The sequence below is a fragment of the Gymnoscopelus braueri genome, assembly GCF_963280865.1.
Source record: "Gymnoscopelus braueri genome assembly, chromosome: 16".
Classification (NCBI taxonomy): Eukaryota; Metazoa; Chordata; class Actinopteri; order Myctophiformes; family Myctophidae; genus Gymnoscopelus; species Gymnoscopelus braueri.
The window spans coordinates 38,204,188-38,334,315 of record NC_137616.1 but is presented as its reverse complement, the minus strand read 5'-3'; the positions used below and the strand labels follow the sequence as shown (position 1 = coordinate 38,334,315).

At 43.0% G+C, this 130,128-nt stretch overlaps 4 protein-coding genes and 1 long non-coding RNA gene across 5 annotated transcripts; 2 read left to right on the top strand and 3 right to left on the bottom strand.

Moving 5' to 3' along the window:
- Positions 1 to 3,772: 3,772 nt before the first annotated feature.
- On the top strand, positions 3,773 to 5,751 carry LOC308102959 (left-right determination factor 2-like; the record flags this gene model as incomplete). The annotated part of the gene is made up of 4 exons (XM_080452811.1): positions 3,773 to 4,037; positions 4,223 to 4,463; positions 4,754 to 4,999; positions 5,415 to 5,751. The coding sequence occupies 4 exons, from the start codon at positions 3,773 to 3,775 to the stop codon at positions 5,749 to 5,751; spliced, it is 1,089 nt and encodes a 362-aa protein (XP_080308937.1).
- Positions 5,752 to 9,617: 3,866 nt separating this feature from the next.
- Positions 9,618 to 21,971, bottom strand: LOC308103734 (heterogeneous nuclear ribonucleoprotein U-like). The gene is made up of 14 exons (XM_080453873.1): positions 21,308 to 21,971; positions 19,801 to 19,915; positions 17,772 to 17,851; positions 16,904 to 17,043; positions 16,259 to 16,358; positions 15,274 to 15,386; positions 14,737 to 15,000; positions 14,501 to 14,620; positions 14,281 to 14,409; positions 13,749 to 13,917; positions 13,002 to 13,289; positions 12,525 to 12,829; positions 11,601 to 11,780; positions 9,618 to 10,649 (listed from the first exon to the last, which is right to left on the bottom strand). Exons 1-14 carry the CDS (start codon positions 21,840 to 21,842, stop codon positions 10,599 to 10,601), a joined length of 2,589 nt encoding a protein of 862 aa, XP_080309999.1. The 5' UTR covers positions 21,843 to 21,971; the 3' UTR covers positions 9,618 to 10,598.
- A 1,090-nt stretch (positions 21,972 to 23,061) lies between these two features.
- LOC308102958 (kinesin-like protein KIF26B) lies at positions 23,062 to 70,991 on the top strand (the record flags this gene model as incomplete). Its single annotated transcript, XM_080452810.1, has 15 exons — positions 23,062 to 23,121; positions 23,331 to 23,666; positions 27,417 to 27,941; positions 29,829 to 29,944; positions 30,463 to 30,709; positions 35,311 to 35,520; positions 36,766 to 36,859; positions 39,568 to 39,839; positions 41,396 to 41,603; positions 42,235 to 42,388; positions 42,660 to 42,816; positions 43,201 to 46,483; positions 56,524 to 56,699; positions 70,108 to 70,258; positions 70,780 to 70,991. The coding sequence occupies 15 exons, from the start codon at positions 23,062 to 23,064 to the stop codon at positions 70,989 to 70,991; spliced, it is 6,201 nt and encodes a 2,066-aa protein (XP_080308936.1).
- On the bottom strand, positions 49,779 to 51,572 carry LOC308103836 (guanine nucleotide-binding protein-like 1; the record flags this gene model as incomplete). Its single annotated transcript, XM_080454015.1, has 1 exon — positions 49,779 to 51,572. The coding sequence occupies one exon, from the start codon at positions 51,570 to 51,572 to the stop codon at positions 49,779 to 49,781; it is 1,794 nt and encodes a 597-aa protein (XP_080310141.1).
- A 41,966-nt stretch (positions 70,992 to 112,957) lies between the features above and the next one.
- Positions 112,958 to 115,663, bottom strand: LOC308103116. The gene is made up of 3 exons (XR_013934701.1): positions 115,439 to 115,663; positions 113,212 to 113,263; positions 112,958 to 113,091 (listed from the first exon to the last, which is right to left on the bottom strand). It is a non-coding gene; the product is annotated as an uncharacterized lncRNA (long non-coding RNA).
- Positions 115,664 to 130,128: the final 14,465 nt, after the last annotated feature.

Here is a 130,128-nt window from a genome sequence, read left to right as displayed (position 1 = left end):
AAGAACAGATATACAATTTGTGTAATATCACTTATATGCCGATATCTCATGTGGATGAGCAGTTGAAACACTTTTACTTTCGTAGTTACTGCACTTTGGCTTTGTAGGGCAGTAGTTCCTTCCAGACTGGTGTATTTTGAAGTCTGGAACTGCTGGTCTATTTGCATGGGCTATTTAGGTGCAAACTTTCTCCAAATATTTGAGGTTAAGATAAGGCAGCCTATTGTAGGATCTAGCATAATCAGGAAGTTAGTGACAATACACATGTAAATAATTAGAATTGGCCCCTACCACCAGCACAACTTAAATATTGACTTTGGAAGAGGCAACAGCTCCACCTTGCTTCCAGTGACTGACACTGGATAACATGGGCTGCAGTGTTATAATGAGTCATACCTTTGGACAACTAGGGCTACATCATATAAATGTAGTTAGTTGTTTGAATGTGTCTGCAAACATGTGCTAGTAAGGTGCTAGGACTATGTAGGCCTGATGCTCAATCGCTTCCACAGCCCATACATAAATAAAACATAAAAAACATGTGTGAGTGTCTATTCTGAAACAGAATCTGTTCATTATTCTTGTTCAGAAATGTGACTCTTGGGCACAGAAGAAAAAATACATAATCAGAAAATAGAAAAATATATAAAACATATGGTATATTAAAAAAGTTAATATAAGTATAAAAGTAGGCTACAAATGGGAGTATAGGATCAGGTGTGAACAGTATTGGATATCATATATATGCTGTAATGAAACAAGGCATTCATGGAAGCTTCAATATTGAGAATACAGATTCAAAGCTTAGCCAAGGATTCCAGCTTGGCCCTCCACAACAACCCTTTTTATGTTCAGCATGTTAAGCAAGGAGGATTTCATGTTTCACAAATGGAAGGGAATGACCTATAAATTGGACTGCTTTCGAATGCAAATGAATGCATGTTAATTAACACCTGTGTTGTTGATTGTAGGGGCTTGTTGGCCTTTCATTGAAAAGAAATGGCACCTGAGAGCATCAGATGTAGCTTTGAACTGGGAAACTTGTCTTTGATTGGCAAGATAGGGGAGGAACAAAGACTGAGAAATATCACACAAAGAGTATCTTAATTTGCTAAATTAGGTGTTGTAATGTGAGGTACAACATTCTCTGTGTATTTTAGGCTCCCAACAAGCATGAAGGCTGGACAGAAAGCACTTTAGACTGGCCTTTGACCGCACTGAACAATGGATTTGGACTGAATTTACATGGCTGATGATTCCTACATAATCTGCCCAATTATTGCCTTGATGTAGGTCATCAGTTTGATGTCTGATCAGTTTGATGGGCTTTCAAAGACCCATCGCTGCTCTGTGTAGTATTGCACATATGAATAAGTATGTAAAATATATAATATTGTATATTTGAAAATTATCTCGTGCCCTGGCATGCTATATCATGCCATGCTGCATGCATACATACTTACTTTAAATATTAAGCATTACTTATAATAAAAAAGTAAGGTTTCCTAATAAAAACTTGAATGCTTGAATTGTGTAGTGCAATACATTTGTCTGACAATAGGCGTAAACACAAACTTATATGATCTTGGAGTGCATAAATAAAAATATGTTATTACATACTGCACCATTTGTATATGTTATACATTTGCACCATGTATATATGTGTGATTAATTTGAGAAAATAGATACCAATAAAAGCAATACCACCTGTACATACACACAGTGCATGGATTGTCATAAATACATATAACATTATTTTATATCATGTTATTTTTATATACTGCACTAGTCGGTAAATAACCATCCAAATCATTTCACAATTTGTGAGAAAAGTAATGCCTCCTTTGCATGCGCACTGTGCATAGACTCATAAACTCATAACATTACTTGATATGCATACATCTATAATAATGTACAGGACCATTTTGGTGTGTAACCATCTATCTGAATAATTTCACAATTTTTTGAGAACAGATTAAATATAGATCACCTTTGCATAATTATGTACGTGGACTTTGTCATGCAACATGTCAGGTAGTTCTTAATAATTAATTTAAAATTCAGTTCTAGCTATGCTGCCTGTAAGAGCCAGTATAGCTAGCTGGAGTATGTGGCCCATAGACTCAGACCATAGCTGGTTACACTCCTGGCAGTCATCTGTCATTTGTTCTTCCTGTGTGCCCCTTCGGTCTGTCTGACATCTCTGAGCAAACACAACCCAATACACAACCACAGGACAGTACCTTCTGGGCAGCCAGTGAGAGCAAACCTCTTCTAATGTTTGTGTGACAAAAAAGGCAAGGCAAATCCTCGCAATGGAATCAGATAATCACCAACCCGTGAAGAGCCTTCCCCAATCCACATCCACGCCACCCCCCAGAGTCCCCCAGCCTGTGGATTAACTGTCTGTTTGGCTAATAATTCTAATCTGCTGCATGGAGAGGTCCAAGAATGGGTGATGGGGTTGGAATAAACATCTGATCCCCTACTCCACCCCACTGCATGCCTCCCCCTCCACCCCTGCACACTTGTTCAATGACAGGCCGTGACCGATCCACTTGGTAGTGTTCATACCACTCTATGGTGTTCCTAATCTCAGATCACCATAGCTGGCTATAATGGCTTCCTAGTCTGCCAGACAGGTCGAGGTCGTGCTTGTGAACAGAAATAAGTCTGCTGTGTGACAGGGTGCTGCCAGACTGCCCTGGTCTGACGATGTCCAGTGGAATGTACACATCAGAGTGTGGGGTGTGTATAGACAAGGGTGCTACTGAGGAGAGGGCACTATACGTTCACAGGGTCAAGAGATGTCTGTCTGGGATGCATGTGCAGAAGTGGAGTATACAAAATGAACTGGGAAAATCTGTGGGGGGTCATGTGGAGAAATTATAGCATATATAGTGTTCATTTAACTCTGAGAGTGTACAAATGAAACCAAATGGTCCCTTTAGGGTCCATTTGGTTACAATTGGGTCAATTAGATTTGTACAATGTTACAGTCACAAATAAATGATAAATGAACAGTGAGGAGTTTACTGTAGTGAATAAAAAAAAGCCATTCAGAGTTAAATCAACACTTTTTGCTGCACTGTTCAACTAAACAAAATAAAACAAATATTAATTTACTCAATGTAAAGTATGGCTACTTATAATTGAAATATATGGGGTTTCTTGAAAATCTTGTAGTCTGCAGACTCTGCACTGAAAACAGAATAGCAAGTTAGACATTTCATATTGTACCCAATATATAGCATACTGTATATATATATATATATATATATATATATATATATATATATCAAAGTCCTGAAAAAAATATTGATTTGTTGATTCCAACAAACAGCATCTTCCAATAATGAGACTAAGCTAAATACATATCATATTCAGACTAGAAACTGTTTGGAATTAACAACTTTATATAAATGTATTTGTATATATAATTTTATTATAATAGCCTATACTGGCACATGCTTTTCTTTTTTTAACTGTCTAAATTTACACCAACATAAAAGAGATGAGATCCCTCAAATGAGACTTGTTGCTGTTTGAAGTATGGCCATTAGATATCCTGTTTAGGACGGGGATGTATTGTCGCACCTTTGTTCTGATAACGGTCCCCTCCCCCTCGACAAAGTGCAAATGACTCCACGCGTATATAAGGGCCAGTGGGGTGTCACTGGGACACTGTCTCTCTCTCTGAGTAACAGACTGCATCAGTGCTACCAGCAGCCTCTTCATACGACTGGACCAAGTGACTTTACTTTTATTAACGATGGATTCTCTCCTCATCTGCGCTCTGTGCGCCACTATACTCACCCTCGCCACGGCTTTTACGCAGCAGGACATGCAGGACGCACTTCTTCAGAAGCTGGGCTTGGACGAAGTTCCAAGAATTCACAAAAGGGATTTGGAAAACCTGGTTATTCCTGCGCATATTCGAAACAAGTACTCATCCATGCTGAAGCTGCACCACAGCAGAAAACGCAGAGCCCTTCCGAGTCTGGCGGGTATTCTGAGAGGCATCCCCGGCAATGCAGGTAATGATCTTTTACAATATTTGAAATGTGATTGATTTAAATAATATTTGACATAGATAACCGCACCAGCACTTTATTATTCCCACGCGTTATGGTGACATGGCGCCAAAATAATGATATTCTAATGTATTTCCTGTATTTGAGAGTGACTTTGATACTCAATATCAATTATCATTTTTTTTAAGATATATCTGGGGAGTATGTCTACTCTGACACGAAGCGGCAACGCGTGGTGTTTGACATGGAGATGAGGATCCCGGAGAACAGCGAGGTGACCATGGCAGAGATGAAGCTGTTCAAGAAGGCTTCCTCTCAGCACCACAAGCGATCCAAAAGCCACCGTCCCATCAACAACGCCAGAGTCAGCATCTACTGGGTGGAGGTGTTCCCCAACGGCGCCAACAGAACCTCTCTGGTCGACTCTCGGTAAGACACCATTTTACAATTATTATTTATATATTCATATAATTTTATATTTTTGTATAGATTTTTTTTTTGAACAAAAAAGAAACACATGTACACACAGCTCAGGTCCTTAGATTTTGCAGATTTGCATATTCACGTATTTGGTCCATAGGGGGATATACATTTTAGTGTTGCCTATACTCTCAATCCAGTTTGGCTGGATGTATCTCCATGACGTGCTGCTGTCAAAACGCGTATTTTGTATTAGCTATAACTAACCCAATCACCCCTCCCTCCCCTCGCATTATTAGGTTGATCCCCATTCACGAGACTGGTTGGGTGAGCTTTGATGTGACCCAGGCCGTGACCTATTGGTCCAAGACCCAGCAGAAGACACCTATGCACCTGGAGGTGTGGATCGAGGGCGAGAGACCCGGCAGCTACGCGGCAGAGATGGCCAGGAGTGTCCGCTTTACCACCCATGACCAGACAGACAACACAAACACCTTGGCGAAGCCCGAGCTCATCCTCTACACACTCAACCTCGAAGAATATGGGTAAGGATCGCAAGCTTTGATCATATACAGGAGATTGTATTAGTGTGCCAATTATCCCCATACCCCCCCCCCCACACACACACACACACAATTTGCATTAATTATCTGGATAGTGTGGCGTGTGCCAACTTTAACCAGTGTTGCCATGTCCGCTTATTATCAGCGACTTTGGGCTTATTTTACTGTTGCTTGTAAATATTGGTGGTTGCGGTTTTTGGGCTTGTTTTATTTCAAGATTTTTTTTAATTGAAACATTTCAAATAGCCAATGTAGGCCTACAGCATATAGGTTTAAAGTGCTCATGTGGCCTACAGTCGCTTCTTTTGGGGGTGTTTTCCTAGACCTGTTTGCTTATGTCTCTCACAAAATCTGCCAACATTGACTTTAACAATTCCTCTCCCTTTGTTTCCTTCAGATCTCGTGGTGACTGCGAGGGCAATCAGAACAACAAAGATGGTGCCTGCTGCCGCGAGGAGTATTTCATCAACTTCCGCGCGCTCACCTGGACGCAATACTGGATCATCGAGCCGGCAGGGTACCAGGCCTTCAGGTGCACCGGAGGATGCAAGCAGCCCAGGAGAAACTACGGCTACGGGGAGAGGAGATGCACCGTCGCCGAAAGCGCCCCATTGCCCATTATGTACTTGGTCAAGAAGGGCGACTACACCGAGATCGAAGTGGCAGAGTTCCCCAATATGATCGTTGAGAAATGCGCGTGTACCATGGACAATGCTTCTGTATTCGGGCATTAGGGCCTATTAATGTGGCCTGTTTTCTTGTGTAACACAACACGTCTAGTACTTTTTATTTAATAAGCATTCTCTGACATTTATAGAAACTGGGAATTTCATCTCTGTCCCCTTAAAGAAACAAGCACTTTATATATTTTGTAAATAATGGATTTTTGATAACTGTTTTGCATTTGTATGAGTTGTATTGAGTCCCCATCAATTATTCAAATACTGTCTGATTTGATCGCAGATGTGTTGTATTTTGAAGCTGTACATAATATAGATGAGTGACATATTTTGTATTAGAAATAAAATAAAATGGTTTTCTTCATAGAACTTTTGACTTGCACTTTTTCTTTATTGGATATTTGCCCAAGTCATTCATGTCAGGTTGCCACCCTCAGTCATGTAAAATCCATATGATGCTGTGAAACAGCAATTTTTCTTTAGTTCTCTGGCTGTGACATTATCACTTAGGATAAAGTGATGTTCAGTTTATTTGTAATAACAACTTTTGTCACAGTGCATCAAACAAAACTAGCTTCTCAATAACACTATGTCATTACACACATAGAAAATAACTCTCAAAATATGATGATGGTGTGGTAAATCTAGGTTCAGGACATAATATGTAGGCTATATACTGAAAAACGTATTCTGTTTTTCTATTAATAGGGTCATATAAAATAGAAGTGCATCGGTTCATCCATCACATATTATAGAACTCCATAAGCCGATAAGTTTATCAACATCAATACTCTTCCTTAATAGCACCCATTTTCAACCTTAACTTCAATAGGGACTCCTCACTAATGCTATATACTGTATAAGATGACACAATTTATGTCTACTTGCTCTATGTCTCATTGATACGCAACAGACAGTTCAGAAACCTGCCTACCATTGGGGATTCCAAGCTAATGGAAACTAGAGCCTTTCTCTTCCTGTAAAGTTAGCATGCTGAAATGGAAGCCATTGTTCTTGCACTCATAAATACAAAAGGTTTGAAATCTTGTTAAAAATGATCAAACCTTCCTACTGATGATGTCACTCGTGGGCAGGTTTCTGAACTGTTCACAGGCCTATTCTGAGATGCAGAGCGAGTAGAAAATGGTACCATGAGCATTAGTGAGGACCAATTGTGAAGATACTATCTTCACAATTGGTCATCACTAATGCTCATGGTATCTATCTTCAAGATAGGTTGAAAAAAGGGGGACAAAGTCAACACACTTTTGACTACTGCACCTTTTGAGATGGTTTCAACCAGCTTGCACACAGCTTGTTTTTCTCCCAATCCTTATGATACAAACGTCTGAGTCTTTCGTGAGGAATGGTGATTTGCCTATCATACCTTGTCTATTTCGCCGCCCATCATTTAACTTGCTTTACATCACACACACCAACCCACACACTGCGTTCACAAAATTGTCATGACACAATGACATAGACTGCAATCTAAACCTTTTCATATCAAGGACCCCCAAATGTATAAGCTGTAGCCTGTGGACACCCCATTTGAAAGGATATGGGACCCCCATAACAGAAGATCTTAAGTTGATAGGTTAGATTAAGTACAGAATTCTCAACAGTCTATCTATAGAGAGAACCTCATTGGATTGCTGGTGAAATTAGTGAAATTAACCAGATTCAACCTGACGTCTCTATTTTGTGCATGTCATGCGAGAGAGATCACTGATGAAGTTACAAGTACAGTATAGCTGCATGCCATGATACCACCTGCTACCCCTTTATTTGCAATTTCGTATTTGCGTAGTTAATTCTATACGAAATTGTAATGATAAGTAAATAATTTGCCTAATGACTTATGACACTTGTTGCATTGAGTGGTCATGGTTAAGACTGTGATAGGCAGACTTGTAACCAGACTTTTGTGTGTATTGGTATATTTGTAGTGGGATAAAGCTACATGGCCACATGCAGAGTAACATTGTGAGAAATGGTCAATCCACATCAGTCCTAGAATAGGTCTTCCTCTGTTTACATCAGGCTTAGAAGATAGACCAGGACAAACATTGGTAATCAGGGCCACTATCAAAAGGCCTGTTTGCTATCATTGCAGGGGGGCTTGTCATTCCCTAATGTGCTACTGATGGATGTAAACAGGCTTCCAACAGCTTGATTCAAGCACTTGTCTGGAAGGAAAGTGGATTCCCACTAAAGATCTTCTGTTAACAGGAAGCATGTGAATAAAGGGCATTCAAGCAGTATCATAATGAATGTCAAAAACACTCCTTTAGTCTCCTTTTTATTCAAGCAGGGAGATTGTTTAACAGTAGTCAAAGATCTAAGAAATAACAACGCTATTGTATAGTTTTACTTATTTTAATAAGAGTTGAGACAAAATAAAAAAGCAAGGTTTTAACACAAATATCAAAACATATAGAAAAGACAAGTCTGAAAAGTTTCAAGAATTTTGGGCAGTTGGTTTTAATAAAACACCTGATATTTGTCCTGCAACATAAATCAATAAAAATATACTCGGTTTTCATGAGAGGATATACCACAATCTCTACTCTGCAAACCTGTAAAATGGATGTATCCAGTACATTAAAATGGGAGCAGAACCCCACCCCTGAAAATCTTAAAATATATCGACAGCTCATTGCGTACCAGTCGTTGGGCAAAACTAACACTTCATAAACACAACACAGCATTACCTGAAGTCAGTTAATGAACATTCATGCATGGCTGAAATTAGTGGTTAACTATATGCAGTATGTTCAATGAAATGTCAACATAGGCTGGTTAAGAAATCAAAAGGACTTATAATGCACCATTGTTTGCCTCACTGTCTCTCGTGGTCATACTTTCTGGTTGTACGTGACATAATCGACCCATTCTCTGCTACTGCAATAACCTCTACAAGGGAAATGTCATTAGACAATATGTGCTGTTAAATGAGCTGCCATTATTGCAGAGGCCATGGTGTCACCATTACATAGTTGGGAGTGCTTCGAAATACATAATCCATTTGTATTAAGTTTGAAAATGTGTATATTGCCTTCTTTCTTGCGTCAGTATGAGGTGATTGGAGCTGTAAGCGAAACCGATTTGTTTTACCAATACGTTCTTTAGGACTGAATGTCCACACGGTTATGTGAAAGTGATCAGAATGGATTTTATTGTTCATGTGATAAAACCAGACTACATTCTGGATAGGCCAAATAATCGGATTTGGGCTGCCAGTCTAAACATAGTCTCAGTGGTGATTGCTGTGACATCACAAAGCCCTTTGGTTTGCTGGTGCCAAATTAGGGCTGCCATGAACTCGTACAGTCACCCCCAGTCACAAACCACTCTTAAACTAATGAGCCAAATGTGTGCTAAACTAGCCCGATCTACAGTATATGAACATTTAAAAAAATCTTTGTAATAAAACACTCAAACATCTAAATCTAACATGATTAAATGGCATAATACAGTCTTGGACTCATCTTTTGCATTGCCATTACCTCATTCAAGTAACAAAGCTTCCAAGCCGGATTCTAACAGAAAAGCAACCACATTTTATCCACCAAACACCTGACAATCAAGTGTGGCCAGTGCCCCAATAGATACATAAATTAAATGCATAATTTAATAAAATAAAAATTATATAAATGCAGTACTAACATGGCTTTTGCTAAAAAACTTCAAAAGCTTAATACTTTCTCAAAGTGATATGTATTCAAATAGCTTGAAGTACCTGTATTGGTACATCAAAGACTGGACATGTGTAGCTGGTACTGACTAATAATGAGGTGCTAAATATGGGTAGAGGAGATGGGCTGATGTCCTTATTGTTTGAAGTAGCAAACCAGGCCATAGCCCATCAAAGGTCCTTTACGCACCTTTGAACTGAATCAAAAGTCATAAGCCATTAGGAGATGTAAAAAAGCCAACGAGTTGTTTATTGTAAATCTATGGAGTTTAGGTTACAGATTTGATGTTTGAACAAAAGACAAAAACCAGTACTTGCTTAAAATTGTTCTGCCTTTTCAATTTAACTGTTTGATGACTACATGTACAATCTAACAATACTTAGCTAACAGCAGTGCTGGTTAAGCAGCCAAAACATTTTGCTTGCGATCATTACCACTTTTAATTAAACCTCTTACAAATTAAACTAAGCAACAAAGCAAAAATATATTTACAAGGTAATGTAAAAAAAACAAATTGATAAAACATACAACCCTGAACACCTCTCCTTACACCTGCCACACTGGCAAAATGTTTTCAGTTCTCTTGATTTCCAAAACAATTTATAATAAATTTGTTTTAAAAGCATTCATTTTAAAAGTGATGGGGACCGTAAAATGCAAAAAATAATAAAAATAAGGGGGGGACCTTTTATGCAGATGAACCCATTTTGTATACACGCACACACACAAAACGACTGTATAAAGCTTCAAAAACACTGTATATCCATCTTATCTCCTCTCTGATGTGGAATGTTGTTCCATGTTGCTTTAGCTATCATTGTTGTTTAAGGTTTTTAATCTAACCACATAGGCCCCATTTTATACTTAGATGACGGAGTCACATGGCGAAAATAGCTGATCAACAAACTCGCAGTGCATTGCGACACATTGTGAGATTGCGGATCAGAAATTTTTTCAACAAATTGGATAATGTTTATGAGTGTTCAAGAAACATAATAAAAAAAAATAGGAAAAAAAGAAAAAACGCAGGCTGTGGAGAGGGATGTTCCGTGGCTAGCGGTGGGTCTCAGTGCGGGCCACCAGTCCAATTATACAGTAAAATCCAGTGTTCATTTAACTCTTAGAAGAATGTACAAATATATCTGTACACCTGCAGAGTTAAAATAATCCTCAGGATTTTACAGTGCACAATACATAAGTCTCTCAGTAGTATCCTGGCTGATACTGCTGGCTCCATGGTTTCTGGTTCCAGAACTGCAAGGGGAAACAAACGTCAAGGTTTAGATTAGGGCTGCAACTCTCGATATTCTGTCGATTACTTGTTCCAATTAATTGAGACGCACATTTTTTAAATATATATATTAACAAATTGATTAACCACTAAAAACGTTACTTTATACTTCTAAAAAGTCTACAAGCGCACAATGCGTCGCATTGCTAGTGTTGAGATATTTTGTGCCTATAATGACATACCCAAAATAGATTTTAATATATATTTTTTTTAATAATCAATTATGTATTATCAATTAGTTTGATAAACGGTTATATAATAGGATACTTAGTTGGTATAATCATGAAAAGCCAAGTTGTGTGTCTTAATGTGTCTTGCACCGAAGATGACAGTTACAGTGGACTGTTAATGTGGTATGCGTCTTAACTACTTGGCCATTGGGCCAAGTAGTATACAAAGATATAAACATATCTAGAGGATGTTTGAGCAATGATTTCCATCTCCCTATAAAATGTGGCTTTGGTGTATTTACAATTATGTGGTTAGACAAAATGGGATAGCGATCCGATTGCTCAAGACACTTTTAATGCAAAGTGTTAACAGGGCGGTGACAATATGGCAGAACAGCAGTTTGTATAATACATACATTAGCTCCTGGTGGAACCCATTTAGACCAGGAACCCCTATACGTAACAATACCTTTCAATCCAGGAACCCCTTTTGGGGTTGTTGTTGCCATGTACAGTAATGTAATGTATATAGCAATTATTATTATTTTTTTTCATTTTTGAAGTTTCAGAAAACTTAGGTCAGGATTTAGAAGGCGTTTTTAAGAATCGGCCTCAGGTCTAAATGGATTAAGATATTCCACTGGAATTCTGTTATTGTTAACTGGTGTTTGGTGCAACTATTGCATTTCTAATTAATTTATCAAGAGAATGAACATGAATTCTGTAACAAATCAATGTACTGACCCCTTGCTGCCAGCTCTGGTTGAAGGCTTGAGCCTTGTCCATGCCAAAGTTGCCGTTCCTGTTTCCGTAATTGCCGCCGCCACCACCACCACCGCCGCTATTCCTGTTGTTGCCATAGTTGCTGTTCTTGTTGCCGCCGAAGTTGCCGCGGCTACCACCAGCACCACCTCTCTGCTGGAACTACAAAAGACATGGAATAAAAATCAGAATAACTGATGTGGAACAGTCCTACACCTCCCAAACCCAAATTATAATAGTCTCAAATCTCAACTAGTTTTGCATTGGGATCATAATTTCATGTCAATAGTAAAGTAGCTACCTTGCCATGTTGTAACTCCAAAAAGGTGTGCAAGAAATAAAAAACAATTGTGCCATCGACTAGAAATTCATTATTCAAAATATTATCCTCATTGACTTACAGTGTACGTTTTTAGCCCGCAAATGAACGCAAACAAAAATGATTCTGACTATACAGATCATCACAAACCCAGTACCGTTTGTGTTTTTTAAATACAAATGTCAACTTCCTGATTTTGCCATTTATAAAGGAAGAAAACCCGGACTGGATCCGCAGATCTTCAAATGGTAAAATCAATAGTAAGTTGACATTTTTTATAAAATAAATTTTGAAATAGTACTGTGATGTTCTATTATATTGTCAGAATCAGCTTTGCATTCATTTACAGGCTAAAGAGGGTCAGTGGGGGCATATTTTTGAATTATCAATTTCTAGTCAATAGAGCAATTATTTTTGATTTCTTGCACACCTTGAGTTACATCATGGCAAGGTAACTACACAACCCAAACCTCTACCAAAGCCCGAAATTGTTTTTTCCCCTTCTAATACAGTCAGAAAACACCTCACAACCAAGTTGTGGGTCACTGACCCAAGAGGCAGTGAAAGGAGAAGGTATCCACACTCACCTGGTTGTAGTTGCCTCGGTTACCACCGCCGCCCCTGCTCATTTGGCCGCCACCGCCGCCGCCACCCCCCCTGCTCATGTTCCCCCTGCTCATTGGACCACCTCGGTTCATGGATCCGCCCCTGGCTCCACCCCTTGGGCCCATGTTACCCCTCATTGGTCCACCTCTCGGGGATCCTATCAGGCTGGGCATGAGGCTTCCGCCCCTGTTGAAGTTACCGCGACTGGGAGGGAAGCCTCCTCTGAAGGCTGGAGGAGGCAGAAAGCCACGGGGAGGACGGCTGAAGCCCCCACGAGGAACAGGAGCTGTGGACAGGAGGCAGACCAGAGGAAACACAGGTTACATTCAATGCCCATGTCAGAGCTGGAATAGAGGGCTAAGAAGGCATCCCCTTACAGCACCAAGTAACGGTAAAATAATAAAATGGAGGTATAAAGAGGAAATCAAATTGTGATTGAAAAAAGAAAAAGCCTCTACCTCCTCTGAAGTTGCCTCTGGGAGGGAAGCCCCCGCGAACGCCTCCTCTAGGTCCTGGCCCGCCGCCACGGCTGAACTGGTTCTTGTTGCCACGACCGCCGCCTCCACGCTGGCCGCCACCACCCCTCTTTGGGGGCATGCCCCCCTGGTTGGGCCTCTTCTCAGCAGGTAGGGCAGACTTGCTCTCCTCCTTGTAAGTCTCCAGCAGCTTGGCACCCTCCTCCTTCTGCAGCTCCACAAAGGTCACCTCACTGAAGCTGTCTCCCACATCGGGCAAAGAGAAGAAACCTGGAGGGAAGAATATAAAAAATAAATAAATCAGATGGAGAAAATATATTTATCTTTCTCTTCTTCTCCCAATTTAGTTTTGACAATTTCCAAGTCCCATTATACTGTAGCCGCTTGACTCTGCTGACCCCTACTGGTTGGTTCTTGAATTATGTGTGACACAACCAGTTTGCTACTTTTCACCTGACAGTGAGGAGTTTTCCTGGGAGGGTGTAATGCAAAGGAACAAGCCATTTCCCCTAGTTCAGCTCCCCATTGAATAGGCACCCTGACCAACCTGTAAGAGTCGCTAGTGCAGTGACAGATTCAAAATAGATGCACCGTGGAGGATTCAAAGCCCTATTCTCTGTGGTAGTGGACAGAAACATCACCCCTGTGGCACCAGAGCACCCCATATTATTCTTTTTTTTTAAAGATGACGTTAAATACATTTTAAATGAGAAATAATGACATTGTTACCTTTCATTTTAAGCAGAGCATGCTCAGGCACCTCTTTGCCATCACTTTCCGCCTTCTTCTGGGCCCTCTCCTTGTAATCTTCATCCGAGGGGCAGATCACCACAGCCTTACGCTGGAAGCCTGCAAACAGACACATCTTCCTTTTCTGGCCTGGGGCTGACAGGTTGGTCTGGGGAATGGAGAAATTACACAATCCATCAAGGCACTGAAAAGGTAGAATACACCACCATTTGGCGATCTATCCTTTGAGTTAGATAAATGTTTGATATGAATATCTTTTGGTTTAGCTCTCAATTTCCGTGTCACAATATAGTGAATGATAAGTAATGTGGTCTATCAATAATTGTAGTGTCTTCTAGCAGAATTGTGCATGTGTTGACATTAAACAGAATTAACCACTTGAACACTATATTGTTGTACAACAAATAACGCCATTAGATTGTGTTGTATGTATTTTAAACTAAATTAAAGAAAATCTCATTTCCGAAAACAGAAAAAAATCAACGTCATCAGATTCAGAACTGAGACTTACATGATCCAGGATGTAGTTTCTCTTCTTGCGAGCAGCGATCTCGATGAACTTGCCCAGGAAGAGTGGTGCACGCTGGGAGATGCCAGCTAGCTTTGTAGTGTCCTTTGACCGGCGTTTCAAGCTGTTAATCTGAACGAATTTAAAATGTTATTAGTCGTTGAGATTGAGAACGTGCCATAATAGACAAAAAAATAAATAGATAAACAATAAACAAGCATACCATCATTTTCTCCACAATGGTGTCGCTGCCCAGGATGTAGTATTTCCCAGGGTTTTGCTGGATGTGATTCTTCACCCATGTGGTCTTCCCTGAGCCTGGCAGGCCCACCATTACTATCATCTACAAGAAAGGACAGATATATACATAGTATTCAGTGTGGAGGTTTTTTTCCATCCCGAATATAAGGCACATCTCATTCCTACTACAAAACTAAAACATCTAGCATCCCCCGTTACCTCGCAATCAGCCTTGGTCTCAGGTCCCTTGGGTCCACGGATCCTCTCGTCAACAGGAATCTGCTGCATGAAGGTGTAGCCCTCGGGCTGGGGGAAGTATGGCGTCTCCATCTGGCCGAAGTTGAACTCCACGGCACAGTTGTGGCAGGTGATGTGGGGGTAGAGGGCCTGTTCAGCCAGGGAGTCCTTGGGGATCTCAAACGCCACAGCAGGCTCTGAGCCGTTCTTAGAGAAAGACATCGCTACATTGTCGCCCTCAAAGTCCTGTGGGATGGCAAGTGAACATGTCAGGTTGGTTAATGTATTAGTACTTTGACAGGAACATTTAAATTTCACCAGGCCTTTTGGGATGACAATGTTGACACAAAAACTGCTGTCAGTCAAAGACAATCTAATTCCATTACCCCTTTGAATGCGAGGTTGAGGGTTGAAGCCTTTTTAAGTTTATAGAATTTTATTTTGATGCATCCACACACACACACACACACACTTGTGACTAGTTCATGTCACTTTACACCTAATGAGGGAGACTCTTACAATGAGGCAGCAGATGACATCGTTCTCATCGTAGGTCTCTCCATAGTCCTCTGTCACACAGTTGGTTGTCTTCTTGCCCTGCCCAAAGTAGCCGTACGAGTGCTCCTCTTCGCCTATGGGGGTTAAGCATAAATTACATTTATTAAACATAGACCAGGTATATTGCGTTATTAGTCTGTATTTATATGGATTTTGTAAAGTTACACCAGGAGGGTATGGTGGTGTCTTAACAGTGATAGTGATGGGTGAGAACTCCATTAGTACAGTGTATTATTAATTGCTGCCATTTTACACGCATTTGTCATGTTGTCTACCAACCACCAGGTGGCCTTCCAGAGCCATTTTAGGGCACACTTAAGGCGTAACCAGGCAAAGTTTTTTTTCTCCCATGTCTCTTTTAAAGTCTTAGAATAAACCTTATAAAAAGTACTGTTTCAGCTCCTCCGTCAGCGTTTTACAACCTGGTTTGCTTACTTTACAGCATGCAGTGCAGCTCAAAGTGCATAAAGTACACTGACAGCTGTGTGTATGTGATGTCTGAACCTTGGTATTCCATCATGGTAAAACTTTGGCTGCTGACGGTGTTTACAAAAGAAGCCGAGTGCGTATGGAGGAATGGGACAGACACATTTTGCTGACCAAAGTTTCTACTTAAGTGCACTGCCAATGCAGAAATGGCAACACTGGTCATACCAGTTTTTGAGACTTAAAAATGTTGCTTTCGGAAACTCTTCTCAATGATGTTATTGACACAGGTTTAAAGTATACTTGACAAAACGACAGCGGCGATTAATTAAATCTTCAGGGCACAGACAGGTCTCCACTTGTTGCTACAAGTTTCTATTACTGCATGGTGCCAAAGTAATCAGGAGCAAACAAAGTGTTTGCTCACCTTTAAAGCTAGGCAAAAAAAAACCTATACATCACTGGTTCTATGCTTTAATGGTGAAGCCAACAATACACGACAACAAGATGTGATACTGACCGAGAAGCAGGCTGCCAGTGGCCAGGGACCAGCCCACCTGGACATCATGGATCTCCATGTTCTTATGGGAGATGTGCTTTATTGGGATCTTTTCTGTAATCTGTTGACAGATAAAACAGGCACCCATCAATTCTGCTGGATCATCACGGTCACTGACAGTGAGAATCTCATAAACATGCATGCAACAGGGGCAATTTGAAACGCCTTTGCCATTATGTCATGATTTTAAATTAAGGGCTATGAAAACAGTTAACAGCATTTGCAAATTAGATCTAGGCATCAGCAATAACAGAATGTCACAGTAGAGAAAAATTTGTCCCATCCTTTATGCAAACCATATTTTCCCGGAACACTTAAAGAAATAAATAATGCCCACTGTAAATACTGTATTATGCAGACCTTTTTCTACAGCAAGACATTTTGATGTGCAATTGGTTAAACGCAGTTGAAGATAACATACATTTTGGACATGTTTAATTTAGTTACTATGTTACAGTATGAACTCGGCAGTCAACTCCATGCTGGCACACAGAAACAATTAAATGAAACACACCAGTGTAATTGGCTTCAGCTGTGTTTACAAATCAATTGCATGTTAAAATGTCTGTGAAAGATGTCCACTACATATAAATAGTGAGGCTGTACCTTCATCTCGAAGCAGACCTTTCCCTGGGTCACCCCATATGTGGCCTTGCCTCCAGACCAGAGGTAGGCAAAGCTCTCCATGGTGAGAGACGAGGCACTGTAGCGGTCTCTTGACACCTTGAAGTGCAGGTCGCAGTTGTCTAGTGCACACACACACACACACACACACACACACGAATTAACACAGGCATTCCACATGCATCTTTTAGAGAGCAAGAAGAAATACAAAGTACCGGTAACTAAACCAGGGCTGAGCCGAATGCCTATTTATTTTTACAATTCGGTGAGATGTGCCCTTGTACGTACGAGCAATCATATCTGCTCTTTGCAAATGTCTAATCAAGATTCTAAATAATAATAAATTGTTGCAACTGTACTAAATAAAATAAATACAGTATTATGCTGTAAAAACTAGGAAGGCCACTCGCACATCAGCCAGTGATGAGGATTAACCTATGGAGGGACAAATTGATGCTTCTCAGATATAGGACGATCCAACGTCTGGAGCAAACAGATGCAATATCAGTTACATATAAAGAGTTTCAGCACATATAAACTGTCTCTTTCAAGTTATGCAGACATAAATGCATAAACTCCAAACTCAATACTCATTGCCTGTGCCATCAATTAAATAATATACAGTAAACAGGCTAAAAGCTGAGAGGTTCTAATCTGAATTCAGATCAACCCTAGACTAACCACTTTAAATCATCAAGTTACATGAAATGGGGTCTTGATAATGTATGGATTTGAGTTTTAAAACTTTTACCTTAAATAAAAATATGTTTTATTAAATAAAGTGTCAAAAAACATTTTATTTACATTTACATGGCTGTAAGTGTTATTTATTATATTCCAAAGGACTCACAGGTATCCAGGACGACTTTTGTGTCGTCAAACTCCTCATCCTCTTCCTCAAGTGGCGGTACAGGAGACTTGAAGGATGCCCTGAAAATAAGAGATCATAACCAGTAAGACAATTTGGACGTCAGAGGGTTAAGGCACTAGCATGGAGCTTGTGTAGATGACTTGGGTACCACCTGCAGAAAATCATGAGGGAGAGACTGAAAGAAAAAGGGGAAATACTGTAGAACAAAAGAACGTAAATCCAACAGGCATGAGCCTCCAAGTATTATTTGTATAGTCAGCACTGGCAGACAGCACTTACCTTGCATTGTCCAGCGAAATCTAAAACTCAAAGACACAGAAAATACCTACACCAACCCACAGGGTAGGAGGCTACAAGCTGGTTACAGATTTTTTTTTAAAGAAAGCTTCAAAGCAGGTCTCTGATCAGTGTTATGGGTTTGAGACTCCTGCTGAGTCAGTCAGTCATATGTAGTAGGAGTGAAGTAGATATTTATATCCGTCTTCGTGAGTGGAATTCTCACTGAAAGGTCATGAAACTACAGAAGCACCACAAGCAGGTTTAATGCTTAAAGGGATGCAACTGGCCATGAAATTAAGCGGTTCATAGGCAATAGGAGTAAACAACCATTTTGAGCTCAAATTGAATGCTGCAGCCACTTACCAACTCTGCAGTGGTCAGGTATCTGATGACAAAATTCTCTGTAAAGAGATCATTTACTTACTATAGGTGAAAATCATGTTAAGAAATTAATGTAATCTGCTGTAATAATACAGATAAAAAATTATGAAATATAGCCTGTGATAGAGTAAAGCAGGCATGGAATCCTTTTCCATCATGTGTTGCAGACTAAACCGTCTCACTGAGTGTTTGGTCATGTGTCCTCAGACAGCCCTGAGCAGTATACAACTGGCTGCTGTGGAGAGATTTACGACGACTTGGGAGAGGGGCCATGTTCTGTCATACTGAGGAGGAGCATATGGCCGATGCAGACCAGCCAGCCAGGCCCCACTGAAAAGTTTGAGGCCTGCGACTACACAGCAAAATGCAGGAAAGTTGTCACAGATAAAAGGGGGGAAAAAAATCCAGGCTAATGGGCAAACACAGCAGTGGTGGAAAGAATGTGGGAAATAAAAAAATAACAAAATGCTAACTGGAAAAATAATGGGGGACAAAAAAAAACAAGTGACCAAATAGACCTCTGGAGTTGTAGATCGAGTCTTCTTCCTACGGATCCCTCCCCGCACTGAGTCAAAGAGCAAACAAAACAAAACATTGACCAACTAGCTATACACACACGCGCAATCACACACACCATGCATGTCACCTGTGCAGAGAAAGGAATCTAAAACACGTATTCACACGTTTACATACATTTAAAAAATGCACACACATGATACATGACGGAAACAGCGTTGACATCATACAACCAGTACAAAATAAAAAAAATAACTAACTACAGTGCGAGGTCAAACAATGCACGGTCGACAGCGAGCTCTTCCTTGGACGTTCCAGAACACGTGGTGATTCTTTGCTAGATGCTTGTGTGCTACTCTGCTGCAGTGGATCTTTCCTCCCCGCCCCCTCCTCTGTACTTCCCCCTCCCTCCCTCCAAAGTTCACATCTGCTACTTTCCTTCTGGGCTCACTTGAGCAGCCTTGGTTCACCTGGAGCACACAATGGGCTTTCCAAAACAATAGGTGGCATGAGGAACAGATGTAAGAAGAATGTACTTAATTAAATAGGCTTCTTTTACAGAATGCAGTCCGTTACAGACAGAGTGAGTGGGCACTGCAAAGAGGTAAAAATGGTAAGGCTCTTTAAAGAAGTTAGGGATGACCCTCAGAAACAAGTGTGGAAATAAGGTCATTAATAAAAAAAAATGGTATGGTTATTCTTGAAAATGAGGGTTTTTGTTTTTTAACTAGTTAAGTTGCATTGGCACTTAAAGCCAATACAGTTGCAACAAAGCTATGATGACGCTTCAGGGATACTGAAGGCCATTTTTCTTGCTCTGTCCCATCCTTACCAGCTGTATTTGTTCTCTTCAATAAATTCAAAGTAGCCCCTTCCATGTTCTTCCCGGCGCCTCTTAACACCCTTCTTATTCTTCTGATCAGCATTCGTGCCTTTGTCCGCATCCCCTTTGGAAATAAAACAAAGATATAGATTGAGGTGCTCCTTTTTTGGAGAGAGAGAAAGAGAGGTCGGACTGGCAGTGGGGAGTCTGTCCCACAAAGCCCGTTCCATTAGTTACAATCCGTCGACCATTAGTAGTACTGTTTTTATATCACTTAAGAGGTAACACCTCATAGTTACAATGGATAATAAGACATTCAAAGTCCATGATAGCAATTTTTAATGACCAGGGTAGTAGTTACAATGTAAGCTGGTCCAGCTGAACAATATGACAACAGTGCTTACTCTTTACTGGGATGGGGAAACAATCACTGCAAAAATAAAGACAGGGGACATCAACCCTGAAATAAACTAGGGTGTTAAATAGAGAACTTGCAATGAGACTTGGGATGTGGGTTGTTTTCTAAGGGGAAGTAAAGCTATCTTGTTGTTTGGACAAATGCATCATGCAAGAAAGATGGAAACGCTGACCTACTTTGACCCCCTTCCCCCCCAACCAACCCCAGTTTGACTGACCGACATTTGCTAACGATTTGTACCCATGTCTTCCCCACAATCCTCAATATTCTGCCTTTACTCTGGTAAAACAAACTGAACTTTGGCTACAGATAGACCAGGATCGAACTAGCGGACAAGCATCAGCAGCTCCCTCGCCTCGTCGTGTCTCAACATCTTCTGAACGTAGCGGAGTCTAGCTAGCGGCTAGCTGCTAAGCTAACTCTGCACCACAGACACAAAGGAAATGTAGCTTGCCAGCTAACACCAAACCCCTTTGGCGTTAGCTAGCAGGCCAACCAGCTAAAAACAACCGAAACTGAAAATAAGGGGAGCTATGCTAGTTAGCCCCCTCAATCTCGTTACCTGAATGCCATTATTAGTTAACGTATCTCTATATATACAGATTGGGGCAAACTAGCAATAATATTCTAGTTTATAGGCTATCGATATGGTTGGGCCTACGCATCCATTCATCCGCACGAGCGACTCTTTCGCTCAATAAAATAATGTTATTTATTTACTGAAGGAAAAAAAACTTTAGTTGAGCCACACGGTCATGCGGATGAGTGTAATATAGCCCTTAGCCTTAAGGTCTATGCTCCGTGTCGCTCGCCCCTCTAAAGAACAGATGTACAAACCCAACAATACGGCGCATCGCGACGCGTTGTTACCTTGTATATCTGCTTTTTTTAAATGGCCAGCTACACCCCTGGCGTGATTAGCATTAGCTAGCCTATCTATCTCTAGGAGGTCACACTAGCTGGCTCAAACATGGACGCTGCTCCATTGTAAAGAAATGGCTTCCATCATTCCCCACCCGGCCTCCTCCTAGCAGCGGCCAACAAAACACACCCGAACCCGGGACACGGAGCCATCATCCAGCAGCTTAGTTGACTCACCCTCCTCTCCAGCCTGGTCCTCACCGTCCTCTGCGTCAATTTTCTCCATGTCGTCCACGTCCTCCTCGTCCTCTTTCAAGATGGGATCCATCTCCTCCTCCTCCTCGTCGTCCTCTTCTCCCTCACCCACCATCTCCGCGTCCTGCTGCTGCACCGCGCCGGCGGCAGCAGCAACAGCATCCCCGCCACCTCCTCCATTTTCCCCTTCTCCTCCCTCCACCAGCTCCGACTCCTCTTCCTCCTCCTCGTTGGCCTCCATGCTCTCTTCCACCGGGCCTTCGTCTTCATCTTCGACCTCCTCCTCCTCCTCTTCCTCCGCCATCATGCCCTCCTGGTCGGCGGCGTCCTCCTCGTCGTCCCCCAGCGCGGCCTGGTCCACAGGAGAGTCCCCGTCTCCGGCCAGGGCCTCCTGGTCCAGCGCGGCCTGCAGGCGGTCCATGAGCTCGGCCTTCAGCCCCTTGTCGGACAACTCACGCTTCTTCAGCTCGTCCTTTAGCTCGTTCACTTTCAGCTTCTTCACGTTGATGGAACTCATGATGTCGAATATGTTTGTTTGTTGCTGTTGTTGTTGCACTCGTTAAGAATATATTGTAGTTTTAAAAAAAAAGAACGAGTCACAAAATAGACGATAAATAAATAAGACGGCTGCTGGTGTGAGCGGATGTAATTCAAACTGCGCTAAATGGCACCTTGGACGCTGAGCCCTTTTCTACCGGCAGAAGGAGAGGAGGAACTGGGCGGGGCTTACCGTAATGATGCGGAGGGGAGCGCAGTGGGGGTTTTGAATGCCCCGGCGCTCTTCAATATCTGATTATTACCACTACTTGTGAGCTCGTAAATCTGATTTGGACACCTTTAAAAAAAGGTGTCCAAATTAGTGACGCCAGAGTTAAAATGTTTAAAGCTGTTTTTGTATTTTTATTTTCAGATTTCTCAATCATTTATCTTACCCTTTATCCTGGAACTGGATGCTAAATCACTCTGTTTATCAAACAAAACAAAAAGGAAGAGCTATTGAAAGAACTTCAACTTTCCGCTTACTGTACATGTTACATTTATGTCATATTTTTGTGTGCTGCTATTGTTTACCTGAATCTTTATATAGGGTTAGGGTTAGGCATATATTATACTTTATCTTTTAAATAAAAGGAACTGTAAACTGTATTTGCTTTATTTTGGGACTGTAATTTGTTGTTGCTAATGCTGGAGATATTGGAGCAATCTACCAATCTTATGCTAACATAGTTAGCAAATTTACTTGAGTGAAGTACAAAAGTATTGGCATCAGAATCTACTTAAAGTATCAAAAGTAGAAAGTACTCATTATCCCATTTCACAAGTTTTCTGAAGTATAAAATGTGTACAAATATTTTGAAAATAGCAGATCTACAAGCTCACATAGTGCGTCACATTGTGAGCATAACATATAGCATAACATAGTTAGCATAAGCATTATGATGCATAACCCCTAATAATTTCTACTTTCGCTTTTAATCGCAGTTTACTGCCACCCTGTGGATGAATGTGGATACATGCACAGTTTAATTCAATCAGTGAAGTAGACTAGAGCGCTCCCTCCCTCTCCTCTCCACAATGTGCGCTCATCCTGACCACGGCTGGTCTGGTGACAGTGACACACTTCTTCTCATGTAGATGGATTATGTGCTTTAGGAGAGGCGGACTTTAACTACATTTAATAAAAGTGAACCTTAGTTTGGATTCCCTACATTAAACAGATTAGGCTACACACTACCATGGATTCTCTCACTCGGAATGGGATCAAATATTCTACCACCGAGAGAGACAGATATTGGGTAAGTCACACTTTGTTTAACATTTGATTAAAGCTCAAGCTATAGCCAGCTTTATATTAAAAAAAAAAAACATTGTTGATTTATTAGAAGAATAAACATTGGGTGTGGTTTATAACAGTTGTTCACGTCACTTGATTTCTTATTTCCCGTTGTCATATTACACCCCACTGGCTTCCTTCTTTATAGAATATCGTTTGCATATTCCTCAGAGCGCAGTAGTGCCACATTATTGCAAACCCACCGCCGGGCTTTGTTTGGAGGATCAAGGTCCCGCGGAGCGCCCCTCTCCTGATGGTGCCGGCACCCTGTGCCGGATAAACAGTGTCCCATCATCTAAGATCCCCAAGGTCCAATGGGCTGAATCTGTGGATGACCAGCTCAGTAATATCATGGACACCGCACCTGATATGTCGGAGAATAAAGGGTTTTGGTGGTCTGACTCTGACAGAAAAGTTCCAACCTGCTGTGAGAGATGCTCTGCCACTCTGGTTGCCCTGAAGAAGCAAGCACTCAGCCTGGCCATTCACCATCACTTCTCCTCTAAGGTAAGATCTTAGGATTGCTATATACCAGTGGTGGAAAAAGTACTCACATTTTATTACTTAAATAAAAAATACATACTGTATGTAGAAATACTACAAGTACAAGTAAAAAGTACAAAAGTACCATGCAGAAATTAGTCATTATGCAGAATATCCCATTTCACAAGTACCCATTTTCTAAAATGTCGAAAATGTAGAAAAATCTTTTAAAAATAGCAGATCTACAAGCTCACAATGCATGCCATGTGACGCATTGTGAGCTTGTAGATCGGCTACTTTCAAATAGCCGAAATGTATATAGGGCTGAAGTGGTTACTGTATGTTTTGTAATAATAATCAGAATCTACAAAGTAACTATAACTAAAGCTTTCAAATAATTGTAGTGGAGTAAGTAATTAGTAAAAGTACTGAAAATTGGAAATACTTCAGTAAAGTAAAAAATACCTAACATTTTTACTTAAGTAAAGTAATTGATGCTAAAGTAATGCTGCTCATTTATAGGCAAAAGAAAAGAATGGGAAAAAAAAAAAAAAAACTTAAAAAACAAACAAAAAACAAACATTGACCTATTTTAATTTATCCACAGTTATTCGCCAAAGGGAGTGGGGGGAAATAACGCAATGGTAATGTATTAGTGAACAATGCCAAAACGTTTTGAATACAGGCTATAGGCCCTCAAACCCAATATTGTATTCTATATGGATGTTTTTTGAAAATGTGTATATTGATGCTCATATGAAGGGGGGGGGGGGTGCCGGTCTATACTTCCCAGCATCCTTCATCTGTCACCACGATCATCCATCAAATCAGCGAAGTAAACCACTGCCATTCCTGTGTGAGTGGTTTCAAATGGGCATGAATATTTCATCAAGGCATCCCTAGTGTGTCTGTCCTCTCCACAGGGGCAGAGAGATAGACAATATTTATTTTTGTCCCATTGATGGGGGATAGGCTACATACAGCGGGAATAGTGTTTTTTTTTTAGAGAGTGACCTCAAGCCACTAAGGCGGTATATGCCATGAGGACTGAGAAGAGGCCATACTGTATCTTATAACCACAGATGTAGGCTATACCCATTTGCTAGAAATCTGATAAGCTTGCTTGCTTGCTACTTGCTGGTTTATTGATCTGGGCATTGTTTCTCAAAAGCATGCAGTAGCTCTGTAATCACATCTATGAACTTACAGGATTAAGATGATACACTATATAGGCCTGGCACATTTGATTCGTTTTTTTTATAGAAAAATATATAGACTACATTTCCTGAAATGTGTAATTTAATTTAATATCATTTTTTTTTGTTATTTTGTCATTCATAGGCTATATTCAAATGACACATTATCCATTCAAATGTAACATTATTCATTTTATTTCTTCTTTTTTCTATTTTCATTCCTTGAACTGGAATGCAAGATAGCCTACCTAAACTTTCTTTCTATGCATTTATGCTTTGTCATAATGCAGTGGAGGTAAGAGGGTAGTGGGTGGTGAAACAAATGTCACATGAGTATGTTTTTGTTAACTCACTGGAGAATGTCCTCCAAAATATATATATTTTTTTATGATTTGGTCAGTGACAGCCGGCTCAGATTTACATACAGGACTCAGAAAGTGCTCCCCCTAGGCGGGGAATGTGGATGATTGGGCACACCGGCACAGTGCTTGCACAGTGGACGTAGGGATGGAAGGAGGGGAGGGGATGAAGAGATGGATGAGGATAGATGGAGGTATGGATAGAAATTGGAGGGATGAAGTGGACGCATGGACGAACAGGGACAGGTGAGAATAGAGGAATGCACGGATGGAGAGGAAATGGGAAATATAGGACAGGGTTGAGGAGAAGGGGAGAAGGGATGATGGTGTGGAGAAGATGGAGGGATTGATGGGAAACTTTCAACTTGGCGTGTCATTATGATGTTTTTCCCCCTGAAAATAGCAGACGAGTCACAACGCGCCGATCGGTTATTTTCACCACACAGCAGCGTTGTACGATGAAGTATAAATCAGACGTAAGTGGTAAATTGATTGAGAGAGTGAGTGAGTAGTGTACTAGTAGTTGATTGGTGTCAGGGGAAGAGATGCGACACTGTCATAATTTTGTAAATTTGCAGACACTCTTAAGTAAGTGGTATGAGCCCAAGTCAACAAATGATAAGGTAAATGGTCAAGTGCATGGTCTTCAGGCCTTCAAATGTAGTTCATAGACACCTCCTGTCCACCTCTCTCATTGACTGTTGTTGAGCTGCAGTGAACCATATGATTTGCTAACTGGATATTATAGTCTGACTTGGCTATTATTCCCATTTGCCTAAAATAAAATAAAATAAAATAAAATATTGCAAATAAAACAATTAAGTGCTGCAAAGTAACTAGGATACCAGGTAAACATAGCATCTGTCTAAACAACATGTCATCTAAATAACATTCTTTGCTTTTGTGGACAAGCACACACTATAGCCTTTGTCTATCAAAACATACATAACAAGTACTTTCAACCTGGCATTCCTATTTTAGGCATGTTATTATTGGCGAAACGATGCTACGTGTTGTGAGATTGTAATTTGACTTTTTTCACTGAGTGACACCATAGTATGATGAAATATAGAATAGTGCTTAAGTGGTTTAGGGCAGGCCATTCAAAGGACACAAGGCATTAGCTCCGTTGTTGTGCTCAGAAGTGTAGTAAGTTAACTATTTATTCAAACTCCAAAGTGTTGGTGGACCATGCATGATTCTGTTTAGAATTGTTGAGCAACATTTGCTGAATTATAGATTTGCCTTTATCAAGTGGGACTTACAAAAGTACAATGTCTGCAGTGACTCTGCAGTGCTGGAAGGAGGTCATTCCACACTGTGGGAGTGTCAAGAGCAGTGGTGTGTTCTACCGTGTTACGCTATATACGTAGTATGACGTGCAGATTTGTTTGAAAAAAAGCATAGCCCCTCTACTAACCATTTCATCCATTGACCAATGCGCGAGTGTAACCACCACCACGCGCATGTCGAGAATATCGTATGCCCTCCGAAAAGACCTAGAACACACCACTGGTCAAGAGTTGAGGCTGACTAGAGCGATGGCCAGAATAATCAGTTCTGTGCACAGTCACAGAACTGACAATCACATCTGCCAGACAGTCAATCAGTTCTGTGCAAATGTGGTCATGAGACTCTGAGAATGTATCTTCCGGATGGCGTGTGTAACATAGTTGTAGCCATTATCTATATTACCTGCTCTTCACCTGCACAGCAAAAACACTCGGAATGCGACACATTGTGAGCTTGTAGATCACCTACTCTCTGTGGTGAAAGTGCCAAACTTTTCTCCCTCGACTCCTACTGCTGCAGTGGCCTTCAGCAAGACACCATGTTCAGGAGAATGTGGCTGTATTGTAGGAAGCCCAAGGTGTGAACATGTGTAGCTATGAACATAAAGCAATGCTAAAATAGAGCTTGCATATACCCAGGAAACCCACCATGAGCAGAGGTTGAAAAGAGGCATGTGTGGGGAGGTATTATATGTGATGAGATGTTTCCAAGAATTTATTTCTAAAATCCATGGTTGTCAAAGGTGATACACGGCCATAGTATTTTTGTTTTATCACCACGTTGCCTCAATATTTAGACTTGCGCTATATGTATGAGTGATCACCCATGACTACTCTAACTCCCAACACTTGGCTACCAGGACCGTTTTCCATTTAGTAAATGCAAAGTGTGCATAATTTATGACCCCTTACTGTCAAATTCCATAGGACTCGAGTGCCGTGTCTACGTTTCTCAACGACAACCTCAGGGTCCACAGCAGTCGGTCTACGGGGGACCCCAGGGAACGGGACGGGGACCAGGGGACGTGTGGCTCCTGTGGCGCCCATCAGAGCCAGCTGAAACGGGAGGCCATCCACGTGGCGCTGACGAGGGAGCATGCCAAGTGGGCCAGTCAGTCACCCATAAAGACTCCCTCTGGGTCCAACCACACCACCGCCACCACTGGGACGCTGCACAAATTAAATGAAACAAATGCTCTGAGAGAGGCTACTGCCACGATGGCTGCACTGGTGAACTCTCAACCACGCAGTCAGACCTGCAGTCCCCACAGCCCGCGAAGCCCCAGGACTCCTCAGAGGACACCCCAGACCCCCAGAAGACGGGGACCTAAGCTCCCCAACCCTGATATGGGCCGCTGGGTGGAGGAGCAGCAGCAGCTGGTCGCATCTGCATCTAAATCTCTGTCATTGACCAGCAGTAATGGTGTCCACCCCATCTACGCCTATCATCAGGTAGAGCTAAAAGCCTCCTCTTGGCACTAGATCACACATAACAACACCCCCCTTTCCCAGTGTACATCCCCGTTTTAATGAGCTATCGGGGTAAAGTACGTCTTTACGGGTACACGTGTCAGCGAGGCAATGATTCATAGTGGTCCGGTCAGACCGTATTTAGGTCCTACGTCCTAGGATGGTCGTTTAAAAGTGCTATCGCTAATGGAAGGGAATTGGGTCATGATTTATCCCTGTCATAAAAGCTAGCCAGTCAAAAAGCATTTGTGATCGATAGGGGGGGATGGGGCTTCATATTTAACAGGACAGCCTGTGAAATATGCATTAACGGTGCTGGAAAGCAGAATCCAAATTCAGACCACCCTCCCTATAACACACACCCCGTGCTCAAACCCAACCAAGTCATCGACTGAAAAATGGAAAGGTAGAGGATGAGGGAGAGCAGTGTGATCTTGAATGGCAGGGGAGAAAGAGAGAGAGAGAGAGAGAGAGAGAGAGAGAGAGAGAGAGAGAGAGAGAGAGAGAGAGAGAGAGAGAGAGAGAGAGAGAGAGAGAGAGAGAGAGAGAGAGAGAGAGAGAGAGAGAGAGAGAGAGAGAGAGAGAGAGAGAGAGAGAGAGAGAGAGAGAGAGAGGGGGGGGGAGAGAGGGGAGAGGAGCAAGGGTGAGGATGGGAGTGGAGGGAGTAGAGGGGGACACTGGGGGGGGGGGGGGGTTTAGGGCAGTGAGTCCCATGAGGTTGAGTAAGCGACCGACCGAGTGAGAGAGAGAGAGAGAGAGAGAGAGTGAGTAAGCGACCGACCGACCGAGTGAGAGAGAGAGAGAGAGAGAGAGAGAGAGAGAGAGAGAGAGAGAGAGAGAGAGAGAGAGAGAGAGAGAGAGAGAGAGAGAGAGAGAGAGAGAGAGAAAGAAAAAGAGAAGACAAGACAGGTTCTGTCTGAACATACTGTATGATGGGATGTGGCGGTTAGCTCAACTCTCCACATTCCCACTCTTGATCTCCCTCGCGCAGACTGCCCCTTAGGTCTCTTCTATGGCACTAATTGGCATTTTCATGGATGGATGTTTTCTTTGGCGGGGGGACGAACAGAGCTGACAGCGTTATCTTGCTTTACAAAAGGGGCAGATGAGATGTGGAGTTCAGAAGGGGCGGGGCCCTTAGGGACCAAGATGCTGGCTGTCTCTTTGGCTCGCGGCGAGCGTTGGTGACATCATTGTGAGCAGCGGTAGATACAGGCGGAATAGGTCATGAGCCAATCTAAAAAGTTGCTTAAAATTAAATTTGTACACGCAGACACGTCGTACACACACACACTCACACACACACTGTCTGGGCTCAACACCGTTTGAAAGTATCTTAGACTTAAAAAGTTGACTGTGGCATGCACAATTGTGTGTGTGTGTGTGTGTGTGTGTGTGTGTGTGTGTGTGTGTGTGTGTGTGTGTGTGTGTGTGTGTGTGTGTGTGTGTGTGTGTGTGTGTGTGTGTGTGTGTGTGTGTGTGTGTGTGTGTGTGTGTGTGTGTGTGTGTGTGTGCGCGCGTGTGTGTGTGTGTGTGTGTGTGCCTTTCTGCCTGCGTGCCTGTGTTAGGTAAGAAGCAGTGATGTTCACTAGGCCTCTGCACATCTGAGTCACGTCTTCATCTCAGACAATCGAGTCATCACAAACCATTCCTCACTCTCCAAATTTAGCCAGTGAGAGACGCAACATGACTGATCATGTGTGTATAGATTGAACACAATGTGCTCTCAACCCAAATACCGTACATGGAATCACAAACACACTGATCTCATGTTCTTTAAATGATTCCTTTGTGATATTACATTACCCTTTTGGCAAGGGTGTTGTACAGCATAGTTCCAGAGCTTTGATGAGCTTTCTCTTCTTGCAGACTACAGACGATGATGGTCAAGATGAGGCTAGCAGTTTACACAGCAGCCCAAAGCTTGCCCACATCTCTAGAGTAGCTACCATTGCCAACTCTGCTGCCATGTCCTTTTTGGCCAAGTGAGTAATAAAGTGTCATCTTGTGTTGTGTATTGTGAACTTAATTAACTAACGATTGTTGAGGCTATTGCAGATGCTGTTTTGTATCAGAAGCAGAGCTTGGTGGCAATCAGTAATGTAATTTGATCCGACTCTCTGAATATTTGAAGTACTGTACATGAATGAGATAATTAGAAACCTAAAAATCTCTTTTTTCCACCAATGCAAACACAAAATGTGTTTCCACACCAATTTCAGCAGAGCTGGTCACAATTACGTTTTACCATTAAGCCAACGCACATTTTGTACATGTGCTGTGCTGTATGTGTGTAAAATGTATGTCTTAAACGGTAGACGTCTCAAAGTGGAGCAAATCTCTTACAATGACTTATGCCTTCTATCGTAATTCTTTGATTTATGGCAACTTTTCATATCTGAATAGAGCTTAAGTGCCCAGTGGGGCACTTTAGGTAAGCAGAACTGGTGCTGTGGGATGAACGTTTAACACCACCTCCGAACCTTCTCTCCTCCTCCTGCAGGGCAGCCCAGAAATTGAACCTGTCCACCAGGAGGAAAGGCCTGGGTTCTGACCCATGTCCAAGTCGGCCCCCTACCTGCTTCATGGGAATTATCCAAAAGAGCCCTCCTCCAGTCCCTTCCTGCCTCCTCCAGGCTGCAGCCAGAACCAAAGACTCGCCCAACGTTGCCAAGGTAGACCATGACCGCTTGGCTGCTCCTCCTCTAAAACGCAGCAGTATCATTTCGGAACTAAGCAGTCAGAGCACAGTAATGTTCTGCATGCCTACCAGTACATACCATTTTCTTTCTTTCAAAACCCCATTTTTATCATATACTTCTAAGAGTCATTACATCTTCTGCAGAAGTGTCTCTAATGCTTAATTTATGCTCCGTCATACAACAGCGTCATACACACAAATTTGCAGATCTACAAGCTCACATTTTGCTAGTATAAAGTATAAGTCATGCTTAATGTGCCTCTAATGTATTTCTATTGCTAATACTACACTGACGACCACAGTCATTTGATGGTGTTGACCGCTCCTCGTGTATATGATAGGACTTCACAAGGTAGGACTATACATACTGTAACAGACCTGCGGATTACTCTTAGATCACTATTGAATCCATGAATCCAATTACTATTGGATTCATGTTAAATGTGTTTTTTCAGACATTTAACTACTTAAACCCTCAATACTTTGTAAACTTGACCCTTGGCTCTGTACTTGGTCCACTCTTTTTCCCTGTACACCAAACCTCTCGTGATCACACAGATCACACAGACCACTCTGTGTAATGTTCCCACCAGAATAGGGATGCAAGGGTTCAATTGGTTAATGTCAAAAAATAAAAGAATAAAGTCCCTATCACACACAGATTTGGCGGCCCCCCCTGCAGTATCTCTGAGGACCCCCTAGGGGTCCTGGACCCCCTGTTGAAGACCCCTGTTTTAGATGGTTTCACACATACACCCACATTTAGCACAAAGTCAGGACCCAGTGCATTAGTGAATAACACATTAATCCTAATTTGACCATTTGAATCCATGTGTCGTTCTACAAGCTCAGGTTGTAAGCCAAGGATAGACCCCTGGGGGACCCCAGTCAATGAAGTGCAGTATACTGTACAGTTTAGGCTTTAAGTGGTTAAAGCTGTTCAATGGCCGTGATGACCCTGTCAGACAAGCGGCTTTTGTGTCGTGACTTACTGGCTGAGAATAAACCACGCATTAGGATATGCCATAAACCATAAGACACAAATACAAACTACATGACAGTGTTAGTATACCAGAAACCTCAGCCACAAACACCTTTTCGGACGTGTTTCTACAGCCCATGGAGCAGAAATACAAGATCGCAGTCCTTCTGAGGAGATCCTGTATCACTTCCCCCTCATGAAGTAATGCGGCGTTAATGCCTCCATCTTGCCCCCTCCCGACTCCTCCCCAGGGGAAGGTGGGGAGATCAATATGGCTGCCTGCCCTACCGTCGTCTCGTAGATGGACTGATGTGCTTGGTCTAAGGTTACAGATAACGGCTCAGATAGACTGTCTCTGCCGGCCGCACCTTCCTAAGCACTCAGCAGCGTGCGTGCGTGCGCGCGCGCTGCGCGCGTGTGTGTGTGTGTGTGTGTGTGTGTGTGTGTGTGTGTGTGTGTGTGTGTGTGTGTGTGTGTGTGTGTGTGTGTGTGTGTGTGTGCTCTCATGCCTCTGTGGGTTTTTGTCTGTTTGTGCATGTACGGTATGTATGTATGTATTTACAGTATGTATGAAAGCCAAGGCGGACTCTCTCCTTTTGTAAATGGCTTTTTAAATAATGCAACTCCCATAGATACTATAGAACTTGACACATGTTCAATAGGGTTAGTGGCTCCCACTTTTCAAGTGTGAGGAGTGAATATTATGAAGCCTTCACTGACACCGGGCTTCATCATGCTGCAGACGGAGCATGGCTCTTATGCTTTGAAAATCATCGATGGAGGATGAGGTCATCGTGACATAATGCAGTCCTGCATGCCTTCAACCAAACCACTTTTGACTGGGTGTCTGGTGTCTCAGCGTACTTTGACTGGGTTTGTGCCTGTGTGGTTGGTTAGTTTGCTAAAGCATACAATGTTACTCACATTGTGTGATTGAGCCCATCTCCTGGGATTTGCTGCAATGGCCAGTTCCCTTCTTATTCAATTGTTTGTTCTGACAAAGAGCATAAGATTGAAATGCCAAAGAACTACTGTATGCACAATTTTGCAGTGCAGTGTTATGTGGAGCCTACAATATTTTCAGTTCCCTCATTCCTCCCCAAATTTGTCTTGTCTTGTCACCACTGTAGGACAACAACACAACAACAGGCAAAATGCCTTTATTCTCTGGTGGTATACTCTACAGGAATTGGCCTTGAATGCATCTTTCTGGTCAATTGCAGATTTACCCCCCTCAGCATTTACCTGCTTTAATGTTGAATGCTTATTGTCTGTCTGGTACAATTCCATTACACATCAACCCAAAAAAATAAAAAATAAATCCTGACATGGTCAAATATACCAAAATGGCCATATATATTTTAGAATAGGATAGATTTATTTGTCATTGCACACTGTACAATGAAATTTAATGTGACCCGTTCAGGATACAATATAGATAAAAACACTTGCAACAATCAATGCAGCATATTTGACCCTACGCATTGGACTATATTTATGGATTTATGTGTATGAAATATATGTGTAGAAAAGAATATAACCCGCACACTCATATGCTCCCATGTTAGATTAATTGGCAATATTTCGAGCCTCAGCGTCAGGTCAAACGTTTGTCTGAAGACCTAAGGCTCGAAATGTTGTCAATAAATCTTACATTGGAGCATATGAGTGTGCAGGTAATATCCTTTTCTTATAATCAAACTCCAACCTAGCACCTCAACAAGAAATGTGCGTATTCTTTCAGCTTTCAATGAAATATATTTGTGAAAATGTATTCCAATGGTTCCAAGTTGTCGTAAAAACAAATTTGTAATTTCTGAAACATGATCGGAAATGAGTTTTTGTGGGTATATAATACCACAGTTTCTGAGAACAAGGCAGAAATAGAGCTTAACACAGGATGCGCATAGGCAGCAGCCAGCTTGCAGCTCAGCTTGCTTCTATGGTCAGTGCGAGCAGAGAGCCAGCGACTCTCCATTGATATCAATGGCACTCACCGCCTACTATATGCACGTCCTGTGTGAAAGCCCCGTAAAGGGCCAGTTAGTGAACAGGCCATATGCTCCTTGTGAGCGCAAGGTCCCGGGTTCGAACCGACCCTGTCTTGTTTCGCATGTCTCTCCTCTCTCTCTCTGCTCTTGATTTCCTGTTTCGCTACACTGACCTATCTCAAATAAAGCATAAAAATGCCCCACCCCCACCACCCCATAAGAAAAGAAATAGAGCTTAAAAGATAATCATGTCCACATCCTAAAGCACTGTTGGCCATGTGCTGGATAAAAACAAACGAGTTCATGAAAGGGTGAGATAACATAATTATCTGCACCCTGGTATTAAAGCTCACTTTAGTTTATTTGCAACATCAAACATCCCATTTTGGGTTGAAAGGTTTTCCTCACACACATGCATTTGCCTGAGAAATACCCTTTTGTGTTGAAACATCACAAACAAGGGGAGCTTTGTGTGGTTATGTTTCATGAACAAGGCAGAAATACTATGAAAATAATCATAGAAAAAAATGATAAAACTTGTATGGGGGTTGTCTCATTGGGGGCTTTTATTATTTCTAATGGACTCATGAATCTTATCATGGCCTATTATATTCTGTGTGATATACAGTAGGCTGCCTGGAGATTCTGCCGAGCTATGTTAAGTGGCTGTTCAGGTTCCAAAGTATCCAACTAAAGCTTAAGACCTCAAAGCCCTTAAATCACCAAGGCTGAGAACAAGGTTATATTTAGGAATTAACATCATGATCCACGGAAATGGGACAGGAAATATACAATGTGTACGTAGTTCTAAGCGGATGTGTCTGTACTATATCATTTTCCTACTGAGTAGTCAACAGAAATGTGTTCACATATTGCAATAACAACATTAGTCTTTGTTAATGTTCACCCATTCATGGTGTAATAATGTTAAATTGACATTAAAGATGACAAGGAAGCAAACATTCAGCCTCGCAGCCTTGTTCTCCATGTTACACCCATTACAAAACAACTTTTAGCTCACCAACAGTGCTTACGCTTTTGACTACATTATTTATTTTAAACATATACACAACCATAATCGAGTTTGACCTACAGATTTTCTGCAAAGGTTTCTCCTTTTCAGCCGTGTTCCCTTAAGTGTTATTTGTCACTTCAAAGTGCACCTTGGCTTACATTGCCCTCATCTGAGCAGCAGTCTGGCAGTTTCACTTTGTTCTCTCCCACAGAGATGTCAAAAAATCTCTTCCGCAGCTCCTGAGCTAAATCCCTTATTTTGATAAGCGTATTTCAAAGGGAATGGCGTATACTGTAAATAGAAGCAGAAAGCTGTCATTTCAGGGGGCCAGCTTCAAACAATACCTTAAAGAATTTGTGGCCTTTTTTACATACATCCCTATATTCTTATGTTTTTTGGGGATATGAGGTCTCCTAAGATGGGTAAAAAACGTTGCTGATTTGTATAAATGATTTGAACCTTGTTGTCTTATCAGAGTTTAAAATGTTACAGAGCAGCTTCTACTTTGTGACCAACAAAACAATCTCAACACTTCCTATTCTCTTCTAGCATTAAGTGGTGGTATCATCTGTAATATGAGAGAAGTTAGCTGGCGACTGGAAGATTTGCTCAAACGTTTGTTCGTATCCCTGGACTGTATCCCATTTCCCTCTATTCTATAGGTCAAGGTGGTGCTGAGGATATGTCCTTCTCCGTCTGCCGGGCCGTCCCAGCCATCTGTTTGCCGAGTGGACCCCTCCAGAAGAAAAGTCACTGTGATGGACCCAGCCTCCAGCATTCAACCACGCGCTACGCAGACACAAGGCAGCGAGGGAAAAGCTCACCTTAAGACCTACACCTTCGATACCACCTACCCACCAGAGTCTAGTCAGGTCAGTGTTATTATGATGACATGACACCCAAGGGGCAAGCCATGTATAACAGGGTTGATCATATGTAATGTACTCCCCCACAAAAGTAGACCATTTGTATGTCCCCACAAATGTGGCGTGGTGTAACAGCATCAGTTGATGCTGCTACACCAATCACAGTCCCCACAAAACTAGGCCAATCACAGTGAACCACACAGCTCAGCTGATGCTGCTAAACTCACATTAGCACAGCATTGGTGCTTTGTTTATAAACTGCACACTTAGTGACTTACTATCCATAGCTACAGATTGCAGAGGGAAGCCATGTCAATATTAGAATCTGTGTCTGTTTCTGTTTGTTTTAAATTGAGTTTCCCTCATTGCCTCATAAGGGAAACTGGGTTTGTAGACAGAGTTTTTGCTTTACCACTACAGTAGCATAGGCCTCAGACCTACAGTATCTGACAAACCTCAGCTGATCAAATCAACTGTATAACCAGGGTACAATACATGATACGAAGGGGAGGTTGCCTCATATCATATGAAAATAGAACAATCTAAATTCCATTCAGGACTCATTTTGACACATGCTTAAGCATCTAATTTTGGGCAAGATGACCTACATCACATGCCTGCTACGTTTTCTCAGTCATACTAATTATATGTGCTATGTTCTTGCACTTTCTACTCTACTCATCCACGGTTGGTTAACTCCCCTTGTCTGATGACCTGAAAACCTGATAAGACATCTCAAAAACGACCCCACTGGTTAGCCATCGACAGACACACAGCACTTCAGAGCATCGAGCATTACTTACAGTATCGAACCCTAATTTGAGGAAACTGTCCTATTTCCACATTGACAAAACCATGACCGTGCTTAATCTATCATGCTTTTAGTAAATCGGTTAGACTTTTTCTTTGGTGTCAGCATTTAGGATCTTGTTTGCACGCAGATATTCTTTTATTATTGGTCTAGTTTAGTAGGCTGATTGGTGAATCAGCTTAACCCCCAGCATCCCTGTACACCAGACAGTTACAGCGGATAACAAGCTCAGACTCTCAGCAACTCTACCTACGGGTACAAATAAAGTAACCTGAACCTGAACCTTAACCTTAACCTAACCCCACAGGAGGTAGATAGAATCAGCATGCCCCTCCGTTCTACGCCTAGATTTCCTTCATCTCCTCTCATGTTATTTCACACGGAATGGACGATGAATCATAAGACACACTCTAGCTGTCCCTCTGCTCTCTCCGGGTCAGGCCGAGGTGTGTGCAGGCGTGCTGACTGATGTCATCCGCTGTGTTCTGAGTGGCAGCGATGGATGTGTCCTGGGTCTGGGATGCGCTGATGGGGGTGAGTAAATCGGTGCCTTCAAAGAGAGGGCCGGAGGTTAAAACCACAAGATGGGAGCGAGATGTTGGACGAAGCCCTTTTAATGTCATGTCTGGTGTGGTCATCCATGATCCCTCTTCTTAATTCACTTTCTTGGTCTTTGGTTGTTGTTGATGGTCGCGCTAATGTTTTTGTGTTTTCTTTTGTTCATCCCTTGCTCCCTTGGTCACTTTTTGTTTCTCTCTTTTTTATTTATTGTTCAGCCTGGTCTCCTTTTTGTTCTGTTTCTCTTGCTCTCAATTTATGGTATCTCTGCGTCTCTCTCTCTATTGCGCTCTCTGATCTCTCTCTACCTTAATTTATCTCCCTCTCCCACTCTCTCTTCCTCCATAGCAGTGACAGAAAGGTGTTTTTATTTCACTTCTATCCATCTCAGTTATTCGTCTTTTACCTGCTACTTTGTAAATAAAAGCCCGCTCATCAATTATACAGCTCAATTTTTTTTAAAGCTTCCTCTTGACTGTGAAGAACGTCAACATGCTGTACCGAAACATTTCATTTTATTATTTATTTTATTTTATGCTGCTCCAAAATTGGAGGCGACTGCAAGACCAAATGGACTGTAATATGCTGCTATTAGGGAGATGGAACCCTGCACTTAGCTCTCACACACGCACGCGCACACACGCACGCACACACGCACGCACGCGCACACGCACATGCACACATGCACGCGGCCACACGCGCACACACGCACGCACACACACACACACACACACACACACACACACACACACACACACACACACACACACACACACACACACACACACACACACACACACACACACACACACACACACACACACACACACACACACACACACACATATATAGGACAGGGTCTCCTTGGAGTTGGCCGCTCTTTCACATGACGCCACTTGCCGTAAATCTGATTAAATTAGTGTGCTGATACAGCCGACGCGTGGCACACTGCCAGCGGCCATTCATCTACTACTACACCACACAGTTCCACCCCTCCCTGAATAATGGCTGCACGCTCTGCCTTTAATTGGAGTAAACCAATTCTCTTACCCTCATTCAATTAGAGCTTTGATAAGACAAGCGTGGCTCGAACAAGGGCATGTCCCGCTAGTAAATCGGGGCAAAAGCGTTCCACCGCAGTGATTCTCAACCTGGAGCTCGGGACCCCAAAAGTGGGTCAAAGAATGTTCTGGCAGGGACACAGAGAAATAATAAAAGTGTGTAGTGTGATATATCTAATATATCTACATATATGTGGTCCCAATTTCATAGTCAATGCAGAAAATGGAATCACTATCCTAGTAGACATTGCAAAAATGATGAACACGTGAGCATGCTGATTCACCACTCCTACACACAGACAAATGCACTCTCGCTGTCATACACAACAATTACACTTGCAAAGGTTCAATTTTGCTCGGAGATCCATGCCTCTGCTTTCGATATCCCCACCTCTGGTCTTTCAATGTCATTGCCGGTGTGGATATGTGGATTATCCCTGTTTCTGGTCAGACTGAATTAAATGCATGCAGTTCTCTTTTTCTGATGCGTTTGATATTTATGTTTGATAATATTGCAATTTAACAATTGTATTAAAAACCTAACCACATTAACCCTGGTGCCCCTATTTGGGGCAAATTTCACACAACTTTGAAAAATAAAGAAGCGAAAATAGCAGATCTACAAGCTCACAAAGCGTTGTGATGCGTTGCGAGCTTGTAGGTCATAGTATGGCTTATGTGGTTAAGAAGATGTCCCCCCTCTGTTGCACACAGACTCTTTTCTGATTGCCCTTTCTCTCTCTGCCTCTGCTTCCCCATCTCTCTCTATCTCTGTTTCTCTATCTCTCTCTCTCTCTCTCACTTACTTGCTCTCTCTTTAACCCAATTCACTTATCTTGATATGTATGGCATGAAAGCGAGTCTGAAAGGCTCCTCCAGGCTACACAGCAGCATATTGACCCTTTCATTCTGACAGTCATATCATGTTAGCCTTTTTTGTGATTTGCTGAGATATTTTTGAAGCTGGGATCGTTTCCTGTTAGGAGTCTAGGAGATGCAGTAGTGGAGATTGTGTGTGTCATATACGCATTTCAACGCCTAAACTGACAATGTGTGTATGTGTATTTTTGTGTATCATCTGTGGATTTGTGCATGTGTTTGTGTATATTTACTTTACTTGACTGAATCCACGTGTGTTATTCCCAGCCATATGTGTACAAACATAGGAAAAACCTATTCTATTTTAATTCCATTTCTAATTAAATTGATAATTTCACACACGCATAGAAAGTACTGTGAGCGTTTGTGTGTGTGTGTGTGTGTGTGTGTGTGTGTGTGTGTGTGTGTGTGTGTGTGTGTGTGTGTGTGTGTGTGTGTGTGTGTGTGTGTGTGTGTGTGTGTGTGTGTGTGTGTGTGTGTGTGGGTGTGTGCGTGCGTTGGGTGCGTGCGTGCGTGCGTGCGTGCGTGCATGCGTGCGTGCGTGCGTGCGTGCGTGCGTGCGTGTGTGTTGGGTGCATGTGTTTATGGGAGAGTGAAAGAAAGAGACAGAGCATGCATGCATGTCTGAGCACATTTGTTTAGGTATATGTGTGCCTGTTTAAGTTGATTTGCACATCCGTATATGTGTGCATGTATGGTATACGCATACGCATGACTCTCTGTGCTTCCTGCTGTGCCCCACAGGGTCATGGTCTACAATGCTGGGGAGAGATGAGAGTACCCAGACTCTTGGCCTGATCCCCTGTGCCATCTCCTGGCTGTACAGCGCTGTTGAACGTAGGAAGGAGAAGACCTGGACCAACCTCACTGTGTCTGTATCTGCTGTGGAACTCTGCTGTGGAGAAGGGGAGACAATGAGGGACCTCCTGACTGAGGCTGTCCCCTTGGCAGGCAATATTCAGGATGGCCCAGCAGCACCGATTTGTGTTGCCGAGGACCCCGTCAGTGGAATACAGGTATTATCATCGGGCGGTCGTACAGCTTAGTAGTGGGTAGAGAGATGCGGCCCCCGGTCCACTCCTGAGCAAGACATTTCCCCTAACAGCTCTTCCCCGAGTGCTCATCATGAACTATACCCCTAACAGCTCTTCCACGAGTTCTCATCATGAGCCAATTCAGTTCCCAGCCATCAGCTGGGAACTGAATTTCCCCTGCGGGATTAATAAAGGTCTATCAACTACTGTTTTCATGGATACAATGGTTGCATTTCACTGTTAAACAATAAGACCATCGTAAAACAGAATTATATATCTACTCAGTCAACACGATCTTGAAGAGAAAACAATTATCATTGCGGAAACCTTGTCCAAAACCCTTTTCAGGAAATGTTTTCTAATGGATCCATTATTCACAAGCTCTTATTAATTTATTACTTTTCATTTGTTAAATATTTATAAACCCCACAGACTTAACCACTTTCAACGTGGTGTGCCTTTTGTCATTATAGGCAAAAAACACAATGCATTGTGAGCTTGTAGATTGGCTATAATCGTTACTTTTGCGGGACACTGTCATACGACGTGTCATGCGACGAAAGTGTAGACCAATTATTTGTTTACCAACATTGAGACTGGATGCACAGGTGATTGTTTCATGCAATCAATTCTCAACCTGTTGTTTCGGGGTGCGCTAGTTTCAGCACACCCCAACCCCCTCTTGTGTGTTGGCTAGTGCTGCGCGCCCTAGCGAGACCTGACAGAATGGGTTTGACGCTTGCACAATATGACGCTTGCAACCAACGTGACGTCGTCTGTTAAGGGGTCTATAAAATAGGGCATTAATTTATGAGCAAACATAAAAATATAAAAAATATGAATATACAAGGATTCTGCCCGTGACAAAATTCAACATTCTGTAATTATGAAGTGTTTTATTTATTCTATAAAGGTGCCCCCTCTTCATTGCTAAGTCAAGTATCCTGTCATAATTGGGTGGGGCATCATAAAACAATAAGCTACAGATGGTGCATAAACTGACTTGTGTTATAATTTATACATACGTCTGCCACTGTCCCATGCACTATTCATGGGACATCCTGCATGTCCCATCTGTAGCTGAACTGTAACCTATATTATAATATAAGAGTAGAGTCCTAATGCTCTCGCCACTTGAAATGCTTTCATTGGATGTTTTTTGAGTAACGACTTTGTGCTACATGACGTTAAGTGCCTCACCTCAATTAATGATCGTTTCTCATGTTTCATATAATTTATGGCTCCCTGTTTATGTGGCTTGATGTTTTTACAGTGATGAACACATTGTGTTATTTAGGCAATTTGTTATAGCTTCTGTCACTTTTTGACACATTCTGTTAAAATACGGTAATATCAATATATATCAACACAACAATGATTATTATTATATCAGCACATGCTTATACAGAAAATGTGTCGTTCCAAAACAACATGGATGGGTTGAAAATGGCACACCCCTCTCACGCCTCGATACATGCACTATTTATGTGATTCTGCCCCTCTTCCACTTAACCCCTTCCCCCCTTCTGCCTTCACAGCTCCGTAACCACAGAGTGGTGAGGGCCCCCACCCCCGAGCGGGCTGCGTCTCTCCTGGATGCTGCCATCGCATCGCGTCTCCGTGGCAGCCAGATGGGCGGAGGTGGAGCAGGCGATGACATCACCGCAGCACAGCCCCGCGTTTCTGTGATGTTTTTCACCCTCCATGTCCAGCCCCCTCGCTTAGAAAGCAGCGCCACTGGCAAAGGTTGCAAACACACATGACACATGGTCATATCCTAGGCTTTGTTCAGACTATAGGCAAATCCAATTTGTTTCTCAAAAAGGATCTTAGGACTGACTTTCCACACTGTTGTTTGCAAGCGATCAGTTCGGATTGGTGTATTCAGACACTGTTGACCTATATGTACAACAATTTATGTATTGGTTAATGTAGTAACAACATAACAACTTAAGTGTGAGTAATTCTACTTATACCCTGTCATATGACTGTGTCGCTTGCCAAAAATAGCATGCGACTCCTTGTGAGCTTGTAGATCACCGTTGTACGATTAAGTATAAATCAGGCTTCAGTGTCAGAGTGTGACGTCCAGACTAAAACACATCTTTAGAAATCAGATTTGAATTGCATTTCAAACCACTTAGGAAAGTGGTTCACATCTGATTTGCAAAAATCTGTTTCCATGTTTTTTTTTGCTGTTCAGATAAAAACCTGATTCCAATCTGATTCCAATCCAGAAATTTGATTTGGGCTGCCAGTCTGAACATTTGTTTGTGTATTTTTTTGTGAAATCTATCTCAAATACAAAGTGATGCATTTTCATTTTCATTCCTTGTTCTCCTCTCCTTTCTCACTCTTCTCTCATTTCTGTCTTTAGTTTCCCGTGGTCCTACCAGGCTGACCATGATAGATGTGTGTACCATTGTGAAAGGAATACACGAAACAACCAATGTCAGAAGTGGGCTTCCTAATCCTGAACTGGGTCCTGTTATCTTATCTTTGCTGGGTGGCCATAAACACATCCCCAACAAGTAAGAATCTAGGTTTTCAAAACTACCCCTGCGCCCCTAATTTTCAACATTCAAACATTCTCCAAAAAAAGATTTACAAGCTCACACCACGTCGCATTGTGAGCTTGTACATTGGCTGTTTTCACAAGACACCGTTTTACGATGAAGTATGAAATGCACAACTACAGTATTACACAGAATTTGAAACTGGTGGATTTAGCTTTTTTGAGATGGAAATAATTACTAGTACTTGATAATAGCATATCTATGTTTGTGTCCTATGTCTATACAGGGGTAGTAAGCTAACCATGCTCCTTCGAGAGTCTTTGAGTCACGTCAGCCATACCACAGTGGTTGCCCAGGTGTCTGATTCACCACAATACCTTCTACAGACCATACCCACTATTCAGCTGGCTTCTCGTATCCACAGGAAACAGAAGAGGTCTAAGGTATGTATAGCCATTAGCTGCTCAACTGCTGCATTCTACTGTTTGTGTGTCATGGCCTTTTTGTTCCTTTTTCCTCCCAAAGTTCATGTAAATGTCAATCCCTTTTTCATTAATTTGCCTATTTACCCGTGACAGTGTATTATGTATTTGAGTTTGTACAGTAGGCCTACTGACCAATACTTATTTGTGGAGTGGACTAACACTGAGGATTTTACAGTGTAGCCTACACACAAAATCCACTATTTGCTGCCTCTACTATTTGCAATCTACAAGACGTGCTTAGCCTACTATATATCCCAAAGCATATGAGCCAAGATAACTTTAGATCCAATGTATGCCTAATTAATAATGCAGAAATCAATGCCATTCTCTTCATTTGAACAGCAATCCACTTCGTGTTCTCCTTGTGGCCGGAGTCTTAGCAGAGAAAAGACAGGGCCTCACTCTTTGTCTCTGCGAGCATTCCACTCTGCCAGCGAGTTGGATGTGGACGTCCCTCGTCTCCGCTTGGCTGGTGAGATAGACGACCGTTCTGTCAGCGACCAGTCATGCGACACAGTCATCCACATAGACTCCAACGGTCTGGTCCGGCCCGGTGCCTCCGTCCTATCGCTGGCCCAACCTGTGTTCGTCCCCATCATCCCATCTCTGCACCCTAGTAAGACAGACACGGATGACCCGGAATTCGCCGCTCTGCTTAAGGAACTTTTGAGCATCCCCAGATTGTTGGGAGAAAAAAAGAAAGACGAAACCCTGCAAGGGAAGGGTGAAACTCTGAAACCGGATGCTAAGCACCCCGTGAGGGACTGCCTCAAGTGCGACACGTTTGCCGAGCTCCAAGAGCGCCTGGGCTGCATCGACGGTAGCGAGACAGCGACTGAGGTCCCCAGGGTTCTATCAAATGAACCTTCAACTGATGTCGTCACAAATAAGTCACAACCCCAGAGTGGGTCAGCGAAACGGACAAACACCGAATTATCACTGACGTCACAGGCACTGTTATTGACCAAGGAGTTTAGCTGCACCCATATGTCTGCTGGAGAGAAACTCACGGACGGCGTCTTCCCGGGAGACAGTTTTCAGAGAGAGGACTCAGGCCTGTACGACTGCGAGGAGGGCAGTGCAGCCAGCTCCAGTGAGGATCCACCCAACCAAATACCCCACATGAACACAATATGTCAAGCCAAGCCCCCAGATTTGCTTAACGCTGTAGCTCCTAATTCACCTAACAGCCTTTCTTCTCAGAACTGTGACATAGATACTCAAAAGGGTGATGGGCCTGCACCACTCGCTCTTGCGCTTCAACCCGTAGGAAGCCAGGGGACTTCAGAAGGGGGAGATTGGCTGAAATCGGAAGTAAGGACCTCGCCGGCTGGCAAAAGTTCTCCAGTATCACCCGCCCTCTTCTCTCCCACATCTTCCACTTGCTCAACTCCTTCCCTGGCTACCAGTGTCATACTGGGGGACATCTTACCTCAGGAAGTTAAAGAAATGAAAGCCACTATTACAGTGACTGTTCAACAGCCCTTGGACCAGAATGGTCAAGATGAGTTAGTTTTCACTATGGTGGAGGAGGTGACCATCAGTGGAGTGCTTGAGAGAGGACGGCGGGGAGGCAACATTATTCGTGTGTGTGACACTGTCCAGACACCAGTTCGTGTCCAAGGCTCTGCCACCTCTCAGCCAATAAGAATCATCAGCAACATCAGTGACGATTCTGTAGTGGCAGGATGCTCTGACTTGGGTGTGAAACCTGACAGGCAAGCCACGTCGACCGACACCAGCAGTCAAAAGCGACTTCATCAACTGAGAATGGAACAGAGGTTCTTACCTTCATTTATAAATCCCATGCTTATTGATACCATTAGTGATTGTGATTCTGAGAGTGATAAACAAACAGGGAGTTCTAGTGATAACCTTTCAGGAGACAAGGCATTACCTGAACCCAGGCAGGATAAACATAAGTGCTCAAAAGATGAGAAGCCCCTTGAGGCAGACAATGTGGCTATTAATATTGAGAAAGATTCTGATAAGAAGTCTAACAATGAGTCTATGTCATCGTCAAGCCCACTTTCCCATGACTTACCCGTCTTTGAAGACACAGCGGTTCACAAAAACAAAGCCAGTGGAACGAGGCACAAAAACCCGGACAGCAGGAGCCATCCCAGAGGGAGAGAGCGTGTTTATCCCGCTAACGCATCAAGGGGCTTGTTGGGGGGAGAAGTCAGTCGCAAAATCATCAGGAATGCCCCCGGGAATGTTGCTGTATCACCTGGCTGCCTAGCAACTGAGGCTAACGCCCTTAAGGCAGCTAGTCTGCCAAGAGCCTGGCACAACGCCAACCACCAGGAGAGAGGCAGGGAAAGTCATATGGCAGACGACCACAAAGACCCAGGGAGGGTGACATCATCATGCAGCCCAGGGGCCACCCTGGAGAGAGGGCTGGGCAGGCGGAACCCCCCAGGTAACTACTGCAGCCTCGTGTCCCCACCTCGGAAATGCAGCGTGGAGTACAAGCAAGAGGATAGCAGCCTGAATAGAAAGACTAGTAGCCCAAATAGAAAGGGTAATGGATCTTTGACAGAAACATTAAGTCTAAGCATGAAACATGATAGTTTGAATTGGAAGTTGAATTCACCCATGGAGGAGAGTAGCAGGCTCTTCAGTGCTAAACTAGAGCAGCTGACTAGCAGGACTAATTCCCATGGTAGAGCCCCGGTTGATTACCAAAGTCTGAATAGAGGTGGAAGCACCACCTCAGTGAGTTCAAAAGGGAGCTCCAAAGGAAGTTCCAAAGGCAGTAGTGAAGGGAATTCTAAGGGGAGTTTCAAGGGGAGTTATGATGGGAATTTGACAGGGAGTTATAATAAATATTATGAGGAAGATTCTACCTTACCCAGGGTCAGTAGGAGCCCAAGGAGGACTCCTAGGTCTGGACCTAGGGCTGATCCAAGCCATCATCCCAGCACCACTTTCAAGCTCTCTGCAGTAGGGAAACTGAAGATGGCTAGCCCCAAAGTCCGCCGGCTATCTGCACCCAGCACCAAAAACACCAGTTTTTCCCCCAAAAGCTTGCACCAGTCCATCCACAGGAGTGCCAGTCTCTCTCCGGATGGGAAAAGCCTCAGCCCGGGCTCCTCCTTGTCTTCTCCTCCCTGGTCCTCTCACTCTCTCTGTCGGACTCCGAGCCAAAGCTCTACCTGCTCTTCCACTAGATCTCCCATACAGGGGTTTATGAGCGGGCGGCTCTCTGACCTTCTGAAGGACAGAGAAGCTGGCGCCAGCTTGGGAAGACTGGACAATTTGGCCACTAGCTCTGTAATACCAGAGGACGGACTCTCTGCTCATTCATCATCTACAAGCCATCAACACCTTCCCTCACCCTACAGCCGGGTAACTGCCCCCCAGACGCCCAGCCATCTCAGCGGGCATGCCAGTGAGACCACCAGCGTGCTAAGCGGTGATCTGCCCCCAGCCATGGGGAAGACGTCGCTGCTTTGGCCTAACAGGAACAGCGTGGTGAGCAGTGGCTACGAGAGCCTGGTGAGGGACAGCGAAGCCACGGGGAGCACAACCTCCACCAACAGAGATTCGGTCAGCGACAGGAGCGCGTCCCTGCTCAGCATGGCCCGCAGCGACCGGATGTCCAGGAGGAGAGGAAACACAGGTAAAAAATAAAATCCAGTTGTTTTAGATGACAAGAATTGGAGTAACAGCAGAATGATAGAAAACACCCCGGACCAATTAAATGGTGTTTGGTGTGGTGTAATTCAGTGGTTCTCAAACTTTTTTTTAGATTTAACGATTTGCACACATTTTCGAGATTAAAAAAAAATAGCAGATCTACAAGCTCATAGCGCAGCACTCGGTGCCACGCTATGAGCTTGTAGATCTGCTATTTTTTAATAGCCAAAGTACAAAATACGGATAAAGTGTTTACCCCCTGGTAGCCTCCCAAGGACACCTGGGGGTCCCCGGTCCCCACTTATAGAACCAATGGTTTAATTAATTTTAACCACTAGCCCAATTAAGCCCCATTTAATACTTTGTTACGCGATGGTGTCACGTGGTGAAAATAGCCCGCTCACAACGAAAAGCTTGAGACGGGCTATTTTCACGCATGCAACATTGTCATATGACGGTGTATCAATTAAGCATAAACCTTTGTTGTGGTCTTAACAATACATGGCTCCTATACTCTCCCGCCGTACCATGTCTTAATCAGACAAATCCGCCATCTGTTTTGTATAATAACACACAGCCGCAGGTGAGGTCATTTATGTGGTCAAACTGTACTGTAGCCTTACTTACACAAAACGCAACAGATTATTTAAAGCAAAGGCCCAGGGGGAAATAAGACAACGGAAGAGGTTAGATCCGATAAAAATGGGTACGTCATATAATTTTGCAGGGAGGAAGCAATTTTCGTTTTCTTTCAAATATTAATAAAGAGATTACTGCCTCTAAGTATTGTGGAGAAAGACAGGACATTGGGGAAAGAGGCAGAGAATATAAATATAAAAGTTAATCTGTTTACTTGCCTTTTCTCTGTTATTTTACGTAATCTAGATTAATATACTCACTGAGTGAATTTAGCGACTCATAATGTCATTTCATTGTGTAGTCGCATGCATGGCCACACAACTTTTTACTGTGGTGTTTATTGGTGGCACAGACTCATACCTTGACTATGATTAAAAGACTGAGAGCACAGTAGGTCACATCATTAATGTATGAGCCCGATGACAACACATGCTAATGGAATAATAAACGAAGGTGCTTTTAATATAGGGTTGATTTTCTTCCCCAAAACATGAGTGTGAACACAGTGATAACTTCCTAAAGGAGACATGAAGAAGAGCTTAGCATGAAGGTTTTATGAGAGCTTCTCGGAAACACAATTCACCTACTTTACTGTACCTTAGTCCATTGTTACTTAGCTGATTAAATTCAGACTGAACTTCATGTTAAAAATGCCTCTGTCTGCATATTAAGCCATTGTGATCATAACGAGAACTAGAGCACTTTCATAATCTCTTTTGATCTCAGGGATTTGCAACTTGTGTCTATTTGCTTTTAGGGATGGACAGGAAAGCTTAATTTTGTGACACTTGGTGTAGATCACATATAAAGCCTGTTCCACCTGTACACCTTATTATGCTCATACTCAGGGTTCAATTTGTAAAAGAAAACAGGACATTTTGTTAACCAAGTCAAATAGCAAAAATGGCCGATCTACAAGATCACAACGTGTCGCATTGTGACGCCTTGTGAGCGTGTAGATCTACTATTTTTGCTATTTTGTTTTATTTTGTTTTATTATTATTATTTCTTTTTACAAATGTTGCCCAAAATAGGGACATCAGGGTTAATGTGGTTACCATACACTTTTAATTGAATGGCTAAATTAAATTGTGACATTATCAAACATAAATATCAAACATATCAGACCGTCTACATTTCCCAAAGGGAAATGCATGTGTTTAATTCAGTCTGATCAGAAGCAGGGATAAAACATATCGCATAAAAATGAATGACCAGAGGGAGATATCAAAAGCAGAGGCATGGATTCCCCCCCAGCAAATCCAACCCTCCTCATACAGTCCTCATACTGACCACTTTCCCATAACATAACCACCAGGGGCACAATTCAGAAAGACACAGATGTCTCGTGTCTGGAAGAGATGAGTCTCATGAATAATGAATAAGCTAGTGGTATTTTGACTCTGTGGTGGAAACCAGCAAGCCCTTTCTGTCCTCTTAAATGTCTTGATGGCTTTTTGGGGCTCAGAGGCAACAGTGACCTGGTGTTCATGCTTTTCTTCCATCCCACTCCTTCAATCCCGAAAAGAAAAACATCTATTCTGAACTTTAGATGATGTTTTTCTTTTCGTGATTGGATGGAAGCAAAGCGTGAACACCAGGTTATTATAGGTGAACATATGTTACACACAGTAGTGTGAACAATCAAACAAGCCAAAGGCTTCAGTGTTCTTTTATTCAACCTAATACTAATAAAATCAGAGCAGTGGAATGGGGAAGGGGCGTAGGAGGGGAATGCATCAATCGAATGTCCAATGGGGGGAGGAAGGGGGTCTTTCAAAGCCGTCCAGTGTTAAAAGCCATTAAAACTGTAAGATGCAGTCATTAAATGCCATCTAAAATCCAATTACAGCAGAATAAAGTGTCTTGTGCATCTACTTCCCTTTCCAATGGGGGGGGGGGGGGGTCCTGTTAGTTTCTGTTTGAGTCCAGGTCCTTGTGGAGGTTTGTGCTTTTCAACACTACCTCACTCTCCAACAGTGGCCCTTTAAAGTCTTATGACATTCATTTTCCTTTTATAAATAGTTTTCGTTTTTTGGGGGGGGGGTTTATGACTTCAATTATACCCCAAAAACCTGAACTTTGAACATTCAGTGGATTTTCTGTGGTCTGGGGTTTTCTGAATAATTAGACTAAAACAAGTGCTGGGATTGGCCGGCCGGCGGTCGGACAGAGCTGAATCTCTGTCCGGGGCGCGTGATTATGGATCCCACCAACGCTCCAGGATTTAGACCCGCCTTACCTGTCTGATTGGCTCCCTGGCAGGCATAGTTTTACTGAGGTTAGGGTTAGGGTTAAGGTTAGGTTTAGGCATAGTCTTACTGAGGTTAGGGTTAGGGTTAGGGTTAAGGTTAGGTTTAGGCATAGTTTTACTGAGGTTAGGGTTAGGGTTAAGGTTAGGTTTAGGCATAGTTGCAAAAACGAGAACTGTCAATCACAGCGACTACTGACCAATCACAGCGGGGTTTGCCAAGAGCTAGAGTGGGATCCATAATAACGCGTCCGGGGCATAACTCGGAGAGCGATAGACAAAATGGTCCCAGATTTGAGGTGAGATGCCAAATGGAAATTGGGTTGGGCTCACGGATCCTGAGAAATCAGTATCGGTATGGTACACATCCATCTGGTGTGGTCACTGGTCAGTTGTTTTCCTGAAGGACTTTGAATACGTTGGAGGAGTAGCATGACGACAGCGTGTCAATCTTCCTCCTCAGGCCACCTAACCCTTCGTCGTCATCGTTGTCATCGTTGTCTTCGTCCCCATCCTCATCATCGTCATCAGATTCAGCATCGTTTGCATCCCTGTCCCTCTCCTCCACCTCCTCTGGCTCGGAGCTGGACTCCTCCCCATGCTCCTCCTCCACTGTCCGCCCCAGCAGGGCCATTATCTCCGGCAGGTCGGGGTGGTTTTCCCAGCTCTCTCTGAGGCAACTGTATCCAGGTGGCCTGAGACACATGTTCAGTCTCCCCTCGATGGCCAGTCTGAGGAGGCTGTTAGCCGCCCGGTAAACGTCATTGCGAGCCGCCTTTGCCGTTTTATAGCCTCGTCTCTCTGCCCAGGCTTCGCAGACGTCCCAAGCAGTCCAGCTCTGCGCCCCCTGCTGCTGCTGTTGTTGTCGTTGATGTGCCGGTACGTCCTGGAGGCTAGGGTGTTTGAGATTCAGCACAGACAAGAAGGGAGTCCTTTCACACAGGTATCCCACTGCTGTGTAGGGCTCTTGCACCTGAGCCACCGGGTAGATACCAGCCAGGATCTGTAGCTGTTTATTGACACGGGAAGGGAAGACGAGTCCAGGGCAGTCACAGAGCTTGACTGTGGGGGTGAGGTAGTACGTTTGGAAGTATTTGGTGTGGCCTGGGGTTCGAGACACACTCACCACCTTCCTCCCAACCAGACTGTTCAACACCGATGACTTGCCAACGTTAGGGAAGCCTATGCATCCTAACGTGAGGACCCCGTCCTTGTAGAGCTCTCGCATTGGCCTGCTCATCTTCATGGCAGCGTCGCTATGGTGCTCCATCAGCACAGACTCCACCCCCTCATCTGACTGATGCTCGGTGACCGAGTCTCTCTGGATCTTCTTTTCCCAGCTGGACAGGTCAACTTTACCAGCAGTGATCTCCCGACAGGCCTTGAGGATTTCTATTGGACCTCCAGCCTTTTCCCAAACACCTCTTCTCCTCATACACTTCTTCTGGGGGACTGTGCTGTATGGCTCTCCGGGATAGGAGGTGAAACACACAGTGTTGAGGTGTGGGAACTTGGAGGCCAGGTAGTGCTTCCAGGCGACGACCAGTGGCGGGGGGCAGAGGTCTGCTTTGTTTAGCACCAGGACCACCTGTTTGTGCAACTCCCCCGTGATGTAGTGATACAGAGCTGGAGGGAAATGCAGCACCAGATGCCGGATGTCCACGATCAACAGGATCACGTCAGACATCTCCAACACTCTCCACAGCTGCCTCCATGTCTCCAGGTTGTGCTCAAAGTGGCTGAGAGAGCCGGGTGGGTTTCTGGCGTGCAGGTCTTTAAGGTAGTCGCGGTAGGACTTCTCCTCTTCCCTCAGCAGTTCTTCGCGTTTCATGTCATAACTCCAAGTTGGCCTCCTCGGTAAACCAAGTCCTTTATCAGCGGGGTAGATATCATCAATGTCCACCTCAAGTTCTTTGTCGGACACTGGCTGTAGAACCTTTTCTCTGGCTGTCTTCAATCTGCTCTCCACCTCGTCTTTATTCTCCTTCTCAAAGTGCAGCTTAAACCTGTTGGAGTTTCTGCCGTCTTTGTTGGAGGGCTGTTGGTTTATTCTCCTGATAGTATCATTGGCATTGTGGCTGCTGGGACCATTGCCTGAGCCTGTGTCGCCTCTCTTTCTCTCCCGTCTCTCTTGCAGTTGTATCCTCTTCTGTTTATTGCTGAATGGCTTTTTCCGATGCATGATTTTACTTTGCTGTCGTTTCACTTCTGAAACTGTAACCTGGGTATCTACTGTGATATGGACTGCTATTCCCATGGACTCTATGATATCATATGTGTGACCAGCCTATGACATCAGTATTATTACGTCATATAGGTGACATCAGGGATCTCCATACATGGGTATAAAAGCGACACAGATAGACAGACAGACAGATACAGAGTTCTCCACTATATGGGCATTAAGTGGGACACAGACAGGCAGACACACAGATAGACAGACTGATACAGAGATGTTTTGGATTTTAGTTGTTGGATAACTGCGGGAGATCTGGTTGTCCAGAATCGCCGATCTGATCACTATGTATGGAGTTACATTTGTGTCTTTATTAACCAAACAAAAGAAAAACATTTGAGAGAGAAAAAATATAAACAGAGCAAAGAATAGTTTTGAAAGAAAATGAATTAAAACAGCAAGCAAAAAATAATAATTTGTAAGCAAAGGAAATTATATAAACAGAACAAAAAATATTTTAAATTAAAACAAATTAAAAACGCAATCAAAAAAATATATTTGCAAGCAAAAAAATATAAGATTTGAAAGAAAATAAAAAATAATTGAGAACAAAACTTTTAAAATTCAAGAGTAAAAAAATAAGGAAAAACGGTTTAAACTACATAAAACAAAATACTTAGTAAAATGTTTGGGTAATAAAATGTGTTGTGCTAAATAAAATGTTTTTAATGTTTTTTTTCCTCATTTGCGAATGAAAGTTGTTTTTTCTGATTGCAAAATGCCTTCTCTCTCAAAACCTATGTCTTTGGTCTCAATTTTTTTTTTCTCTCTCTTGGATTTGTTTGTGTGAGGGGTTAAAGTTCAGAAGGCGGGTCCTACGCTGATAGATGTAAGACACCTCTCCATTGGTCACTTGGAGTCTGAGTGACAGCTCCCCCTTCCTTATGTAGCTTGTTGAATGCAGGGATGGAGGTGTGTTACGGCCAGCATGGTTTTTTGATTATTATTATTATTAGCAGTTTGCAAAAAAAACTAAAAAACATGAAAGTATAATGCAAGGTCAGCTAAGAGTATTTAAAACCTAAGAAAGATGACTTGTTTCCATTGGGGTCCTTTGTACTCAATTCATAGAGACATTTAATGACAGACAGATATACACTACTATGCAAAACATCATAAAAAACAAAAACAAAAAAAATATGTACAGTAAACAGTTTGAGTAAACAGATTGATGGAATACTTTATTAACAGTAGGATACAGAGGTACAATTGTACAATGATTGTTATAAGGATAACACAAAAAGGCTTGTTTCCATTGTGGTCCTCTGGGACTGAGGTCAGAGCTCCATTCCAGCTCTGGACACTACACTATTCGTTACAATATTGAGCATTTTAGGCTATTAGCAATTCAGATGATTCCCTAATGTTAGGTTTCTGTTCTACTTACAGTTTGTGATCTGTATTTAAAATTGTTGTATTGTTGTTACTGTTATAGTAGGCCAGTGGTTCCCAAACTTGGGATCGGGACCCTCAGAGGGGGTCCCCAGATTAGCTTAATGGGCAACATTGTTTTCTCTCTCAACAGTAAACAAACCAACCTATACAGTATAAGTGTATACAGGGTAACACATTTCTAAAGTGACAATTTAATGACTTTTAAGACCTTTTTAAGGCATTGTGCGCTTGAAGTTCGGCTATTTTCACAATATTTATCTGTGGAACTGAGTCAAACTAAATCTAATGCCTGGGTCAGGGTGGGTGGTCCCCACTTCAAGTATGATTATTTTGGGGGGTCCCCAGTTCAAATATGATTATTTTAGGGATTCACAGCCTCGGAACCCTTTGAAATTATAAAATAAAGCTACATTATTTTATGTTATATTCGTTATTCTAATTAAGGCAAGGCTGAAGTGACTGGCCTATTGGCCAGGCCCATTCCAGATAGACTGCTTTGGAAACGTTTCGTCTGATAGTGTGCTTCAGGCTGTGAATCCCTAAAATAATCATATTTGAACTGGGGACCCCCCAAAATAATCATACTTGAACTGGGGACCACCCACCCTGACAAGCACTTGAAATTGTAGGCATTAGATTTAGTTTGACTCGGTTCCACAGATAAATATTGTGAAAATAGCCGAACTACAAGCGCACAATGCCTTAAAAAGGTCTTAAAAGTCATTAAATTGTCACTTTAGAAATGTGTTACCCTGTATACACTTATACTGTATAGGTTGGTTTGTTTATTGTTGAGAGAGAAAACAATGTTGCCCATTAAGCTAATCTGGGGACCCCCTCTGAGGGTCCCGATCCCAAGTTTGGGAACCACTGGCCTACTATAACAGTAACAACAATACAACAATTTTAAATACAGATCACAAACTGTAAGTAGAACAGAAACCTAACATTAGGGAATCATCTGAATTGCTAATAGCCTAAAATGCTCAATATTGTAACGAATAGTGTAGCGTCCAGAGCTGGAATGGAGCTCTGACCTCAGTCCCAGAGGACCACAATGGAAACGAGCCTTTTTGTGTTATCCTTATAACAATCATTGTACAATTGTACCTCTGTATCCTACTGTTAATAAAGTATTCCATCAATCTGTTTACTCAAACTGTTTACTGTACATATTTTTTTTGTTTTTGTTTTTTATGATGTTTTGCATAGTAGTGTATATCTGTCTGTCATTAAATGTCTCTATGAATTGAGTACAAAGGACCCCAATGGAAACAAGTCATCTTTCTTGGGTTTTAAATACTCTTAGCTGACCTTGCACTATACTTTCATGTTTTTTAGGTTTTTTTTGCAAACTGCTAATAATTCAATCAATCAAAAAACCATGCTGGCCGTAACACACCTCCATCCCTGCATTCAACAAGCTACATAAGGAAGGGGGAGTTGTCACTCAGATTCCAAGTGACCAATGGAGAGGTGTCTTACATCTATCAGCGTAGGACCCGCCTTCTGAACTTTAACCCCTCACACAAACAAATCCAAGAGAGAGAAAAAAAAATCGAGACCAAAGACATAGGTTTTGAGAGAGAAGGCATTTTGCAATCAGAAAAAACAACTTTCATTCGCAAATGAGGAAAAAAACATTAAAAACGTTTTACTAAGTATTTTGTTTTATGTAGTTTAAACAGTTTTTCCTTATTTCTTTACTCTTGAATTTTAAAAGTTTTGTTCTCAATAATTTTTTCTTTTCTTTCAAATCTTATATTTTTTTGCTTGCAAATATATTTTTTTGATTGCGTTTTTAATTTGTTTTAATTAAAAATATTTTTTTGTTCTGTTTATATAATTTCCTTTGCTTACAAATTATTATTTTTCGCTTGCTGTTTTAATTTGTTTTCATTCAAAACTATTCTTTGCTCTGTTTATATTTTTTCTCTCTCAAATGTTTTTCTTTTGTTTGGTTAATAAAGACACAAATGTAACTCCATAACTATGCCCATATGTGGACAAACCCTTATATGGGCCCGACCGTCTTTAAACTCGGAGTGCATATCGGCGAGGACCCGTGGGCGTGACGCGCCAAGTGGGAAGTCGATCGGATCAGTGGATCTCCAAAAAATATAGATAAATCCGCAAATCCCCATATATGGATGTCATCAATATGATGTCATGAATGCCTAGACTCCATATTTGGGCATGCCTGACACTCCATATGGGCTTAAAAGGGGCACAGACAGACAGACAGACAGACACACAGACAGACAGACAGACAGACAGACAGACAGACGGGTACAACAGGTACTCTGACAATGGGTACAAGGGTATTGCATAACTGGGTGGGGCATGGATTTCCAACTTGCATCGTTCTTGAGTAGTATCTGTATATCTGTCTGGGCAGATATGCCCATAAATGGAGATCCAGGAATTATCTCTGGTCTAGTACTTTGTACTCTCCAAGTACTCTCCAAGTACTCTGACAACAGGGTATTGCACGAAGTTCTCTGACAATGGGTACTGCACAAAGTACTACAACAAAGGGTACTGATGATATAGATGACATCATAGAATTTGCAATAACCCAGCAACGCTGGGTACCCGGCTAGTATCCTGTTTTCAAATTGGCTAATGGGAGGGCAGGCGGACTTCTGATGTCCCTCTGACTCCGCCATAACCATATAAGGAGTTACCAATGCAGCTATGCCCATGTGTCTAACCTCAATGTGTCGTCATGGCATCAGCCGCAAACAAATCAGTCAGCTCCATTTTTGGGCAAAAGCGGGCCATGCCCATAAATGGGCATATACTGATGACATCAGATAGGACTGACAGATACAGAGATCCGGTTGTCCAGAGCCACAGATCCGACCGCTATGCCCATATATGGTCATGTGCATATATGAGACCGACCAACTTCAAACTCGGCGTGCACAGCGGCAAGGACTCGAAGGAGTGTGGTGCCCACCGCCGTGTGTGTGTGTGTGTGTGTGGTGCCCACTGCCGTGTGTGTGTGTGGTGCCCACCGCCGAGTAGTTCGGATATCCAGTTGTCCAGAACCGCCAATCCAACCAATATGCCCATATATGGGCATTCCAATATCGGCATATACTGATGACATCAGGGATCTCCATATATGGGCATAAAAGGGACAAGGACTGACAGACAAAAGGGACACAGACAGACCGCTACAACGGGTACTCTGACAAAGGCCCCAACACTACGACATAGACATATTGTTCAGATCGGTAGTGCGACGTAGGGCTGTGTAGCGGCCTAAACCTCTAGTATTCACTAAAGCCCACAACCAAGGTTTGATTTGTTGGGACTGATCCTGTCTCTGCTTTTGATATGTTTCTCTAGCATCCCTATTTTGGGCACATTTTCTAAATTGAAAATGTCAAAATGTGTAGATTTTCATTGCTTGTCGTAGGACGAAGTATATATTAAGTATTATGTGGTTAAGAAAATGTCCACCCTCCCCTCTTTTTACCTCATCACACTCCAGTTGGCCCCCATCAGCGACGCCTGTCCCACGACACGCCCCTGTCCATGAGACGCTCGGCCAGCGGTCCGCGGTCACGCTGGGGGGAGCGGGGTATCCCAGAGGCCTACGAGATCACGGTCTACGAGATCGATGACGTGGAAAGGCTGCAGAGACGAGGAGGTACTGCTGGCAAACAGGTGCCTGTTCATTCACGTCTTCTATCATTTCTTTCTTTTCCTATGATGGATATTTTTGGAAAGCTGAGAGGGAGATGATAAAGAGGAGATGCAGGAGGAAGGCACTGGCTTTCCGGTTAAGGATGCACTCATGTGGGTCTGTAAGTGGAAGTCTTAACCTCCACACCATCAACAGGCCTGTTTCCTTAAACGTATTCTTACTTTTTATCGGAAGAATTATCTCCTAGTTTTGAAATTGTATATTATTTAGAGGTGTGTGTGTGTGTGTGTGGGGGGGGGTGTACTACTTCAGGTCAAGTGATGATGATTATAATGCCATTCCCTTTTAAAAAGTAATTATAAATAAAAAAATCACACCCTGTGTGAAGGAAGCGGTGCCTTTGATGAGTTTATTTAATTGGGCTATATATGAACTAGAGAAACAATGTTAAATCCCTGTAAATTCATTTCAAGGCTACTGAACAGCGCCACTGGAAGCAAATCACCAAATGCATTCCAAGGTGAGTGGCAAAAAGTGATCTGTCATAGCTGACAGAGTGGGTACCCAAAAGCAGACACAGAGACAGGGAAGTGGTGGCAAACAATTGTTGTCTTTAATTAATATATTTGTGGTGTGGGTGCTGTTATAGTGTGAGGCCTGGTGGAGGCAGGCTACTGTACAGCGGGAGCGGTTCAATCTGAAATGAGACAGTATGTGATATTAGAGCATATACATAGCTTGAGTATGAAATGTGTCAGTAATTGTCAACCTCAGTGTTGTAAGAACCTTAAAGTGAAAGAAATATAGTAACACTTGACTTAAAGGTGGGGTCTGTAATGCATTATAATGACAATTATAAAGCATTGTTATGAGCTTATAAGGCATTATAACACTTCGTGCAAATGTTTATAATGATGTCTAACAACGTTTATAACTTATTGTAAGTGCTATTCAGTGTTCATAATGCATTATAAGCTCGTTAGAACAGCGCATTATAACTACCGTAACTAAGTGTCTTTGTTATAATGTATTTATAATGTGTTATGAAGCATTATAAGGGCATTATAATGCATTATGCATTATAATGCAGTATATGATTATAATGCATTATTGACCCAACCTTTAAGTGAAGTTATTTTAATAAAGTTATTTTAATGTGTTGAGTTTATAAATTATAATGCATTATGACCAGCACTTATAAATTATATTCTAAGTTAATACTTCATAAACCTTGTTATGAGTTGTTATGCATAATTATAACAAGTGTTCTAATGCCATATAAGTGCATTATAATGCCTTATAAATGTGGTTGTAATGCGTCATAGTCCCGACCTTAATGCAAAGTCTTACCAGAAAGACATGTTTGTGTTATAATTTTTACATTTTGTAAGCCATACCTAGAGTGTTTATGTTTTCTTTAGTGTTATCAGCAAAGCATCGTGGTCTCTTGCTGTGTAGTACGAACTGTACAGAGATGGATGTGCAGTGACTTGTTCGTTGTTTCGGAAGTAGGCGTGGTCTATGTGTCCTCCCTCAAAGTGGGTTGCTTCTTGTATGAGTTGAGTGAAGCCTAGTTGCTGAAGAGATTGTGATACGTGATTGTTGCGGTTTTCAGCAAAGCATATGTTGAAGTCACCGCAGATCAGAGTTGTTTTGAGTGGGTTTATTAACTGTGACAAATTGTGGATCAAGGCTGTATTTCCTTTGCTTTTGTAGACACTGATTATGTCTATGTCTGCTGAGACCATCATGGTGATTTGCATTGTGTCATTGTTTAAATCTGTGTGATGTTGTAGTTTTTCTGGTCTGTAGTAAGTGGCTAATCCCTTGCCATGTCCAGTACTGTTTAGATGGAGTGAAAACCCATCAATTTGCAAAGATGGGACATAGTTGTTGTGTGTGAGCCATGTTTCACTGATGCATAGAATGTCAGCATAAGCCAGAACAGGGTCTGCTTTAATTTCTGGCAGTTTCGGTATTAGGGAATGGCAGTTGAGAGCTGCCACTTTCACAGCCCACTCATCTGTCTTTTCCCATTCTGTAGGGTTGATGTTAATGGACACACTCTCCATCCTCCTCAGTTCCTGCATGGCATTTATATCTGCATGGAGCTTTTCCTCTGGTAGAGAGTTGATGATGTAGAGTTGTTCTAAGGAAGGGACTCTGCTCAGCATGACATATCCCATGGCTGGCTGGAATATTGTTGTTAAGTCCATAGCTGCTTTTTGGGGTTTGGAAATTTCTTGTCCTTGGAATTTGTGGCATGTTGCAGCATAGCAAAGTACTAGTGGGAATTGATAGACTGTTGCAGAGCTGGATGCATGGGTTTGTTTCTTTGACAGGCTGTATGTGAACTGAACTGGTTCTACTGGTGTACAGCCAGGGTACTTGAACTGGAGTGCTGGTTGTGTTGTACGCTTGTTTGCCCCTTGATATTCTTCATCAAATTTTACCATCAGTTTGATGACCTTTTCTTGTTGGTCTTTGATGACTGCAGCAAGGGTTCCTCTTGAGCCATTGGTCAAACCATCAAGAGTGTCCAGATTGTGAATTAACATCACCCGAGCATCAATCTTGAGCCTCAAGGTTTGTAGAAATGCTGAATTTCCAACTGTTCCTTTTGCGTTGAGTTTGGGTTGAAAGTTTGGAATTGTTGGATGATGATTAATAGCTTCTATCTCCAGCAGTTCTGTTGTCAGTTCATTTAGTCTCAGATGGTTTTGTTTGTTCACTGTTGCATTTGTGCAGCTGATATAGGTTGCTCCAATTGTGTCAGGATGGCCTTCAGGTCTGATTCTGGTAGCTAGAATTGCTAGATCGTCTTGAGTCTGGTGACCCACTCTGAGTCTGTTGAGGATGTCCGCATATCTATGGTCATCTCCTTGCCTGTGGTTCTCCTCTAGTGTGATGATTTCAAACAGTTCCCAATGAGGTTGGATGTGAAAGGCTAGTTTGTAGTCATCACACTGGGGCTCATCAAATATGTACCTTGCTTGGCATGGTTTGAGCTGCATTAGATCACCAAAGAAGAACATTGCAAGGCCTCCAAAGATCTTGTTGGGTTGGAGCGTGATTTCACGAAGTCGAAGATCAAGCATGTAGAGCATATCTGCTTTGACCATGGATATTTCGTCCACAATGACTGCCCTAAGGTTCGTAAGCTGTATCCTTGTGTTGTCTCGTTTCTTGTCACCCAATGGATAGTGCTGATTGCCAAAGTTGAATCCAAATGTTGTGTGGAGTGTTTGTCCTTTGACTCTAGAGGCTGCTGTTCCTGTTGGGGCAGTAACCAACACATGTGGGCATTCAGGGTTGTCACCAGCCTTGTGTAGAATCAGATGAAGCCATTGTTTCAGGATGTTAATTACAGTGGATTTGCCACAGCCTGCCCCGCCATTTACCATCAGCAGTGGAGCTTTTGGTAGAGGATTTTTCTCTTTCAGTGCCTTAGCAAGATCTCTTGCATATCTTGTTCCTTTTTCCACAACTTTCCTCTGATAATAGTCCAGGTTTCTTGTTTTCATCCACAGAATATGTTCAGCATCGATTTCAATGGGTCTGAAGGTTTTTTCCAATTGATTGCCTTCCTGTAGTAGTGCATAATTATCAGGATCAAGGTGAACAAAATCAGGATGAGGTAGAGGACCTTGCAGATTGCAGTCAATAATTTCTTGCTCCCCTTCTGGATTTAGCATGTCCTCCATTTCTTTATTTCGTGTAGACTCTTCTACCGCCAGCCTAGCTTCTTCCACGTTCTCCAGATGTTCCATGACGTGCTTCTTTACCATCATTATGTCTTGCTGTAGGTTTGTGTATGTGTCCTTTTTCTCATTATAATCAGAAATGCTCTCAATTCTTTCCAGTTGCTTTTCAATGTCTTTCTCTTGTCTGAATGGGCTATATAGGAGAAGTTCTGAGAACCAGTATGAGTCAGGAGTTTTGCCCTTGTTAAACTTGTGGATTCTCATAATAGAAGGTTTGGTCCTCTTCCTCATGTATGGGGGTTCATCTGGATGTAGGTCTGTCAGTTTGAAAATTGGTGGAAGGGGTTTGCTTGATATTCCTTCATGTGAAGTGATGAAATAATTTAGCTTTTCTTTAGGGTTGGCATGTGATGGAACATTTCCCTGTGGGTGCTGTTTGTCTCCTGGGCCTTTCCAAGCAGGACTATACATTTTGGCAAACTGGGCCAAGCAAATGTGTTGCAAATCTTTTGGTCTTCTTTCGTATTTGCTGACAATGTCATATCTCTCTACGTACTCCCCCTCTCTTCCTGGAATATTGACTTTTGGAATGTTGGTATACTGTGGATCATCGTCAACTCTAATTAGGAACTTGCTTCTCTCATCTCTGCGGTTTGTGGGAACGAAGACTGAAGTGACATTGGAGTCTCTGAAGTGAAAGTCTGGAAATATCTTATACACTGCTTCTGCTTCTCCCATCTGTCGGTGTGAGATGAAGGTATTCATGAGTGTGATCATCTTTTCTTTCAGAGTACTGGAGTCTGTTTGCTTTAAGGCATCAAGGAGAACCTTCATTGTTCCAGTGTCATCCTTTGTGTAGTACTCAGAGATGTAGGTTATCACTGCATGGTAGTCCAGTGTAATTTGCAGATCTGTGTTACCATTCCAGGCTTCAGCCCACTCAGGATGGTAGGAATTGACAAATACTTCATCTATGTCTCTGGCCATGATGAGACAGTAGCCTCCCTTACTGGTCTTCAAAGCTTCCAAGTAGGAATCAAAGTTTGTTTCATTCAGTCCAGCCAGCTTGAGGACTTCCTGAATCCTCTTCTCTCTGTTTGCTTCATATGCATCTTTGTCATTTGGATTGATGGTGGGAAATTTCTTAAGGATGTCAGACACTGTTTTCTCATCAAGCAGTAGTTCCTTCACTGTGGCTAGTAACTCCTTATGTTTCTTTCTGTTTGGTGCATCTGCTTTGAATGCATCACCTACCAGTTTGCATGGTGAAGCTATTAGAGTGGTCCATACAGGAAACTTGGGGAAGAAGAATCGACAGATGGTGTTATATTTTCTGCAGGCTTTTGTATGCTTGTGACAGTTGACTGCGCGTGCTATTTGAGCCACTTTTTCTCCAACAACGGCAGGACTGAGGGTGACAGAAGTAAATGTGTTGGCAAAGTTGATGACTGCTCTTTCCTCATAGTCTTGTAAGTCATCTAGGGTTTGGAATTTCTTGAAAGCTGACTTGAGGCCAAAAAATGGGAAAGTATTGAGAAGATTATCTGAAGTCAAATTGGATAAGTGGAGTTTATTGAGAATGTGAATCAGAGTTTTCTTCATATCTTCACCCACAGTGTCCTTCTTAACAATGACAGTGTGAAGAACTTCTTTGAATGTTTTCTGCACGTCCTTGGCTTCGTTCTTGGTAAGCAAATCTTCAATGTTGTGAATGTTTATGCCAGCATGAATTTTCATTTCCATTTTGTCCAGATCCACCCAGAGAACTCCGTGATTGTGACCAGCTCCTCTGCCTTGGAACTCGAGCTTGGTTGAGTAGTATTCCACAGACATGGGATTGTGAGGATTCAGCATAATTTCTCTAATGAAGGTCTGCACTCTGTGCTTGTAATTTCTTGTGGCAGTCACAACATTGTTTCTGAGAATCTCGTGGATTGACTGAGCTTCCTGTGTTTGCAGATATTCATGTAAAGGAAGAGCAGACTGACCTCCATTGAAATGGACAATTGTTTCTTCTTCGTCTCCTCCGCCTCCATCATTATCGTTGGTCATGTTCTGTAGTACATATTCAATTTTCAAACCCTTTTCTCTAAGAATAGCAGTGATGTTTTCTTCCCAGCGCATGTCTGCACAGCTAACTGTAAAGAAGAACTGGAATGGACCAAGGTTGTCCAATCTTGCCATCATTTCATATTTGCCTTTCTTGTGGTAGCTAGGAGTGTTGGAGGTACTGTCAAACACAGAGAAAGCATTCTCAAGGTTGTACGTAGTTTCTCCTGATGTTGAGGTTGACTTTTTTCCTCTCATGAAGGATATATTTATGTTCCTCTGAAGCTGTTTCTTTTCAATGTAGGAGAGTCCTGCAAAAAGATAGCTGGGATCATCTCTGAATCTTGAATCCATATTTCTTAGTCTTTGAATGAAGTAGTACTGATCAGTCAGGTGGGCTTGTCTTGGATGGTGTAAGTTGAACTTTCCATCAGGATGTTTCATTGGAAAAGCCATGGCATCCCAGTCTTTACTGTGAAGGATGTTTTCTGGAATTTTCCCCTCCCCAGGTGCAAATGTGATTACATGGGAATCTGTCTGCTTGTTTTCAGCATGAAATGCTTCTGGGAATCTTGCAGTAGTACAGACTGACTGCTGATCATAATCAATTTGGAACTTTCTGATGGGGTCATTCTCCTTGTATTCTTGTTCTTCCTTTTCGTCGTCATTTTGTACTGCATTTGTGTCTGCTGTGTCTTGTGTGATATCATGTAATATGTGTCGTTCAGTGATGGAAATGTCATCAATAGCATCATCAATAATTGCATGAATAACGTCATCAATAATTTCATCAATCATTTCATCAATCATTTCCTCATCATTCACGTAGAGCAGTCGTGATCCTGTTGGGTCTGCCTGTTCACACCTGTGTTGGAAGGTTGAGGGATCTTGGTAGAATTGGTAGTGAGGATTTCCACAGTCCTTCAAGAATTGCATTGCTCCAAACAGTTGTTGAGGATCTATAGTTGTGTGGTGAACATAATTCTTGTATGTCTTCTTGCGCTTCAGCTTGACATCGATGGTAGTTATACCAGCCTCAGATGGAGTCCTGGGAAGGGTTTGCAGAGTGTTCATCACATCATCATCTCATATGGGGATGTTAATAAGTCTGTCTTTCATAGCTGGCATCAGTGAAGTTGGAAGTCGGAATATTTTTTGAAACAAAATCTTCTTGGCAATTAGATTGTTTGGCAATTCTGACAGTTGGAGATGTTTTGGCACAGCGGTAACTTTCAGACCATTAGCAGCTGACATGGGTGGCATTTTTCCTTTAGTAAGATATTTCTTACAGGTGTGACAGAGATACCAGTTTGTTGTGGAATCAATGTAGACACTGAATTTTGGATTGTCCAATTTGTTTTCAAAAATATCTTCAAATAACCTCTCAGTTTTGTCGTTGCATTTTATTTCAATGACACTGCGGATGTTGTCATCAATAATGGTAACTCCATTTTCAAACATCATTTGTTCACAGCAACAGCATGGAAAGATTGGACCATATTTCACTGCTCTTCTGAAGTTTCGTATCCTCTCTTGTTTTGTATATCCTCTCTTCATCCTGGCTTGTTTCCTTTGTGTTGTATTGTTTGTTGTATTGAGTTCAATTTCTTCAGGCGTTCGCTTGGATTTGACCATGGCAATTTGTTTGTTTTTTCTTTTATTTTCAAGTTGTTTCTGTGCAGAAGTTCTTTTAGCCCTCCTGAGTCTACTGTTGTCTGCCTTCTTTTTGTCATGTAGTTGTTTCTGTTCAGAACTTCTTTTAGCCCTGCTGAGTGTCTTGTTTTCTGCCGTCTTTTTGTCATGTAGTTGTTTCTGGTCAGAAGTTCTTTTAGACCTCCTGAGTCTACTGTTTTCTGCCTTCTTTTTGTCATGTAGTTGTTTCTGTTCAGAACTTCTTTTAGCCCTGCTGAGTGTCTTGTTTTCTGCCGTCTTTTTGTCATGTAGTTGTTTCTGGTCAGAAGTTCTTTTAGACCTCCTGAGTCTACTGTTTTCTGCCTTCTTTTTGTCATGTAGTTGTTTCTGTTCAGAAGTTGTTTTAGCCCTCCTGAGTCTCTTGTTTTCTGCCGTCTTTTTGTCATGTAGTTGTTTCTGTTCAGAAGTTATTTTAGCCCTGCTGAGTCTCTTGTTTTCTGCCGTCTTTTTGTCATGTAGTTGTTTCTGTTCAGAAGTTATTTTAGCCCTGCTGAGTCTCTTGTTTTCTGCCGTCTTTTTGTCATGTAGTTGTTTCTGTTCAGAAGTTATTTTAGCCCTGCTGAGTCTCTTGTTTTCTGCCGTCTTTTTGTCGTGTAGTTGTTTCTGTTCAGATGTTTTTTCAGCCCTCCTGAGTCGATTGTTTTCTGCCACCTTTTTGTTTTGAAGTTGTTTCTGCTCGGGCGTTTGTTGAGCTCTTCTTAGTGAATTGTGCAATTGCTTAATTTGCCGTTTTTGTTCTTCATTTCTGTCTTTAGTTGTAATCTGTAAAAGATTGTGAAGCACAGTGGCTTTTTCTTCAATAACAGTTTTATGTATTTTTATTTTGTGTGAAAGGAAATGGTCTTCTTCTGGTTTTCTTTTCATAGAAGGTGATTCTTGGTCTTCAAGTTGTTTCTGGTGGGGAGTTTGTGTTGTCATCAATATTGAAATTTTCAGCTTCATTTGCTTCCTTTGTTCTTCATTTCGGTCTGTACTCGTGTTTAAAATATTGTCAAGAAGAGTGTTTTTGTCTTTGATAAAAGTGTTGTTTTTTTTTCTTTTGTCCATATGAACAGTGTTTTCATGTGATTTTCTTTTCATAGGATGAGATTTTTGATGGTACATCTGTTGATGATTCAGAAGAACATGTTTTGTGTGAAATCTTTCTTCACATTGATGACAACCAAATGTGGGTGTTGTACTTGGTTTGGTTGTTTGTGTGTTGTTAGTGTGAGCATCCCCATTTGAAGAATTGAGTTTGTGTTGATTAAAATGAATGGTAGATGGTGAGATCAGCATTGGGATGTCATTGCTCTTGTACTTGTAGTTGCCAGCAATATAACGTGTCAGTAGGTCAACTGTTTTGTCTTGATCTTGACTGGTTTCAGGAAGAAGGTTTTCATAGTGGGACTGGTTGTAAGCAAGAAGTACAGGCACACGTGTGTCCAATACCCCACCAAATGTTTCAGGTTGAATTACATGAATAGGACTTGCAGCTTCAGGACTTGTGTTGAAGATGAGCAAATTCTTTCCACATCCTCGAGCTATTGCACTGACCACCATATCTCCAAAGAAGTCCACATTCCACCTACCAGGAAGCTTAAGTTTGTTCCATTGTTGTTGTCTGAAGTGTGTAGAAAAGTGAGCAGGCATGAGGTGTGGATGGTTGTGTTCTATTTCATGTTGAAAATCATTTATCCACATTTGTCTGTAGTCATCCACGTTTAGGTTGAAGTTGTCAAAGCAGTCTCTATCATTGATGTTGAATATAACAGCTTCATAGCAGCAGTTTCCTTTGGTGGATGTTCTCCTTCCAGGAACTACACGAATATCATGTTTGTGAGCACTTCTGATAGCACGTGAAAGCAGGTCATCAGGTGAGGTTGTGGAGCTGGCCATTAACAAAGGAAGTGTGTTCCTTTCCATGAAGACCCTATAAAGGAAATTGAAGAATTTGTTTATAAACATATTATACATATTACAGTAATGGCTGAAAACTTGTAAAAAGTCTGTGAACTACAGTATGTAGTAATGAACTGTGGAGTTATAGCTTTTAAACTAGCATAATGGTGTCAGTGCATTCAGTGGACAGCTGGACACATAGTTGAAAGCAAAAAGGAAAAAACGGAATTTGTTAGACTTGACATGTGTTTGTCATTGAATTCTGTGGTGTGACAAACTGAGAATACATATACTGCTTATAGTCATTTTGTTACTTGGCTGTATTCACCTTTATTCTGTAGCTGACTGAGCAGTCCCAGCAGTTTAACTAACTCTGGCCACAGTCCAGTATAGATGCAAAAGTTTGATTATAATGCATAGGGGTTTGTGGTTTGTGGTTCTACAGTACAAACGAGGGGGGAACACACACACACAAACACAAACACACACACACACACACACACACACACACACACAGCTGCGTGTCTGCTGTAGAAAAGGCGTAGTCGAATAGTCGGTTTGATATCCGAATATTCGAATATTCGACTATTCGGTGAATGCCCTAGCACTTCAGATATATTTGAATTGAAGTGTCTGCAAAAGACACATGAGTAACTGTGAATTAATGTGACCAAGATGGTTGACTAGGCCAAAACAATCAGCAGTTATAAATCATGAATGATTAGTAACTGATATGGAAAAATGTATGGTGGCATGTCTTCAATAAGAGGATAAACGTAAGAAGAATGAGCAGATTTGCCTTGATCACATGACACATAATGTGTGTTGATTTTGGATGACAAAATGTGTAGGAAGCCAAATCTGCCTCCTGGTGGCATTTCTTCATCAACTTTAACACTAATTGCACACTGTTATATGAATGACTTTGTATAAAGCGTACTGCTTCTGCAAAGTTAGATGCATATCTTAGTCAATCAGGATGAAATATGAAAAATGTAACATCACATGACTATAGAGCTTGTGTGTGTGTGTGTGTGTGTGTGTGTGTGTGTGTGTGTGTGTGTGTGTGTGTGTGTGTGTGTGTGTGTGTGTGTGAGAGAGGGCGGGGGCGGGTGAGTGGGTGTGTATGGGTGAAGTGGAGTTAGAATAACTGAAATGATTTAGTTGAGTAAAAGTATCTAAACGACAAATTGTGTGTGTGTGTGTGTGTGTGTGTGTGTGTGTGTGTGTGTGTGTGTGTGTGTGTGTGTGTGTGTGTGTGTGTGTGTGTGTGTGTGTGTGTGTGTGTGTGGGTGGGTTTGTATGTGTTTAGTGGAGGAGAAATAACTGACATTGTTTAATTGAGTTAAAGTCTCTATCCCACAATATAGACATACTGTGTAGTTCAGTAAAACTACACAAATATATAACAAAATATACTGACAAAATGTTTGACTGAAAATGCACAATTTTGCAAGTTTCCGAAACATTTGTACAAAAAATTGCAAAGCAGGATTACAATTTGAAAGTACGTGTGAAATACAAATGGTTAAGAAGACAAATATAGGCCAGTCTATAATTAAAGGTAATTGTGTTGCAATGATCTGGCCAGGAGGTGTATCCAGCCTCATACAGTAGTTAGGGCTACAATAGTATGACTGTAACGCTACAATAGCCTAATGAAATGTGCCAGAGTGTAGGCCATTACTCCTACATTGCAACTTGGGAATAACAGCCAAAACGGCAAAAGTTCATGAGTTGTTAAAAATATAGGCCTACACAAGAAGGTCAAATAACCTTTGTCTGCTGGTGATATGGTAACTATACATGCAAATAGCTTGGAGTATGCTTGCAACAAAGACAAACAGAGAGAACGAGAAAGGGAGAGAGTGTGAGAGAGAGAATGCAGTTCAACGTACAAGCAGTTAAATATGTTCAAAGAGCCTATATGCTTCCAAATAAATAATTAAATAGAAGCAGATGCATATAGACCTGAAAATGAGGAGTGAACTCAAACTAACCTCTTCGTAGCAGCTCCATGCAAAAATCTCATTTGTCCTCCACGTGGGTCAAGGAAGCGTTCAGTAGGTTGTAGTCTTCAGTGATTTCAGGATAAATGGACATTCCTGTATGAGTGCCCAAGTATTTATCAGCTTATGTCCTGCTGGGTGAGAAGAGACACTCCCACTCTAAATGCAGTTGGCTGTTGTTTTGAAGAAGCCTGTGGCAGATGTACAATAATTGCAGATCTTGGCAATGTATATGTTTAAAAATGAGTTCCTCCAAAATAGAAATCTGAACGAATGAAGAACCAAAAACTTGTACAACAGCATAATATGGTTACTATGAAACAAAGACACAATGTTATTATAGGTTTTTCCTTAGCCATAATAATGGCTAAAATGTGACACTTTATTATTGCAATTTTGTTATGTCATAATGGCTGTAAACATACTGAAAAAAGAAATTGAACAGAGTGAAACTTTGAATAACGAAGTAAGCAAAGTGTACAGAGTTACAAAATGCCTATGGTTTTCAACCTTTTTCATGGCGAGGACCCCTAAATTGATATACATTTGGCCACGGACCCCCATCTGAAAATGTTTTGTGGCAGGGACCCCAAGAAGAGAAGATTTGTGTAAAAAAAAATTCACTCATTGCTCTTTCAGATTTGAACATGTAGCTTGTCATGTACATGAGGCAGGAGTATGCATCCAATACAAAATGCGACAACATTCTTCAAACACTTTCAAGATTTTGTTCTAAAAGAGCAGATATCTGCTATTTTTTAATAGCCAACGTATACAATATGGATAAAGTGAAAATGTATTAACACCATTTGCTGGGGACCCCCTGGAACCCCCTCAAGGAGCACTGGTGGTCCCCGGACCACTGGTTTTCCTTGTCGCCACTTCACTTGAGGTCGCCAGGTCGGCATGTTGATTGTCAAAGCTGAGGTCGTAAAGACAGTTCAGTGTGTGTGTGTGTGTGTGTGTGTGTGTGTGTGTCTTTTGTTGTGTAGATTGGATGTTCAAGAAAGTCAACACACAGCTATCTCAAAAGCAACATTCCTAGTTGCCACTTGGCAGGAGGTCAAGGCAGGAGCATTATTACTGTGTGTGTGTGTGTGTGTGTGTGTGTGTGTGTGTGTGTGTGTGTGTGTGTGTGTGTGTGTGTGTGTGTGTGTGTGTGTGTGTGTGTGTGTGTGTGTGTGGGGGGGGGGGGGGGGGGGGGGAATATGATTTGTGTGACGTTTGGAGAAAATGTGTAAAAGTATGTTAAAAACAATTGTTTTGCCAAAATTGGCCTCCTGGTGGCGCTGTAACAGGGCAATGTGAAAAGGGGGGCAATTCTTCCTGGGCCTAGTGGGAATATGATTTGCGTGGCGTTTGGAGAAAATGTGTAAAAGTATTTTAAAAACAATTGTTTTGCCAAAATTGGCCTCCTGGTGGCGCTATAACAGGGCAATGTGAAAATGGGGGCAATTCTTCCTGGGCCTGGTGGGAATATGCGTGGAAAGTTTCACGGAAATAGCACACTGCGTTCATGTTGTGGGCACGTGTGCAGTGTTGCTTCTTTGCCGTGCCTCCTGGTGGCGCTATAACAGGGCAATGTGAAAAGGGGGGCAATTCCTCCTGGGCCTAGTGGGAATATGCGTGGAAAGTTTCACGGAAATTGCACACTGCGTTCATGTTGTGCGCACGTGTGCAGTGTTGCTTCTTTGCCGGGCTCATACGGACGGACGGACGGACGGACACACAGACACACAGACACACACACAGACACGGTCAAATGTAGAGCGGCTGGCACCGCTAAAAACATCTTCTTTGTAAATAAATAATTTGTTTACTCATATCAGTAAATGGAGCAATAGCAGTAGCAGCGCAGTAGTGGGGGATTCGTATGCTTCATGGAATGTTCTTTTTTTCTCTTTCCCCTTTTGAAGAACGTGCATGCATTAACCTTTGTAGATGGTCCCCGGTTTGAACACAATAAGGTTAATACAATCACAGACTGGCCTTGGATAACTGGATGAGTTTTCCTCCTGACCTAACATGGTGTGTGTGTGTGTGTGTGTGTGTGTGTGTGTGTGTGTGTGTGTGTGTGTGTGTGTTTGTTACAGGGACCTTCGTGCTTCAGTGCCAAGCTGAAGTTCTTGGAACACCGTCAGCAGAGGATCACAGAGGTTCGGGCCAAGTACAACAACCTGAAGAGGGAGCTGGACCAGGCCAAGCAGAACCTGATGCTAGAACCTGCTACATGGAACCAAGAGTGTGAGTACCAATGTCACAGTTTGACAGCAGCTGTTGTACTTTTTCTGTAATCTTTCTTAAATCTGTTCAGCTGAAAATACAGATGCACATTGTACAGTCTTTAAGTGAACACTGAAGTAAAACCAGCAGTGTGGTGACAATGACATCACTAGATGGCACAAATACTGCCTTTATACTCATAAGCAGAATGACGTTTTCCATCAAATTCAGTGGGTGTACAGGAATCTGTCTTGTGACATTAATGGTGCAGGAACATTGCTGACACATACAGTATTTCAATGCAGCATTACATACTGAGACACAGGACAAGAATAACAGCACTCTATGCTGCGGACAGTGTGGGACAACACATCACATAACAGATGTTTTATATTTGACTTCCTTTACTGTACATTCAGCTTTCCATCAGTCAGCTAGAGAGCATGCATTACTTTATTGCAAATTGTTTGAAAGCCAGTTTAGAATTGAAAGCCTGTAGACAGCACTGCCATTGCTGTTGTTATAACTGACATCTCCTGCAGTTGACCTGTGGCAGACGTTTGAGGTAGATTCCCTGGAGCACTTGGAAGCCCTGGAGGTGGTGACAGCTCGACTGGAGCACAGAGTGAACCTCTGCAAGGCCAATGTCATGATGGTCACCTGCTTCGACGTCTCCACCAAACAGAAGACACGACCAAGACAGAAGAAACGACGGCGAACTGCACCGGACCATCACGGCTTTATGGGAATCTGAGTTCTCTGACCATTGATGAGGGGTAAGCGAGCGACGGTGTATAAATGCAGGAATAGGAGGTATACCAGCATCCTTTTGTCTTTTATCTTGCACCAAGTATACTCACCTATCTGCTAATGCTATTGAACTATTTGCAACAATGGAATCACAGTACCTCCGTCTCCCCAGCAATTTTGTCAAAAAAAAAAAGTCTCACAGCTTTTTTTTATTTGGTCCTTCCACTGTCCCTTTCCTACAAATTCAATGTGTGCCTGACCTTTCAGAGTTGGCAAAGGCCAATGCTGATGTGTTTCACCTACAGTATATCATCAGATAGCTCAAGGAATACCATGACATTTTTAAGATGCAGCTGTTTAGCTAAACAGGCAATGTGGAAGGATTTCTAGATTTGTCATTGAGCCACCTTAAAAATAGCTTGTTTTTTACCATGCAACAATTTTACCATGCCTTGATGTGAACAAATTTGTTATGCTAGCCTTAACCACATGAACCCTAGCATCACTATTCTAGTCATGTCATAAACTCATAATAGGCAAACATTCAGAAAAAATAAGCAGACATTCAGTGAAAATAGCAGATCTACAATCTCACAAGGCGTTGTGAACTTGTGATGCTATATTGTAAGCTTGTAGATTGCCTATTTTTGCTATTTGAAGTTGTAAGTGGTTAAGTGATCAGGCATCTTTGTAGCGTTCAAAACCCAATGCTTCAGGTTGAGGAGCATGCTTCCTCATCATCATTGATAAACTGTGGATCAATAGGTTCATTTGCCTAGTTTCATTCATATGCAGAAAGTAAATCTGTTGAAAGCATTTTGACATTTTCTTTTACTAAATGACTATGTAACAGACCTACATTTATGTCCAGCTAATGAAATGTTATTTTATCATTGTAACAAAGGACTTTTAAGCAATTGAAGGAAGAAGACCATGTTTGGCCATTAATTTCCCCATTAAGTATTGAAACGGGTGTTATTCTACCTCCACAACCATGTTTTGTATACTATAATGGTGCTAAGCTGAACACCACTTGAAAAATGTGTTTGTATATTGAAGGAACTGACTGTAAAAAACATTTCCAATAAGCAAAGGTGCAGTGAGGAAGATCTAACATGTCCCATTGTAATTTCTGAAACTTGAGGTTGAGTATTTATTGTTTATGAATTGCCTCCCACAATATTTTAAAAGCTCCTATGCTGTAATTTTTCTATCGTTTACAGTGCCAGAGCATTCTCTGCTAAATCACTTGGTAGGCATTTGACTTATTGCAATGAGCAGTGGTAAAAGTAGGAATTAGTTTGAGAGTTACTCAAGGAATTAAATAATTCTAATTAAACAAATTTGACACATTTCTCAAACATGATTCAGTTTCTAAAAAGCCTTCACACATTTAGGATCTAAATGAAAAGTGCATTTTACAGTCGTATCAGGCAAGTTGTAACTGCATATGGTAATTATGTATTGTCAAACAAATGAAGTCAGTGCAGCCTCAAAGCACGTCACCAAGCCAATAAGAGCTATGCAAATACTCATACTGTAATCAATAGTTTATTCAGTACATGTGACATCTGGCTAGCGACAGACTGACTAGACAAAGGCAAAGAAAAACACAATATCCATTATAAAAGCTTTATTGAGTCTGTAGCTAGTAGCCATCCATTTGAATATTATGACAATTTATAGAATTGTGGCCCTTCCTGCATCCATTATGACTTTGTCATTTCATATCCATGACCTGGGCTCCACAAAACTGGTTCAGGTTGCACATGAGGTGGCAAAACAGGTTCCGGTTGCACATGAGGCCTATACATAACAGTTTCCGGTTGCACATGAGGCCTATATAGAGAATGATACCTACCATGTTCATCCCAGTAACCATAGTCCCCCACATCTGTTGTACTACCAACGCCAGAGTAGCCAGGGTTAGCCTGAGAACCAGTATCAGAGTCCCCCACATTTGTTGTATAGCCAATGTCAGAGTAGCCAGGGTTATCTTGGGAACCATAGACCCCCGTATCTGTTGTATGGCCAGATTCATCCCAAGAACCAGCTCCATATTCCCCCACGTCTGTTGTATAGCCGTCAAAGTGGCCAGGTTCCACAGTCTCATAACCAGAACCCATCTGGCTAGAGATCTCCTCAATCTGGCTAGACTGCTGCTGAGAAGACCCAGTGTCTTTCAAAAAGGTCTGGATTGGCTTGACTGGATCATTAGGGGCTTGGATTGGCTTGTCTGGACCAATAGGGGCTTGGTCCCTTTGATAGTACGAGTCTTCCCAGTGGTCTCTCCCTTGCTCCAAGGTTCTGCTGTAGTGGGAGATAACACCTGGACGGAAGTGGCCCCTCAGGAACATGTCCACGGTAGGATCTCTGCCAAAACCTCTGGATAGGCTAGCCGATGGTTCAGGTTGGCCAGGAGCAGGCTCTAGTTCAGAGAGGACACTAGGATGAGTATGTACTGGCAGGCCGAAATCTTCAATTTCTGACTCATGGCTCCCATGCTCATGTACTCCCTCCAGATGGGTGCGTTCTCCTGGCTGGAGAGCAGGTGGGCTCACATGGGCAACAAGACCTCTGGAAGACTCCTGGGACGCCGAGAGCATAGGAGGTGCATCAGCCCAGTAGTCTATGAGCAGAAAGTGTTAGGGATAATTAGCTTTTTCCTACAGAGCCAGACAAACTCATAATGCAGTTTGTGTCTGTGTGCAGTTTAGTCATGTTGAACAGTTGAGCTATTTTGTTGAACAACAAAATAGCTACTCCTCTTGGGAAATAGACCTTCTCCAAAGCTGAGGGTTTCATACTTTGTTAAACTAATGTCTTTTCACAAGTACATACAAAGTCCTGCAATGTTGGTCAGCAAATACATACAGATGCTGTGACATACATATACAGAGACCAGCCATCCATCTTCGCTGCATGCCACTTGATCCCATACACATCCAGCATTTAACTACACTAGGCTCAGCTCAGACTTAAATAAAAAATAATTATATAGGTATCAATTATATAGGTATCAACATATTTGATAGGTACCTTGCTCAGAGGCTCCCTCTCCTGCCTGATACCGTGGAGCAGTTTGACGAGGACCTAGATTTGAGCTCCCATACCTAGAGGTGATAGGAGAGGGTTGCCTTGTAGCAGAACCTCTGGGAAACTTCCGGGAAGAGAGCATACGAGGTTGTACATGCCAGGGGAATTCTATGAGCAGAAAGCATTAAGACAATTATTTGGGGGACTCAGTCGCTAAAAACATCCATGCAACTAAACGTACTTCACATTTGAGATTCTAGAATCAAAGGCTCCAATAGCAAATCTGATCACAAATTAAAAAAACCTGACTACAGTAGCTTATCATTGCTGTGGGCAGAAACCTTATATCTCCATATTTTAACTTTTATGTAATTTGGTAAATTAACACCCTTTGTCTACAAGAGTTTCACGCATTATTTTCACGCATAGCCAATCTACAAGCTCACAGCGCTGTGCACGTTGTGAGCTTGTAGATCTGCCATTCCTGAAATATTTAACCAATGCAAAGTATTAAGAGCTGGAGACTAAATAATGCTTACAGTGAATCCATTGCACACATTGCACACAGCCCCCCCCCCCCCCATTTCCTGAAAAGTAACATGTTGGACATACAAGGTTTCCACCCGATAGACGCATGTAGAAATTCTTGCAAAACCATAATGCAGAGCACAAGGTTACCTGACATGGGGGCACTTGGTTTAGATGAGCCTGGGGCACTTGATAGAGAGTAGCCTTCCGAGGCAGGTGTAGATGAACTCTCCACAAATCCAGTCTCTACAGGGCTAGAAACGGGATTATAAATGGAGGGTCGTGTGGCGCCGTAGCTGGTACCGGTAGAGCCAAGTTTGGTGCCATGATAGCTTGATCTTGGTTTAATGGTAGCATCATCACCACTGCCATCAGAGGTAGGATCCAAACCTAGGACACAGGTATAGACACTTGTTATATCATTCAAAATGTGCATTAATAAGAGCCACTTACACTTGTGTGCAAAATCCTCAAATGTTTACCTTGTTTCGTCCAAGGATAACTGCTAACATCACATGACAGCACAACCAGGAGGACACTCCTAGAACAAAAAAACAAAACACTTGAGGACCACCTCACCCATTTTCAATCTTCATACAAGTATAGTTCTCAATACTGCTCAAGGGTATTACATTTCTGTCTGTGTTTCAGACTAGGGCTGACAGTTCAGAAACCTGCCTACCAATGATATTTGATACCTTTTTTTTTTATTAATGAAGAACAATGGCTTCCATTTCATGGTTTTCAATTAGCTTGGAATCCCCATCGATAATGTCATTGGTAGGACGGTTTCTAAACTGTCCACAGATCACCAATGAGACAGAGTGAGTAGACAGAAATTGTGCCATGTTAAAATGAGCATTAGTGAGGATACGGTTGAAAATGGGTGGAGTGCTCCTTTAAGTTTTAATCAACACTTCACGCTATCATAATCCTATGTACAGCTGACACCATCATAATCATATGATACAACCACGCCAAAAAGTCAGCCTACCCTGAGTTGAGCCAAGCCACCATCATGGCAAATGGAGAGCTCTGACAAAGTCAACAAACTGGCTGTGGCACACTATTTAAGTGCTGATAAGGACCAGCACCTGACCAATCAGAACTGAACGAGTTATGGATGCTCATGTGCGGTTAAGTGATTCGTTAGGAGGGTGGAACCCATGTGCTGAACCTGGAGAGCTGAGCAGACTCTCAGGAGTATTATGATTCACTCATCCTACAGCAATATTCACCAATTGTTTCCAAACTACACAGTACAATCCTGAAATTAACACTCAAGATTTAACTGGGTAGTAGGAATTAGTTGACCATTTCTTTGTTTAGTGGGATCCTTTCTGTCAGCATGTTGTTTATAAAAAAGACTGTTCCAAATGTCACATGGTCACATCCTCCAAATATGTCTTTACATTTCAAACTGAAACTGTGCATCCCTTTGACTTGCAAATAAAATAAAAGTTGTTATGCTATACTTGCTCTCGTGCCTGTGTGTGTGTGTGTGTGTGTGTGTGTGTGTGTGTGTGTGTGTGTGTGTGTGTGTGTGTGTGTGTGTGTGTGTGTGTGTGTGTGTGTGTGTGTGTGCGTGCGTGCGTGTGTGTGTGTGAATAGTGACTAGTGAAATGTGTCATATTTTCAAAAGGATTGAATGGAAACCCAGTTAGTTAGTGTGAGAAGGAGAACAGCTCATGTACAGATAGAGCAATAATCTACATCCTCCTATTATGACTGAATAGCTGCTTCTGTAGCTTGATGGGTTCCTGTGGAGTCGTAACAAGGCCAAGACGTCAACCAGAGTTCATCGCTAAAGGCAGCAACCCCATTAGGAAGTCTGACTCATTACATACAAAGAAAGACCAGGAGAGAGAGAGAAGGGGAGAGAGAGAAATGGACATTCACATGACACACACATATGGCACATCGTGGCACAAGTCTTGCAAGCACACACACATGCACACACACTCACAACTGGAAGATGCTCCTTACCTTCCTGTTTCTGCTCTAGTTCCTCATTTTTCCTCATTTGAAATCCAACAAAGTCACTGACATGCATGCGGGCACGCACACACACACACACGCACACGCACACGCACACACACACACACACACACACACACACACACACACACACACACACACACACACACACACACACACAGGGCTAATGGTTTCATTTAGACCATTGCAGCTGAATACATTGTAGTCAAAATAATTTAAAAAACACTCACCACCTGTGATGTTCAATGTCTCTGAAGCCATTGTAGTTGCTGGAAATGTGTATCAAGCACACCTCATCTAGTTTCAATGTTTAAAACAATATAGGGATAGGGTGAAAGTACATAATAATAATAAAAACTTGAATAATAAAGACAAATATTAATAATAATAGCAATAATGTTCTTTTGGTATTCAAATACTATAATATTGTGGCTACCTTGATAAATATAGAGAACATCTTATTTTTTGCTATTTAAGGCTTTTAAAATCCTTAAATCAATTATGTTTTCGAAGGGAAAAGCTAAAATATGTTGCCAGATCTCTCCAATGCAAGCAAATAGGTGAACTTTATTTATCCCCGTGGAGGAATTTGACCCAGCTTAACTACTTAGGAGCACTGAGCAGCCACTGAGCAGCTACTGAACAGCGATCGGGACCAACTCAAGTTGTAATGCCACTCAGTACCAGTGGTGGAAAAATAACTTTCTAACTTTTAAACCAGGGGTAGGCAACCTCAGGCACAGGTGCCAACATTGGCTCAGGGTAGGGTGATCACTGGCACGCTGGCATAAGTATGAGAGAGAGGAGGTTTGGTAAAAATGTACATATTTTTATGTAGTCAATTAAATAAAGTCCCCTCACATCTGTATGTAAATTACATCCTGCACAATATAATTATACATTCATTCAAACTCTGAACTCTGACTGGGGAGGGAGTCTAGGTAGGAGATAGGGGGGTTATTGAGTCTAATGATCATTACAATGTTCTGACGTGAAAGAAAATATTTCAAAAGAAGAAGAAAAAATTAATTAAACTTAATGTTAATTTGGCATGCTGAGTACCAAAAAAACATGGCACTTCATGTCAAAAAGGTTGCCGATCCCTGGTCTAAGTGACCACTGCTCAGTGAGCAGCAGTGTTCAGTTATCTGCCCAGTGATCTGCCCAGGAGATGGCACCATTGTGAGATGGTTACATTGTGAAAACAATTCATCTAATTTAAATGTTTAAAACAATCTAGGGATTAGGTGGTGGGAGTACATAATAATAATAATAATGATAATAATAATCATAATTTCTAAAATATTCAAATACTCTATAATAATATTGTGGCTCCCTTGATAAATATAAATATAGAAAACCTGTGCTTGTGCTTGTAATAACCTTACAGTTAAATCAATGTTGTTTTCTAGCCTATATGTTTGATTATTTGCCAGGTCACATTTTCAAATACAGGCAATATTGATTGTATGGAAATCAGGGGATGGTTGTAGGCTATTTATGGGGGTGATGAACAAATAGAAAACAACGTATATGCTACCCATGAGGTGGACTGGCCTATAATCAACAAAGATAACGAGTACACCTGCATGTGTTATATCAAAAACTGCCTAGCTGCAGCACAATCATCGCCAGATAAACAAATTGAAGGCCTCTAAATAACGCTAGTAAATGAGGATGACAAAAATGAGGATGACAAAATTCACTTAATTGTAATCCAGTCTGTGGGGTCATCATCACCAGGCTGGCACATTGGGACATTTTTGTCTAAATATTTTTTTTGTCATGGACATACCAATAAGTGGACAATAATATTACTAGAAACTATAGCCTTAAAGCTGCTATAAGTAGTTTTGTCAAAATGTTAATGTATTATTTTTTTTTATTTTTTTACGTATTCAGACAGCTAACAATGGGTGAAATACTCCCCAAAAAAATCGAGTCTCTGTGATGCCTCTACAGTCTGCCACAGTCTGCCTCCAAAATTTGCCCATTCTCTTTGTGATTGGTCAAAAAAGTCCGCGCCGTGCAATTACTAACCAATCAGGAAGTCTCTCGGTCGGATTGGTTACACTGGTCTGTCAATCATTTTAGCTCCGGGGGCGGGAGGTTCTTGCACCAATGAGCTGGCTACAACCACTTGTTTTGAATCAAAGAAGAAGAAACGGAAGCTGCTCGTTGCCAGATATTGCGATAGGACTAAGTAACCAGGTGTATGAAAACAAGCCCAAAAGAAGTGGTTATAAGCCACATGACCACTTCTAACCTATGTAAGTCGGCTATTTGAGAATAACCGATCTACAAGCTCACAAACACTACCGTTATTTACAAGCAACTTTACAGAAAAATAAGCCCAAGGTAGCTTATAATAAGCAGACCTGGCAACACTGGGGGCGTTGAACGCGTGCCTCAAAACAAAGTTTTTTTTGCAGTGGTAGAAATATGTCAGAAATAATGAGTATTATGTACGACCGTCTGTGTGTGCGTGCATATTCCGTAAATGTGTGTGTGTGTGTGTGTGTGTGTGTGTGTGTGTGTGTGTGTGTGTGTGTGTGTGTGTGTGTGTGTGTGTGTGTGTGTGTGTGTGTGTGTGTGTGTGTGAGAGTGTGAGTGTGAGTGTGTGTGTGTGGCAAGGCAAGTTAATTTGTATAGCACATTGCAACAACGTTGCTGTCGGGCAGAAACCTTGTATCTCCATATTTCAACTACTCAGGGGTATTCAACTCGACTAGGCAGGGGGCCACAATTGTAAAATGACTTGATGTCGGGGGCCACGAGACCGTGTTCGTGGTTAACCGTTTGACTGTTTGTTGTGTGTGCTACTGTATATAGGACACACCAATGGACATGTTATGTCCATTATGGTAACTTATTAGGGCCTGCTTCATACTGCATTCATGCCTTTTGATGTTTGATAGGATAATTTCTGTGCCAGTCCTTTATAATGCACAGACTTTGATTTGGATATTGAGAAAACAGGAAGTAGATATTTCAGTGTCTTCTGTGCACGGGTCCCTGGCATTGAAGTAGGGGGCGGCCATAGCTGAGTGGTTAGTGAGCCCGCCTAGGGAACCAGAGGCCCTGGTTGCCCCAGGTTCGATTCCCGGCCATCCCAGCATATGTGCCGATGATATGAAATTTGTCCCTGAGCAAGACTCTTAAAGGGATATTTCACTTTCAAAAAAACTTTTGGTCATTTTATCATCTACTCAGGCCTTTGTGAACCCCCCAGACAGTTTTTAAGTTGCTTGATTAATTATTTAGATATTTGATATTAATTTTATCAGACACGCCCCCTTCCTATACAAACCCATTGTAACTTCAAACTCCATTTTAACCATGTTAGATTCATCAAAAACACCCGTCCTTGGTTCTGGTGACTCACCCTGCCCTCCTAATGCATGAGGGGGCCGTGTTTTTCCGATTACTTTTTTCATTTATTTTATTAAAATGTTTTATTGTATTTTATTTTTTTCATTTTCTAAAAAACAATATTAAAAATAAATGAAAAAAGTAATTGAAAATACACGGCCCCCTCACGCATTAGGAGGGCAGGGTGAGTCACCAGAACCAAGGACGGGTGTTTTTGATGAATCTAACATGGTTAAAATGGAGTTTGAAGTTACAATGGGTTTGTATAGGAAGGGGGCGTGTCTGATAAAATGAATATCAAATATCTAAATAATTAATCAAGCAACTTAAAAACTGTCTGGGCGGTTCACAAAGGCCTGAGTAGATGATAAAATGACCAAAAGTTTTTTTGAAAGTGAAATACCCCTTTAACCCCAATTGCTCACAGGTTCTCATTGGAAACAAGACCGCAAGGACTTTCATGAACGACCTGTTAAAAGGAATTATCCTTATCCTTATCCTTAGAGCCAGATTCCATTCCCCAAAGTTCGGTCACTCGCTCACTCTCCTCGCTTCCTCCACTCGCGCCTAAGCCCCGCCCCTGCGAGGAGCCGAGGATTGTTTGCGAGGACGAGTGGCCGACCAGCTGGCCTCAAAGGATCGGACTGCACTTAGCGCGTCATTTCAAAGCGACGGCAAATTCCGCGATCACTTATGACGTCTCACACAGCTGGACCAGAGCCGTGAATGAAAATATACATGCATAGAATAATATGCAGGTATAGAATAATACAGAATAGAATAGACAATTCATCAATGTGGATGGCCACATTGTTATCTTTATAGTTAACATTTTGTGCAAAGCCATTTATTCCTGAAATAGTGAACGAAGCGCCAGGATGAGCAAACTTACATTTATGAATTAAATCCTGACCCGTCCCTCTTTCTGCTCGTACAGTCACCAGACCCCCCACCCCCCGCAGCAGTCCCGCACGGCACTGCTGCGTATAACAGCCACCGTATATTACAGAGTATGTCTGACTCTGAATTACATCATTCATGCAGGGTGGCCATACGTCCTCTTTTACCCGGACATATATTCTTTTGGGGGGCTGTCTGGGGGGGGGTTTATAAAATCCTTCAAATGTTGAGAGTTTGGGTGATATCCTCCCCACCACTTCTGGGACGAAGAAAAAAGAAAAAAACTCAGACGATTTTGTGATTTTGCTTGATATTGTTTGATAGCGAAATAAATCATGACTGATAGACATGAAAGAAGACCCTTCACAGCAAATACAGAATTTTAAAATGTAAGAATCGGTTCAGAATTGAATGAGTACGGCTATAGTTAAATAGCGTAAAGTGTCCTCTTTTTGGGGAATTCAGAATATAGTCACCCTATATTCAGTCTATATATAAATACAATACATTATTTTAAACATAATCTTTGTCACAGTAATTTATAGTAGTCCATGCACTGCATTGAGATGAGGCATGCACGGAGAGAAATGAATTATCAGCTTTTGAGACAGTATAAGTGTGCACAATATATTACAATGTATATAATTGTATTATACTTTATATCATACAAAGCAATAAAGCCAGTGGCTTGTTGCGTCTTTTCAGTTAATTTACACTGTGTGTGGGTGTGTGTGTGTGTGTGTGTGTGTGTGTGTGTGTGTGTGTGTGTGTGTGTGTGTGTGTGTGTGAGAGATGAGCAACGAGTGATCGGCGGGGGCGAGGGGGGGGCAGCCGGTGTTTTCGGGGCATGGTTTCGGGTTTCAAGCATTGTTTGTGTGGCCACATGTGGAGGAGGACCATGTATACGTCACGGGAGAAGGGAAAAAACTAAAAAAACGTCTACACGTGATGCGGAAGTCTGCCGCGGAGGAGCTGTGGAGAGTGGTCGAGCCTAAATGCGGAAGTAGAGAGCCTCCTCGGCTCCTCCACTCGACTCCACTCGCCTCCTCCAAGAAGCAACTGAGTAATTGGAATTTAGCACATCTGGTTTGGAGTCGGAGTGACCGAGTGGGAGTGAGCGAGTGGCCGAGATTTTCGGGTTTGGAATCTGGCTTAAGTGTCTTTGTGAGAAGAGAATTGGAGGAAGGCTGGCAAGGTGAAGTGTTTACATGTTCGTATGAAAGGAAGGTTTTTGCTGAGCATCTGGCTGATAAGAGCACAAGCTCTTATGATGCATTTTTTCAATGATAGTGGAGAGTTAGACCATCATGACCCAGGATGAATGTGGATCGAGATGTAGAAGATTGAAGATGGACAAAATCTACTCAAAACTAACCAATTTGTTGATTTGAAAGCCACCCAAAACTCATCTGTTATGCTCTTTTATGTTGATATGCCACTGAAAAAACAGCTGAACTACTTGAAAGCTACATTCTTCAGAAAGGATAATTATTTTTTTTAACAGGACGTTCATGAAAGTACTTGCGGGCTTGTTTCCAATGAGGGCCTGTGAGCAATTAGGGGTTAAGAGTCTTGCTCAGGGACAAATTTCATTTCATCGACACATATGCTGGCGTGGCCTGGAATCGTACCTAGGGCAACCAGGGCCTCTGGCTCCCTAGGCGGGCTCACTAACCACTCAGCTATGGCCGCTCCAGAAAGTAGAGAGAAGTAGACAACATTTCTGGCTGTTTTGTTTCTGTACCATGAAAATGTCTTGAATACATCTTAACACCAGATACTTTTCTTAATATGATGTGAACCTGAACACTTTAAGTGATTTTCTTAGGTGTGACTAACTTTTACTGGAGTAAAAATATCTTTCAGGTAAGATACAGTATCTGTATCTTTATGTATGGCTTTCAAGCACTTAATATACCACTGTTAATTTCTCCATGTTTAACGTTGAAGGCAGAACCAGGCAGCCATTTGTAACACGCCTGCTTGACAGCTACCCTTGCACCAAAAAATGTATAAAATAATAGCATACCACCCTTTAACCAACCAGTTACAAATTCCTCAATGGTTTTGGTTAACTATGAACATTTTGTTCATTTTCTTGTCTTGTGGCCCGCAACTTCAAGTAATTTGTGTCCCCCTGCCTAATCTCGCTGCCCCAGACGTGCTACAACAACACGCAGCACAGCAGATCTACAGTAGTATTATTAGGAAACATACCGCCCAGAGTGGTGGATGGTCTCCACGATTTACTCACCAAAGATTACATTCACCATTCAGAATCAGAATCAGAATCAATCTTTATTGTCACATCACATTACAGGTAAAGTGGGTGAAATTCTTAATGTTTCATTTCATTTAACATTTCTTGTAGCAGTGTCTTGACTGCAAATACAGTAGGCGGTGGGTGTTAATTAACCCTCCATTCTAAACAGTAGCCTACATTTTATTCTTATCGGGTTATTGGTTGGTTAACCATTAACAAGCTTCAGTTACCGTTATGAAAAAATATTAAATTTTTACATTGGAATATGGAATGTGTTCCAGGGGCCACAAGAAAGATCAACTGGGGCCGGATTTGGCCCGCGGGCCGCCAGTTGAATATCACTGCACTACTTCATCATACGTGTCGCACAAAAGACAAAAGTAGTGAAAATAGCAGATCTACAAGGTCACAATGCCTCGCAATACAAGGCCTTGTGAGCTTGGAGATCGGTTATTTTCAATATTTTCAATTGCTTTTTTAAATAATAAAAAAGGAAGGGTTTTAGATTGCAACGCAATTCAATGTGCTTTACACAAAACCGCAAGCAAATAAAACACACTATAAAATGACATTAGGATACAATTAAGAACAAACCTCTTAAGACCGGTAGGCTATATATCTTTAGCAACAGCATTCAGAACAATGGGTTGCACACATCCAGTTCAGTTCGTCGCTGGTGCTGAACAAACAGTTAAAAAGACCTGATGAAGACGTGGCCTTCATCAATGTTGTACCACCTGTACTATTTTCGAAAGAAAACACACTTTTAGGAGCAATGTTGTTATTCTTTTAATCTTTAGCAACAGCCTCAGATGTGCAAAGAAGCAGAAGGCACACATACAGTACAACACAATAACTGTGTCTATTCACTGGTCAATGTACATTGTGCGAATATTATTTTGAACAGCTCAGGATTCTTACAGTTGTTCTGTTTTTCTGTTCATGTCCTTATTCATGGCTCATGGCACGTGAACACATAGACATCAAAAGGGGCTTGGCCCCTGGCCTTTACCTGTAAAAACAAGTGCCCTCTCCAGACAACCCATATCGCCAGAGATGACACCGTTTCTGGACGACAAAAACGTTACATTTTTAGGTACGTTGCATTTCAACGTTTAGGTTTATGGTTAGGTTTAGGGGTTAACATTGTTAGCGGAGCAGATAAGTGCTACGATCTTTCAATTTATGATACAAGCGTGAAAATTGGCATGAGCAGTCTCCATGGGTCACTTGACAAGAAAATTGTCCGAGGCAGTTGTAATTTCAAGATGGCGGCCATTTTTCAAGATGGCCGACGCCTTAGTGTGCAGTTAAGTGATATGATGGTTTATTTGGTGATACAAGCATGAAAATTGGCATGAGCAGTCTCTGTGGGTCACTTGACAATAGGCCACCCACAGCTACTTGACATTTCAAGATGGCGGCCATTTTTCAAGATGGCCAACACTTTAGTGGAGCAATTAAGTTATATAATGGTTTATTTGGTGATACAAGCATGAAAATTGGCATGAGCAGTCTCTGTGGGTCACTTGACAATAGGCCACCCACAGCTACTTGAAATTTCAAGATGGCGGCCATTTTTAAAGATGGCCAACACTTTAGTGGAGCAATTAAGTTATATAATGGTTTATTTGGTGATACAAGCATTACAATTGGCATGAGCAGTCTCTAAGGGTTGCTTGACAAGAAAACACTCCCAGCCACTTGAAATTTCTATTTTCAAGATGGCCACCCCCTGGATCCTCAAAAGATACATTTTCTCATAGAAATGTATGTATTTTTTTCATTAAGGACAATTATACGATTATTGTTATTATGCTAAAGAACAACTTTTAACACATCACAATACAGTTGTGTTGATTTGTTGATCATAGATAGATTAGATAAGAGTGAATATCTGCACTACCAGGGCACACTGGTGATATCACTGCTGGTGATATCACTGCTGTTAAACTCAGAGTGGGGTTCAATGTCAGCTAATTGAAAGTTAGTATCCCAAATGCTGTCTAATTTACCCCAAAACAATTAGATAGCCGCACCTGAATTGACAGGTTGTGCCAGCGCGGGAGAGCCGAGCCAAGGTTAATGGGGTTTTAGTTAACCGGATGGTGTACAGATCGCACAGGATTTAAATGGCATTGGATGAACGATCGGACTAAGTGTAGGGTTAAGGCACAAACTTAGTTGTATCCCATACATCAAAGTGCTTGGTAAAAGGTGGTAAAAGGATAAACCCTCGGCCTCTGCCTATGCTGCAGACATGGCAGAAGCCATCATAACAGTTGAGAAAACTAACTGGGACAGATGTTTCATTTGTCAGCAGGTCACCAAGGAAAAACTCATTCAGCCGAGTTTATTCAACAGAGAGCACGATCGTACTGGTTATGATACCATTGCAAGAAATGTTCCATTATTTCATAAGATCAATGCTCTGCCTATCTTACTTAGTCTAACCCGACTAGATGAAGGTGATGGCATAGAAAGCACATTGACAAGAAACAGATCAAAATATCATTTAAGCTGTAAACTTAGGTTCAACAACACAGAGCTGGAAAGGGCCCAAAAGAGAGCATCTACATCTGCTGAAGACACCGAAGGTACCAAAGATATCCATGTCAAGAGGCCAAGAAGATCCCAGCCCTCGAAAGCTTTGTGCTTTATCTGTGAAGATGAGAGTGCAACGTCCTCCTTACGTGACGCAATGACAATGAAACTTAATGAACGGGTTAATGAATGTGCCAGGAATTTAAGCGACAAAAAGCTCATTGCAAAGCTTATTGCTGGTGATGTTGTTGCACAGGAATTTAAATACCATCCTGCCTGTCTTGTTGGACTGTACAACAGAGAGCGAGACCATCTCAATGCCCTCAAGCATGAGCAGAGCCTCAAAAGCTCAGCTAGCCATAACTGGTATACCTCAAGTTTTTCAGAACTTGTCATCTACATCACGGACATGAAGATCACAAGTGACGGCACAGATCCAATAATATTCAAGCTTGCAGATCTAGTCTCTCTCTACAAGCAACGACTGCAGCAACTTGGTGTCGAATCACCAAGTGTGAATTCAACCAGACTGAAGGAGCAGCTGCTTTCTAGCATACCTGAGCTAGAAGAACACAAGGCAGGACGTGATGTACTGCTTGCATTCAAGAGGGATGTCAGCTCTGTTCTTTCAAATGTAAACAAATACAGTGAAGCTGAAGCCATACACTTAGCTAAGGCTGCCAGCATCATACGTAGAGAGATGCTTAATGTAACTGCAGCTATAACATTATTTTTTGTAATTATTTTGTTTATTATATTTTATTTTGGTTTCTTTATTGCTGTTTATTTGCCCATTTGAACTTGGTTATTTTGAGATCACTTTGTGCCGGAAGTGTCAATTGGTTCACGTATGCCGGAACGCTATATATGGTTCCTCTGAAATCAACGCATTATGTGGTTATACATCCGGTGGTTTGGTGTTTGTTGGCAGCATGCCGCGAGATCAACAGGTTTGTGTGTTTTATAACCTAACTTCTAAGACAATGTTGTACGGTTTGAACATCTTATTGATTTGAATTAATTATATTTCAGTCTGTGCGTCGCTGTGCTTCTGGTCAAGTTCATGGGCATTCAAGGAACTTATTCCCTTTGGTTACGTGCAGCAGCCAGTAAGGTGTGTTTAATGTATTTTCTTTGTTACTTTTATTTATTGTTTAATATTTACGTTATGTTTTTGTTATGTTTATGCTGAATGTTTGTATTTTGCTTTATTTCATTATGTTTCCAGTTCGACGTTGGATAACTTGTGCCGTAAGAGTGCTCAATAAATCCACCAGTGAGAAAGAATTAACTGACTCGTTTTTGGCTGAAGGGAGTAATACTTAATCACAAGACAAAGTTTGACAACAAATTCCATGAGGGATTTGTTGAAGAATCTGTTCCACCAACGCTTCTTCAGTTCATCTGCAATATTGAACATGGTGTAGATATCAAGTCACTTTTGAATCATGGGGTATTCAAATCAGACATTGCAATTGCACAGTTATTGCAATACAATTGCTACTCTAAGTGCAAAGATGGTGCAGCAACCCACAGACACTCAAAAGACTGCGAAACTCCATTTGCTGTATACATCGGGATGACGGTGTATGCGAAGACACGAAAGCGACAACTTATCGATATGCTTCATGAGAATGGAATTAGCATCTCCTATGACAGGGTGTTAGAAGTTTCCGCACTGCTAGGAGAATCTGTGGTGAACCAATATGTGGTAGATGGGGTTGTCTGCCCACCGATTCTGCGAAAGGGACTCTTCACCACATCTGCTATGGACAACATTGATCATAATCCCACAGCAACAACAGCAAATACCTCCTTTCATGGTACAAGTATTTCCATGTTCCAACATCCAACCCTTAACAATGACGGTGAGATAAGACCACCACTCCACCTTTCAGATAACAGACCAAAGAAGGTTCCTGAGATTCCTGAATCCTTCTCTAACATCCAACCAGCTTTCTTCAATAAGAAAAACCCAGAGCCCCGTCCTGTAGTCAACCTACCATTGCCAGACCCTATTGTATTCAGCAGAAACTTGGCACTCGAGTATGAATGGCTGGAGAGGGTTAGCCTAACCCAAGAAGTCGATGCTTCTTCCACTATAACATGGTCAGCCAACCATGCATCCCAAAGGAGGAGCCAGGGTTTTAATATCAGCATTACATCACTGCTTCCCCTCTTCCGAGACCAGGCCCACTCTGTCGCAACAATAAAGCATGTTATGGACAAAGTTAGGGATACAGTAGCATTCCTGAATCCAGGACAAACGCCAGTCATAGCTGCTGACCAGCCACTATATGCTCTTGCAAAGCAGATCCAATGGCACTGGCCAGAGCAATATGGAGAAAACAAATATGTGATCATGTTCGGAGGGCTACATATTGAAATGACAGCGTTTAAATCTATCGGAACGCTACTCAAGGACAGTGGATGGACAAATTTCAGAGCTGTCGATCGTCTATTGTCGTTATTCATCCATGAAGTATACAGGGATTTTTTTTGTGGTTAATATAACAGCCAGCACAAATTTATTTTGCGGTAATTGCGGCCCTAAATGGCCGTAACCAATACTTTCGTACAACCATGCGAGTGGTGGTATGAAACAGCCCACTAACTACTGTTGGGCTATATCACTTATTGTAATCAGGACATTCATGGGCCAAATGTCAATATTCGATACACACATGTGTGTAAATGTTCTCTGAACTATCTTTGTCACTATTCAACCCTATCCCTCCATGTCATAACCTACATGGGTGGCTTTGTTCACTGAACCGCGCAAAGCAAGTGCAATACCATTGCAATGAGGTCGGCTGTTTGTCTCACGGTTGGTCTGTGTCACTGTCCAAAAATGTATCCACCAGAGGGTGCCGATTGCTTAAAACAACCTATACAGCTCAACTTTTATTTTCTATTAATCTAACCCATGAAGGAACGCATCTACAAAGATCTTCTAAATCCTAACTGGTTTCTTAAAAAACGTATGTTGCTATAATATCATAATATCAGTGATGCTCAAACTGTTTCATGTCAAGGACCAACCAAAATGATATGTATTTGGCCGTGGACCCCCATCTCAAAATATTTTGAGTTGCGGGTCCCCCCCCCCAGAAGCAAAGATTTCAGTTACAAAAATATATACATTCAAAGATTTGCACAAATTTTCAAGATGAAAAAAGCTTGTATATCTGCTATTTTTGAAAAGCCCAAAGATATATAAAATGACACAGATGCGTACCGGATTGAATGGGTTCAAAAAAGATTAACCGAACACATATTGGCACCTTGAGAGTGAATTCCACACACACACACACACACACACACACACACACACACACACACACACACACACATATCCCGGGGTGATGGTTGTAAGGCTCACCGGTGTCCATCTCGTCCACGCTGTTGAGGAAGTCATCGGGGGTGCGGGGGACACTGTAGCTGCTCATGCTTAAACCGCTGTCTGTGCTCTCGTCTCTGGAGTGGTAGGTGCCGCTGAAAAGGGGGGGGGGGGGAGATCATACACACAAAGATAAATAAACGGTATAAGCTCTAGTACAACGATTGTCAACCTTTGATATTGTTTCTGTCGGGCAGAAACCTCTTATATACATTTGAACTTTTTGTAGGTTTTTTTTCCGTAAATTAACGCCCTACTTGATCACACTACAGCGTCACACAAAGGTTTGTGTGACGAAAAATAGCTAAAGTAGCAGATCCACAAGCTCGAAACGCGTCGCTTCGCGCCGCGTTTCGAGCTTGTAGATCTGCTACTTTAGCTATTTTTCAATTTGAATCCTGAAAAGTAACAGTTTTGGACATAATGAGGTTTCCACCTGACAGAGACGATATGCATGAGGCCACCGACTCCCATTTGATTTATGATTTGTATTTCCAATCTACACTGCAATATCCTCAATTTAACCAAGAGAGTGTACAAATGGAACCAAATGGACCTGTTAAGGGTCACCAGACCCCACATTGAGAAACAGTGGTCTAGTACACTGGTTCTCAACGTGGGGTATGGGGACCCCCATGCGGTCCTTCAGGGGGTTCTAGAGGTCCTAAGCTAAATAGTTAGGAATCAAATGGTCCCCAATAGGTCTGTAACTCCGAGAGTGTACCAAATGTAACCAAATGGACCCCATTTGGTTACATTTGGTACACTCTCAGTTAAACTGAACACTGATCATGTATTACAATTCCTCCAGCAGAGCTTTAGATGACGATCACTTAGCTCTGCTCCCAAAATGAGCTCCTTTAATTTAATTAAAGCAATCTGACAGACCTAACTGTGTCTGAAAAACAACAGGAGCCCTTTCGTGCCAATGCCCCCAGTTGGCCTTGAGCAATATATGGTGTGTGCGTGTGCGTGTGCGTGTGTGTGTGTGTGTGTATAGATCTCGTTACATTTCGAGGAATCGAGAATGACTCGGTTAAAGCAGAATTTCACTTTCTTCATTTCTAGGATACAGCATTTGAGTAGAAAAATATGGAAGAGTGTGAGAGAGAAGGAGAGAGAGAGAGAGAGAGAGAGAGCAAGCGAGAGAGCGAAAGAGAACGAGAGAGAGAGACAGATTTGACAAGCCTATACTAATTAGCAGAGAAAATATGTAGGCAGAATATGGTAGGGACAGGATGAATGAGGCTATTGTGAGAGTAGGGGAGTGGAAGGGGGTAGGGAGCGAGGGAACAAGGGAGGGAGTGAGGGAGATTAGATTGGCCGGTCTGCACTGACTGGACCACATATTCTCATGGGGCCTGTTTGCAGTTCATCTCTATCCTCGTTTCATCCCTTCTAGGGCTGCCTGCAGCTAGCCATTATTTTAACGGTGATTATTCTATCGATTACTTTTTCGATTAATCGACCAAACGAGAAGTGTCGTTTTTCTGTTTGTTTTATACACATTGACAAAAAATAAATACTAATTATGTTGTTGCACAACGGTGTTGTACAATAGTGTCACATAAAAGTAGCGAAAATAGACGGTCCTTTTTACCCCCCTTGCCCTCTCTACAAAACATGTTAACTTAACATGTTAATAAAGTTGGGCCTTTAACTTCTATTGTTAACTTAATCTGAAGACGAGTCAGTGGAACTCAAAGGCGTACTGTCGACACAACCTCACATTATTCCCGTCAGCAATATCTAAAAGAACATTACTTAATATCTAAATGAATAGAATGACAAATGTGATTTCACAACTTAGGCTCCTACGATTATGACAGCGCTTTAGAGTGGCTGCTACCTGCACTACCGCAGCTGTACACCAGAGGTCGACATTGTGCAATCAAATCCAGTAGCAAGCTGCCTGGTTCCAATGAGTCACTGCCATGTGAAGAGGGTTAAAACCAAGCCCCCAGAACCCAGTGGTTTCATTGAAGCCAAATGGACATGGTGGCCATTCATGGTAGTGCAGGCGCGTGCAGGCCTGGGGCTTCAACACATGAACGAGAAAACGGTTTCGACCAATGGGCTCGACTCACGAGCATGCGCACGAGCTTCTTTTTTTTTACCAGGTGCTCGAAGAGCGCCGGGTCTATAGACAGGCTGGGACACTTGACATCTATTCGACACCTATCCGACACCTATTTGTCATTGGCTGTCCTGGCTTTGTGTCTGTCCTTTAAGCCAGTCCTCCCCTGTCTAGCACAAGCAACACAAATGAGCTGACCTACAAGCCCACACCGCTTCCATCAGCGACGCGTTGTGGTCTTGCAGATCGTCTGAACAGCTCCGCTCGTCTACCCCTCTCCGTAGTTCCTCACACACACACACACACACACACACAAACGCAGTCACGCACACACCAGCTCAGTTGAAAACAGCTTATCTACAAGCTCACAACGGTTGCATGCATCCCATCCGCAATTATAGCCTATATGTTTGTTGTTGTTTTCCTTCTGAAGGCAACGTTGCATTCAACTGTCTGTGCTGATGCGTTAGCTACATGCTAACAACACAACACAGTGCCGCTCCTTCTGCCTCTAAGGGACAGATCGAGGGGCTGAGAGTCATAAAGTCATTTAGTCATAAAAAGTAGGCCAGTTTGATCGCGCAGCATCTACTAATCATCTGTGATTTACAACAGCCGTTCTACACGCTCATCACAATAGACACTTGTCAACTCAATAAGCTCAGTGTTAATTTAACTCTGAAGTGCCCTTCTCTACATGCCTGTCTAAGACAAGTCCCTTATTAGAGCAGGGGTCTTCAACAGGGGGTCCTCAGAGTACAGAGTTTTACAATAACCACTAGCATCCTATTTCTGTGGAGAACTTTAGCCAAAAATAGCAGATCCACAAACACAACTGAGCTTGTAGATCGGCTATTTTTGCCAGAGCAGACCAAGTTGGAACAAAAAAAGTTTAAAGGGGTAGTTCACCCCCAAAATAACTTTTTTTCTATTGATTACTCACCCCATGGAGCCTTGAATTCATAGATATTTTTTAGTTTTTGTCACATTCCTAAGCCAATAATTTGATTATAATAAATGTGTCCCCATTGATTCCGGTAGGAGACACAAATGCATTTGTGTCTCCTACCGGAATCAATTGTCTCCTACCGGAATCAATGGGGACAAATTTATTATAATCAAATAATAAAGGAAGGAATGCGACTACAACAAAAAAATATCCATGAATTCAAGGCTCCATGGGGTGAGTAATCCATAGAAAAAAAATTATTTTGGGGGTGAACTACCCCTTTAATCTGCAAGCACAATTTCATACAATATAGAGGGGGTCCCTGCTTCATCTCTCTCTCAGCTAGGGGGTCCTTGGCCTGAACGCGTTGAAGACCCCTGTATTAGAGTATTCCTAAAACTGTATATCTGTAGGCTAATTTTATTTATTTATTATTGTCCATTTCATTTTCTTGCTTAATATTTTATTTTCTCCATTAGATCATTTACTGTGTATGTAGAACAATCTGTGGTACAAGTTCCAACAACATTTTGCTGCTTGCATCTTTATAAGTCAGTAACAACAAAAACTTCTTCAATCTTGCATTCAGCACAATTCTAATATTGTAATTCACTGCAGAAGGATTTATGTTTTGTACCACAATAGGTAGGCTATAGTCCTATACATGTTTGCTTGCATGACAGTGATTAGGCTAGCACTTTATTAATAAAATAAATTGTCTCATTGAGGTCTGCCATTTTTCTTCGTACAGCCCCAGAATTCGCAAGTAGAAAGTCAAAAATACACGTTAAATTGAACGGTTAAAAAAATGTTGCTTATCCTTTCATAATGGATGATTTACTCTTCGGGCAAGTGGGCAAGACCTGTGGAGTACAACATGACCTGTACTTGTGCCACCCACACACACACACACACACACACACACACACACACACACACACACACACACACACACACACACACACACACACACACACACACACACACACACACACACACACACACACACACACACACACACACACACACACACACACAGAGCACCTGGTAGAATATGACTCATATAATATGAGTCATTTCTTTCTTGTTTTTTTTACAACTTGTGTAACACAGGCTGCTCATACTGGAAGCTCAACATAGAAACTTCCAGGTACACAGACTGAGAGAACACAGCCAGCCCACCAAGCTTAACTTGAACCAGAGACCCAGCCAGGAAGACTTCTATCAGTTGGTGGAAGAAGTACCATAATATAAAAATACTCTTGTTTGTTTTTATGTACGCCCACACTCCAGGTCAAATTGGGCTGAAAACTTTCCATAGCTGTGTGTTATGAAGGTCATCATGGCCAACTGAAATGTTTTATACTTTTTGTGTAAATAAATGTATTATACTAATATTTAACTTTTTTAATCATTTTACACTGGAAATCAGAGGTCAGATAGGGCTCTACGTCTTAGAATTAAATATTGTACTTTCTCCTCCACTACAATTATTTACTTTGCAGATTTAGATTATTATTACGAAACATACATTAGCCACTTAGGGCGCGCCCCCACCAAGAGTTGGCTGGCCGCTGATTGCAGAATCTGCCAATGCATTGTCAATGCAAATGCGTGGATTCTTGGAAAAAATCCGCAAGACCAGGAATCCAGCCCTTACAGTACAAACCCTGAATATTATCTGTAATGGCATATTATGTCTGTAAAGACTATTAGCTTTAACAATTTATATAGTAAATAATTGGTCTTGTGACGTATTGTGGTATTCCTAAATGGTCTGGGTTCATTACACGCTGAAACTCCGGCAGATTCAAGGATTTCCAGCACTCATACAAATCCTGGTTAGAATGGATAGTTTGGGGGTTGTTGTTTTTGAGTTCTGGCCACATATGTTACATTTGGCGATTTGAAAATACCAGATCTACAAGCACACAGCGCGTCAAAGTATAGTGAGTTTGTAGATCTGCAAAAAAAAAAAGATTGGAAAAAAGATCGGTACTTTTACTTATAGGCTATTAGTATATTTTAAATACCAATACTTTTGTACTTTTACTGAAGTCAAATTTTTCATACAGGCCTTTTACTTGTAACAGAGTATTTTTCTATTGTGGTATTGCTACTTTTACTAAAGTAAACAATCTGATTTGTACTATTTGCCTATTTCACCCTCGCAACGCTGGGTACCTAGCTAGTTCCCAACACGAATCAACGCCTTTTGACACCATTACACACCACCCATTTTCTTTCCATCTGCAGCCTGAATATTTTCTCTGGTAAATCTTAATAGAAATCATCTTCCGTCATTTTTCAAATATTTCTTTCCCACAAATATCTTGAGAAAGCGAGGTTCTGCTTTGAGTCCTTTTTGATTAGTGATGCTCATGTGGTGTGTGTGCGTGTGCGCGTGTTTGGCGTGTGCGTGTCCAAACCAACCTGTTGAGGAATGGGTCAGAGCTGTTGGCGGTCATGGTCCGTGCGTCCTGACCCATGGGGGAGGACACTGGGTTAGCGGTACCACCGTCCTGCTCCATACTGGTGGGGAGCTGGTTCCTTAAAGCGAGTTCCTGCAAACCAAAACAAACACACACTGAGCGGAGCCATCATCGGTCAAGCGTCTAAATTGCAAGGTCTCCCCTTAACTCTGACAGTATAGAAACGGAACCAAATGGACCCGTCAGGGTAAAATCCTGACAGAGCCTCTACTCCTCTCAAGAATCAACTTTATTGTCACATCACAGGTTAAGTGGGAGAAATTAGTTTTTTGAGCAAGCTTCATCATATTTGTCTTTGTTTGTCAGAAAGGGAGCAGAAGTAAAAGGACGGACGGACGGCAAAACAGTTCTCGTACAGTTTGCCTGAATGGAGTGTAAAAGCCAGACAGATGCACAGTAATCTGTCATTAATTATCTTTTTTGACGATATTGACAACAATAACTGAATTCATAATTCACACCTTGCTGACCATAACAATTCAATTCAACACTATTCAAGGTTTCCCCAACAGTACAAACCCTGAATATTATCTGTAATGGCATATTATGTCTGTAAAGACTATTAGCTTTAACAATTTATATAGTAAATAATTGGTCTTGTGACGTATTGTGGTATTCCTAAATGGTCTGGGTTCATTACACGCTGAAACTCCGGCAGATTCAAGGATTTCCAGCACTCATACAAATCCTGGTTAGAATGTATAGTACGTTTGGGGGTTGTTGTTTTTGAGTTCTGGCCTTGATATCGCAAATCCTGCGGTTTTGGTCAAATAGTTGAAAGCAGTTTTAAAATCGGCCCCAATGTTACTCAGAAATGTCCTCTGGAAGCTTTATAGCATTTTGTTGCAATGCTAATGGAAACAAATGAGGTAAAACTGTTACTGAGAAATGGGTCAGCTATAGCCAGTTTCTGGTTTTTGTTAGATACCGGCTAAAACGCTAGCCGACCCATTTCTCAGTAACTGTTTGACCACAACCTTGGGTTTTGCAAATATTTATTAACCAATGAAAAGTATTAACAAGAGCTTGTGACTAAATAACAACTACACTGGATCCATCGAACACCCCCCCCCCCTCCATTTCCCGAAAAGTAACCGTATTGGACCTACAAGGTTTCCGTCCCGAAAAGCGACGACATGCAAAGGTATATTATGTCCGTAATGACTTGGCTCTAGTCGATACCTATATGTATTAACCACGTTACCCCATATGGGTAACCGGAGTCCCTCAGGGCTCAATACTAGTGTATGTTCTGTTATTGCGGGGTTTTCGCCAAGAATAGCTACTTTCAATTAAAACTTTCCAAACAATACCGATGCTGGGGTTTAAGTGGTTAATTGCTGATGATGATGGCGGGGGCCGGGGGGGGGGGGGGGGGGCTAGTCTAGTATTGCTAAAGGTCTGGTGGCTCCTGACCTGGGGTCTCTGGCGGAGCAGCTCCTTTTGCTTCAGTCTCAGCCGTTCCTTCTCCATCTGCTGCAGCCTGATCTGGCTGTTGCCCCCCAGGACCGCACTGTGGGCGGGTGGCGGCCCCCCATGCAGCTTCACCGGGGCACTCTGGGAGATCCTCTGCTGGTTCAGGGCTGTAGGAAGAGGATAAAAGAGGGAAGATAAGGATGAGATAAAAGATCAGTGGAAGGAAGAAGTACTCAGGTTCTTTTAAGTTGGATATATTATCTCCATGTTTTAACTTTTTGTGTTTTCTTTGTAAATGAACGCCTACTTGAACATACAACAGAGTCACACAAAAGCATCAAAAGTTCGAAGCTCGAAGCTTGAATTTGAATCCTGAAAAGTGACAGTTTTGGGCATTTCCACCCGAAAGAGAAGATATAAAAACAAAGTACAAGGATATTTGCATCAAAATATACTTACAGTACCAAAATAAAATTATAACAATAGCTGACGTACAAGCTTGTCGCATCACAATGCATTCTGAGCTTGTAGATCAGCTATTTTGAATAGCCGAAGTATGACATAACTGCATAATAGGGCTCAAGTGGTTAATCTTTGTTTTGTAGTAATAATTGCTTAAGTAACTTAAGCTGTCAAATGATTGTAGTGTAGGAAAAGTAGGCCTACAATATTTGCCTCTGAGATGTAGTGGAGTAGAAATATAAAGTGTTGGAAAAAAAAAAAAAAAAAATATATATATATATATATATATATATATATATATATATATATATATATATATATATATATATATAATAAATAAGACATAGTTTGGGATAGCGTGGTTATGTATGAATTTCAGTTACACAGGTTTCCAATTAGTGTTTTTTTGCATTATGTGGCAGTGTGAAAGCCAAGGTTTTTTCAACCCGTCAAGAATGTCACTTTTTAATACGTCGGCACAAAAATAGTTCCATATGCTAGGCCAAAACGATCGCCTTGTGAAAAAGCGTTACCTCACTCCTGATGCGACTGAAAAATTCACAGAGCTTATAAATAATTTCCCCATCTACGCCCACCCCTTTTCCGTCGATGAACTTGTAATTACTTTCAATAATAAACTAAGATCAACACTAGGGGTGCGTTCGGAAATTGCGCACCGGAGCACACTCGCCTATTAGTTTGTATTGGCCAGTGCGCTCAGTGCTGTATTTTCGAACGCACCCTACTCCATTGCACCTATCAAACTAAAAAAGATTTCCTCTAAACAAAAACCACCATGGAAAAATGAACATGTAAATGAACAGAAAAGAAACTGCAGGAAAGCAGAATGCGCAGATGGAGAAAATCTAAACTTCAAGTCCATTATGAAATTTTCAAAGAGCAACAAACTAACTACAACAAGGCCATCAGAGAAGCCAGACGAGCCCATTTCTCAGACATCATCAAAAAAAATCATGACAACCCAAAAATACTTTTTTCAACAATTGACAGCCTGATAAACCCCCATCCCATAAGTCCTAGTAATTTTCTCTCGCAGACGAAATGCAATGAATTTTCCGCTTATTTCAGAGACAAGATTACCACCATAAGAATCAACATAACCCAAACAAGGTCAGTAAACAACATTTCTCAGTGGACTCATACACCTTCCTGTACCTTAGACCATTTCACTCCGGTAAATACAGAAACTCTTAGAAAAGTTGTAACTGGTTTAAAATCTTGTACTTGCACCCTTGATCCCATCCCCACCAGCTTTTTTAAAAATGTTTTTAACTGTCTATCAGACGAATTATTAGGGTTAATTAATCAATCACTGCTCACTGGTACATTTCCTGGCCCACTAAAAACCGCCATAATAAAACCCATCCTCAAAAAAAGCACACTAGATTATTTGGTTCCTAGCAACTACCGGCCCATCTCTAATCTTCCTTTTTTAAGCAAAATTTTAGAAAAGTTGGTTTTTAATCAGCTAATTGAATTTCTAAATAAAAATAATGTGCTCGAGGTATTTCAATCAGGCTTTAGAGCAAACCATAGCACTGAGACCGCCTTAGTTAAAGTTTTAAATGACCTGAGAGTAAATGCAAATGAAAACAACCTCTCTGTCCTCGTCCTGCTAGACCTCAGTGCTGCGTTCGACACAGTAGATCATGACATCCTCCTGGACAGACTTGAGAACTACGTCGGTTTTTCCGGCACGGTTCTCAAGTTAGTCTGGTTCACTATGTAATTTTGTTGGATTTTTTTGAAGATTTGCAAAACTATACATTTTTGGAAAGGTTATTGTCTAAGGAATCAGAAAATCAATGTTGCCATTTGCCCAGATGTGTATACGGCGGCCATATTGGCAATTACAAAATGGCCACCCTAAAATGTACGTTTGTTAATATCTCGGCCTCTAAATAAGCTGGAACATTGATTTTAACTGCTAAACCTACATTTTCAGGGTCAAGGAATCCAATGGTGCAAGTTATTATTTAATTTTTTTTTATCATCCCATTGACATAATCCACCATATGGGTAAAAAACAGCACAGCCCAGGCAGTCAGTCAGATACTAACTGTTCTTTTTATTTATTTTAACTGTGAACTTTGGATGTTTGTGTAACCATATTAAACATCATGACATGTGTAATCATAGACAGTCTCTATGCATCATCATAATCATCATCATCATCATCATCATCACTTTCGTGCATCACAGCTTGGGAATCGTCATCGTTCTGGCACTGGCTGCTGCACTGACACATTTCAGTACAGGCTAAGTCCTTAGCTTTGCAGGAACATCTGCCAGAAGAACAGTCAGATTTACACTTGCATTGAACCATCTCAAGGATGGCCTTTGGAGCTGGGAGGACCTCTGTGGTCGTTGGTTTCAGCATGCCATCCAAGTGTTTGAAGTACCCATTTTGCAGGGGATCCAGCTGTGGATCCTGCAGAGCAATGGCTGCTTGTGCCCATGCCCTTGTTTGGACATGGACTCTCAAGATGTGCTGCTTCAGAGCTCCAGGTGTTGGAGGGAGCTTGTCACTTTCTGCCCTGTGTTTGCAGAACAGATGCCATCGCAGTTCAGGGATTGTCTTGATGTTGATACCCTTGTGTTGACAGCTCCAGTGTTGACAGCATTCCTTCTGTCACTTCTGCTTCATCCAAAAGCACTCCAGACCCAACTTTTCCCAGCCCGGATATATGGAACAGGCGTGCGGACGCCGAGGACGGGCCGACGGCAGGCGAGAGAGAGGCCTCCGGTCGGACACGGCCGGGCGGCCTGGCACCCTGGAGGTCCTCGGCGAGCCCAGGACGATCTGGGCTCGGCAGTGGCCCCCTCCTTTGAAATTCTCTCCCGGGACTATCGGCAACCTTTCCCAGCCCGGATATATGGACCAGCATGCGGACGCTGGGGACGAAACGCAGGCATGCCGCCCCAGATTGCGGGCCTGCCGGCGGCCGCTAGTCGCTGCACTGTGACCCGGGAACCAGGCCTCGGCAAGGAGATCCGTTTGCCACAGGGGCGCGCTCCGGAGACTCGTTTCTCAAACCCTGCGTGTGTCGCGTACTCCGGCGACCGACCAAACAGCTGCGAAACGGGCCATGGGCACCGATCCCCCGTAACATCCTGTCGACCTGGGTAGAGGGCAAAGGAGGATGTGGCGACCGTCGCAGTGCGCGCCACCGGGAGCTCCCGCCGCCCCTCTCACGGGGGGCCTTGGCGGTCTCCGCGGACCGGCAACCCCACGGTGCGCGCCTCAGCTGGGCGCGCTCTCCGCGGCGGAACAGGAGGCCTACCTGGTTGATCCTGCCAGTAGCATATGCTTGTCTCAAAGATTAAGCCATGCATGTCTAAGTACAAACGGCTTGTACAGTGAAACTGCGAAAGGCTCATTAAATCAGTTATGGTTCCTTTGATCGCTCCTCAGTTACTTGGATAACTGTGGTAATTCTAGACCTAATACATGCAAACGGGCGCTGACCTTCGGGGATGCGTGCATTAATCAGATCCTAAACCCTCGCGGCGCGGCGCTCTCGGGCGCCGCGTCGTCCGCTTTGGTGACTCTGGATAAACTCGGGCAGATCGCCCGCCCTCCGTGGCGGCGATGTGTCATTCGAGTGTCTGCCCTATCAACTTTCGATGGTACGCTACGTGCTTACCATGGTGACCACGGATAACGGGGAATCAGGGTTCGATTCCGGAGAGGGAGCCTGAGAAACGGCTACCACATCCAAGGAAGGCAGCAGGCGCGCAAATTACCCACTCCCGGCACGGTGAGGTAGTGACGAAAAATAGCAATCCAGGACTCTTTGGAGGCCCTGTAATTGGAATGAGTGGACTTTAAATCCTTTGACGAGGAGCCATTGGAGGGCAAGTCTGGTGCCAGCAGCCGCGATAATTCCAGCTCCAATAGCTTTAATATCTTAAAGTTGCTGCAGTTAAAAAGCTCCTAGTTGGATCTCGGGATCGAGCTGACGGTCCGACGCCAGTCGAGTCACCGTCCGTCCCTGTCCCTGCCTTCCGGCGCCCCCCCGATGCTCTGAGTGTCCTGCTTGGGGTCCGGAGCGTTTACTTTGAAAAAAATAGTGTTCTAAGCAGGCCCGAGTCGCCTGAATACCGCAGCTAGGAATAATGGAATAGGACCCTGGTTAATTTTTTTACTTCCTTGTTAAACTAAAAATTCTGTATCTAGGCTCCTGAGTACTTTTTTTTTCTCAATGAAACATCTGAAATAACTCTGGCATTCAATGTGTTAACTACTTTCGCGGCCCCGTGTGGTTGGCGACTAACTTCTTAGAGGGACAAGTGGCGTTCAGCCACACGAGAAGGAGCAATAACTGGTCTGTGATGCCCTTAGATGTCCGGGGCCGAAATTATTCCCCATGAACGAGGAATTCCCAGTAAGCGCAAGTCACCAGCTCGCGTTGATTAAGTCCCTGCCCTTTGTACACACCGCCCGTCGCTACTACCGATCGGATGGCTTAGTGAGGTCCTCGGACGGGCCCCGCCGGAGTCGGTCACGGCCCCGGCGGAGCGCTCGGAAGACGCCCGAACTTGACTATCTAGAGGAAGTAAAAGTCGTAACAAGGTTTCCGTAGGTGAACCTGCGGAAGGATCATTACCGTTCTGTCCGGCACCCTCGCGCGGGGGTCTGGAATGCCTGAACATGCCACAACATAAAATAATTAACAAATACAGTCTGAGGGCAATGATTACTGGCCTTTTGTACAGTCACTGCAAATAAAATGCTTGCAACGGGAACTACTTGGTGTGTGGATCTACTCTCAAGTATAGTGTAAGCTACACTTTTTGATTCAGCACCCATCCTAGTAGTATTGGGATGTGCATGTCTTTTTTTCCGCAATTAATATCAGCCACAGTTTGATCATTTTGGACACACTTATGGAAGCTTAGAGTAGCAATAATACAAAAACAAAAATGTCTTTAAAAGTATCAGTGGTAAGTTAACATTTTATTTAATTTGAATGAGCAAGTGAAACATGTTTTTAGGAACAGCTGGAATATGAATTGATAAATGATTTTCTTATTTCAAAGATATTGCAAGAAAACAACCATATCTAGTCATTTTGGACTCAGTCATGCATCTAAGGGTTAATGTTGTTAAGTTTTGTAGCTTTATAATTACCACCATTGGATTCCTCGACACTGAAAATGTAGGTTTAGGAGTTAAAATCAATGTTCCAGCTTATTTAGAGGCCGAGATATTAAAAAACATACATTTTATGGTGGCCATTTTGTAATTGCCAATATGGCCGCCATATACACATCTGGGCAAATGGCAACATTGATTTTCTGATTCCTTAGAGTAGACAATAACCTTTCCAAAAATGTATAGTTTTGCAAATCTTCAAAAAAATCCAACAACATTTTAAATCAAAGCATAAGGAACCAGACTAAGTGGTTGAGGTCTTACCTTACCGGTCGCGAGTCTCTAGTGTCTCTGGGTGATTACTCCTCTGATACTAAAAAGATGACCTGTGGAGTCCCTCAAGGCTCAATTTTGTGTCCCATTCTTTTTAATCTTTATAGATGGGTTTCTTGTTTGTAAACATGAGAGGATGATGCGCGCGCAGTGGAGGGATGAGCCTGTAGAGGGCGCTATTACCCGCAGCAGCTCTGGCCATTGTACATTCATAAAATGAATGGTCTTCACCGGGTTTAATGAAAGTAGATTAAATGATGCAGTTTGTAATATCTTCTTTACTCAATAAAAATGATTTGTCGGAAGTTGGATCTGTTTGTATATAATAGCAGCATTATGCCTATTATGCCTATAATAGCAGCATTATGCCTATCTAAATCCCGAAAATAACAAGAGAGTGAATGGCACTTCCGGGTCGTTCTACCACCCGCATGCGCAGATTGCGCACTCTGCTCTGTGATGACGTCGCTCGGAAACCCATCTATATGCTACCACTTGGCTCTGTCATCAGACGACATAATATAGATTTTCACAGTTACGCTGATGACACCCAACTATATATTTCTGTATCCCCTGATGACCTAAATCCCATTAACATCCTAGTAAACTGCATCTCCGACATAAATACCTGGATGGCAGAAAACTTCCTTCAACTCAACAAAGAAAAAACTGAAATACTAGTCATCGGGAAAAAGACTCTCAGAGAAAATTTATCAGCTCAACTCCAATCAGTGACACCCAACATCAAGGAACAGGTCAGAAACCTTGGGGTCATATTTGATTCTGAGCTAAACATGGAGGCCCATATCAGAAACGTCACAAAATTATCATTTTATCACCTGAGAAACATCGCCAGAGTTCAACCTTTTCTATCTCAGGCTGATACAGAACAATTAATGCACTGTTTTATTACTAGCAGGCTTGACTATTGCAATGCTCTCCTGTCTGGTCTCCCCAAAAAAGCAGTCAGTCGGTTGTAGCTCGTTCAGAACGCAGCTGCGCGTGTGCTGACAAAGACCAGACGGAGAGCACACATTACACCTATTTTAAAATCCCTCCACTGGCTGCCTGTAAGTTTTAGAATAGATTTTAAGATCCTTTTATTGGTTTTTAAATCATTACATGGAGGTGCCCCGGCCTACCTGTCTGCAATGATTTCCTGGTATGTTCCCAGCAGAACCCTTAGGTCCTCTGGCACTGGTCTCCTAGATGTTCCGGAGGCCAGCTCAAAAAGGCATGGGGAAGCAGCTTTTTGCTACTATGGTCCTAGCCTCTGGAACAGCCTGCCGGAGGCTCTGCGGGTCACCGAATCAGTTGACATTTTTAAAAGAAATCTTAAGACACACCTCTTTAGTATTGCTTTTACCTAGGTGTCTGCATTAATCCAGTTTTCTATACATATATATATATACATACATATATATTTGTTTTGCTTTGCTTTATTATTATTATTGTTTATTATATTTTTTCTTGTTTTCCTAGTCTTATTCTAAATGTTTTCTTTTCGTCTTTTGCTGTTATCCTCCGGGTTTTTTTTAATCGTTATTTTTAAACCTATTCTGTGAAGCACATTGAACTGCACTTGATGTATGAAATGTGCTATATAAATAAACTTTGATTGATTGATTGATGAAAGGTTACAAATCAAAATATCAATCCAAAATTGCTATATCTTTCCTATCTACCTAAAGAAACAACAACAACAAGCATATTGGTCAGGCTCTGATGTAAAAAGTTGACGACAAAACTTGATTAGTCCCTGTAGGGAAATTTCATAAAGAGCATCATCCAGTAGCCAGGAGTCAAATATAGAATATCCTGATGCGTATCTGACACAGTCGACATGACTGCTCCATCTGCAGCATTTAGTCTGACACGAAGCACATAAAGAGCAGAGCCAGTGTAGCAGGTTGCGTGGGGCGAGGGAACTCCCGATGGAGGGTTTCCGCCAAGTCTCGAAGAACAATTAATTCCTGTAAGACCTGATTCCCTCCCACTCGCTGACTGAGACAGGCTTTGTTAGGAGTTTTTTTTTTTTGGTACATTGCATCAGTCATGAGTGATCCTCATTGAGCGGGTTTTGTTTCCCTCAAAACAAGTAACAGATTATCCCTGCAGATTTGACTGAACGGCCCTGACCTGACGTTTTCTGTTTGCATGCATCGTTAATCAACACACACACATAAAAGCCTGAGTTATACTTGGTTGTGCATCGAAAATAGCCGACTAAGCTCAGTGCGGAGTGCAGCACGACGTGCCGCGAGCTTGTAGATCATCTATTTTCGGTGCGAGACACCAGTATAAAGTCAGGCTCGGCTCTGCGTCGCGCGTGCTTTCGTTTAGCCCTGCCGAGTGCAATGAATCAATTTGAACTCCCTAGTCCCTACGCCCTGTGGGTGACAAACAACAACAACAGGGATTTACCATGTAAACACTGCGTTCGCTATTGTCTTTACTTTCCAAAGCACTCGCTCAGCCAAGGTGAGCACATTAAGGGCTATTGAGTCAAGTACTGCAAAACAAATTCATGAGTTCAGAATACCTGATCAATCCCTGAAAGATCTTTTGTTATTCCGTATCCCAGCGGGGCGTGTGTGTGTGTGTGTGTGTGTGTGTGTGTGTGTGTGTGTGTGTGTGTGTGTGTGTGTGTGTGGATGGGGGGGTTGAGGGGTGGGGTCTAATAAAGATCAGCGAAAAACAACACTTAATTGTGGCAATCAATGCAAAGTAGGCCAAGCCGTTTTGTTTTTTATCACCGTAAGCAGCGCAGGAGAAGAAGCTAAAGGAGCTCAAACCCACAAGGGTATTTGCAGTCGTCAAACCAATGAGGAGCGCTGTTTACTTATGCGGCCCGAGGCAGCCGGCGAAAACAAAGCCATCGACGGGGCCGGGGCCACAATTTTCATGTGGTGCTGCTTTTCTGTCTACAGTGTCCCCCTCCCTGTCGCCCCTCCTCCACCATAGCCCCCTAAACCACCACCCCCCTTGCCCCCGTCCTGGTTCTCTCTCATCTCCATTCAATCACTGTCTGTTTACACTATCTGTGTGTTACTGAATGGGCCCTGGGCTCAGGGCTCTCCCTGGGAAGCTCTGGAGGCCCGCCCTGCCTGCCAGCCTGCCCTGGCTCCCCCCGATTGTCCACAACACACAGCCACCCACCCACACACACACACACGTTTGCATTAGTATCCTTGCGAAAACATCAACATTTTAGGACGACAATTTTATAAATGGTCATTTTCAACCCTAACGGCTATTTTTGGTGAGTGACAACGGCACACAACAAAGTATAAATCAGACATGACTCCTACCCTAAACCTAACCTCTAATCCTAACCTGAATCTTTTCTTGATTGTAAGCCCAACTCATTGAAAATTGTCCTCACAATATCCATTTCTCACATTCTACCATACTTCTGGGGACATTTGATCCTCACAAGTATAGCCACACACACACACACACACACACACACACACACACACACACACACGTCTCTTCTCATGTCCCCCTCACATCAACTGAAGCAGTGCGTTACATCTCTTATCTCCGTCAGATACAGGGCCCTTGTCGGCCCTGATTGCTCTCACCATCAGGGCACCAGCCCAGGCAGAGCACATGGGGGGCAGTTGGCAGTCCGTCAAAGTTGAGACGGACACTTCAACAGAATCCTACATCAGAGGGTCAGAAATGTCCTGCAGAATAGCAATGTGTCATTGCACTTCAAAGCCTGATTTATGTTGTGCACCGGTGTTACATGCATAGCGATGTGTTGCGAGCTTGTAGATCTGCTCTTTTCAGGGTGCGCCACCGGCGTACAACAGAGTATAAATTAAGCTGTAACTGTATGTCAGCGATCATTTGTTTGGGTCTGCCACTGACAGTGCAAGGTCGGAGATCGAGGAATCAAACCTATCATCTAAATTTCATACCCAGCGTCTGTGAACAAATAAATATAGTAGTACACCATGCATCAACCTAAATAACATTAATTGATTGTAATTTGCAAACTCACAGAAACATTTTACACAAGGCAGATGCAAAAACAAAAGATGCATAGATTTAACATTACCATTACATAAGCACTAATCCAATATCAGTAGATACAAAGAAGGTGTGCAAAGCACATGACTCGCGTTTCTGCGTACTGAAACGTCAAGGCCAATTTAAAAAATATGTTTTACTTGGATGAATTAAACCTTTATGGGGAAGAGTTTCTGAATCCAGGTTATTACAGTTTAAAATTATTATTATTTTATTTGACTTCATGTTTATCAATTTCTGCAACTTTTGCTATTTATAAAGAAGAATATTGGATACTGACAAAGAATGACACGAAGGCCATTTTCTCTGATTTTGTTAGTTTCAGTTAGTTTTGTTAACACACCATACAGTTTCAGTTAGTTCTAGTTTTTTAGTTCAGTTAACTGAAATGTGTGGGGGGTATTTTCTTCCCCCAATTTTTGTTTTCGTTATTTTTTACTATAATAACCCCGTTGTGGATAAGAGAGAAGCAGAAGTTCAGTTCAGGGTCATGGTGATAGCACAGAGGGAGGTGGAAGGTAGAAGGTAGGACCACGCGGAGCTGAGGGGAGGACAGGGGGATGACGTGTAGCAGTGGTGGAAGAAGTACTCAGATTTCTTTACTCAAGTAAAAAGTAGCAATACCACAATACTCGTACAAGTAAAAGGTCTGTATTCAAAATGTTACTTGAGTACATGTTCAAAAGCATTGGAATCAAGATATACTTACAGTACCAAAGTCAAAGTACTATCATTTTTCAAATTGACAATCTTTTCTTCTTCAAATCACACATCCCCTGAGGCATCACAGCAGAAACTGACCCGAAAATAGCTGATCTACAAGTTCACAACGTGTTGCGATGCAACGCGTTGTAAGATTGTAGGAGTTATTTTCGAATAGCTGAAGTACAAAATAGGGCTTAAGTGGTTAATGTATGTTTTGTGATAATAATCTAAATCTAAAAAAGAAACTTGTAACTAAAGCTGTCAAATAATTGTAAAGGAGTAAAAACTACAATGCCTCTCAGATATAGTGGAGTATAAAGTATGAAGTATAAAAAACGCAAAACCTCAAGTAAAGTAAAAGATACTTCAAAAGTGTACTTAAATACAATACTTCAGTACATGTACTTAATTACTTTCCACTAATGGGCAGGCAGGGGGGCGGGGGGGGGTAAAAGGCACCAGTAATACAGGTGGTGACAGGTGGTCCGCCCAGGAGATAAGGGACAAAGTTAATGCCGTCTGCCTTTTGTCATCTTCACGCTCCCCCCGAAATGCGTACACAGCAAAGTCCTGCATGTCAATTGACACTCTGGATTTTACAGTGTTATGTACGCGGTGAGACCTAGACAGTAAAATCCCTAGTAACTCTGACGATGTACAAATGTAATCAAATGGACCCTCCCGGATCCACTTGGTTACATGTGTACATTCTCAAGGCCCTGACAGATAGAAAGCGCCATTGACGCGAGCACCATTGACACGAGTCACTGAAGCACGTCAAAGTTAGGTCACTTGTCCACATTTGAAGTGTCAAATAGTCTACTGTAATCGGCTGCAACGCAATTGTTAATTCATAATTTGAACCGCATCATACATACGTCCGACCCAAATAAATTAACCCACTAAGACCGGAGGCCGATTCTACAAATTACTCTAAATCACTAGTTCTCAAACGTTTTCCTGTCAAGGACTCCCAAATTTATATATATTTGGCCACAAACTCTAGCTCTGCAAGGGTGGCTATACGCATAGTGAGGGCAGAACAGCACTTGTGTACTTATTTTTAGTTTTTTTAAACACAAAAACAAGCACTTCTGGATTATTTGATAAATCGATAGATTAATCGGTAATAAGAAAATCGATAGTTGCAGCCTACATGAATCAATACTATGATTAGATTAGTGATTAATTGTGCAGCTCCAGCGCCAGCACTGGGAGGTGCTGTATGTATGTGTGACATGGGCATGGCACCTTTGAAGCCTAGGTAAATATTTAGTAGCCTATCTGCTGTCGGTTTATAACGCGTTTAAAAAACAAAAAAAAGCAGGGTGTTCCATTTCTATCCTGGAGATAAGGAAAGTGGAGAAATAGTCTGGACGTGATACAAACACTTTTATCGTCTTGTGCCCTGGCAAGGTCTGGGTAGAACTGTCTAACGCTGACCTGAGCAGAGCTGGCTTCACTTGGCAAGGAGATGAGAAGAAGGGGGAAAACAAAAACAGAATCCATTGGACTTTTTGTCCAACGCAATTGCAGCAGTTTTATCGGTGAGATTAAAGCTTTTCACACAAGTCTAAATATAAATGAGTTTCATAACGACTTTGCCATCCCCGCAGCGCAGTGGAAAAGTGCTCAGCGCGTTGTGACCATTAAAAACTACCATGCCGCTGGCTGGCTGGAAAAGATGAGCACTTCACAAGAGTGACATCATCATCGAGCACTCGCCGACAAGGTGCCAACTCTCTCTCCTGGCGAAGGGCTACAGCAAGTCAGGAAAAAAAAGGGAGCTTAAAAACAAACAAATCAAGGTTTCCCGTAGAAAACCAATCCCTGTCTCTTGTTGTGCGCGTGAATATATCTGCCGATTGTGTTTGTGCCCAGCGGTTTCTTCGGTGCATGTCTGGAAAACAACAGAAGGGCTGCAGTATAATATGCCCACATAGGTCAGCCCCCTCTTGAACTTCGCCACAGTGCACTCATGGCTTGTTCGCTGCTCACCACCTCCTTGGATCTTAAGGGGGGTGGTTAGGTCATGAGGGGGTTCTAGGGGGTCCCCAGCAAAATGTGGAACAGTTTGATCACTTAAAAACCTATTTTATACTATCTATGCCATCTGCCATTTTCAAAACATTTGGAAAAATCTTGAATAAATGTGGACAATTTTTAAATAAGTTAGAAAATATTTAACAACACATTCATCTTCTCTTATGGGGGCCCCTGGCACTAAGTATTTTCAAAATATCAATTTGGGGGTCCTTGACATGAAAACGTTTGAGAACCACTGCTCTATGCCCCCCTGCTTTTGCCTCTGCCTGCCCCCACCACTGCTCCCTCCCCTCCTCCCCTCACATTGGAGTTCTTTGACTGAAAAGGTCTGGAACAGAATAAGAGTTGGACCACAGTATAAAGAGGCCTGGCAGCAATTCAAGTCTGTCTGGGGCTGCAGCAGCAGCAGAATGGGGCCGGGCCTGCCTGCGCTGGGCCTCACACGGGGGAAAGCCAGTCGGCAACAACCCCTCAGTTAAAGGCGCTCCGCCGCTTCTCTTTTCAAAGCTCAAATTAGCCTCCATTATCAAAGCAGCTGGCTTACGATTGGAGACCCACATAGCAGGCAGTAGTGTGGAGGCTTTCTAAACCGGCACAGCCCAATTCCCATGCACAGCACAGGAAATCATTTGATGTAGATATCACTTCTGAAGACAGACTGTCTTTTAAAAAGTGAATAGCCACTCAAGAAATAGCAAGTATAAGACGGTAATAAGATGGTCCTCCCACCTGTGAGACTGTTGTACAACATGCGAGTACTTTTTCCACCACGGATAGTACTACTATTACTTCTGTTTACTACACTAATAATGCTACTATAACCACTGCTAACTATCTAGTACTACTACCACTACTATACCAGACCACTATGGAAATAACTCCTGGACTTCATTGTGTCTTTTCCTCTATTATAACAGTTATAACCAAATTAAGTAAACCAAAATACTTTGACTTTAACCTGCGTTCCTGCCTCTCCCGTCTCTGTTTGACTGGCAGGTATGAGAACATGAGGCTGTGTCAGGCGTGTGACGTGATGATGGACAAGCGTCCGTTTGTGCGTCCCAACGCCGGCTTCTGGAGACAGCTGATAGACTAAGAGATCAAACTGTTTGGTAGCAACACGGTCAGGATGGTGAAGACACCCTCTGGAGTCCTACCAGAGGTCCAACTCAAAAACCCATACTGTCTGAACATCTGACATCTACACATACTGTCTGAACATCTGACATCTACACATACTGTCTGAACATCTGACATCTACACATACTGTCTGAACATCTAACATCTACACATACTGTCTGAACATCTGACATCTACACATTGATTGATTGGTTGAATACTTTATCTAGAAGGTTGCAGAGAAAAGGCACATGGAAGTACAGTTTACAATACAATGTCAACTAAAATGGATCGCAAATGAAAGCCGCAACGGCTTGTTTCAAATGAGATCCTCACATACTCAATTCATGGAGACACTGTCTGAACATCTGACATCTACACATACTGTCTGAACATCTACACATACTGTCTGAACATCTGACATCTACACATACTGTCTGAACATCTGACATCTACACATACTGTCTGAACATCTGACATCTACACATACTGTCTGAACATCTGACATCTACACACACTGTCTGAACATCTGACATCTACACATACTGTCTGAACATCTACACATACTGTCTAAACATCTGACATCTACACATACTGTCTGAACATCTACACATACTGTCTGAACATCTGACATCTACACATACTGTCTGAACATCTGACATCTACACATACTGTCTGAACATCTGACATCTACACATACTGTACTGTCTGAACATCTACACATACTGTACTGTCTGAACATCTAACATCTACACATACTGTCTGAACATCTGACATCTACACATACTGTCTGAACATCTGACATCTACACATACTGTCTGAACATCTACACATACTGTCTAAACATCTGACATCTACACATACTGTCTGAACATCTACACATACTGTCTGAACATCTGACATCTACACATACTGTCTGAACATCTGACATCTACACATACTGTCTGAACATCTAACATCTACACATACTGTCTGAACATATACACATACTGTCTGAACATCTGACATCTACACATACTGTCTGAACATCTGACATCTACACATACTGTCTGAACATCTGACATCTACACATACTGTCTGAACATCTGACATCTACACATACTGTACTGTCTGAACATCTACACATACTGTCTGAACATCTGACATCTACACATACTGTCTGAACATCTGAACAGCAACCCATATATTTTTGGGTGAATTCAAGTTGGTGTAAGTGATATTTGTCGGTTAAAACAAAATATTTTACTTACAAAGTTAAAGTTCTATATTCTGATAATAGCGAATGAGAGTCTTTGTTCAGTAACAGGCGTACTGTATCTCGGTCTCTCCAGCTCTTTAATAAACAGAAAATACATGTTCAGGTAGGTGACAAAATGTATGCCAATCAGGAGAGAGTACCCATTTATCAGCTTCATTTTTATGAAATTTTATTTTTTCCAGTTACAATTTTGTCTGCTCATTTATTTGTGTCATCGCTTCCAATTCCACTTGTTTAATTTGTATCCTGACTGAGGCATTTTCTGTTTAATAAAGAGTTGGAGAGACTTGGAGACTCCTGTTACTGAACAAACAGGTGGGTTACCAATTTCATCCAATAAGGAGGTAGAACCCATTCATCAGCTTGAATTGTATAGTGTTCCAGTTCCAATTTTAGTTCTCTCTCCTAATCGGATGAAACTGTAGAACAAAACATTTATTTTCTGTTCACTAGATCGAGACAGGGAGAAAACAATGATAGCGATTGGAATATAGAGCTATTTAACTTATTTTAAAATGCACCACATTTGATCACATACAAGAAATGCTACCTGATGAATTGTTGTCTTTGAGCAGATCACAAATGTCTTGTTTTGCTGATAGCTGAATACTGCTGCTGATATTGTGTAGTCCCGTACTGTATATGACATGTAGAATGAACAAATGCATCATGTTACACATATGTATTCAGAATAATTGTGCAGTCTTACTGTATTGTTTTACTATGTTCATGCATAACTTGCTGTACATTGTGATTTTCAGTCTTGCATTTACCAATTGTCACAGTATCATTACTGTGAATGAAATTCTGTAACAAAAGTAAAGATCTTTTTACCTCATTTTCTTTCTATTTAATGTTTGCACCATTGATGGTTAACTATGTTGTATGTTTCTGTGTGTTTTTATGTTGAAATGACACCAATAGAGTGGCACTATAATTTTGTTGAATGGTTGCATACAATGACAATAAAAAAGGATTTGCATTCTTATGTTTATGATGCTCCACAATGTAGCTTTGATTTCAGCAGGGACCAGTGGTGGAAAAGGTACTCAAATGTTTTACTTAAGTAAAAGTATCAATACTGCAATGTAGAAGTACTCTGTTACAAGTAGTCCGGAAGTCCGGAATTAAACATTTACTTATAGAAGTACAACAGTATTGGTATAAAAAGGCCGAAATAGGGGTTACTAAAATACATAAAAGCACTTTACTCAACTACGCCAGTTGGGTGAAACCAGCAAGCCAATTAAGGCGTAACATTAAAGGAGGTTTGTTTAACAGAGCCTTACAAACTGGGTTGGGGAGCTCAGTGAAGACATCAGAATTTGCTAAACGTTGACATTTTATTTCACATTAAATAACAAAATACCGACTATGCCGCTGCAATACAACTGTCAATAGAGCACATCTCTCCATGCATCGTCAAGAGCAGGTAAGCCACAGCACACAAAAAGGGAGTAATAGGCTTCTAATTAAGGCTCTGTTCCATTTTGTGTAGCACAGTGACCCCTTACTTCAATGCGATGGTGACACCTGGTGGTTAAATAGAAACAACACAATGCTGGTTTATGACAATAAATGCCTTCTTTGCTGCTCTGTGCTCTCTGTATTGGCAAATACATATCAGACAGAACAACAAGCAAGAGAGAAAGCTGAGACAAGCATTGGTGTCTGGGGCTGCTACTTGGAGCTACAGTTTACCTACACACCAACCCAGCACAAATATAATAAGTAAATATATAAGCAAACAAATAACACAGACAGTGGTGGTGTAGTAGCTTCCTCCATTGTCCAACACCATGAACTTGATTTTCTCCAGCACCTCAGTGACCTGAGATGGATCCTTGGTTTCATTGTTGACTAACTCTTGTAGTAGCAGAACAACATGAGCAAAGAGAATCATGGTGGTGACTTCTTGAACCATGTCCACAGATTTCTGCTCTTCTTCAAAACCCAGGTTGATGTTTTCAGTGGCGCCCTTTCCAGCTTCAGTCCTCCCAAGCCGAACTTCATCATTTATATTTATGATATCTGGTATTATGCTAACTGGTGGATTAAAATGGAATGATTATGGATGACAAACATTTGAGATTACATTACAGATGTTCTCCTTGCTTGTAAAAATAGAAATATGTTTAAAATGTGTTTTCCTGGCAAGATACATACCTTTAATTGCCTTTGTGCTACTTGAATCTGCAGTCATGTCTGTTTTGAGGTTCTACAGACACACAGAGAGAGAGAGAGAGAGAATAAAAAAGTGAAATTGGATGTAATGATACAAAACAAAAATGAGATTGGAACCTGAACACTATCAAAATTAAGCTAATAAATGATCTTTGTTTGATCTCTCCTGATAGCATAAAATAGGTATCCCAACACAAAAATGTATGTTCCATTTACTAAAGGGCTGGAGAGACTGGGGAGACTGAACAAACACTTCAAGTAATTTATTGGATTATTCACAACTGCAAACAGAAATCCTCAAAGTCTGTACAATTAAATATCTGGTGTAAATCTGTTTTGCTTCACGTTCACAATAAATAAGAATGTTTTTCTGAGCCAGTATTGCATCCTTCATTTCGGAGTGCTGCTTTTTCCACTTCGGTGGTATTTGAACCTAGTTATATTTATAGCTGAGCATCCAATGCCTAAACAAAAAGGCATCCAGAGGAAGCCACCTGCTTTTTTTTCTTTCTTACCCATTACATGTTGCACAATACACTGCAATGTGCATTACATTCACCCATTCATATATATACACACACTTTGGGATGAAGAAAAAATAAAAATAAACCTCCGACATCTACACTTCATGGAGTACATTTTTTTTTAACGGTGGAAACACACCAGACTTTTTTCGCGCACACACGCATATACGCACACACGCACACACGCACTTTTAGATCCTTAAAGTCCTATTTTAAAGCCTGCGTATGCGGGACTCGCGTATCCGCGTGCCTGGTGTAGCCGCTATCATTGATAATCACTTGGATCTAAACAAACGCGCTGTACGCACCACGCATACGCTCGCTTTGAAAAGTCAAAACGCACATTTTGCGCGCACGGAACGCATGCACGCGCGCGCTTCTTGTGGCCGATCTACACCAGACTTTTCAAAGCGCGCGTATGCGTGGCGCGTAGAGCGCGTTTGTTTTGATAGCGGCTACACCAGGCGCGCAGATACGCGAGTCCCGCATACGCAGGCTTTAAAATAGGACTGGCGGCCGATCTACACCAGACTTTTCAAAGCGCGCGTATGCGTGGCGCGTAGAGTGCGTTTGTTTAGATCCAATTGATATCAATGATAGCGGCTACACCAGGCGCGTGGATACGCGAGTCCCGCATACGCAGGCTTTAAAATAGGACTGGATCTAAAAGTGCGTATGTGCGTGTGTGCGTATATGCGTGTGTGCGCGAAAAAAGTCTGGTGTGTTTCCACCGTTAATCTAAAAGTGCGTGTGTGCGTGTGTGCGTATATGCGCATGTGTGCGAAAAAAGTCTGGTGTGTTTCCACAAGCCCTCTGCGTCCTGCGGTCCTTGTACACACACAATAGTATTTGTGATCTCGCCATGCTTTCTAGAAATTGACACATTAGTAAAGTACTGTATAGTACCACATAGGTGATAAATTCATCTTCATCTCCACAAATTCTATACGTGCAAAATAGTAACAAAGTAAATAGTAACATTTTAAATTAATAATTAATCAATTATTTGATGACAAATAAATAAGGGGTTAAACCATTTTAAAGATACATTTCTTTACAAAAAGCTGCTTGAATTAAATTAAATGAATACTGGAATTAACATCAATTAAAGAGGTTAAGTCACAATGTCCTACATGTAAGTAAAAGACTAGCCCTGGTCCAGAGCGTTATTAGTGAGTTCTCTCCAGCGCTCGCCTCTGCTCAGACAAGGAATTCCAGTGCCCTGCGAGGGCTCCAACTTTAGTAGAAGTAAACAAAACCACTTCGCTACTCACTGAAACAAAAGGCTGTTTTGTGTTGTTGAAAGTCTATTCTCGAAGGTGGGAAGCCTCTCAGCACCCCACCTTCTCTGTAAAATACACTTTTTGCTTTTTGTCCAGAAAATAAAATATTTCACCGGAAGGAAAACAAGTTTTTGGTTGCTCTACTGGCTAAAAAAGTGTATTTTACAGAGAAGGTGGGGTGCTGAGAGGCTTCCCACCTTCGAGAATAGACTTTCAACAACACAAAACAGCCTTTGTTTCAGTGAGTAGCAAAGTGGTTTTGTTTATTTTTATTACAGTTGAGTTGGAGCCCTCACAGGGCAGTGGAATTCCTTGTCTATGAGCAGATACGAGCGCCCGGGGCGTTAGAGAGAACTCACTAACGCTCTGGATTAGGGCTAGTAAAAGACAAGAGTGTCTTACCTGCTTCAATGTTGAAATCCTGAGGAAGTATGGAGAGAGACAGAGGTAGAAGCAGAATATTCACAATTCTGAGAAATTGCAAGTGGTTGCGCCGACGCGAGGGGGGGCTAATAACGTCGGAGGATGTGGGATTGGAATTCGATGCTGTGCTGATCGGATCCTGTTCGTGAAACATGGCCTTTTTATTTTAAGAACTAGGCCCCTCCCACTAAAGAAATAGGCTCCTCCCACGAATGTTGCAAGCCAATTACATTGTCAAGTCACTCCTGAGTCCTGAGATCACTTGCATTTCATTTTGAGAGAATTTATCCCCCCAAAAATTATGTTTTTGCATCAAACGGTTCCGTTTTGCGCATTTGTGGTGCCTCAAAGTAGAGATGCTTTTGAGGATTCGTTGAGTAAACCGCCCTTGACAAGTGACCTCTCCTGGTGAAATGCAAGACTGCATTTAATTTAAAAGCAGAGGCTTTTAATAGAGACAGCGAAACACTTTTAATAGGAGACGGCAAAACAATAGTAAATATATTATCAGATTTTATTTTTGTTGTGAAATTTTCCTATTGCAAGGAATGTACTGTACAAATAAAGACTTGATTGATTCATATTTGTATTCAACTATTTGGGCAACATCCAAGGTTTATCCTCTAATTAAATATTGAAATAAAATTAAAATAAACACAAATAAACACTGTTTGTGTATAGAGCAGGGTGTGATTATGTTTGTAGGATGGGGAACACTCAAAGATTTGACACATTGAATTTATTTCTTATGGCCAATAAATACATTATTGTCATATTTCATTTGAAATGAAACAGGCAGGTCTATGAGTCATAATACAGTCATGTCATATAAAACCACATTGTTTTTATAACTTTGATATCATTACGGCAGCCGATCCGTGGCAACTCATGGTCTCAAACCAGTTCGAGAAAATGAACCAGCTTCTGCTTCGGACGTCATAGGTCACGTGGTTTTCTCCGCACTGAAGCAAGCCTCGAAGCAGTGGTTCTATGTTAATTTATTTCCGGGTTTGAAGCGTGTGTCGGCGCTTCAGTGTCAGACTGCCATCACTACTGGACGTTTCGTTCGTGATTTTTGGCATTATTTGTAAAATAGGCCCCTCCCACCAACTTGGGAAGCTTATTACGGACTTGAATGGGGAGTCTTTGCATGTCCCCATTATAAGTCAATGGGGAAATTGTATCCACTAATACATATGTGACCAGGGCACTTAGGCCCGGAAACAGGATACCAGACTACGCGATTCGGTGCTGATCCGATCCTGTGTTCATGATACATGGCGTTCTCTTTCGTGGTCGAGACTGGCTCTCCACTAAATATTATTCAATATTTACGGGAACTGTCCCCCCGGGGGCAGTGCTCGTGGATACTCTTTAAGACACACCACATATGGTGGCCCTGCCCTGATTTGCAATCAGTGGGGTATTTAAGCCCCACCCAGGCAGAGCCACTTTGATTCTTTGATTTCCACGAGTGCAGACGCATTGTGGGCTCAGTATTAAGACGAAAACAGTACAGAACGGGTGTTTGGCAGCGTGGTCCACTTACCTTTGGTAGAGAGCAGGTCTTGCGAGGCTCCTCTCAGGACGCTTCGCTGTCATATTTCACACCAAAAGTACATTCCTGGCGAAGCGGCGTGCAACCTGGTTCCGAATCTGACCTAGTCGGAGGGCGGATCAGGGCTGCTGCTGTTCTGCTCGAGTGACCAAGTGGGAAGCCGTCTGTCGGCCGAACGCTTGCTCGCCGGCATCGCCATCGCCGCGGCTGCAGCCTGGTTCCGAATCTGACACAGTCGGAGGGCGGACCGGGACAGCCGCTGGTTTGCTGGAGCGATCAAGTGGGCCAACCCCGTGTAGCGGTTGAGTGCTTGGATCGCCGGCAACGCCGCCACGGCGCGGTACCGGACCGTAGAACCCGAGCGAGGCTGACCTAGTCGGCGGACCTCCGGGCCATCTACTACCGGTGGTCATCACCGCCGCGGTCCGAAAAGCCCTCGGCGGAGCCAAAAGGAAAAAAAAAAAAAACAACAAACAAACAGTGGCAGCGTGACTCTGTTACTTCCGCGTTGACGCAGCACGCTGTGCAAGGCGTCAGCGTAGGGGGAGGGGCCTAGGTGCGTCCTAGAAGAGGGCTGCACTGTGCCCCACAGGTCACAAGAGGGCAGCGTGGCGCTAGGTCAGGAGTTCTACTGGCCGTCACTCCTCTCGTTGCAATGCACTGACTTGTTTGAGTATATGAATATACAAATAAATACTTTCACGGTATATAAGTGAAAAATAAAAAATAAAAAATAAAGAGACACTTGGCTCTGCTCATTAGAGTAAGTGTATTAATATACGAATATATAAATGGGCGAATATTAGGTATATGAGTATACAAATATTCGAGTATTGTTATATGAGTATATAGATATACAAATAAATACGTTCACGAATACATACCGATATATATTATATATATTAGGGTATAGATTCGTTTACATAGAAAGCAAACATGGCCAGCCCAACGCCCCACGTCTGTCTGGGCTGTGGGATAAGGATGCCCTTGGAGGACGGCCACGATAAATGTATGCTTTGCTTGGGGATGGATCATGCGCGCACGGGCAGTCTGGACCCCTCTGCGTGCATGAATTGCTTTACCCTGCCGGTTAGAGTGAGGGAGGCCAGGGCTCAGTCGTTTTCTCTCCGACCCATGAACACTGCCTTAGGGCAGCTGCATCCGGCCATACGGCGTAAGATTGCAGTTGGGGACGACCAGTTGCCTAGGCCACCTCCGGTGGCCGCAATAACAGCCCCGCCCCCCCGACCCATGGACACTGCCTTAGGGCAGCTGTATCCGGCCAAACGGCGTAAGATTGAAGTTGGGGACGACCAGTTGCCTATGCCGCCCCCTGGGGCCATAATAACAGTCCCGCCCCCTCCAGAGCGCCCGGCTGCTACCTTGTCGGTAGGGCAGGAGGAGGCGTCTCTAGAGGAGACCTCAGAGGATGACGACGTTGACGTCCTGGGGTTCGACTCTGGGGAGGAAGACCTCCCCCCCGGTCAGGGGCAGGAGGATGGAGCACAGGCGGAGGAGGAGCTAGAGCAGCTCCCCGCCTTGGTCCACGAGCTCATCGCTCGGGCTGCTCGGGCGTTGGACATAGAGCTGCCGGCAGAGCAGACACGAAGGGCCTCCCGGTTCGACGACGAAGCGGGGGACCAGCCGCGCCACCCCACCACACCGTTACTCTCTGATGTGGAGGACCTGGTACTCCAGCAGTTTGAGAAACCGACTAGCCTCCCGCGTTGGTCGGGTCTGGCTAGACGGCTGGCGTGCGTGGAGGGTCGGGAGAGGATGGGCTGTGGCCCGCCTCCTCCCATGGATCAGGCCTTGGGGGCATTGGTCACCCCCTCCACTTCGGTTCTGGGGAGGCCCAGCTGCCCAAGCAGAAACACAAGGGCTATGGATTCCATGCTTACCAGGATACACAGTGTTTTGGCAGTCCAGGGCCAGCTGGTTAACACAGGGGCTATCCTGGCCCTGTACCAGCGCCATCTGGTCGGCCAGCTGGACAGTGGAACCCCCGGCCTGGCCACCGAGTTAAAGCAGGTGGCTTCACTTTTGGCAAAGCTGGCTAGGGAGCAGGCAGTGGCGTCGGGCAAGGCCCTGGCCTCGCTTTGGGCGGCGAGGCGCCACCTCTGGCTGTCCCAGTCGCAGCTACAGTCAGAGGATCGGAACTGTCTGCTTAAGTTACCAGTGGTGCCATCGGCCATGTTCGGGCCAACGGCGACTACAATGCTCCAGCAGGCCCAGGAGGCCCGCCGGTGTGCCCAGGAGATGTCAAAGGTCCTCCGCCACGGGCACCGTGGCTCCGCGGCTCCTCGGTCTACACCAACCCGGCCGACTTATGCGGCTCCAGACGACCTAAGGGTCCAGCTGGACGCCTCTCGGCGGGGCAAGGCTGGGCGCGGCCAGCGCTCGGGACGGGGCCGGGGCCGTAAGCCCCGCAAGCCCCCGTCGCGGTCCTGACAGTGGGGGGGGCTTAGCCCCCTCTTGCCGTTCCCTGGAACAGAGGTTGTTCTGGGGGACGATTGGGGCGGACCCCTGGGTGGTCTCCACCATGACCCAGGGGTATCGGCTGCAGTTCCTGCGTCCGCCCCCACGGACACGGTCGGTCACCGTCACAGCGGTGCCAGTTGCGCAGCACAGAGAGCTTCTGGCTGCGGAGATCAACACTCTCCTGGTGAAGAGGGCCATCAGAGAAGTGCCGCGGGCCACTCAGCAGGCTGGGTTCTCTTCCCACTACTTCCTCATCCCCAAGAAGGATGGGAGGTTGAGACCAGTGTTGGACCTGCGGAGACTCAACAAATTCTTGAGACCCCTGCGCTGCAGGATGCTGACGGTGCCGAGGGTCCGACAGGCCATCCTCCCAGGCGATTGGTTCGCCACAATCGACCTGAAGGATGCTTACTTCCAAATCCCAATACGGGAGGGGCACAGACGATACCTCAGGTTCGCCTTCAATGGCAGAACCTTCGAGTTCTGTGTCCTCCCATTTGGCTTATCGCTGGCCCCTCGCACGTTTACGAGGTGCATGGACGCAGCCCTGGGACCTCTGCGGGGAGAGGGTCTTCGCATCCTGAATTATCTGGACGACTGGCTGGTGTGTGCCAGCTCGGAGGTGCAGTGCCGCAGCGACATGGCTCGGCTCCTGCAACATCTAGGGCACCTGGGCCTGCGCCTCAACAGGGAGAAGAGCAGGCTCCAGCCGTCTCAATCCACGGAGTTCCTGGGCATGTGCTTGGATGCCAGGGCAGGAACCTTGTCCCTTACGCCGGTGAGACAGGCCGCCCTCAGGGCTTGCTTGTCTCAGTTTCGGCTGGGGGTCAGGGTGACCTGGAGGCTGTGCCTCCGCCTTATGGGGCTGATGGCAGCCACAGTGCACGTCGTGCCCCTGGCTCTCCTGAATATGCGGCCAGTGCAGCGTTGCCTCCTGGGCCTGGGCCTTTGCCCGCAGAGGGACCGGCGGGTCATGGTGTTGGTGACACGCAGGCTGCGATCGGCCCTCCTTTGGTGGGAGCAGCCGACCACTCTGGCAAGGGGCAACACGCTGGGGCCGGTACTGCGCCGCCAGGTGGTGTCCTCCGACGCCTCCCTGGTAGGCTGGGGAGCCGTCCACGAGGGCGAAGGTGTGAGCGGCCTTTGGCAGGCACCGTGGTTGACGCAGCACATCAACCTCCTGGAACTGCGGGCGATATATCTGGCGCTTCTACGCTTCCAGCGGGTACTGAGAGACCGCCATGTCCTGGTGAGGACAGACAGCACGGTGGCAGCGGCATATGTCAACAGGCAGGGAGGCCTGGGCTCCCCTCGCCTTTGCAGACTGGCACGGGCAATATGGGAGTGGGCGCACCCCCGGTTCAAGTCCCTGAGGGCGATGTACGTGCCGGGTGTGGAAAACGTCGCCGCGGATCGTCTCTCCCGAGGGGGACCCCTCACCTCGGAGTGGAGGCTGCACCCGCAGGTGGTGCACGAGATCTGGAGCCGGTACGGCACCGCCGTGGCCGATCTCTTCGCCTCCAGAGAGACGACGCATTGCCCTCTCTTCTTTTCTATGGGGAGGGACGATCCTCCCCTGGGCACAGATGCGATGGCACACCAGTGGCCGCAGGGTCTCCTTTACGCCTTCCCTCCCTTTGTCCTCCTACACCCACTCCTTCAGAGAATTCAGGCCGAGGAGGTGAGCCTCATCCTGGTGGCCCCCAACTGGCCCCAGATGTTCTGGTTCTCGGCGATTGCACCCCTTCTCCGAGGTCAGCCCTGGGAGCTCCCGGTGCACAGGGACCTCCTGTCTCAGGCCCACGGGACTCTCTTTCATCCCTTTCCCCAGGGACTCAGGCTCTGGGCTTGGCCCCTGAGAGGGCCGAGTTTCTAGCCATGGGGTTGCCCCCGTCAGTAGTTGCTACCTTGCTGGCAGCCCGGGCTCCATCGACGAGGGCAGCGTATGCCTATCGATGGGGAACGTTCCGCTCATGGTGCGATGCGAGGGAGTTGGATCCCCTCTCTTGTGTGGCCCAGGAGATCCTCCCGTTTCTCCAGGGAATGTTGGAGGCAGGCAGGTCGCCTTCAACTGTGAGGGGGATGGTGGCAGCCATAAAGGCAAGCCGCGTCGGACCACGGAAACTGACAGTGGATTGTTGCAACCTTATCGATCAGTTTCTTAAGGGGGCTCGTAGGGACCATCCCTTGCAGGGTAGGCCGGCAGCCCCCCCTTGGGACCTGGAAGTGGTACTGACGGCCTTGCGGCACGGGCCATTCGAGCCACTGGAAACAGTAGGGCTGCAGTGGCTCTCCCTCAAGACGGCATTCTTGCTGGCGATGGTGTCCGCGAGAAGAATAGGGGAGCTGCATGCCCTGTCAGTGCATGAGGAGTGCTGCCGCTTCTTGCCGGACAATGCAGGGGTGGTACTGCGGCCCAACCCTGCATTCCGCCCTAAAGTCCGGTCAGAGTCCCGAACCGGTCAGTCATTCGAGCTGCACCCCTTCAACCCTCCGCAGGGAAGCGATGAAGCGGGGCCGGTGGGGCAGTCCTTATTGTGCCCTGTCAGGGCCCTGAGGACTTACTGTCGGCGGACACAGGCCCACAGGACAACAGACCAGCTTTTTGTCTGTTATAGGCTTAGCCGCCTTGGGGAACCACTCTCGAAGGCTAGGCTCTCGCATTGGGTGGTGGAAACAATCCAAGAGGCGTACGGACAGGCAGGCAAGCCAGTCCCGACAGGAGTGCGGGCACACTCGACACGGGGCCTCGCTACCTCTTGGGCTCTATGGCGAGGTGCCTCTTTGTCCGAGATTTGTACGGCGGCCTCTTGGTCGGCGCCCTCCACATTCGCTAGGTTCTACTGCATGAACGTGGCAGCCAGCACCCCCTTCACGGAGCGAGTGCTGGGCTCCAGGCGGTAGAACAGGTCTTACTCACCGTGCCTCCGAGACCCGGGCTCCCGTAGGACGGGCCGGGCTCGGAGTGATGTCGTGCATAGTAAGCTAGCCCTGCGTCTTGCGGGCTAGGTGGCTAATCAGTTGACTGGCCTGTCGCCAGCTGGGCCTAGGTAGCGTCTTGCGCCTAGGCCACGAGCCTTCTTTTTTGACTGGCCTTAGCGTCTGGCGGGGCCAGCTGGGCCTAGGTTGCGTCTTGCGCCTAGGCCACGAGCATTACATACTTTTGGATGATAGGATTTTGGAGCACGCCTTGGGCTGATACTGCGGGCTTAAACTGCTTCTGGCTGCCGCGGGGCGGCTGGGTCTGCTTATTTCCTCGCGGTGTGTCTTAGAGAGTTCCCGTAAATATTGAATAATATTTAGTGGAGAGCCAGTCTCGACCACGAAAGAGAACGGCTGGTTACATCCTATGTAACCCAGGTTCTCTGAGTGGAGAGACTGGCTCTCCACGAATCAGCCGCTCCGAAATTCGTGTCAATCAAAGTTAATCAAAGTGGCTCTGCCTGGGTGGGGCTTAAATACCCCACTGATTGCAAATCAGGGCAGGGCCACCATATGTGGTGTGTCTTAAAGAGTATCCACGAGCACTGCCCCCGGGGGGACAGTTCCCGTAAATATTGAATAATATTTAGTGGAGAGCCAGTCTCTCCACTCAGAGAACCTGGGTTACATAGGATGTAACCAGCCGTTTTGATTTTAAAAATTGGCCCCTCTGACTAAAGAAATAGGCCCCTCCCACAAATGTAAAGGGATAATTATATTGTCACGTCACTCCTGAGATCACTCAGTGCCGCGCTATAAGAATCCATGTACCTTTCGTTCAGTTGATTTTCAAAATAAAATCCAAAAATGAATAATTTTTAAAACCAAGTCAAAAAATTGATAATGGCTCATTTTACCAATTTCTAGCTTGTAGCTCTGAATCAAAGGTTGAGAAAATGGAAAAAGCCCTTTTGGAGCCCTCAATTTCAATTTGTCATTTAGTCTAGACTATATCATTTTCTTGTTTTAACCGCTACAGGAAGTAATTTGCTGTATTGTTCCAATAATACATTCAGAATGAAAAATAAGGATATCGACTCATTTTCCAATTCATGTTCTTGTGTTTTGAAATTTTTTGGGGGGCCCAAACACGTTTTGGGGGTGTGGGACAATACAAGATTTTAATACACTTGAGTCAATCAGTACAAATCTATACTACTATATTAACATTAATTCCCTTATGAGATCATAGAAAAAAAAGACAGATGCTCATTTACTCCAACAAGTCTTTTATTTCAATCACAGGTCAGCTTGTTTCTGCAAGAAACACTTGAAAGAACTTGTGATAGCATACTATAATATACCATTGGAAGTTAAACACAAAATAGATTTGTGGTTAATATGACACATCAGTCAGTACTGCTTTGCCAGGCAACTGCGGCCTGCAATTTAGCCATGTAAAACACCTGGAGAACACCCTTCTTATTCAGCCCTTCTGTCACTGCCTGAGATTCAAAGCCACACACTGTCAGCCAGGACACTTGTCAGTCTCCATCACACTAAACAAATAAAAATATATAAAATAATGTTGGGAACAGTTCTGTCAGTGTGGAGGCCTGAGTGCCTTTGTTTTGTCCTTGCCTGCTGCCATTTTGGCCTTTTTGGCCTGGACCAGTGTTTCAAGGGCCTTCTGTCTCTGCTTTGCTGCATGCTTCAGCCTTGCTCTCTTCTCCTGTTCAGCTGCCTGCTTTTTGCTCCCCTGAGCACTGCCAGAAGGTTGGCAGTCATATTTGCTCTGCTGCTGTCGCTTTTCTAGGAGATTATGTTGACGCTGGCGTTTGTCAGTAGCTCCTGCTGACCGGATATTCTTGCAGAGTACGCCATCCACCTCACCATACTTAGCATCCTCCCTCCTGAACATCTCAACAGCAGTCTTCTCCCTTGACAAGAGGGTGTATTTGACTGTTTGGATGGCATTAAACGTTGAGATGTTCATCTTTCCACTTCTGGCGTCGATGATCTCATTCATCAGGCTGAAGGACGACTCAACGGTGGGTCCATGAAAGATGGAGAGAGCACATCTGACCAATGCACTGAGGGCTGGGTATTTATCCCCCATATCAAATACCTGACCCCACCACTCCACCATGCTCTCTCCCTCCTTGAACGTGGACAGGCTCAGATCTGTGTTGTACCGTGTGAGCTCTTTGTGGATGTCTCCATCAGCTGGTAAGAGGTGGCCCAGCATTCCACCTAACTTCTTCAGCTGGATGGCTGCCTGTGAATGGCCTCTCATTAGTGGGTCCAGAGCAGACAGGGCCCTCAGTGTCGGGCTGGCCAAGGGGAGCTTCTTCTGCATATAGCAAGCAGTAGTGATGTACGCTTTTCTCACCTTCTGCATGAATGGCTTCAGCAGCTGAAATGCAGTTAAACAAAACTGGACATTAATACAGGTTTTCCAAAACAATGCGAAAGAAAATGTCAAGTCTCAAATGTAAATGAATAGAAGAGGCTACTTACTGCATGATTGGGCTTACTGGTCCTGAATGTGTCTGCTTCCTTCCCCACATACATCTCCCTGGCAGGCAGCAGCATGTCATCCACCAGTACCAGCTCCACCAGAGTCCTAGGTGACACTTGGGTGATGTGTTCAGCTTTCACAAAGCAAGCCATGAAAGCCAAGAACAGCTCCAGCTGTTTGTCATGCAGTTTGTGAACCAAGGTTTGGCTACCCTGCATATGTAGAACAAAAATGGAAAATGGAATGAAATGGAAAAACAATCATTGGATACACAAGCGTAGTAAACAGTTGGAATTAATGTTTAACACCCACCTGGAAAACCATTACGTATTCCTTGAGGAGAGCCAGTACACCCATGTAAAGGCTGAGCTGAAGCAGTGTTGTGGTCTCCTCGTGCCACGTCTTTCGACAGACTCTCTTCTTACGGTCTCTGCCTTGCGGCGTCATGCCTGTGAAAAAATAATCAGTAATGTAAGTGTCTGTGACAGGCTCAACTGTAGGACAGACAACATTTAGGACAAAAGCAATCTTTTTTCCATGAAATCACACACTGTTTGCTACGCCTGGTTTTAATGTTGGTAGATAGCATACAGAAAAGTAACACAAGCCAGATACCAGACTTGACAGAGACCGCCTCTCCCTGAATGTGTGTGGAGATGACAGATTTATCGTGTGTTCAACAAGTGTGTAGTGTCACCAAGCTATGAGTGCATTAAAATTAAATCAGCCATCCCCCATAATCAATAAGGACTCAATACAACTAGTGATCATCTTCACCTTTTCGATTGAGGTCCTCATGTAGGGTCCTGATTCTGGCTCTTGCCTTCTGGTTGACCTTGTAATGGGTGTACATGTTCTCCAGAGGCTCTCTATAAAGCTCCTTGTCTTCTGTGCTTAGAAAGCCAAAGTAGAGGACCTTGTAAGCTGGAAACATGGTGTATGTTGCCATACTGGCATCATATGCTGACAGCCACCGGTGGGAAACAAACCCTCTCTGAGGGCTGGAGGCAGGGATGTTGAGAATGTTGCATACCTCCTTGAAGTACATCACCTGTCAAAAAGAGAGCCTATGAAATGATGCATTTCCTTACACTTCCCCTAAATGTTCTCATTGTTAAACGTCCCAGGCCCTCCCTACTATAGCATTTGTTTAGGTTATGAGGACGAGGCTATGTGCCAGACAATAGATTTGTAATACATTCAGTTCAATGAACAAGGAAACAAATGCAAATTAAGTCAATTTATTTGCACCTGATCTGGACACCACTGATGATCCATCTGCACATCCCTGAACAGCTGCTCAAGATAGTTCTCAAAGGGCTCTGTAAACTTCTTTGCAGAGTTGTGCATGTGGTGACAGGAGTCCCCATCGACGTCGAGCAGGGTTGGACAGTACTTGTGAATCCTGGTCTCAAGGCCAGACTTGCTACCCCTCATGACGGCGCAAGAATCCATCAGCATGCTAACCAGATGTTTCCAGGGTAGGTCATTCTTGCTGAAGAACTCACAGAGCGCTATTTCCAAGGTGTTGGCGTTCCCTTTTAGAAGCTCCAGGGACCCCAAATGCTCCACTATCACCTTCCTCAAGTCCTGATGGTAGTAGCTGACGAGGATGGAGAGGACCTTCAAATCAAATGTAAAAATCAGGGTTTATTTGCCACATGTACAATAAACATTTTGATTGGACAAATAATTGCTTCTCAGCAATATAATAGGTATTCAAAGTAATGATAATATAACAGAAAAAGGAAAAGATTGCATGCATCTTGTTATTAAATATGAGACCAACCTTTTTGTTGTTATTTGAAGTGCTCTCATCCAAGTTTAGGGAAAAGGGAAATCTCCTCAGGTTGGAGAAGGTCCTTTCAGAGTACGTCCGCCCTAGACCATAGACCATTTTGTATCTGGCAGCTGTCCTCGAAAGCTTGAGTCCATTCAAGGCCACTTTGTCCAGAGCCAGAGTCTGAGCAAGCTCCACAACTACCGGTGCAATGGCAAAGGGGAGCGAATGCTCTGCAAGCACTCCAAGGACCATGGCCTAGAACACAAATGGTAAAATGAGTTAAAAGCAGCTAGTGTGGCTTTATTCTCTTGGGTAAATTGCAAAGTGTAGAATGCTGCTGGTGCTGAACTTTGGGTCTACAACATCGTGGTCATACCTATGTTCCCCAGGTTCTATGTTCCCTGATTACCTTAGGGTTATGGTTATGGTTAGTGGGTTGTAAGCAGGGAACATAGAACCTGGGGGAAATAGATACGCTCCCACAACAGCACATACCTCTGCATTTGCTGTGCGGTTCACAATTGCAGTTGGCAACTTTGCCTGGCATCGCTGCCTTACACCTTCTGGACCCTGTAGTAGTGGAGCTGAAGTGGAAGCTCCTACTTCAGGTCCAGCAGGTGGTAAAAGGGTGCTGCCTATGCTGTGTGTTGTGGCGATGTCAAGCACTTTTTTTTGGTGCATATCTGTTTTGCAGTGTGCAATCATAGCATGACTGCCCTTGGTTGAATAGTTTATCTCCTTGCAGCAGAGAATGCACCGTGCAAAACCTCTTTTATCAATCTTCTTATAAATGTCTGATAAAGGAAACTTGTGCTCTTGTCCCTTTATCTCCATTTGTACCTCTAGTTTCAGCCAAGCCCAGTTCCAGCTGCTTTTACTCTGTTCCTGATTTTGTATCAGGAACAAGCACTTTGTATCATCTTTTTTTTTTCTTTTGATTTATTTTTGGTGCTTTTTATTCCTTTATTATAGATAGGACAATAGGCTGACAGGAAATGGGGAGAGATGGGGAGTGACACGCAGCAAAGGCCGTCGGGATCGGGACTCGAAACCGCGACACGCTGTCAGGTGCCCGGACCGCTATGCCAGCAGTCCGGGCCAGCACTTTCTATCTCTGTTTATGCTATATAAATAAAGTGTATTATTATTATTATTATTATTATTATTATTATTATTATTATTATTATTATTATTATTATTGCCAGACCCAAGGGGTCGGGCTTACATGAGGCTTTGTATCTGTGTGACAAAGGTGAAACGGGGGTTTCTTAAAACTTTTGTAAATGTTTTTATTGGTGCTTAATGTATAATTATTTGCTCATTTAACCACCATCTTATTATTTTTGTACAACCGTTTTGCACTGTTTTACAATTGTTTTCCCCCGGTCCCTTGGTTCACTCATTGAGAGACATTCAGTGGCAGAGAGGTGGTCACGAGGTCCCGCCCAAGGCCACGGTCATGGCCAATGTCCCCAGACATTATGTCACCACGGACAAATGAAGGAAGAGAGAGGTGTGGTTTTGACAGGTATAAAAGAGGAGGCGGGACAGTTGAAAGGAGAAGCAGAGCCCAGAGAGAAGGAGGGTCAGACGGAGAGAGGTAGCAGAGGAGGAGGTTGTATGAGAGCCCCGGAATAAAGTGAGGGAACTTGAGCGAGTTACACCAGCCACCAAGCAGTTGGAAGCCGAGGTGTACCTATCTATGAGCCAAGAGGGAGGAACGATCGAACCGAAGGGGAGGAAGAGAGAGCGAGACCAGACCATAAACAGAGGACCATACGAACCGAGACCAGACCATAAAAGGAGCGCTGAGACGGAGAGTGGTGATAAACGTTGCATACGCAACCTACTCAGCGCCAGGTGTAAAAGCCTGGCCTGTCAGTAAGTACCGATCCATGCAACGTTCATCCTTGTATAAACCACCAACTGTGAAAACGCGCATGTACTTTACCAATGCACAGTGAACTGGTCATAGTTTCTATCATTGCAGAAGGAGAGAAGAAGAAAAGAAGACAAAGACGACTGGCATAAACCCTCTTCCTACTTACCCCCATATATGGACATGCAGCATTTCCCCCTGAAACGAAACGTGTTGAGTACCTCAAAAGCACTTTATTGGCACAGCACTTTACTTAAGTATTGTTGCACAGAAACCCCTGCTAAATTGAAAACCTGTTGACCAAGCCTGCGTAATTTGCACAACTTTATAATCCATTTTATAGTTGTTGTGTAAATTACTTTGTTGTGTTTTAGTTAGGTTTTATTAGTATAGTGTTATTTTGATTGTTTTTAAGGCAAAGAAGCCACTGTATTAGGGACCAATAAATATACTTACCTTTTTGATACATTTTGCATCCGTGTTCAGTTTCTCAAGGGAATTTTCTAAAGTGTGTGTTCTCAAAACCAAAGTATTGAAACTTACCAGTAACTCGAACCTGTGAAAGCCTGTAGAAGTAAAGGTGTATTTAAAGGGGACTCTCCTCTATAACAAAAGTGGCGTAGTCGACAAACTAAACAATATTCAGACTGAAACTCACAATAATTACGCACCCAGCACTTTACTGTGCATTGATATTTTATTGTTGTGAGTTTGATATTGAATTATTTATTAAAGGACAAATAGAGTGTGCAATACCTCAAGATAATTGCAAGTCAAATGTGATACAATTACGGCCTTGTTCACATCTGTTTCGTCCATACATGGGCAGGGGTCATTTGTGACGTCCCCTTTCGTCATACATGGGCAAGGGTCATTTGTCCTCCGGCCCCAGCCAATTTTTTTTGTGTGTGACGTGTGACGTCCCCTTTCGTCACGAACTATTCATGACATCATGAACTTCAGTTATAAAGTGGTTTGTAGGTGTGTTACATACTAGGACTTCATTTTGGGTCTGGCAGAACCAGGTCTCCTGGTCTTGTTATTATTAGAGACTAGCAGGGCACTGCCAAAGACATCAAGATGCTGTGGGAACCAACATACGGGCACCGGTCACGAGGACGTCCCACACTAACATACGTGGATGTACTCAAGAAAGATGCAGGAGCGCAAAGCACAAACGAGCTGGCCAGATGTATGGAGACCCGAAATGACTGGAAGCTGATTGATTGAGGAACAAATCAGTCATATGTTAATAGTTTAGCAAGCACCGAGTCTCACAGCAAGAAGGTCTTGGGTTTGAACCCAACTGAGGCCTTTCTGCGTGGAGTTTACATGTTCTCACTGTGTTCCCATGGGTTTCAGTGTTCTCATTCCCTCCCACACTAAAAGACATACTGTACATGTAAGGGACTGGCCTTGAGAGTTGGAGCTGGTACCCAGATGCCAGAGAGTGACTGCCCACTGCTCCAGATATAGTTAGGATAATGACTTTTGAGTCAAAATCTGGCGAGTCTCTCACACACAC

Bases quoted from the DNA above. Each gene is read 5' to 3' on its own strand.
- LOC308103734 (XM_080453873.1), bottom strand. From the start codon at position 21,842: ATGAGTTCCATCAACGTGAAGAAGCTGAAAGTGAACGAGCTAAAGGAC. The intron at 17,852-19,800 runs GTAAGGATGGGA...TCTTATTTTCAG, and splicing joins GAAGAGAACAAATACAGCTG to GGCATCCTTCAAGTCTCCTG. The intron at 12,830-13,001 runs GTAGAGGCTTTT...TCCTGTCCACAG, and splicing joins CAGAGGCAACTTCAGAGGAG to CTCCTGTTCCTCGTGGGGGC.